The sequence below is a fragment of the Hyla sarda genome, chromosome 7, assembly GCF_029499605.1.
Source record: "Hyla sarda isolate aHylSar1 chromosome 7, aHylSar1.hap1, whole genome shotgun sequence".
NCBI classification, from domain to species: Eukaryota; Metazoa; Chordata; class Amphibia; order Anura; family Hylidae; genus Hyla; species Hyla sarda.
The window spans coordinates 32,388,070-32,532,248 of record NC_079195.1 but is presented as its reverse complement, the minus strand read 5'-3'; the positions used below and the strand labels follow the sequence as shown (position 1 = coordinate 32,532,248).

The following is a 144,179-nucleotide window of genomic DNA, read 5'->3' as shown; positions in this document are numbered from 1 at the left end:
GCTGGATCTTGTTGCCTTAGTGCCCTGAGAAAGTGTTGTAGTGTGTTCCCAAGCCTGTGTACCCAGACCTTCTGCGGTTGCCCCGGTATATATATATTAGTGTGCTCTGTATAACGCAGGTTTCCTCAAGCTGCAAGGGGGAGGACAAACTGCACGGGCTGGTTTTTGCTTTTTCATGGGGTGTTCATTAGCCCCTTAAAGAGGACATAGAAATGAATGGAGTTTGTAGAGGACATGAAGATCACTGTATGAACCCTGTGTATTTCTATGTCGGTGTTCATACAGGGAAGCAGAGATGCACGGGGTTCATACAGGGATGTAGAAATGCACAGGGTTCATACAGGGAAGCAGAGATGTACAGGGTTCATACAGGGAAGCAAGGGAAGCAGAGATGCACAGGGTTCATACAGGGAAGCAGAGATGCACAGGGTTCATACAGGGAAGCAGAGATGCACAGGGTTCATACAGAGAAGCAGAGATGCACGGGGTTTGCACAGGGAAGCAGAGATGCACAGGGTTCGTACAGGGAAGCAGAGATGCACGGGGTCCATACAGGAAAGCAGAGATGCACGGGGTTCATACAGGGAAGCAGAGATGCACGGGTCCATACAGGGAAGCAGAGATGCACGGGGTTCATACAGGGAAGCAGAGATGCACGGGGTCTATTCAGGGAAGCAGAGATGCACAGGGTTCACACAGGGAAGCAGAGATGCCCGGGGTTCATACAGGGAAGCAGAGATGTACAGGGTTCATACAGGGAAGCAGAGATGCACAGGGTTCATACAGGGAAGCAGAGATGCATGGGGTTCATACAGGGAAGAAGAGATGCACAGGGTTCATACAGGGAAGCAGAGATGCACAGGGTTTGTACAGGGAAGCAGAGATGCATGGGGTTCATACAGGGAAGCAGAGATGCACAGGGTTCATACAGGGAAGCAGAGATGCACAGGGTTCATACAGGGAAGCAGACATGCACAGGGTTCATACAGGGAAGCAGACATGCACGGGGTTCATACAGGGAAGCAGAGATGCATGGGGTTCATACAGGGAAGCAGAGATGCACGGGGTTCATACAGGGAAGCAGAGATGCACAGGGTTCATACAGGGAAGCAGACATGCACGGGGTTCATACAGGGAAGCAGAGATGCACAGGGTTCATACAGGGAAGCAGAGATGCATGGGGTCTATACAGGGAAGCAGAGATGCACGGGGTTCATACAGGGAAGCAGAGATGTACAGGGTTCATACAGGGAAGCAGAGATGCACAGGGTCCATACAGGGAAGCAGAGATGCCCGGGGTTCATACAGGGAAGCAGAGATGCACAGAGTTCATACAGGGAAGCAGAGATGTACGGGGTTCATACAGGGAAGCAGAGATGTACGGGGTTTGTACAGAGGCCTTCATGTCAGCGTTCATTGCACAGCAGCTTCGAGAGATAATCATGTCAGGAGGGACGTACAGGAGAAATAACTCTGTAGCATGTACAGCTTCATCCTGGAGAAATTGAGGAGGAGAAAACAGATTTTGTCGGTAGCCGCCACATTAAAACTTCACTTGCAGAATTCTGCGAGTGGCGTTTGATTAAATCATTAACCTGTCTAGGACCAAGAGAGTACCTGTACGCCCTCAGCGTTTCTGTCCACCCCTGGTAACTGGCGGTGAACGGAACGGGAGGCCTGCTGAAATAGTTCAGAAGGCATTCCATGCAAATGCCTGGGGGGCTCCTGAGCCCCCCTCCCCTTTGTCAATTCAGACAGGAGATTTGCAGTGATTTCTCCCTGAAGTGATGGGAGTGAGGTGGCAGCGGTGCCACCCCACCTATCTCTGCTATTGGTCGGTCAGAAGGCATTGGGACGGAATGCCTTCTGAACGATTTCAGCAGGCCTCTTGTTCCGTTCACAGCCAGTGGTGGACAGAAACGCTGAGGGCGTACAGGTACGCCCTTGGTCCTAGACAGGTTAATGATTTAATCAAACTCCACTCACAGAATTCTGCAAGAGAAGTTTTAATGTGGAGGCTACCGCCAAAATCAGTTTTCTCCTCATCAATCTCTCCAGGATGAAGATGTACAGGCAACTGTGTTATTTCTCCTGTACGTCCCTCCTGACATGAATTTCTCTCAAAGTTGCAGTACAATGAACGCTGACATAAAGACCTCTGTACAAACCCTGTGCATCTCTGCTTCCCTGTATGAACCCCGTGCATCTCTGCTTCCCTGTACGAACGCCGTGCATCTCTGCTTCCCTGTACGAATGCCGTGCATCTCTGCTTCCCTGTATGGACCCTGTGCATCTCATATTCCCTGTACGAACCCCATGCATCTTTGCTTCCCTGTACGAACGCCGTACATCTCTGCTTCCCTGTATGAACCCCCCCCCCTTCCGTGCATCTCTGCTTCCCTGTATGAACCCCGTGCATCTCTGCTTCCCTGTACGAACGCCGTGCATCTCTGCTTTCCTGTACGAATGCCGTGCATCTCTGCTTCCCTGTATGGACCCTATGCATCTCTGCTTCCCTGTATGAACCCCCCCGTGCATCTCTGCTTCCCTGTATGAACTCCGTGCATCTCTGCTTCCCTGTATGAACCCCGTGCATCTCTGCTTCCCTGTATGAACCCCGTGCATCTCTGCTTCCCTGTATGAACCCCGTGCATCTCTGCTTCCCTGCATGAACCCTGTGCATCTCTGCTTCCCTGTATGAACCCCGTGCATCTCTGCTTCCCTGTATGAACCCTGTACATCTCTGCTTCCCTGTAAGAACCCCGTGCATCTCTGCTTCCCTGTATGAACCCTGTACATCTCTGCTTCCCTGTACAAACCCCATGCATCTCTGCTTCCCTGTATGAACCCCATGCATCTCTGCTTCCCTGTATGAACCCCGTGCATTTCTACGTCCCTGTATGAACCCCGTGCATCTCTGCTTCCCTGTATGAACCCCGTGCATCTCTGCTTCCCTGTATGAACCCCGTGCATCTCTGCTTCCCTGTATGAACCCCGTGCATCTCTGCTTCCCTGTATGAACCCCGGGCATCTCTGCTTCCCTGTATGAACCCCGTGCATCTCTGCTTCCCTGTATGAACCCCGTGCATCTCTGCTTCCCTGTATGAACCCCGTGCATTTCTGCTTCCCTGTATGAACCCTGTACATCTCTGCTTCCCAGTATGAACCCTGTGCATCTCTGCTTCCCTGTATGAACCCCGTGCATCTCTGCTTCCCAGTATGAACCCTGTGCATCTCTGCTTCCCTGTATGAACCCCGTGCATCTCTGCTTCCCAGTATGAACCCTGTGCATCTCTGCTTCCCTGTATGAACCCTGTGCATTTTTACATCCCTATATGAACCCCGTGCATCTCTGCTTCCCTGTATGGACCCTGTGCATCTCTGCTTTCCTGTATGAACCCCCCCCCCCCGTGCATCTCTGCTTCCCTGTATGAACTCCGTGCATCTCTGCTTCCCTGTATGAACCCCGTGCATCTCTGCTTCCCTGTATGAACCCCGTGCATCTCTGCTTCCCTGTATGAACCCCGTGCATCTCTGCTTCCCTGCATGAACCCTGTGCATCTCTGCTTCCCTGTATGAACCCCGTGCATCTCTGCTTCCCTGTATGAACCCTGTACATCTCTGCTTCCCTGTAAGAACCCCGTGCATCTCTGCTTCCCTGTATGAACCCTGTACATCTCTGCTTCCCTGTACAAACCCCATGCATCTCTGCTTCCCTGTATGAACCCCATGCATCTCTCCTTCCCTGTATGAACCCCGTGCATTTCTACGTCCCTGTATGAACCCCGTGCATCTCTGCTTCCCTTTATGAACCCCGTGCATCTCTGCTTCCCTGTATGAACCCCGTGCATCTCTGCTTCCCTGTATGAACCCCGTGCATCTCTGCTTCCCTGTATGAACCCCGGGCATCTCTGCTTCCCTGTATGAACCCCGTGCATCTCTGCTTCCCTGTATGAACCCCGTGCATCTCTGCTTCCCTGTATGAACCCCGTGCATTTCTGCTTCCCTGTATGAACCCTGTACATCTCTGCTTCCCAGTATGAACCCTGTGCATCTCTGCTTCCCTGTATGAACCCCGTGCATCTCTGCTTCCCAGTATGAACCCTGTGCATCTCTGCTTCCCTGTATGAACCCTGTGCATCTCTGCTTCCCAGTATGAACCCTGTGCATCTCTGCTTCCCAGTATGAACCCTGTGCATCTCTGCTTCCCTGTATGAACCCTGTGCATTTTTACATCCCTATATGACCCCCGTGCATCTCTGCTTCCCTGTATGAACGCTGACATATAAATGCACAGGGTTCATACAGTGATCTTCATGTCCTGTACAAACCTCATTCATTTCTATGTCCTCTTTATGGGGCTAATGAACACCCCATGAAAAAGCAGAAGCCAGCCCGTGCAGTCCATCCTCCCCCTTGCAGCTTGAGGAAACCTGCGTTATACACAGCACACTAATATATATATATATATATATATATATATATATATATATACACAGCGTTATACACAGCACACTAATATATGTATATATATATATACATATATACAGTGTTATACACAGCACACTAATATATATATATATATATATATATATATATATGCAGCGTTGTACACAGCACACTAATATTACTCAGCCCTGGTTGGGATACACTGGCATACACACACAAAAGCGACTACAACTCCCAGCATGTGCCATTCAGGAGTCTTCAGTCTGTGGTATAACACCAGCATGCTGCCTCTGTAGTCTCCTGGGAGTTGTAGTTCACCAACACCTCTATTGTATCTCAGTAGTCTCCTGGGAGTTGTAGTTCACCAACACATCTATTGTATCTCTGTAGTCTTCTAGGAGTTGTAGTTCACCAACACATCTATTGTATCTCAGTAGCCTCCTGGGAGTTGTAGTTCACCAGCACCTCAATTGTATCTCTGTAGTCTCCTGGGAGTTGTAGTTCACCAACACATCTATTGTATCTTAGTAGCCTCCTGGGAGTTGTAGTTCACCAACACATCTATTGTATCTCAGTATTTTCCTGGGGGTTGTAGTTCACCAACACATCTTTTGTATCTCAGTATTCTCCTGGGAGTTGTAGTTCACGAACACCTCTATTGTATCAGTAGTCTCCTGGGAGTTGTAGTTCACGAACACCTCTATTGTATCTCAGTATTCTCCTGGGGGTTGTAGTTCACCAACACATCTATTGTATCTCAGTATTCTCCTGGGGGTTGTAGTTCACCAACACATCTATTGTATCTCAGTATTCTTCTGGGGGTTGTAGTTCACCAACACATCTATTGTATCTCAGTATTCTTCTGGGGGTTGTAGTTCACCAACACATCTATTGTATCTCAGTATTCTCCTGGGGGTTGTAGTTCACCAACACATCTATTGCATCTCAGTATTCTCCTGGGGGTTGTAGTTCACCAACACCTCTATTTGATCTCTGTAGTCTCCTGGGGGTTGTAGTTCACCAACACCTCTATTTTATCTCTGTAGTCTCCTGGGGGTTGTAGTTCATGCACCAGTGTTTCCCAACCAGGCCGCCTCCAGATGTTGCAAAACTACTACTTCCAGCATTCCCTGGTTGGGAAACACTGGCATATACACACATAGCAGGGACTACAACTCCCAGCATGTGTCATTCAGTAGCCCCCCCCCCCCCTCACACATATAAATCACCCCCAGTATGATATTTATTCCCCTGCAGTCTGTGTTTCCTTCACACACAGAAATCCTCCCCGTGCAGTGCAGTCTATCCTCCTCACACACAGAAATCCTCCCCGTGCAGTGCAGTCTATCCTCCTCACACACAGAAATCCTCCCCGTGCAGTGCAGTCTGTCCTCCTCACACACAGAAATCCTCCCCGTGCAGTGCAGTCTGTCCTCCTCACACACAGAAATCCTCCCCGTGCAGTGCAGTCTCCTCCTCACACACAGAAATCCTCCCCGTGCAGTGCAGTCTGTCCTCCTCACACACAGAAATCCTCCCCGTGCAGTGCAGTCTCCTCCTCACACACAGAAATCCTCCCCGTGCAGTGCAGTCTATCCTCCTCACACACAGAAATCCTCCCCGTGCAGTGCAGTCTATCCTCCTCACACACAGAAATCCTCCCCGTGCAGTGCAGTCTGTCCTCCTCACACACAGAAATCCTCCCCATGCAGTGCAGTCTGTCCTCCTCACACACAGAAATCCTCCCCGTGCAGTGCAGTCTGTCCTCCTCACACACAGAAATCCTCCCCGTGCAGTGCAGTCTCCTCCTCACACACAGAAATCCTCCCCATGCAGTGCAGTCTATCCTCCTCACACACAGAAATCCTCCCCATGCAGTGCAGTCTGTCCTCCTCACACACAGAAATCCTCCCCGTGCAGTGCAGTCTGTCCTCCTCACACACAGAAATCCTCCCCGTGCAGTGCAGTCTATCCTCCTCACACACAGAAATCCTCCCCGTGCAGTGCAGTCTATGCTCCTCACACACACAAATCCTCCCCGTGCAGTGCAGTCTGTCCTCCTCACACACAGAAATCCTCCCCGTGCAGTGCAGTCTATCCTCCTCACACACAGAAATCCTCCCCGTGCAGTGCAGTCTATCCTCCTCACACACAGAAATCCTCCCCGTGCAGTGCAGTCTGTCCTCCTCACACACAGAAATCCTCCCCGTGCAGTGCAGTCTGTCCTCCTCACACACAGAAATCCTCCCCGTGCAGTGCAGTCTGTCCTCCTCACACACAGAAATCCTCCCCGTGCAGTGCAGTCTATCCTCCTCACACACAGAAATCCTCCCCGTGCAGTGCAGTCTATCCTCCTCACACACAGAAATCCTCCCCGTGCAGTGCAGTCTATCCTCCTCACACACTGAAATCCTTCCCGTGCAGTGCAGTCTGTCCTCCTCACACACAGAAATCCTCAGCCCCGTGCAGTGCAGTCTATCCTCCTCACACACAGAAATCCTCCCCGTGCGGTGCAGTCTATCCTCCTCACACACAGAAATCCTCAGCCCCGTGCAGTGCAGTCTATCCTCCTCACACAGAGAAATCCTCCCCGTGCAGTGCAGTCTATCCTCCTCACACACAGAAATCCTCCCCGTGCAGTGCAGTCTATCCTCCTCACACAGAGAAATCCTCCCCGTGCAGTGCAGTCTGTCCTCCTCACACACAGAAATCCTCAGCCCCGTGCAGTGCAGTCTATCCTCCTCACACACAGAAATCCTCACCGTGCAGTGCAGTCCGTCCTCTCTCCCCTCCCCCCCTGCTCTGTGTTTTCCCCATGCAAACTTGCAGCCTCCCTGTGGTAGATTAGGTCCTGGGGAGACAGAGCAGGGGGGATGATGGAGCTGTGTGCGTCCTTGCTCTCCCCCTGCTTTTTGTGTAATGTAGAGCGGGAGGCCATGAGAGCTCCGTGCAGCTTCAGCTATCACAGGGAGAGGAGATCCTCTCCCTGTGATAGCCAATGTGAGACTGCCGTGCGCGTCGATGCGTGACGGTTAAATATGTCACGTGACAAGTGTGAGCCAATAGGATGTGATGGAGGCGGATCATCTCATTCTATGGCAAATCTCATTCTACGGCAATGCACCAGTACTTTAGCATGCCTTGTTATTTCCATATAAAACGTGGCTGTCAGACACTTCTGGCTCTTCGTATCATCTTGGTGATGATCCAGGCTAAACTCCAAAAAACAGAACCTTCTTTTCTCCTATAGGGGATGTCAGGGGGTAGTGGCATGCAACCATATACATGATATTGGTATTGGGTCTAAGTAACCCCCTAATGCTATGTCAAATGTAAGTTAGCTATGCATTACGTGGAAGTTACCAGAGAAAGAGTTTCCACCATTCCTTCTTTCAACTTTTTACGCTACTGTTCTCCTTTTCGTAGGTGTGAAATGTTTAGTTAAAATTTGGCACTGGTCAACAACTGAACAATTTCTTGTTCTTAGGTAGGAAAAGTTCCTCACTTTGATAAGAGTCATTGTGTATGTTGCAGCTGATTTTTTTATTCAAATTGCTAAAAATTTTCTTTTAGATACTTGCTTGAAAAGTAATGGTTAAAGAAGAAAACCACCAGGAGGGAATTGCAGTCTACGCTTTGCCCACTAATATTTACTTCCAAGGTGATTCCCATGGGTAAGATGTGAATATACAGCGGCCAATAGCTTAAAATCTCCATGTGCCGACATTGGCCTCACTAGATAACTAAAAGAAGATGTCAGAATTTAGCTTGATTTCATTAATAATTCAATGGTCACCTTTTGTGACAATCTCAATTTGTTATTGCTACATTGGGTCTTATAACTGATGCCGCAGGTTCCGCAGGCTATGGTGCATTTTTGCCTAGTCAATGGTCAACAGAAGCTTGACCTGAATCATGAATCGAGAATGGGTTAGTTAAGAATATTAGTGAAAAAGTGGTGCAGTTGCCAATAACAACCAATCAGATTGTTTATTTAATTTTTGCAGAGGCTTTTTTTTTTAAATTAAAAAAGCAATCTGATTGGTTGCTATGGGCAACTGGTCAACTCTTCCTCTGCACCACTCTTCCTCCGGTTCCACAGGTTTTGATGGCTCTTGTTGTTATCGGTGAGCCTTTTATGGATTAGGAGGATGTTGTTGAGTTCAGACAATATTGTGTATTCACTGTGTTCACAATAAATAGCTTTTCTTCCAAATCTGATAATGCAGGTTGTTGCGACATCTGGTGTTGTGTTGTTAGGTTAAAGGCTGTTTATTTAAAAGATTCTAAGAATCTTATAGTCGATGCATAATCCCGCCATTAGGTTGCGACATTCCAGAGTCTTGTGCCAAAGAAAGACTTGAAAGGTGCCTTTTTGACCGAAATGTCTGGGGCACCTGGTCTAAGACTGATTTATCCTCCTATGAGAAATTCTTTAGCATCAAAAACATGGGCTGACTAAGGCAACATTGGGTACATAATCCACATCTTGGAGTTGCTGCAGGCTTGGTTAGCCTCGGTCTATGTTAACTCAAAACTGCCAGACATTTAGATGGGATTTCCTATTTCTTGAAGATTTATGTATTATAGTATTACTGTTTTGATTGTTTGTTTTTTTCTTTTTTCTTAAGTAAAGTAGGAGTTGAAAGTTTTAAAGAAGTTTTTTTTTTTTTAAGAAGGGTCTTGTAAGAACTTCCAGCTATTCTTTTAGAATAGATGTGACAACTGAAGTTGCTGGCCTTGGTTTGAGGAAGCAGATGATATATACCGTATTTATCGGCGTATAAGACGCATTTGTTAGGCAAAAATTTTTAGCCTAAAGTCTACCTGCTTGTTATACACCGATAAGCCGCTGCAGTTCAATGATTTAAACCGGGCGTTTTAAATCAATGAACTGCAGCGGCTTTTGCAGGTGCAGAGACCTGCCGTCGCTGCCGGCGTCTCTGCCCCTGCCTGTCCTGGGGTCTAGAGCCCTGCTGCCACCGCTTCTCTCCCCTTGCTATCGGCGCCGCTGCCCCTTCTCTCCCCCTGGCTATCGGTGCCGCTGTCCCATTGCCGGCGCCGATAGCCAGGGGCCTCTGCCCTGTTGCCTCCCCCATCCCTGGTTGTATAATTACCTGTTGCCGGGGTCGGGGCCGTGCTACTTCTGGCCTCTGGTGTGGCGTCCCCTGCATCGTTGCTATGCGCTGCGAGACGCAATGAAGAGTGATGTCACTCGTCATTGCGCCGCGCCGTGCAGCGCATAGATGCTGGGGACGCCACACCGGAGGCCAGAAGCAGCGCGGACCCGACGCCGGCAACAGGTAATTATACAACCGGGGTTAAGGGAGGCAACGGGGTAGTGGCACCGGCAATGGGTGCCGCTTCCCCTTCTCTCCCCCTGTCTATCGGCGCCACTGCCCCATTGCCGGCGCCGCTTCTCTCCCCCTGGCTATCGGCACCGATAGCCAGGGGGAGAGAAGCGGCAGCAGCAGGGCTCTAGACCCCAGGAAAGGCAGGGGGAGAGAAGCGGGCAGTGACGGCCTCTCTCCCCCTGCCTTTCCTGGGGGCTTCTGCGGGGTCAGAAACAGTGTATTGGGGTATACACATACACACACATGCACCCTCATTTTACCAAGGATATTTGGGTAATAAACTTTTTTTACCCAAATATCCTTGGTAAAATGAGGGTGCGTGCTATAGGCGAGTGCGTTGTATACCCCGATAAATACGGTAGTTAGATATAGTAGGATGGGATCCTATGTAGAGCTGACCTTGTCCACTTTTCAGACATAGGGCTCCACATTTTAATTTGGGATTACAGTTGATCGAGGAAGACAATAGTAGTAAAGAATCCCGTCACTCATGGAATCCTGATGCAATCTTGTGTATATTTATTTAGGCATTATCTCATACACAATGAACGCAGTCATGGCTTTTACGGTATAGTCACTTAACTTTCGTTGGTTGGATGTGGCCCTTTGCAGTTTGGCTTATCTGGCTGTATTGTTATACTATTTTATTTTTTCTTGGGTCCTTTTATTGCCAAACAACTTGTATTGCTAGTTAACTCTGCAGCCTTTTAACACCACAGCTTGTGTCTTGGTCTTGAGGTGGCTCTCTCCATGTCTTTCTGATGCCATAAGCACTATGGGGGAGATCAAAACCTGTGCAAAGGAAAAGTTGCCCAGTTGCCCATAGCAACCAATCAGATCACTTCTTTCATGTTGGCCTTGTTAAAAATGAAAGAAGAGATCTGATTGGTTGCTATTGGCAACTTTTCCTCTGGACAGGTTTTGATAAATCTCCCTAAATGTCACCATTTGGTGCTATTGTTAGCTGTATTCTCCCCTTTGAAGCAATGGAGGTATAGAAGAGGCAAAAAGATGACTTTACAGTTTCCACAGTTTTTCACAACATAAGGAAAACACATGTCGCCGTGTATAAGACTTTACTGTAATGAAGACAACAGTGATTGACTGGTCATGATGATGGCACTAAAGTAGAGTTCCCCAACCTGTGGCTTTTCAGCTGTTGCAAAACAACACTTTCCAAAATGTTAACAGCCTAAAGCACTCTTCTTTATACTCAGTTCACAAAATTTTAACGCAAGTAAAATACGTTTAAATGTATCCCAATTTGGTCAAACAAAATGGCTGCCGTTACAAAAATCTAACCATTAGATTTTTAAAGATATTTAATTATGCTTTTTTTCATAAAATTAATTTTGAATTGCACATACAGTGTTACATAATACTATTTTAGCCTTCATAAAAAGACTCTTCTAAATTGCATAAAATCACAATGCACTTTTCGAAAATGTTTGGTCGACAGCTTTGCAAAGGTGGCTACTAAGTCAAAGTATATGTCTACTTTTACAAACAGTTTTCTTTTATTGTTCTAATTCTTCAAAAATAAAAAAAAGAAGCAAATAAAAATAAATTGTGTGTTTACGATGCCTTTGTAAATCTCGGTGTAATCCTATAGTCATGTAGTTATGTATCTTACTTCTTGTTAGCCTACCAAATGTATAGTAAGTAAAAACTAAAAGACAGATGGAAAGGAAGTGACTGCATGGGCTTGTAGTATGTTACCATGGAGACCCAAAGGTCTGCATGGAAACTGTAGACACAAAACGGTAGAATATTTTTATTTTTTTTAGTTGCATTGAGATAAAATAGCAATATGTACACCACATGGTATTTTCTCCCATTCTTTAAAACTTCTTTTTGGCTCACATCGAAACACAAGCACACATAACGTGCAATGTAAATGAGTGACAAGAGTCTACACCTCTCTATTAAGTGCAGGTTGTTACTTTTTATAGCTATTTACATACATTATAGCAGCCGCCAGAAAGCCTGGTGATCAGAAAATGTCATAAAATTTTTATTAAATACAGAGTCACAGAAATAGAGACCAAATAAAATAAACCTTTAGGGCGTGTTCAGATGGGATACATTGGCAGCAGTCAATTTATCAACACACTTACAGATCTCTAGGTAGCCACAATAAATTTGAGTTTTGAGTATTTTTATTATTTATTTAGTTTTTGCACAAACACAAGTATTGATACAGAGGTAAATGTCTCCTATTCATATAAGTGATAGGAAAAAATTGCTAGAAAAGTGCAAAGAAAGGTAAGCAGGACTGTACTACTGATGTACTTTGTAAAAGGTAACAAGTGAGTTGTGTATACTGAGTGTATACTAGTAATACCATAATAGTATATACCGTATTTATCGGCGTATAACACGCACTTTTTAGGCTAAAATTTTTAGCCTAAAGTCTGTGTGCGTGTTATACGCCGATACACCCCCAGGAAAGGCAGGGGGAGAGAGGCCGTCGCTGCCCGCTTCTCTCCCCCTGCCTTTCCTGGGGTCTAGAGCGCTGCTGTCGGCCCTTCTCACCCCCTGGTTATCGGCGCCGCTGCCCGTTCTGTCCCCCTGACTATCGGTGCCGGCGCCGATAGCCAGGGGGAGAGAAGCGGCGCCGACAGCCAGGGGGAGAGAAGGGGCAGCGGCACCCATTGCCTCCCCCCATCCGCGCGGGTCCGCACTGCTGCAGGCCTTCGTCGTGCGTCCCCGCCGTAGTTGCTATGCGCTAAACGGCGCGGCGCATGACGTCAGTGCGCCGCGCCGTGCATAGCAACGATGCTGGGGACGCACGCCGGAGGCCTGCAGCAGCGCGGACCCGACTCAGGTAATTATGTCACCGGGGATGGGGGGAGGCAACGGGGCAGCGGCGCCGGCGCCGGCAATGGGTTCCGCTGCCCCTTCTCTCCCCCTGGCTGTCGGCACCGATAGTCAGGGGGACAGAACGGGCAGCGGCGCCGATAACCAGGGGGTGAAAGGGGCCGACAGCAGCGCTCTAGACCCCAGGGAAGGCAGGGGGAGAGAAGCGGGCAGCGACGGCCTCTCTCCCCCTGCCTTTCCTGGGGGTATATCGGGGTATACACGTGCACACACGCACCCTCATTTTACCATGGATATTTGGGTAAAAAACTTTTTTTACCCAAATATCCTTGGTAAAATGAGGGTGCGTGTTATAGGCCGGTGCGTGGTATACCCCGATAAATACGGTAAGTAATAGGACTTAAAAATAAGGTGACAAGGATTACTCTTGGACAGCATTTGGCTGGTGGTATGTTAAAAAAGAAGTCATACTTACCCATGCAGATCCCATGCAGCTGTCGTTCTGACTGCTCTCAATTCTCACCACTGTTTCCTGTGATGTATTATTCCCGCAGGAACTGTACACTGGAAGCAGCACTATCTTACCTTAGTCAGTGAATAGGTCGTCCACAAAAATCAAGCAGTTTTCCTGGGGTTGACGCAACCAGGAAGCAGCTGTAAAGTGGGGATCAGGAGCCCTCAGAATGGCAGATACAGGGGATCAGGGTAAGTAAGTATGACCTCTTTTTATGTTTAATGCAACCCCATACAAAAGCAAAAAAAAAATATTCGAGCCCCAGACAACTTTTTTAATGGGCATAGGATAATGAAAAAGGGGAGGTAAAGTACCCTGGTTTCTATTTCAAATGTGCCAGAATTCTGACGTAATTTGTGGGGAAAAAATAACTGGTTTACACGAACTTGCAACACAATTGTTTTCCACACTTTTTAGCAACTTTTTATTCTTGTCTGGCAAAAATATGTGGCCTAGTAGAAAGGGACAGTGGCTTTTTGCATGAGGTGCAAACGGGAATAGTATGCTATTTCTTGTCTATCTGCTTTTGAAGTTCTCAGTAAAAATAAAAAAACAGGTAATATTTTATTATTTTTCAGATCACCCCTCCTAACAGGAGTTGTCTTCTATCAGACACCTGCTCATTTTGTATGATGTAACCATAATTGTTGATGGTAGCAGGCCAATACATGATCTGACTCAAGACACTTCAAAAAATGTCTTTGAATGTTAGGTAACTCCATAAGTAAAGCAATAAATGTTTGATTCCATGTATCACAAATTACATGCTTCTCCAAATTTTAGATGTATGCCTCCGGGCATTCAGAAATGGGTTGGACAATGACCTTCTTACCTGGCTTTTGTTAACAGGTGGCTTACACCTCTTTTTATAATAGGTGTGACAGTAAATGCGATCAAAGGGAATTTCCCCTGAAATAAAAAAATTAAAATATTTATATATTCAATGAAAAATAATTTTAATGGGGCTGTAGGAGACTGAAAAAAGTTCAATAGTTTTTTGGTTGTCCGCTTTTTTGTTTTATTACACAATCCAATGAGACTATCAGATCTGAAAGACAATTTCAGATACATGCAGTGGGTTATAGTGTTCACCAACACTGAACACAAACCGATTGAAAGGTATATCAAAAGGTGGAACTTACAAAGTAGTAAGACAGCTAAAAATTGTAATATTATTTACTGTATTTAGAATTTTTGGGTAGCATAGTACTAATGCTATTCCTTTAAGAACAGTTTTTGGACTTGTACTGAAAGACCTGCAGTCTCTTCCAAAAACATCATCTATGTAGAGTACCTGCTCCACAATTTTCACTTTGAACCCCCAACTCCCCAACCCCATTCATTAGCTGTCAGTGCTGATAGTTTCGGTACCCAATGTACCAGTGAGCACAATAAAACAGGCTTTAATTCATAGTTTACGATGGGGAGAATACTGAAGTTTACACTCTGTCAAGGGTATGTTCACCACTGCTAACTGCTAACTTGTAAACAGTCTATGGACATAGTCTTTGGATGTCAAGGGGCTTTGAATTGAATTTGAACCAAAGTGCTCTCCTTGTTGAAAACTGAGTAGTGACCAAGGTGGAAAATGGGATATTGTTGGTTCCTAATACCATAGGGTGTTACGATAGCCCACTTTGAACTGGGACTGGTCTGGCACTTAATAAAGTGAATTTTAAAGTGTTAGGAATCATCCCGGTCATCATCAGGGTCCCCTGCAGGGTAAATGGGACTCTACTGTTAGGGTCCGTTCAGCAAGATATGACATCCAAAATGAGAGTCAGAACTCCAAGCCAAGGTTCAAACCAGAAAGATAAGCAGATGGTGAAAAAATTAAGTAACAAGGCAAGAGGAAAGGTCAAGACACAAATCATAGGGTCATCAAATGCAAAACATCTGTCTTGTATCACCCAACTTATGGAGGATTGTTAATTACCCAGACTCACCGGCAGTGATGACAATATTTGAATAGGCATCCTCTCTCCTATGGTCACATATTGCTATTTATCAAGCTTGACATAGTGTTTGGCAACTGATTTTTCAGGTGTATGTTTTACGTACCCTTTTAACATTTAATACTCTTTTGTATCATATATATATATATATATATATATATATATATATATATATATATGTGCGTTTGGTCACTGTGTTACATACTATGTACTGTTAGGAGAAAAACAAGTATCCTGAGGATGTCACGGAATTGGACAGAAACATGTTGGGAGCCAACTACACCTTTCAGTACATAGGACCACAGCATTATTGTATGTGTGCGGTATCTACGTTCATTCATTTTGGTGCTGACTCTGGTAGTGCTGCTCAGACTCTTCATTTTACCAAATGGGTTAACCCTTTTTAACAATACTACTATACTGTGGTGACGTTTTAATGTTGATAGTAAAAGTAATATTTTAGGCACCTCCCCTTCACTTTGCTATTTATAGTGACTTTTTCAGGAATTGATTTGTGTCTAGTTACATTGCAACTGAACTTTTAGGCCAACAATGTCATCTTCACCCACCAATTGCCATGTCAACATGCTTAAGTTGCAAAAGACCAGTACTTGAGTGGGAAGAAGAAAGTAACAACCAAAAAGCGTTGCCTCTGGTGGGACAACACAGAATAGAAAGGCCACTAGTGGTCCATGGTGGTGAAGGTAATGGTAAAATATCTTGTGGTCTGCATTAGTGGTTAAAAAAAAAATCCTGGTGATTACATAATATAAAACCAATTTCATGATTTGCAGCAATCTCCTAAAGCCTGGGGCCATTGGAGTCTATTATCTTACTTTGGCAGGATTATAAGTCATTGAGGCAGAGGTAGCAGAACATCCTAGTTTGTAAATCCATCAATCTTCTTTTTTACAGATAAAGAGTTTCACACCCAGATAATTTATCCTGTTTAAGTCTTGAACAAAAAGTTTCTTTTGTGATCAATAGTATTCTATTATTTGTAAGGGCCTGTTTTCTCTTCAGCCAAAGCCAGTAAAACATTTGCCAACAGTGATCGGTGGCCGATTCAGAGAAACACAAGTGGATATTGTTGTAATCTTCTGTCATATTTCTATTTTCACTGACTGGTTGTTACGCCGAGCGCTCCGGGTCCCCGCTCCTCCCCGAAGCGCTCACAGCGTTCTCTTATTCACAGCGCCCCGGTCAGACCTGCCGACCGGGTGCGCTGCGATAATGTTCCCAGCCAGGATGCGATTCGCGATGCGGGACGCTCCCGCTCGCGATGCGCATCCCGATTCCCTTACCAGACCCGTTCCCCGTCTGTGCTGTCCCGGCGCGCGTGGCCCCGCTCCTTAGGGCGCGCGCGCGCCGGGTCTTTGAGATTTAAAGGGCCGGTGGGCCACTGATTGGCGCATGAGGTTTTAATCAGTACCTTCACCTGTGCACTTCCCTACTTATACCTCACTTCCCCTGCTCTCCCTCGCCGGATCTTGTTGCCATTGTGCCAGTGAAAGCGTTTCCTTGTGTGTTCCTAGCCTGTGTTCCAGACCTCCTGCCGTTGCCCCTGACTACGATCCTTGCTGCCTGCCCTGACCTTCTGCTACGTCCGACCTTGCTCTTGTCTACTCCCTTGTACCGCGCTTATCTCAGCAGTCAGAGAGGTTGAGCCGTTGCCGGTGGATACGACCTGGTTGCTACCGCCGCTGCAAGACCATCCCGCTTTGCGGCGGGCTCTGGTGAATACCAGTAGGAACTTAGAACCGGTCCACCGACACGGTCCACGTCAATCCCTCTCTGGCACAGAGGATCCACCTCCAGCCAGCCGAATCGTGACACTGGTTCTGTAAATTCAAATGCAAAAACATGTCTGGATCAACATCTTTGTGTACCAATAGGGATAAAATCTAAAAAAAAAAAATAAAAAAAAATACATACTCACCTACCTCAATCCTTTAATGTGTACCCATACTTTCAAAAGATTTTTAAAAACCTTCATGTTTTTGTTACATTTAACCTTCAGAAGCGTGTCAAGGTGATTTTATTTCTCTTACTGGGTCCCTGAGAGTTGCCGCCATGGTGCATATCTGTTTCTCATTCTATCCATTTCAAGGAAGAGGGCCAAAGCTGGGCTTGTCTCTAGTAGTACTCACAACGTGACTACCTTTCCCTTACTTGACTGAACAATAACAAAACAGCTATCTATATAAACTATTTATACATAGTGTTAGTTATTTCACAATTTATCAATATAACGCTCATAAAATTGGGATTGGCAAAGGCAGAGGCAAAGTCTTGCAGTTCCTGAGCCCCCACCTACTATGTACCACCCTTAATAACATTTATGTAGCAGATGGGCTTTTTATACCCCTTAAGTACAAGGGCCTGACTGTGAGAGATCGGAGGACTTTATTTTATTTTTTAGTTATTGAACAGACAAATATTTACTGATGTTGCTGTTGATACAATAGAATAGAAGGTCTTCCAAACATTGCCTCAGGTCTACATAGGATTTTGGAAATGTCATGCGGAAAGGTAGGAAAAAAAAAAAAAGGAAAAAAAACTTGTAAACAGTAAAACTATTTTTTATCTCATTATATAGGAAAAATACTTGTGACTTATTCTCTTATATATTCTTCAATGTCCTCAGAATGGAGTTTTTTTTTTTTAATTAAAGGGCTTTAATTTGAAGATCCAAGTGCTTAGCAGTTTTTGGGTACTGCAATGGGAACATTACTTTCCCCAGCAGCAAAATTAAAGCATTAGGATAGGGTCACACACAGCGCATGTGCAGTGAATTTGACACTGAGGATGTGCTGCCAACAGTCACAGAGCGACGTCAGCGCAAGTTCCCTGCTTCCTCTAGCTCTAGATGCCTGCTTGTAGTGGTGGATTTCCCGCTGGCAGTCACAAGCTGACACACAGAGCTGCCCAGCCGCAGCACAGATTTTGCTCTGCTGTCACTCTCTAACTGCTGGCAGCGCATCCACAGCGTCAAATACGCTGCAGATGCGCTGTGTGTGACCCTACCATTACCCTTTAAAAAAAAAAAGCCATTTTCAGATTTTAATAAATGTTTACTGTAATCAAGAGCAAAGAGCCTCCCTTAGTGATGTTCACATGCATTGGAGGTTGTGTTTTCTGACAAAATGAAGGATGAGAAAATTATTCAAAGCAGTTTTCACGCCACCTTTCCATGAGACTTTCGCTTCAAGTTAGTGTTTCACTCCAACTAGGAGTCTTGAAAACCAACTGGGAATGTATGCCAATCCAGAGGTCTTTCTGGAAGAAAAAAAACAACATCTGCAGACAGCTGTTTCTGTGTTTTGACCCTTATTACAATGATTGACACTATGATGGAACCCTGATGGGCCTCATTAAAGTCAATTAAAGTCAGGCACTACTGCTGTCCATCTGGCACTGCCATCATTTTTATATTTCTGTTCTCCATGACTGAAGAGAAAAAAGGGAAATGCAAAGTAAATGTGAACTTGGTCTTAATGTGGTCTATGGCTTTAGTTTATAGGAGGAATGGGTAAGAGAACACAAATAACAAGACACTCTTCATAGTGACACTATCGTTCTTCTGGTTGACTTTGGTTGACTAGAGTTTAATTTACCGTATATACTCGAGTATAAGCCGAGGCCCCTAATTTTACGCCAAAAACCCAGGAAAAGTTATTGACTCGACTATAAGCCTAGGGTGGGAAATTCATCATCCCCCCGTCATCATCCAGACCCCCGTCATCATCCCCCCCTTCATCATCACCGCCTGTCAATCCCTTTATTAGTGGTCTTCAACCTGTGGACCTCCAGATGTTGCAAAACTACAACTCCCAGCATGCTGGGAGATGTAGTTTTGAAACCTCTGGAGGTCCACAGGTTGAAGACCACTGCGGCCTTTGTCATCATCCAGACCCCTCCCCCTCCTTTTTTTTTTTACTCACCTCGCCTCGGCGGGAAGTTAGGGTGAGCTGGTCCGGGCCATCTATGCTGCAGGGACCGTCCGTACGGTGTCCATTTTAGGATAGCATCAGCCGTCAGCCGTACCTCGCTCATCCTTCAGTCAAAACGGCGTCCCTCCTCCTCCCTCAGACAAATCGCTGTCAGTTTTCAGCCGTACCTCCCTCATCCTTCAGCTAAAACTGCATCCCGCCTCCTCCCTCCTCCGTCAGGCAAAACCTTTGTCAACCTAAACTCTCTCATGCCTCAGACGAAAATGAAAGTGCTCAGTCAGCACAGCTTCGGCAGACCTGCTAGCACAGACAGTGTGTGATTGGCTGGCAGCAAAGATATTGTGATTGGTTGATGGGAGCGTAGGTGTGTGCAGTCCCGCTCCACTGTTTAGACACATTTCTTTACAAACCCTAATCCTCTCATGTACCCAGCTTTCCCCTATCCCTGCAAAACAAACTGTGCTCTCAGCTTTTCCCCTATTCCTGCAAAACCTACAGTTATGTAGTCAGCTGTAGGTTTATCAGGAATTGTTAAATGCTGACTACATAGGGGTTTCCATTTTCACCGGGGGGGGGGGGGGCCTCTTCTCCGCGCTTCGGGCCCAGATCCGTTGCTGGGGAGTTGTATGGGGTTTAAGGGAAGGTGTTGTGCCCTCCCTGCAGGAAGGGGGCGCCACTCACCCTGTCATTATCAGCTATTTCTCTGCTCCTCTCCACACGGAGGAGACAGGAGCAGAGGAGGCAGAGAGAAGCCCCGCCCACAGCATGTCCCGGCCAGAAACTACAGTCTATGCAGAGGGGATGGAGCCCTTACTTACTGTAAGTAACTGAAAATATAAGTGAGTGATTGTGTGTATGTGTGTATATCTTTATGTATGTGCCTGTGCAGAGAGGGATGACTGGGGCCTTAGTGTAAGTGACTGTGAGTGTGTATGTATGAGTGATTGTATGTCAGTGTGTCTGTATGATGTGTATATATATATATATATATATATATATATATATATATATGTATGTGTGTGTGTATCTCTATGTATGTATATGTATATGTGTGTGTATATATGTGAGCAAGTGAATCTGTGTGTGTGTGGCTGTCCGGGCATGCTGGGAGTTGTAGTTTTGCAACATCTGGAGGTCCGCAGGTTGAAGACCACTGATGAAAGAATTGATAGGCGGAGAGTTCACTCGAGTATAAGCCGAGGGGGGCATTTTCAGGACGAAAAATCATGCTGAAAAACTCAGCTTATACTCGAGTATATACGGTATATTTGTTCTAATACATTACCTTTTGTAACACAGTAGTTACGCAATAATTCTTCATGACTAAATTCTCCTTTGTGATTCATTCATGGATCCGGCAATTGATGTGCATTTGCATACAATTGCTGATACATCGTACATGGCCATTTGTCTTATATCTTGTCATTTGTGACAGGTAATAAATAATATGTGAAACAATAATCAGTATTAATTATTACTGTAGATGTGCAATGGTTTGACTTGGCAAACATTTGGGATCACCTGGTTGTGTAGGCCTGGTAGTAGATGTGGTAGAAGTAGCTGCATCCCAGCAGTACAATGTAAAACAAAGTAAAGGAGAAGAATTCTGTGCTTACATAGTCCCAGTAGTAGTGGGCAGCAGGAACCGTGGTCTGATGGTAGTTTTAAAGAGTCTACAGCAGGGATGCTGGACTGGGGGTAGTAGTAGTAGTGAGTCTACACAAGGTGTGGTGGACTGGAAGTAGTAGCAGCCAGTAGACAACAGGGGTATTGTTAATGTTAAAAAGTTAACAGCAGGGGTGGTGGTCGTAGCCAGTCGACAGCAACAATGGCATATTTAATTAGTGGCATCAAGCACAGGAGTTTTAAAATTAATTTTAAGAAACATTAGCCGAAAAGGGCAGGTTTGGCGTCAGAGGACGCTTTCTCGAGGCATGCCTCGAGAAAGCGTCCTCTGACGCCAAACCTGCGCTTGTCGGCTGTTTGTCTACACCTCTGTTACTGCTATGCCGCATTAAAGAACCCTTTAACTGCATCATATTCCAGTGCCGCAGAGTTTTCTTCTTCCTGTAAGATTTATCAGCTGCTGCTACTTTCCGCTGAGCACGGGATTGCTGGATTCGGTCTCGGTTATCCTATACATAGGTACTACGTGAGCTGGTGCGGGAACAAACCTTCTTCCTCTGTGATTATTAGATTTTCCATGTTGCTGGTAGGCAGCCTTGCTTGTTTAGTGGTGACTACGTCACCTGCCACACTGAACACTCTCTCTGATGCTACAACTGAAGGGTAGACATGACAGAATACCCATGGCAAACTGGTCTAATCTGGTGACCCAGAAGTCCATGGAGTTGGGGCTCATGGTGTCTGCCAGAGAAAGGGCACAGGTGAGACATGAATCGACCTGGTGACCATTTGGCGACAATTTATTCCAGGTTGGCATACTGTATGTAAAATCTTAGTCGTCATGTACTCAAACGTGAACATGCTTCTGCTGGTGTTGCTAAAAACTCTTAGAAGGGTAGTGCTAGCAATAGCAGTGGAGCATTACGTCACCTGGAAGTAAAGAGAGGCCCCCATGTGGCAGTTGTTTGCCATTCGAAAGCCATTGAAAGCTGACTGCATAGTGTCTCTCTAAATACAATTTAGACACTCTCTATTAGAATGCACCAGAAATTTCCCCTAAACGTGTGGCTATCCAGTACTCCTCATACAGCTGCCTGGCTGGTTTCATGCCATACAGCCGTGGTTGGTCATCATGGTTGCTGTTGTTGCCATTATGATCATCATTGTCAGGTTCTTGTGTCTCCAAATTATCCTCATGTTTCCACTTCCTCCTCAGATTTTGCCTTGACACGAGAAATGCAGCACATTGTTTGCAGCTGCTTTCTGTCCACTGCTTTGAAACATTGTAGTAGTGGAAGCTCCGACTCCTATCTGGGTGATTTAGTACACACTGCACACACTGCCCCCCTCACACATATCTGCTCCTTATAGCTGAAATCCCTAAAACGGCCGCTGCTACTGAGTGGATAGACTTTTCTGGTTCCCTGAGACCCGCCCCTAAGCTGCTATCTGATTGGCTGAGAGCTGTATGCAATGCATTATTGATTTCCCTGAGGTCATGTGATCCTACCTCCTACTTACAAGGTATTCTGGGCTACCCTTCCTTCTATTTTTACATGGTGCCAACTTCATTTTACCAGGTTTGGCTGAACCAAACCAGACAAATTATGCCAAAGCAAAGTTTTCTTCAAGTTCTGACCAAACTCAGGTTTACTGGATTTGGTTTTCTCAACTACTCTAGTCTTTGTTGTTCCATAGGTGTTCCATTTAAGAATTATGGAGGCCACTGGGCTTTGGGAACTTTTTGTGCATCAGAATTTTTTTTTGTATTCATCTCTAGATCTCTGCCTCCTCACAATCCCGTTTCTGAGCTGTACTGGCATTTCTCTCCCCCCCATGGCTTGGTTTTTGCTCTGATATGCCTTGTCAGCCTGTATGTAGACATGGCTGTGTCTTTTTGGATTAATGTACCACAAGTGACTCCATCTTTAAGATGATCAAGAGAAATAGGAGACCTCCTAGGAGCTAAATATCAAGTGTCATAGGGGGAAAGAGTCTAGAAAGAATTTATGCAAACATTTCTAACATTCTGTTTGATAGGGGTAAACATTATTTTTTTTTTTTTTTTTTTTTTTTGCACAAGGTCTCAACATATCAAAATATAAAGACTTTCCAAATGCATTGTATGTATGAGAAAAGGGACAAAGAGAAGGAACATAGTGGTCCCTGGATGGAGTGTTAACCCTCTGCAGTCCTACACCCTCTTATATCCTGTATCTCAGCAGACTGAGCTCTCTACAGACTGCAAACAATTTGGCTGGTCTCATGTTTGTGCATATGCAGTTGCATCCTTGTGTGTGCTTTTTGTATTAACATTCTTTTCCCTGTGTTAGATTACTTGTGTATTTATCTCCCTGTTTCCTTTGCCCATCTTAATTATTGCCACAGAATCGGAGGTCGCTGCCAAAATTTCACACCCACCGGAGGCAGACATTGTCCTCTGCAGGTGTAAACCATTCATAATGAATTACTGTGGTGTTTACCCATAGACAGTATTGCTAAACACACAAAATTAAACACCATTCCTGACTGTGATGATTTGTCAATAGTCAAGATGTCTGATGGGGGTCGCGCCGTTGGGACCCCCACGATCTCTGTGCAGCACCTGGCGATCATTTAGAAGGCTGGGTGTGGCGTCAGTGGTCTTCTATGAGACCAATTGTCTCAGAAGTGAGGTCCTTAAAGAGGTACTCTGCCCCTAGACATCTTATCCCCTATCCAAAGGATAGAGGATAAGATGTTTGATCGTGGGGAAGAGGGGGGGGGGGACCGCTAGGAACCCCCTGCGATCTCTCCATGCATGGAGCGAACTTCGCTCCATCGCTGATGACTGGCGATGCAGAGTTTGAGGATTGTAACATCACGGCCCCGCCCCCTTGTGACATTACGTCTATGGGAGGGGGTGTTACATCACGAGGGGGCGGGTTTGTGACATGTCGTCTCTGCATTGCCAGTCATCCGGCATGGAACAAAGTTCGCTCCATGCACTGGATCACTGGGGTGCTGCAGGGGAGATTGCGGGGGTTCCTACAGCGGGACCCCCGCGATCAGACATCTTATCCCCTATCCTTTGCATAGGGGATAAGATGTCTAGGGGCAGAGTACGCCTTTAAAGGGATACTCCGGTGGAAAACTTTTTTTTATTTTTATTAACTGGTGCCAGAAAGTTATAGATTTGTAAATTTACTTCTATTAAAACAATCTTAATCCTTCCAGTACTTATTAGCTGCTGAATACTACAGAGGAAATTCTTTTCTTTTTGGAACACAGTGCTCTCTGCTGACATTTCTGTCCATTTTAAGAATTGTCCAGAGTAGGAGAAAATGCCCATAGCAAACATATGCTGCTCTGGACAGTTCCTAAAATGGACAGAGATGTCAGCAGAGAGCACTGTGTTCCAAAAAGAAATGTATTTATTAAAATAATAAATGGTTTGCTGACCAATGAGCTTTGTTCTGCCACTTATTATATAAAGGGTTGTAGCCACTAAATTCGCTCTCTTAGGACCTGTACATTGAAGCAAGCACAAATATCTCAGCACAAATCTCAATTCAACTAGGCCAAAGCCTGAAAGAAACAGCAGCCACTAAACCGTGAGTTACAAAGCTCAATCTACCAAATCCTGAGTGACTACTGCCAGCTAGAATATTATAATTAGTAGCACAGTGGCCTGCATCAAAGCACATTGCTTCAAAGTCCCAGCAAAACCTGTGAGGAACCTGCATTCCGGTTGCCTCTTAAGAGACTGTTATGTATAGAGAATGTTGAAAAAAAATCTTCAAGTAAAGTTCTTCAGTTTATTCATAAAGTCTGTTTTAGACATTCCGTTATTTTCCCTGCCGTTTATGGGACAATTGGCGGTAGGACCATTAACACTAAGGAAACCGCACCCTGGCGTCACAACATCTCAGGGTTAATACCACCAGACCCTGCACTTACATCACCGCAACACCCCAGACACCACAACTCTCCTGGTTCAACTTGTGCCTGCACCCACCTTCACCTTATCTTGATGTGCTGTTTCATATGGACTTTGTATATATATATATATATATATATATATATATATATATATATATATATCTATATAAAATAAAGAAGAAACTGTAGCACTCGCAGAGTAGTGGAAAACGGTGTAAAAGTTTATTCCAACTTAGGCATCAAGGCAATGTTTCGGCTACATGCAAGCAGCCATTGGCATGAAAATGGCTGCTTGCATGCAGCCGAAACGTTGCCTTGACGCCTAAGTTGGAATAAACTTCGACACCGTTTTCCACTACTCTGCGAGTGCTACAGTTTCTTCTTTATTATTGACGCTACGAGCTCCGTGACCTGGACTTCATCTGTTTGCACCCACCTCACCATCACTAGGAGTGCTACCTCTTATTTTGTCATATATATAATTATTATTATTATTTTCTTTGACAATAACCCTTTTCTTGACTAAATACTGTGGTATGGAAGATATACTGACCGTCACCTTCTCCTTTGGAGAGAGCAAGATGTTTTCTGTACCACTATATACAAATACTGATTTTATTACAAGACAAGGAGACTCATATTATGCTTTAAATCTTCCTTTACTACAAACAAACAGTTAATATTCAGTTGCTAAGAAAAACATGCTAATTAGGTACGGCCAGTAGCCAATCACTGAATAGCCCAGTAACATAAAGACACAGACTAGTATATTCACTTCCTTCTTTCTTTGCTGCTGTCTGCTGTGCAATCCGCTGTTCAGTCTGCCATGTCTAAAATTCACGAGGTTATTTCCAAATCTATTACGTCAGCAATAAATCGCTCCAATATTTATAATTCACCTCAAAAAGGTCCTTCCAAAAAGATATCTTCTGGTCGTCTGAGGATTCCACGTCAAATATGGCAGGTGGATTTAAAAAGGGAAAGGTTTCTCATAAGAAATGCCATTTATCTACCGATCCTTCCGTTGCTAAGCAACGCAAAATGCATAAACATCATGAGGATCAGGTTCCACCTAAAGCTTTACCAAAAAGCACAGATCTAGATGTATCTAATTTACATTACGGACCCTCAGCCCCTGAGGAAGTGAAATCTAAGCGGGCACATACATCCTCTTCTACAAGAAAGGCAATTTGTTTCCCTAATTCTCCTATACACTCTTCTTCGGAAGATAATATTATGTTTTCTGAATCGGACAGAGACTCCGAATATGAAGACGTATTAGAAGAAGATATGGAATTTTTAAGATGATTCTACTGAACCCCTTTTACTTGATAGCGCTGGGAATCCATAAATCAACCCAGGCCATATTAAGCATCCATGGTCAGGCGAGTGGATTCCTCACCCCAGAGTTTCCCAATACGTTTGCAACTGGGTGAAAAAACCTTTGAATAGAGCTGCCTGTAGCAAGCTTAAATCTGAATGCCCCAGACCTACCCTTCCCCAAAAAATTGTCTACCACTCCAGACCTAGACCCAACCCTGGTTCATCACCTTACTAAATCAGGGAAGAACCCGAAAAAGGGAGTCAAATGGGCTCATTTGCCTCTTGACAAAGCTACTTCGGTAGTGAAACATGTTGAGGGGGCCATTCCACAGTGATTTTAGCTCAAGTGCCTCTATCCTAAGTCTTTGAATCCGGGTGTATCTGCAGACACCCTGCATTGTATCAGATCGGTATAGATTGCATTAGACCGGATGGTCAGAATACATATACAGTGGTCCCTCAACATATGATATTAATTGGTTCCAGGAAAACCATCATATGTTGAAACCATCATATGTCGAGTACATATGTCTATGTAAAAATAGTAATTGGTTCTGGGGCCCCGGAACCATTGTATGTTGAATACATATCTCTATGGGAAACTGCCAATTGGTTCTGGGATGACCATTGTATGTGGAGTGTATGGGGAGTGTTTAACAAACCAGGGTGCCGCCAGCTGTTGCACAACTACAACTTCCAGCATGCATGTACAGCCATTGATTGTCTGGGCATGCTGGGAGTTATAGTTTTGCAACAGCTGGAGGTACACTGATAGGGAAACATTGATGTATGGGGTGTATAGTTTGTCTATGTATTGTATGTGTTGTGTGACATCGCATACAGTACTGTACAGTTCTTTAAATACCTTCAGGGGGGACAGAATGTCCTCCATTACCATCCTGCCGACTACAGCTCTATAGGAAAGGAAGGGGAGCAGCTCATTGGATGCCTGCAGCAAGATGCTGCAGGCTATTGGCTATGGCTGCTCTGGGGGGCGGGGCTTACACGGAGCTCACAGTGGAAGCCTGCGTGAGTTAGCAGGGCAGCATGTGAGTAACAGGAGGCAGAACGGGGCACACGGGGACATTATACAACTATCTGTCATTTGCTGAAGTTGTCAGCGCTGTCAGATAGCTGTTTGTACGATGGACCCGACACACAGCAGCATCATATGTCGAGGCTGCCTTCAACATACGATGGGCTCTGAGAGGCCATCATATGTTGAAATGATCATATGTCGGGGCCATCATAAGTCGAGGGATCGCTGTATATTATTAGGATATGGAGGCATTTTTGTGTTTTAAAATTCATTAATGTACGGATACAATTAATAAAGATTGCACTTTTAATCATATGATTTGGGTACATGGGAAAATAGGGTATTTTTGGGTTGCCTGTTGGTAGCCTATAAGTAAATTAGGTACCAGATCTGCTTACGGATCAGTCTGAAAAATGTGGTCTAATTGGTGCATACAACGGGCATTGGATCCCGTACATGCACCTTTAAATGAAGTTTTGAATTTCCTTTCTCATTCCTTCGATTCAGATAAAGCTTTCAGAACCATCAATGAATATAGATCTGCCATATTTTTTTACCATGCCCTGATTCGTTCACTTGTAAGTGTAAATGAAGTGAGCACCCTCTAGAGGCGGCTGTAGGGTATCGCTATGAGAGAGTTCAGGGCTTCCCACATAGTCCTGCATATTAGATGCCTTATTGGCCTTATTGATCTCCGCTCCACCAGCCACATAATATTACAATATGGCACAATTGTTTGTCATATGACACAATTGTCTGCAGCCGGGCTAAGTCACCATTACAATGGAAAATACTAATCTCTGCAGAATATAAACTTTGTATATAAGCAAGGCATTCATTATTCTACTAATACACAAGATATTACGTTTAGCCTCATCTACAGTCATTCTGCGTTCATCCAGAAGAAGAAAATCCTGAATGTCATCTTGATTAAATAAAGCTAAATGAGGTCAGTCATCTCCTTAATTATATGGTTTGTCCCTGTTATTGTGTAATAAATATACAAACACACACACACACACAGTGATCCCTCAACTTACAATGGCCTCAAGATACAATAGTTTCAACATACAATGTTTTTTTTGGACCATTGTAACTTGAAACCAGACTCAACATACAATGCTACAGACAGTCCAGATCTGTGAAACATGTTAAAGGCTGAAAAAACTGACCAATCAGAATGGGCATTCAGTGGTAAAACACCTGTATTACTGAAGTGTATGCACTGACTGGCTGTCTGGTAGTACAGGGAGGTATTATATTTTCTGTACTACTCTTTACCTGTCCCAGGGTTAGCTGCTCCTTTGGACACCGGGTGATGGCGGCTCCATGTTACTTTTTTAGGACACTGTGTACTGTACAGGACCCTGAAGAAGCTTCTGTCCTCTACATAGACAGCGATTACAGCTCCCAGCAGATCTTTATTACTTAATGTAAGGACTTTCCTTCATCTGTTTTAATTATCTACTTATTTCACTTTAATCCTGATCTTTTTCTATTTTTAGATGACTTTTTGGGGTCTTCAGAACCAATTACCAGGTTTCCATAAAGTTATGGTCTCAATATACAATGGTTTCAGCATACAATGGTTATCTTGAAACCAATTAATATTGTAACGTGAGGGACCACTGTATCTATCTATCTATCTATCTATCTATCTATCTATCTATATATATATATATATATATATATATATATATATATATAAAAGGATAGGTAGCTGCAAACCGACAATAGGGACAATAGTACCGTATTACTGCCATACGAGTACTAATGTGAAAAAGGTTGTGTATCCTATACAACCTGCGAACAATGTATAAAGTGGGGGTACACTATCCTCAAGTCTGGGCTTGGTTGTCACTAATAAATTGGTGTATATAAAAGATAAAATAAAATTGATTACTATAGTAGATGAGTACCTCCAAACGCGTCTAGCCTCTATCACCTGTACCCCAGTATTGACAAACCCGACAATCTTTACCATCATTCAGCGGATCACAAGAAATTTACAAGAGCACGCTTCCGGGGTTGCACGCATCCCGCCTGCCAGCTGACGTCTCCCCAGTGAAAACCTTTTTCCAGCAACCAGGCTCCAGGACAATGCTGATAAGAGGCACAGTGTGCCAAATCCCCAAATCCACTCAAAACTTTCCCTATGCTGCCGGGGTAGAGTGGTCCACATTTGAGGGGCCTCCAGCGCTGCAGAACGCAGCCTCATACACCCAAAGGATTACAATTAAGAGACTACCTATATCCCACTCACCAATCTCTATCCCTGTGCCGCCAGGGTACAGTGGGATACACACAGGGAAACCCCAGTGCAGAGCGCATTGATTTTAACCCCTTACCAATACGCTACCGCATGCAGTATCCTGACCAGATACGAGCTATACAGAGACATCGCTACTCAGACTATTTGTAATCAACCATACAAGGCACGATCTCAGTGCATACATCTATAAGTGCTACAGACTATTTGCCACACTGGGATACTAGCACTATTTTACCCTGTATAATATATGTCTATTTTATTTTATTTTATTTCATTGTATGAATATTTTATACATTCACTACCTTGCTTATCATGGTGAGTCCGATGTAAGGGCCCTACAAAGCACTATCATTGTAATAATAAATTGTTTTAAATGAATTCACTGGATCTACGTCATTTTTTACATATATTTAATATTTTATATACACTCATTTATCGGTGATGTGAGCCTGGGGATGTTTGGGTATGGGGTGTGTAGCTGTGCGGTGATTAAAGGGTGCTTGTTAACCCTTGCTATTCATGATGCCAGGGTGAGGGCTCCTCAGTAATGCTTGTCCTACCGCCACCCTTCCCAAGAGCGATAGGGAGGTAGATAATAATAGAATGTCCACAACCGGAGAGTTTTCCGAAACAATTGTAACTTTTACTGAAGATTTTCTGCAAGCTTCATAAACGGAACAGTCTCTATGCATACAACTGCTTTCTTTGGAGATTGACAAAGGTTGGGACTTTCGCAATTTAGAGTCTTTAAGGTATTATGTGCTGTTCCACTGGATTTAGGGGATTAGTTGCGGTCCAGTAGTCACGCTAACTTTAGCGGGGGTAGTTTAGAACTCACGGTTTTAGTTCAGCTGAGGCCGGTAGGTTTTCAGGCCTAGCGTGTCTTTGCAAGTTGCGCAGATCCGTCCTGCTAGTCCGGCATCCACGAGAGCAGCAACCCAAGAGAGCGATAATTGGCTACAGCTCCCTTATCTGGGAAGGGGCTGGACTAGTGCTAATTAGTCCATACTTGTGTCAATCACCATTTGAAAGGATTGTGGGCAACATGTGACCCAAGGACCTCCAAAGGTCCTCCAACATACCATAGAGCATATTAACATGGTCACATGACCGAAGGTCCTGCTACGCTAAACAAGGTAAGTACTATACATTATTCTAAATATACATTATTATCAAATATATACATTAGAGAATTAGAGGAGAGGTGACTAAGGGCTGTCCCACCTGATGGATCCTACCTGAGCGTAGTGACTTTGGGGATCTCTACACTAGGTACGGTATGCAATCCAGTACCGGGACACCACAGTGACAATCAAGCCCAGACTTGAGGAAACTTTACCCCCACTTGGGTGGTCTGGGTTGCATTTCATTTTGAGGCAGTCTTTCTGGCCCTGGAGTTGGACCAATCACCCATCTAGGACCAGCGATGATGTTTCATATATATAATTGTTCATTCTTTCTGCAGACTCCGCATGGAATGCAAAGCTGTCTATGAGACTGTACATTCCCGTGCAGACATTCCATAGTGTGATCAACAAAATCCCTGTGGATTCTAGGGCATTAACATAAACAACAATCTTTAGGGGTCACCCCAAAGGGGTTAGCCCTAAACTGGAAATCCCCCCTATTAACCCCTTGCTGCAAAACGCTGTTTCTAATCGGCTCTGCAGCATAGCAGGGTTGTGAAAAGAGCTCAGGAGCTGAGCTTGCATCATACCCGCACGGTCTCGGCTGCTATCAGCAGCCAGGACCCATGGCTAGTGCCGGACAGCGTCGTATAAAAACCTGTAATTTTGGTGACATGCGCAAGACTACCTACACACCTGAAATAATAACGGATGACGGACATTTCCCCAGCGTACGCAGGCACAGTAGCGCAATGTGGCAGTGGAAACTTGTAAGTTCACTGACATGCGGGACGCAATCTAATTACGTCTCAGGAATGATGACGTCCATCTCAAGCTGACTATGACATGAATGGAAACAATGCATTGTGATTGGCAGAAAGTGATGCACATCATGATGTTCTGCTGATACGTCACACACAGAGCACATATAAGCAGGGAGCCCCGATCTCATGGCCATTAGCCTCACTTCCTTGAGAAGGTCAGTGGGGGCTGACGAAACGTTGGAATGCGAGTGGCTAATAGAGATACATTTTAATCAGCAGCCGTCACTGTCAGTGTCATAAGCAGACAATACTGCAGCTATAGGACATAGTGCGCCTAATGGAGTATTAGTTTCATAAAAGGGATGACATGACAAAATAAACTGAAAAGGGACTGTGTTTTTAAAGAGGAACTCACACTTAGTAATCAATATTGGTTTTAAAGTGATCACAATAAAGTTTATGTTTATATTGGGGGGATTTCTAGTTTAGGGCTAACCCCTTTTGGGGGTGACCCCTAAAGGTTGTTGTTTATGTTAATGCCCTGGAATCCTCAGGGATTTTGTTGATTATAGTGAATTGTGGGTTACTATCCACATCTGAGCCTCACATGTCTTTTCTATGGTCAATTTACCCCTAAATCAGGTGGATATTTAATAGGCATTTAAAACACTAAATAAAACTTATAAGTTCTTCATTCACTCCTAGTGGGAGGTATCAAGTCTTGAAACTTATTCACAGCAAAAACTTGTCTATATAGGGCTGGGATCCACATTGGTCCCTATTGCACATAGGGAGGATGATACATTCTTAAGAGGCTGGGAGCAAATTAAAACTGAGAATTCTTTGAGACTAATAAACTACTTTCTTGAATACGAGCGTGGTTATTTACAAAAAATAACTGGTCAACTTGACACACAGATTAAACAAATTCAGACATTGGCCTCTAACCCAGAATTCATTGTTCTTGAACAGAAATTACAGAAAAATTTGGACATTTACAAGAACGAACTGAAAGAACAAAAACATAATAAATAGGTCAGAGACTGCACTGATTTTGCTACTAATAGAGTCTACACATATAAGGAAAGGGACCCCCAGATTAAGGTTACCCAATATAGGATACCACAGCAGAGACCTTCGGAATCTGAGACATCAGGTACTGAATACTATTCTGACTCAGCAATCAGTCAAGTTCAGGTACTAAATGGAAATATAAAACATCTAATAGCAAAACAAAGGGTAGGAAGCAACCGTATCAAAAGACATCTGAGACCCGTACTAGATCTCAAAACAATACGACATGCAACTTTCAGCGTGGCCCAATATCTGGACCCTCCTCCTCTTATACCAATACATCGGCAGTCCTGCCCCCACAGTATCCACAAGGCCAATTGTGGTATCAGGCTACACCATGTATTGTGCATTTTCTAAATACACAAATGCAGCCACCTACTAATGCAACCTTTTTAGGACCAACTGGGAATATCACCAACCAGATAGGACTACAGTTTCCCTCACCCATGTTGAATCCAATGAATTCCCAGCCGATTCTGCCCAGATCTCGCATGATATAGAAGCAGTGACATCAAGAGATATATTAGGAGTAAATGTGGAAATAGATCCTAAAATACTACGTGATGACCTCCATATTCCACAACTCCTATGATTTTGACAAGTTTGGGTAAGAATCCACAACAGAACAACGAGATGTTAGTGGATAATACTTTATTTCCCCCCTCTGCAGCAAGTAAAGAGATTTAATCCAATCAGATTTAGTAGAAGGAATCAATCACAATTTTCACCGTTTGACCAATACTCTCAGATAGACACTTTTGTCAATTTAGTAACTCGCGAGATACAACAAATACATCCAAAAAGCAATCTGATACACTCTAATTTGAATGCGGATGAACAACAAGCACTAAAAATATTACAAGAGGTTGAAAATCTAATAATTAAACCGTCTGACAAAGGGGCAACATAGTCTTCCTAGATAGAGAGGACTAAGTTGAGATGGCCAGGTTACCAGGTGTTGACAGGTGAGATTAACAGGTGTTGACAGGAGATCCAACGATGCAATATTTGCAGGAGTTCAGAGAGATCCTCTGGAAAGGAAAATCGGAAGGAGTATTATCAGATGGTGAATATAAATTCATTCTAAATAACCACCCTACCATCTCTACTTTTTTACGTGTTACCTAAGACACACCAAGGGCTTGATCCGATCAAAGGCCGCCCCATAGGGGAACAACAACCTGACTGAAAAAGCAAGCATACAATTCACCTTTTGTATCTCCACTTCCCTCACACCTATGGGACACAATGGAAACAGTTCTTAAAATTAATTATTTATTGGTATTGGACACCACTATATTAATGAGTTTAGACGTGGGATCACTCTAATAGTAATATTCAACATGATTTGGGGATCACAGCAGTGAGTACTTTTCTTGACACTAAAAGTAGATTGTTTCGTAATCACAATACTTTTGTAATTGAATTATTGCAATTTATCCTCACTCAATTTTTTTTCTTTTTGGCGGTACCCTTTAACGACAGGTGAAGGTTACCGCTATGGGTACCACCTGTGCACCTATGTGTGCCAATTAGTTTTTAGGGTGGTGGGAGCGCACTATTGTTTTTGGTGAAAATTTGAGTTTGTACACCCAGCACATTTTATTTTGGGGAAGATACATTGATGATATTTAGATTTTTTGGCATGGAGATTTAAGTTTAGAGTATTTGCAGCTAAGTTGAATGACAACAATATAGGCATGAAGTTTACCCTGGAAGAAGGCGGGAAATCCATAAACTTATTGGACCTAAATATCTATATTATTCAGATAACAGAATACAAACAAACATCTTCCGGAAACCAATGTCCTCCAACAGTTTTCTCCATTGGAGTAGTTGGCACCCACTATCATTATGCTAAAGCATTCCTATTGGACAATATCTAAGGACGAGACATAATTGCTCGGAGGAACATAATTTTGTCGCTGAAAGAGACAATCTTATGTCTAGATTCAGAGCAAGAGGATATCCAACAAAGCACAAACGTAAGGCATTCAATAGGGCACGCCATAGCAATAGAACAACACTTCTTGGAGCCACCAATCGGAACAAGTCGGATACATCCATTATCAGACTTGTTGGAACCTTTGATGCCTATACTTCACAGATTAACAGAATTTTACAAAACTATTGGTACATTCTAGAATCAAACTCAGATCTTACAGAGAGGATTGGCCCTAGACCCAACATCACGTATAGAAGAGGACCAAATTTACGGGAACTACTGGTCCACAGTCATCTCAATGAGGGAATATTAATGAATCAGAAATGGCTGCCAAAATCCCCACCAGGATCTTATCCTTGCGGGCATTGTTTGGTGTGTAAGGTTTGTCCCAAAACAAAACAATTCACTAACCCAATGGACGGAATAATTTACAGGATTTTGGATTTAGTAAATTGTAGCAGCAAGAATGTATTATACATTGCGAGTTGCTCTTGCCCCAAGTTATACGTGGGCAAGACTACCCAAGAATTGAGACAACATATTGGTAAACACATGAGCACAATGCGGACCAATGCCGGTACACCACTGGCAAGGCATTTAAATTGATACATGACAATCAGATGGATCAGATAAGATTCTGGGGTCTCCGCTAAATTAAGATGGGACCAAGAAAGGGCGATGTAGACAGGATTCTGCTCAAGGTGGAAGCTAAATGGATTTACCGTTTGAGAATTAGAAGCCCACCGGGGCTAAATAAGTGTACTGAGTGTGAGTTTAGTCCCATAGTGCACATCACAGAAATATGCACTATGGGACCTTTTATAATAATTCACACAGCATAATATACTGCAGTTGGATGTATCTATGGAGTGTGAAAAAGGCAAAAAGAGAGGGCTCAACCTATATATAATCTAGACAGGGGTGCTGCTAACAGCAAAAGGGCACACAATTGATAACAAAGAAAAAAGGATCTACTGTATTAAGTGCACACCCGGATAATATGATAAATAAATCACATCTTTGTTATATTAACCACATGTAATACAAAAGGACACATAACCTCTAAAATCAATTAAAAAGAGCTCAAGAGTGAGCTCAGCACAACAACTGGGGGAGGGGCCATGAACCCCTCTCCCCTACCCTGCCCTGCAGATGTTTACAATAATAATATACTAATGCTCCAACAATATACACATAAACAAATAAATGGCAAATAGTGTGAAGAAAGTATATATACCGCTGCCTAAATACACAAATAATCAATAAACAATATTAGTAAGGCAAACCACAGACAGAGGAGCAGATGCACAAATGAACACTGGGCAGGGAGGCTGGAACCCCACACGTTCCGTCACTCTGAGGTGAGTTCCTCAGGGGTGTTGAGTGCGAGCCAGAGGAAGCGCCCACGTGCGCGAAACTAGTCACCGCCCCCTGCACGCCCCCTGCCTGTTTCCATCCACAGCTCCCTGTGTATCTTCGTACCTGGTGTATGTTTTGTACAAGCATGCTGCAATAAAGAAAAGCCAGTGTCCCAGCAACTTTTTGGTGAGTGCGTTTTCCATCCTGTTTTACTGTATTGTATTTATATATATATTATCTGTAATTATCAATGTAAAACTATCAATATCATTATGAGCCTTAATAATAATATTCACTATATCCCATTAAGTAATTCACAGGAGGGAGCTTAAGGTGAAAAACTTGTCATGAGAGGCATCTGGGAGAACATTTAAATGAACAAACATCAGAAAGGTTATGAGATAGATATTGTAGGATTCAGGTAATTAGTCCCTGATAGGCACAAGGCTATAACTGAGTTTATATATAAATATGTGCAGATTAGCAATACATGCACGAACTCGGAAGATTTCTAAGTTCAGTGATATGCGAAAGATCATTAAAGGAGTTCTCCCGTGGAAAACTTTTTTTTTTAGGAACTGTCCAGGGTAGGAGAAAATCCCCATAGCACACATATGCTGCTCTGGACAGTTCCTAAAATGGACAGAGATGTCAGCAGAGAGCACTGTGGCAGAAGAGAAATCAGAAGAGAAAACCAAAAAGAAAACCATTTCCTCTGTAGAATACAGCCCTTAAAAAGAATTGGAAGGATTAAGATTTTTTTTAATAGAAGTAATTTACAAATCTGTTTTACTTTCTGGCACCAGTTGATTTAAAAAAATAAAATTAAATTAAAAAAAGTTTTCCATGGGAGTACCCCTTTAACAAATCCGAGAGTAGGATGGAGGATAGATCAATCGCAGAGGCGCGCAGGCGCTGTAGCACAGGGTGTCAGTGGAAACCTGTAAGTTCGATGACATGCGCGAGACTACTTACACACCTGAGATAATAACAGATGACGGACATCTCCCCAGCGCACACAGGCACAGTAGCGCAATGTGTGAGTGGAAACTTGTAAATTCGGTGACATGCGCTGCGCAATCTAATTACGTCTCAGGAATGATGACGTCTATCTCAAGCTGATGGGCTGACTATGACATGAATGGAAACAATGCATTGTGATTGGCAGAAAGTGATGCGCATCATGATGTTCTGCTGATACGTCACACACAGAGCACATATAAGCAGGGAACCCCGATCTCATGGCCATTAGCCTCACTTCCTTGAGAAGGTCAGCGGGGGCTGCCGAAACGTTGGAATGCGAGTGGCTAATAGAGATACGTTTTAATCAGCAGCCGTCACTGTCAGTGTCATAAGCAGACAATACTGCAGCTATAGAACATAGAGCACCTAATGGAGTATTAGTTTCATAAAAGGGATGACATGACAAAATAAACTGAACAGGGACTGTGTTTTTAAAGAGGAACTCACACTTAGTAATCAATATTGGTTTAAAAGTGATCACAAGAAAGTTTATGTTTTAATAGGAGGGATTTCTAGTTTAGGGCTAACCCCTTTGGGGGGGGGGGGTGACCCCCAAAGGTTGTTATTCCATAGTGTGAACATAGCCTAACTCGGTGTTTCCCAACCCGTGTGCCTCAAGCTGTTGCAAAACTACAACTCCCAACATGCACTGACCTTTTCTCTCAGACCGGATACTTTCACATAGGAAACATGGTAAACCGAGCGTCGGGTCTATAAAGTGCAAGTGGGGGTGTCAAACAATATCCCACAAAATGTTCTGTGGTTGCCAAATGTGTAGTGAGTCAGTAAGAGCAAAGAGGAACCTCAAAATTGTGTAAAATGTATTTTATTTAACCCCTTAAGGACCACGGCTTTTTCCGTTTTTGCACTTTCATTTTTTCCTCCTCACCTTTTAAAAATCATAACCCTTTCAATTTTACACCTAAAAATCCATATGAGGGCTTATTTTTTGCGCCATAAAATTCTACTTTGCAGTGACATCAGTCATTTTACCCAAAAATCTACAGCGAAACGAAAAAAATAATAATTGTGCGTTGAAATTGAAAAAAAAAATGCAGTTTTGTAACTTTTGGGGGCTTCCGTTTCTACGCAGTAAATTTTTCGGTAAAAATGACACCTCATCTTTATTCTGTAGGTCCATACGGTTAAAATGATCCCCTACTTATAAAGGTTTGATTTTGAAAAAATTGTGAAAAAATTTTGAAAAAATCACAACTACATGCAGGAAAACGTATACATTTAAAATTGTCATCTTCTGACCCCTATAACTTTTTTTATTTTTATTTTTTGCGCCGTGATCTGAACTTTTTAGCGGTACCATTTTTGTATTGATCAGACTTTTTCATCGCTTTTTATAAATTTTTTCATGATCTAAAAAGTGACCAAAAATACGTTATTTTGGTCTTTGGAATTTTTTTGTGAGTACGCTATTGACCATGCGGTTTAATTAATTATATATTTTTTATAGTTCAGACATTTACGCACGCGGCGACACCTTATATGTTTATATTTATTTTTATATACATGTTTTTTTAATGCGAAAAGGGGGGTGCTTTTATTAGGGAAAGGCTTAGGTTAGGGAAACTTTTACGAAACACAAACAATAAAAGGGGGGTAACAGCACTGAACAACCCAAATGTTAAATTTGAAGGAAACATTGGTATCAACAGTTCATTGGTGCATGAAACAGTAAGCTATAACATATTGAAAGTGGATGAGGCTTTGCAGCCATTCATAATATAATGTGATTTCCCTATATTAATGAAGGATTACCATTTTGCCTTCCTAACGGCATTTATGGCAGTGGAGTGCATTACTAACTTTTTTCTTTGAGACATCAGTAACTGCTAATTCCAGGTCTTTTTGAAGCTCTCCACAAGTGTCCTTGGCTCTTGGACAACTCTTCTGATAATTCTTCTCGCTCCTATGTCAGTAATCCTGTGAGGAGCACCTGGTCGGGGAAAAATTATGGTGACATAATTGTCTTTCCACTTCCTTATTATGGCCCCAACAGTGCTCACTGGAACATTTAGAAGCTTAGAAATGCGCCTGTAACCAACGCCATTGTTATGTTTTACAACAATTAGGTTCTGAAGGTCTGGAGACAGCTCTAGCACTTTGCGCTTTTACCCATCATGAGATGTGTTTTGTGTGACAAATTTGCAATGAGACCTTTTTTGGTAGCCATCAGTTAGGACTGAACCAGCTGATATTAATTTGCACTGACAAGGGTCTGGATTGCTTTTTAATAACTGATAGATTTCAGCTGTTGTCTTTGCTTTCCATGCCTTTTTGCACCTCCCTTTCTTCATGCATTTAATACTTTTAAGATAAGTGCAGACAAAAATTGGAGCAAGTACCTAAAGTAACCTGTCAAACTCCATATTTCTATTGCCTGCCACACAGCCAGAGGATATATATGAATTGTAGGCAACATTACGGAACCAAGTTAGTGATGGATTTACATCCAAAATAAAGCCAATCCCATGCCTTCCACATCAACTAAAATATGTGAGCACAAGGCATAGACAACATCTACATTATTCTCTAATATTAGCCTATGCTGCACTATTTAGGCAAAAAAATAAAATAATATATATATATATATATATATATATATATATATATATATATTTATTGGAGTGCTTCTTAAATGCATTTCCATGCAGTGTCCCAATATGAATCCCTGTGGGATTAGTTAATTGGTTGTTGGGCAATGATCCCTTGTATTGATGTACATTTCTGATATTGTGCTGTATATGCACTGTTATAGGTTGCACTATTTCTTTATACTAATTCACACTGCTTTTAGACTATCACACTGTTTTCACCTTTGTATTGGCAGAAAGTGAAGAAGTGTATGCAGCTTACTGTATTTAGCACATCTTTTCTTGTCTGTGCACCAGTTTAACCAGTTTAAACCTACCTCAGCTGTGAGCTAGAGTAGTTTTCAGACATGATATGCTGTATGCCAAGTGCAGGTGTAGATTACATTAAATTTGCTGGACAAAATGATGCCCGCCTACCTATTGCATAGCTCCTTCAACTTGTTTCAAAATTTAAAAATTTGCTCTCCTCCTACTGAGAACCAATGCCCTGTCACCCCAGGTTATTTAGGGCTGGGACTACATGGAGATTTTGGTTGTGATAACATTCACATGACCATAAATATCATGTTCCACTGTGTGGATGGCCCCAAAGGTAACTAAATGGGGTTACATTATGACCCACAGGTGGCTGAGAACATGAACTGACAGTTTCAAGAAATCTGTCTTGGATTGATATCTTGTGATTGCTGGGTCATGGTCACTGCCACTTCTGGGTTGCAGGGCAATCACTTATGATTACTTTCGGGGCCATGCAGGCCAATCCCCACATAGCTCCTCAACAATTTTACAACATTGTTGTGTAGCCCCAACCTAAGGATTTATATATCCTGTTGCTCCCTGCCTGACCAATAAGGTTCATACGAAGGGTAAATTTGTTCTTTAGTTCTGACAACCCAGTTTCTGACCAGGCTTGTTTCCTGGCCACCTGTCCTTCTGACCTCTTGTGTACAGTATCTACCATTAGTGAGGGAACTATTATTACTACCAATACAAGTCCACGCAAGTCTGAGAGGTTCCCTGTGTCCCGGTCACCTCTGTGGAAGTTGGCTATTTGACTGTTTTCTGCCTTCTTCAGTAAAGTTCCAGTTGCATCAAAACCCTGCTTTGGACTCTCATTTAGTATATATATGCCGTTTTGGGCTGGTTGTCGGCGGTGCTTTACACCAAACAACTACATCTTGGCATCACGAACATACCATCCGACCTCACCACTCACACTGCTACACCCGTGGTCCCGCCATACCCCGGTGGCTCACCACATCATGTATTGTACAATGCTTTGGAACCCAGAATAATCAGAATTACTAACAGAGACTATTCTGAGGGTAGTTACTGTCTTGAAGTTTGGGCCATATAACCCAACTGCAGTCTGTATATTGTGTGTAGAATATGTATCAAACATTAGTTTTACCTTTGTTTGCTCCATTTGTCTGTCACCTCTGTGCTGCGGGGAATAGCAAAACCCTTGCCGCGCCTATCCGACTATTGGTGGCTGCAAAGAAAAGCATTTTTTTGGGGTGATAAAAGCTAAAATAAAAAAGGTAAAAGTAATGCTGGATACATATTGTACATGTACATTTAAAAGATCAAAACCTACTCAGTTAAGCCTAAGCCAAATCTTTTTCAACCCAAGGCATCCACATCTGTCCAGGTAGACCTTGGGTCAAAATAGTGAGTTGAAAAATATGGCCATCTCATAGTGATCTGCATTAAAATCAGCCTGTGTGATGACCTTTGGTGAATCACTACTTACTTACATCAATATCCTAACGTATATCTTAAGTCATTTCATAATAGGAAAATAAAGGAACAAGGAAATCCTCAGAGCTTCCTTATTAATTAGAGACACTTAGAGACACTACTTATTAATCACCTCTGAACCTATACTTTAAGCAGGGCTTCTCAATCAGTTTTTTACAAGGGCCACACAAGCCATAGCATAATTTTGCCAGGACATCACCATTGGCCATAATTTGTTTCTAATAACCTCTACATGACATTAAAGTTGGAACCAAATGATTAGGATACAGAGCAAAACCAAAGATTTGTACCATCATTGAAAGACTTGTCAAAACTAATATTCCAGCTGTACCTCACCAACATCTAGGGGGTTCCTTACCAGTGAGCCCTGCCTCACTTAATGAGAAGTGTTGCTTTAAGATTAAAGGTGTATTGTGGTGTAGGACAAGTATCTGATCACATGGGTCCGACTGTTGGTACCGCCGCGATTTCCTGCACAGCGTTACGACTCTCTGCATGAATGTGCTGTCGACCGCAGCACTAAACGGTGGGCCGCTCGCCTCCGCCATTCATTTCCATGGGAAAGCCAAGGATACAGAGTTCGTGTATCTCCATCTCTCCTATAGAGAGGGGGAGTGTTGATCACCGATTCATGCAGGGGTCGACAGTCTCCTTGCATGGAGTGGAGAACGCTCTGTGCAAGAGGAAAGTGGGGTGTCCCAGTGGTCAGACCCCCCTCAATCATACACTTATCCCTTATGCTTTGGATAGGGGATAAATTGTCCTCCACCAAAGTACTCCTTTAAAGGGGTACTCCGGCCCTAAGACATCTTATCCCCTATCCGGGGGTCGCGCTGCTGGAGACCACCGCAATCTTGCATTCGGCACACACCTCTTTGAGCTGCACGCTGCACTGCCAGCTCACAAACTACCAGGTGCCGACCACAGGGCTGGAGTATCCTGATGTCACGACTCTGCCCCCCCCCCATGTGACGTCGCCCCCTGCCCCTGCTATGCCAGTCTATGGGAGGGGGCGTGACGGCCGTCATGCCCCCTCCCATAGACTCGCATAGCGGGGGGTGACGTCCCAGGGGGCGGAGTCATCATGTCATGATATTCCGGCCCCGTGGTCGGCACTCGGCGTGCAGCTCAAAGAGGTGTGTGCCAAATGCAATATTGCGGGAGTCCCCTTTGGATAGGGGATAAGATGTCTTAGGGCTGGAGTACCTCTTTAAGTAGTACTTCAGAGTTTGTAAACCCTTTAGAATTTTCTATATTTCTGCATAAATTTGTCCTAAAACTACATCAGCTGTTTGTATAAGTCCTAAACTTAGATAAAGAGAACCAAATCAAATAAACAACTCAAAAATATTACACTTAGCCATTTATTTATTAATACATCTGTGAGCTGAAAAAGTATGTGAACCTTTAGGATTAGCAGATAATTTGGTGAAATTAGAGCTGGGTGTTCTTAATCAATGGGATGACAATCAGGTGTGAGAGGACGACCGGTTTTATCTAAAGATCTTCACAACAAAGAGTTGTTGATGGTCATCAGGCTGGAAAAAGTTACTGAACCATCTCTGGGGCGTTTGGACAGATTGTATACAAAAAGCGGATAAGTATTCTCCTCTGGGAGGAGCCCCACTTCTGGTGTATGGAGATTCAAAAAAAGGCCATTAGCACTCCACGGGCTGATTTTAGGGAATGCTACCTGTGAAGGTGGTGTGATGAGCTGCTTTGCATATACAAAAAGCAAAAAAAACTCAAGACCAGTATTTCCTTATCCAGAAGTGATCAACCAATAAAGATCACACCAATAGGAAAATGTATAATAGTCACAAGGTAAAAAATCAAGGTAACCTTTAGGCATCCAAAGACTTTTCTCACATTAGCTAATGTTAAAGGGGACCTCCGGTGAAAAAAAAATCATTTTTTAAATCAACTGGTGCCAGAATGTTAAACAGATTTGTAAATTAGATACAATAGAGAAATATGATGGCACTCACCTATTATAATGTGAACTTTATTGCTTCATTTAATAAGGTGCTGGCTCATGGCTAGACAGGAACAAAACCCCGTGCAGCTATGGCTGCGGTGGTTTTTGTTCCTGTCCAGCCATGAGCCAGTGTCCTTTTTAAATAAAGTTCACGTTTTAATAGGTGAGTGCCATCATATTTCTCTATTGTATCTATTGTATGAAGACTATGGTAATGTTTATTGTAAATGGGGCTATTTGTATACCGAATTGGTGGTGCCACCCCGCTATTCCTCATCATATGCTTTACTGAGATTTGTACATTACTTCCATTTAAAAATCTTAATCCTTCCAGTACTTATCAGCTGCTGTATACTACAGAGGGAGTTGTTTTCTTTTTAAATTTCTTTTCTGTCTGACCACAGCGCTCTCTGCTGGCACCTCTGTCCATGTCAGGAACTGTCCAGAGCAGGAGAGGTTTGCTATGGAGATTTGCTCCTACTCTGGACAGTTCCTAAGACAGACAGAGGTGTCAGCAGAGAGCACTGTGGTCAGTCAGAAAAGAAATAAAAAAATAAAATAACTTCCTCTGGAGCATACAGCATCTGATAAGTACTGGGAGGATTACGATTTTTAAATGGAATTAATTTACAAATCTGATTAACGTTCTGGCACCTGTTCATTTAAAAAAAATGTTTTCCCTTTAATGTTCATGAGTCCACAATCAGAAGAACAAAAATAGTATGTATGGCAAAATTTCAAGGAGAAAACTGCTACTCTCCAAAAAGATCATTGCTACCCGTCTGTAGTTTGATAAAGATCACCTGGACAAGTGAGAAAGCTATTGGAACAATGTTTTGCAGATATATTAGACTAAAATAAAATAGATATAATCCGAAAGTACAAGAAAACAGGGCACTCACCACATGATATGATGCTTCAGTGAAGGGTTTATTAACAGATCATCATAACATCAAGTTCTGTGCAGACAAGGATCGGTGCAGGGGTGTCTCGTAGGCAACGGTGCAGCTTCAACTGGCCTACTATTGGTGGAATTTAAATAAAATAGAGCTTAAAGGGGTACTCCGGCCCTAAGACATCTTATCTCCTATACAAAGGATAGGGGATAAGATGTCTGACCGCGGGGGTCCCGTCGCTGGGCACCCCCGTAATCTTGCATTTACACCCACCTCTTTGAGCTGCATGCCGCGCTGCCAGCTCACTAACTGCCGGGTGCCGACCACAGGGCCGGAGTATCAGGATGTCAAAACTCTGCCCCTGTGTGACGTCACCCACCCCCGCTATGCAAGTCTATGGGAGGGGGCGTGATGGCCTTCTCACCCCCTCCCCATAGACTTGCATAGGGGGGCGGGGCAGGACGTCACGATACTCCGGCCCCGTGGTCGGCACCCGGCAGTTTGTGAGCTGGTAGCGCAGCGTGCAGCTCAAAGAGGTGGGTGCCGAATGCAAGATTGCGGGGGGACCCCCACGATCAGACATCTTATCCCCTATCCTTTGGATAGGGGATAAGATGTCTTAGGGCCGGAGTACCCCTTTAATGGTTTGAATGAGAAGAGTTAAAGGGGTACTCCGGTGAAAAACTTTTTTTTTTTTTTTTTTTTTTTTAAATCAACTGGTGCCAGAAAGTTAAACAGATTTGTAAATTACTTCTATTAAAAAAATCTTAATCCTTCCAGTACTTATTAGCTGCTGAATACTGCAGAGGAAATTCTTTTCTTTTTGGAACACAGTGCTCTCCACTGACATCACGAGCACAGTGCTCTCTGCTGACATCTCTGTCCATTTTAGGAACTGTCCAGAGCAGCATATGTTTATGATGGGGATTTTCTGCTACTCTGGTAGGTTCCTAAAATGGACAGAGATGTCAGCCGAGAGCACTGTGCTTGTGATATCAGCAGAGAGCTCTGTGTTCCAAAAAGAAAAGAATTTCCTCTGTAGTATTAAGCAGCTAATAAGTACTGGAAGGATTAAGATTTTTCAATAGAAATAATTTACAAATCTGTTTAACTTTCTGGCACTAGTTGATTTAAAAAAAAAAATAATATATATATATATATATATATAGTTTTTCACTGGAGTACCCCTTTAAGCTTGGAGAACGAAAGACACTAGTTTTGCATGATCTGGAGGACCACATATCTGTAGTGGTACCATCTGTCATAGGATTGGGGGCCTATAGGAAGCTTTACAATAAGATTTGGCACTACCAGCAATCTTCTATATGACCTGTATGACTCCTAATGCATAAGCCTTGGTGTGCACATATTTCCTTCATCCTCCACATAACCATAAATGGATGGGATTATAGAAATATGGGGATGTAAAAGGTCGTGATTTGTCATACTCCGATCTTCTGTGAACTAGATATACAATATAAGAAGAGTAGTTTCTAAAATCTCCAGTAAATATGTCATTGAGTTGTCCTCTTCTTGTAGTTATAAAGAGTTGATCCTTCTGGATCTTTTTCCATGTATGTGTCACAGTTAGGTCTCAAGACAAGAAGATATCTAATATCCCACTTAGTGGATTTGGCTAAGCCAAGCAGCACCTTAGGGATTTTGTATCTTCATCATAAAATACCCCTCACCGGTAAATTAATTTTGCGCAGGAAATTCCCAAGTGGCCTACCCAACGACCACTGAGGGTGTACATATGGTAATGGAGATGCAAGGTACCAGCCTCAACAAAAAGAAGCCATACAAATTGCTCAGGGTGCCTATAGGCCAGTTGTGATATGTCTGTACTTGTCGTATCACAGAAAAAAATAATGCCTCTATATGTTACTCATTAGGCCATGCCGATGTTTTACATGTCTTTTCATGTGTCTAGCTTCTGTATTTGGCTAACAACCCCATCTGTTCTGCTGCTCACTCAAAACCACATAAGAAATACACCAATAAGGTAAATAAAACTTAACCTTTACTTAGAAATAATAATAAAATACAATAATACAATTCATGGTTACTGTGATGAAGCCACCATTGTGGGGGAATGGGGAAAGGGGTACAGGTGAAAACCTAAACTACCTATGATGGGCCCTTCCTATTAATGCGTGGATAGGGAGAGGGAAATCAAATAAAAACAGATACTGGCGAAACTCCAACGCGTTTCTTCCTGCTATGTCCAGGACTCATCAGGGAGTATTTGTATTAGATAGTATAGATGCTCAAATTCAAAACAATATTACACACAGTAACACATGCTCAGATCGATAGATAGAACAAGAGATGGTAAAGTAATATGGTCTGTCAGGCACTGTCCTTATGCAGTCAGAGAAGTCAATAGACAACAAATAGAAAGTAATAAATTACATAGCGTAAGCAGACATTTGGTAACACCTTAATAGTAGTCAGTACTGCAAATAATAAGTGGAAAAAATCCACCTCATTAATAAGTACGGATAAAACTCTCAATCCACAAAAGTATCCCAGACAATATGGGTTCCTATCAAATCATTGGTGTTAACATGTACATAATGCTTGTATATTCCAAGTACCGCTATCAAGAATAATATTTGTTGTCAGATAAAGTGATACTATAGATATGGAGATGAGCCCGTAACATATTGGAAATCCAAATGAACTTAGACTGCTAGTCAGGTGATGGATCAATAGCAGGACTCCATCAGAGCAGGCAGATGCAATAGCCTGAACTTTAAAAAATAAAGGGTTAAGATGTTTCAAGAGGTCAGTGAATAGACGGTGCCTGTGTTCTGTCCTGGATGGAGGACGCCACTGTGAATAGGGCCCTGGAGAATAGTAAGAAAAAGGCCCGGTGGGGGTTGGGAGGTGGCTGCAGGCTCCCTCTGTATAATCCGACCCTTCTCAATTTTGGCAGCCACCATTAAAGAGACCTGTACAGTCGCGAGATTGATAGAGGGAGATACCAGGGGGCGGTATGATCTATATTATGTCAACTTATGTGTGGGGCCTTATCAGTCCGTAAAGAGGGCCGCAATTGGCTGGACTTTGCACATGCCTGATTTAAACTATGGAGACATGCATCTTATGTTATCCTAGAGTTTTTCAGATTTCATTTCCTAAAGGATTGTAAAATCTGCATGACAACCCTTGTAGGATCTACAATCGCCATCATATTGGTTAATACTTATTTTTCCCAATACACAGAAATAGGCACAACTTAAAGGATCCTGTTCTCCAATGCAAAGCTGTAAAAGCTCCCTTACCAACCATATGGCATTTATAATGGCAGTATGTTTTATGGAGGAGCATGACTGCTATCTGGTGTCTCCGGGTGTGACCCCTATAGCTATGCCCCAGACTGCCAATGGAGAACTGTCATGAAGGAGTCTAGCAAGAACCCCAGCCTTCACAGAACATCTTCCTCCTCATCATCACTATTGTCACGAATCAAAGGTCACTGCCTAAAATTAAAAAGTGCCTCGGGCTCAGATTGTCCTCTACAGGTCATGAAGATGAGGAAATGACTGATGTGTAGGTGCTTCCCCAGAGACAGTATTGCTAAATGTAAGCACCGTGTACCATTAAGGACCGGGAACCTCTTCAATGGAATGAAGACATCTCACATGGCACGCCTCAATGTTTTCGGCATATAGAACAATATTCCTACAGAGGCTTCTGGCATTTGATTTTTGGATATGGAATGGACTATTAATGAACTGGGTGTGAGTCAGAAGTTTCATAATGTTCCACACAATAGGGAAGTAGGTTACGATATAATCAAATTGTGTCAATGATACTATTGTACTTGTTTTTTCTCCCTACTAATTTATTTGGCTCCTGGAGGCTACGTTCACAGATTTGGCCATTGTTTTATTTATTTGTTTTCATCCTGGTATCTTACCTGCTTCTCCTCCTCCTTCCTTCCTTCCTTCTTAGAGAATTATAATTCATGCAAATAAGGTTGGCTTTAGACCCCCAACCCACCAAAGCTGAATTGTTGGGTCCATTTTATGGTTCTATGGTAATCTAAGTTCAGTTGTTGCAGCTATAATATGGACTCTAAAGTACACCTTATTTGCTGGACCCCAAAGTGCACCCTATTTTCTATAGATAACAGGCATAGGCAACCTTCGGCACTGCAGATGTTTTGAACTACATCTCCCAGGGCTGGCTCGGCCTATAGGCAAAATAGAGCGCCCTGTTAATGGGGGGTGCCATTCTGCCTGCCACAAAAGAGTTACACAACCAGCATCCAAACCACTCGCTCAGCCAGCAGCAGCATGAGGAGGAGGTTTGTTACAGTGTGTCACCCCAGTAGTAAGGTGGGGCGTGTCAAAGGGCAGGCCAATCGACGGAGTCAAGGGGGGAAATAAAATTAGCTTTTGCCTAGGGTGACAACAATTCTTGCACTAGCTCTGACATCTCCCATGATGTTTTGTCAGTATTTTGGCTGTAATAGCATCATGGGAGATGTAGTCCAAAGCAACTGCAGTGCTGAACGTTGCCTATGCCAGCTCTAGACAGTATTCATAATGTAGTTACTATACGACCATGCTATAGATATTGGTTTTCTGTGGCAAGAAACTCTGAAGGACCCAAAGGATTTGCATTGTTAGCAAAGATGTACAGTGATCCCTCAACATACAATAGTTTCAACATACAATGGTCTTTTCTGGACCCTTGTAACTTGAATCTAGACTCACCATACAATGTACAGACAGTCCAGATCTGTGAAACGTGTCAATGGCTGGAAGAACCGACCAATCAGAATGGGCATTCACTGGTAAAACCCCTGTATTACTGAAGCGTATGCACTGAATTCCTGTCTGGTAGCGCCCCCTACAGTACAGGAAGGTATTACATGTTCTGTACTACTCTTTACCTGTGCCAGGGTTAGCTGCTCCTTTGGACACCAGGTGGAGGCGGCTCCATGTTGCTTTTTTAGAACATTGTGTGAACTAAAGAAGCTCCTGTCATCTACATAGACAGTGATTACAGCTCCCAGCAGATCTTTATTACTTTTATATGTAAGGATTTGCTTTATCTATTAGTTATCTATTTATTTTTCTTTAATCCTCACCTTTTCCTATTTTTCGATGCACTTTTGGTGGCTCCAGAACCAATCACCAGCTTTCCATAGATTTATGGTCTTAACAGACAATGGTTTCTACATACAATGGTCGTCCTGGAACCAATTTATTTTGTAACTTGAGGGACCACTGTAGTTAGGGATTTGGCCCAGAGGGGGAAATACACACCAAACCCTTCTGTTCTGCCCAAATCTGGCACCTTAATGGAGCCCAATCTGCTATGCATGCTACTTGTCTCATCGGATTGGTGATACCTTGTGGTCTCCTACAAAGATTCTCTAGAAATGCTACATAATATTCTCTCTAGATCAGTGGTCTCAAACTGTGGCCCTCTAGATGTTGCAAAACTTCAACTCCTTGCATGCCCGGACAGCTAATGGGCATGGATGGAGTTGAAGTTTTGCAACATCTAGAGGGCCACAGTTTGAGACCACTGATCTACAGTAGATTGGAATGAGTCCATAGGGGTTATTAGCTTTATAGCCATATTGCTCATGTTTCCCTCTTTCCAAAGTCAGACTGGCCCATTAGTGCATAGAAGGATCGTTCAGTGGTCCCCAGATCCGACTTGAAAATGGGGCCCTAACCACATGGCCCATTTATTAATGGACAATAATATCTGAAGCTGTTAGTGAAACACATCTCTTACCAATGGTGTTTTGAAAAGAAAGATCACATTTATGATATTTATGAAATGGCCAAGGCTGATCTATAGGGGTGGCACACAGGACCTCCAACACTACTTTCCACTCTCCTGAATTTTTTATTATTTTTTTAAAGCCGAGGAACGTGCTCTCGAATCACCCAAAGTGCAAGAAAAAGTGCAAACGTGTTACACTAAAAAAAAGTGCCCAAAGGATGCGGTCTATCGCAAGCCCTTCTCCGATAGGAGAGAGGCCCCCCAACAAACCTTACCCTTCGCCTCCGGACCAAAAGGTACCTGCGAGGTTCCAGGTTCGATGTGCCTTTTCGCCGAAGCTACTAGGGGACCACAAATGCTCCCGGCATCCCCCTTCACGTTAGCCAAGGTATCTGCCCGCAGAGCCGATAACGGTAGGTACCCTGCCAAAGCACTACTTTCCACTCTCCTGAATGGTCAATCAGTGATGACCCTATCAATCTGTACAGAAGTGAGGAGGTGGCCATGCATGCTCGATTGTTTCTATATCACCCACTGACTTAGGTGGAGAGAGCCACCTTCTCTATGCATGGTGCAATAGGGCTAAGATTGGGTCCAAGTAATATATGCAATGTATGTATTGCTCCGGATCCTCCATCAACTTAAAGAGTACCTCTCATGATCTAGTCAAATTTTAAAATCCTCCCAGTTCACTGCCCCATCATCATAAACCACCCCCTGCCTTTAATTTTATTATCTTTTAGTTTTCTACCTTGATATTGCTCTGTATTTTCTGCTCAGATTCACAGACTGGGAAGGGGTGTTCCCCAGCAGGCGTGACATCATCTAAAGCCATATAGGGAAGAACTTCCTCCCTAATAGTGTTGAGCGGCATAGGCTATATTCGAATTTGCGATATTTCGCGAATATATGGATGAATATTCCTCATATATTCGCTAAATTTGCATATTCGTAATATTATCGTTTATTTTCGCATATGCGAAAATTAGCATTTGCAAAAATTAGCATTAGCGAAAATTGGCATTTGCAAAAATTTGCATATGCAAGTTTTCGCATATGCAAAAATTCATACGCCAGTCTCACACAGTAGTATTAGAGCCTTCTTTACACCACACAAGCTGGAAGCAGAGAGGGATGATCACTGTGATGTGTATTGTGAAAAAAAAACAAAAAACGAATATTCGTAATTGCGAATATATAGTGCCATATGCACGAATATTCGCGAATTCGCGAGTATGCGATATTTGCAAGCAACACTACTCCCTAACTCTGCTACACTCAGCCCAGAGCAGTTCAGTGTGAGATGAGCTATGATTGGCTAAAGCTACACACACCCGCCTCAGCCCTCCAGACTGCATTTCCTGATGGACTTCTGCCAGGCCTGCAGGAGTCCAAAGTCTGTGCAAGAGATGGGGGGAAATGTGCCATGGACAAATCGGGAGACACTTAGTGGCAGCTTTTTTAAACACAAAAAAACATAGAAAATTTTTATTTTTTTAAACAAAGTATATTAGAAAGATGATTTACTTACCATTAGGAGTGCAATAGCAAAATAAAAATAAAAATTTAATGACAGTGCCCATTTAAGTGCATAGGGTCATCTTTAGTACATATGATGTACCGTGGTTTGGTAGGGTCTGAGGCCTAGATGTGGGCCCTCTACAAGCTTTTTCACCCAGGGCTTAAAACACCCTTTAGCCCGCCATGCATTGGGCCTATGTGTGCAAATGTAAGGACACCATAACCGAAGTATGGAGTGAACTCTGGGAAAAATATGGAGGTCTATGGTAAGCCTATGGGAACCAGAAGAAGCCTCTATTAAACGTTATTGCTCCACACCAGTGGAACGCACCCACAGATCTATGTTCATTCTTCGTTCTATGAATAAACAGCATTGGAAAGGATATGAGTGAGTGCCGCTTTGTTCTTTTCTACCCTATATGTGATTAGACATTGGATCTTACATTTGCTTGGCAGAGCAATACCAGAAGCTGTTGAATTTGACTGTTGACTGTTTTGCTGTAAGTGGACCCAGAATATATAACCAGTAATGCACCATATCTAGTAGTGCCCACCACCTCTCTCCATGTTGTGGTCTATGATAACCCCCCCTTAAAAGGATGATAAAAACATGAGAACATGGTAGAGAGTGCACACAAAATAAAGCACATATTACATCATATAAATAATATACCAGGGCCCACCTCATCCCTCTTACAGAAATATGTACAGCATTGCACAAACAGTAAAGTTAAAACATATATAATCACAGAAGAAAAAGAAAAAAATCTGGCACTGTCTCTTTAACCCCTTAAGGACGCAGGACGTAAATGTACGTCCTGGTGAGGTGGTACTTAACGCACCAGGACGTACATTTACGTCCTAAGCATAACCGCGGGCATCGGAGCGATGCCCGTGTCATGCGCGGCTGATCCCGGCTGCTGATCGCAGCCAGGGACCCGCCGGCAATGGCCGACGCCCGCGATCTCGCGGGCGTCCGCCATTAACCCCTCAGGTGCCGGGATCAATACAGATCCCGGCATCTGCGGCAGTTCGCGATAAAAATGAACGATCGGATCGCCCGCAGCGCTGCTGCGGGGATCCGATCATTCATAACGCCGCACGGAGGTCCCCTCTCCTTCCTCCGTGCGGCTCCCGGCGTCTCCTGCTCTGGTCTGTGATCGAGCAGACCAGAGCAGGAGATGACCGATAATACTGATCTGTTCTATGTCCTATACATAGAACAGATCAGTATTAGCAATCATGGTATTGCTATGAATAGTCCCCTATGGGGACTATTCAAGTGTAAAAAAAAATGTAAAAAAATGTAAAAGTAAAAGTTAAAAAAAAGTGAAAAATCCCCTCCCCCAATAAAAAAGTAAAACGTCCGTTTTTTCCTATTTTACCCCCAAAAAGAGTAAAAAACATTTTTTATAGACATATTTGGTATCGCCGCGTGCGTAAATGTCCGAACTATTAAAATAAAATGTTAATGATCCCGTACGGTGAACGGCGTGAACGAAAAAAATTTAAAAAAGTCCAAAATTCCTACTTTTTTAATACATTTTATTAAAAAAAAATTATAAAAAATGTATTAAAAGTTTTTTATATACAAATGTGGTATCAAAAAAAAGTACAGATCATGGCGCAAAAAATGAGCCCCCATACCGCCGCTTATACGGAAAAATAAAAAAGTTATAGGTCATCAAAATAAAGGGATTATAAACGTACTAATTTGGTTAAAAAGTTTGTGATTTTTTTTAAGCGCAACAAAAATATAAAAGTATATAATAATGGGTATCATTTTAATCGTATTGACCCCCAGAATAAAGAACACACGTCATTTTTACCAGAAATTGTACGGCGTGAAAACAAAACCTTCCAAAATTAGCAAAATTGCGTTTTTCGTTTTAATTTCCCCACAAAAATAGTGTTTTTTGGTTGCGCCATACATTTTATGATATAATGAGTGATGTCATTACAAAGGACAACTGGTCGCGCAAAAAACAAGCCCCCATACTAGTCTGTGGATGAAAATATAAAAGAGTTATGATTTTTAGAAGGCGAGGAGGAAAAAATGAAAACGTAAAAATTAAATTGTCTGAGTCCTTAAGGCCAAAATGGGCTGAGTCCTTAAGGGGTTAAAGGGGTACTCCTGTGGAAAACTTTTTTTTTTAATTTTTTTTTTAAATCAACTGGTGTCAGAAAGTTAAACAGATTTGTAAATCACTTCTATTAAAAAATCTTAATCCTTCCAGCACTTTTTAGGGGCTGTATACTAAAGAGAAATCCAAAAAAGAAATGTATTTCCTCTGATGTCATGACCACAGTGCTCTCTGCTGACCTCTGCTGTCCATTTTAGGACAGCATATGTTTGCTATGGGGATTTTGTCCTACTCTGGACAGTTCCTAAAATGGACAGCAGAGGTCAGCAGAGAGCACTGTGTTCATGACATCAGAGGAAATGCATTTCTTTTTTGGATTTCTCTTTAGTATACAGCTCCTAAAAAGTACTGGAAGGATTAAGATTTTTTTTAATAAAAGTGATTTATAAATCTGTTTAACTTTCTGACACCAGTTGATTTGAAAAAAATAAATAAAAATAAATAAAAAGTTTTCCATGGGAGTAGCCCTTTAATCCTAGTAGGTGATATGTGCAGTAATGGAATGAATGTTTGCAGTTAGGTTTGGTCCTATGAGTGGTGCTACACGCTGAACAGTGGAGAGCATAATGGAATCACATAAAGAAGCGGAGCAACTCAACCAGTCAAAGACAGTGCACCTTGTTAGGTCACGATCAGGCTGTGGCCCGACACCTGATTCCCCGCATTCCACCTTCCATCTTCCTGCTTCTACGTCGCCTGATTGTGACCTGATAAGCTGCCCCGTCTTTGATTGGGTGAGCTGCTCCACTTCCTTCTTTATGTGATTCCAAAGTTAAAACATAATTCACTTCCTGCCCAGTAAAATAATCTAAATTGAAATAAAAATAAATTGTGTAGAAAAAAAAAAAATTTGGGGGGTGTCTTCGGTCCCTAGATACCTCAGTCTGTGCCCCCTGTAGTAGTGCCCTGACCCCTCAGACACGGGTATAAAAATGTTGTCAAGAATTACGCTTAATCTTGGTACATTGATTCAAAGTAACAGAAGAACAGAAAGCTTCACTCCAAGGCTTCTGTGGTGTGCCACTATAGTGAGTAGTGGTCGGCCACGGGTGTTGCAGTGAATGGTGGGATCAGATGTTATTAACCCCGAGAGTCGGATGGAATTAACCCCATGTGTTCGTGACGCCAGTGTGGTTTTCGGGTTCCGGAACACCACACACCCGGATTCTCCGCAATCCCACGGGCTAGTAGTGAATAAAGAGTCCACAACCAGTTGCAGGTAAACGGAGGCTTTACCGAATAGAAGACAGGTGTAATTATCTTCACAGCTATGGCCAGATTGTCCCAGAGATGTGATCAGGACCCAGAGGACCTCGCAGCTTGCTGGACCAATACTTATACTTGTGATTGGACTTGACTTGTAATTAGACTTGACTGTTATTAGACTGGACTTGACTATGCGCCGGACTAGACTAGATGCAGTGACGGCAGACATAGACTTGTAGACTTATTGGAGAGTTGTAGCTTTGTGGAACTACAGATGCTGAACACTGCCCTGAGATTCTCTGGTAGCTGCTTCAGCAAAGACTTAGGGGGAGATTTATCAAAACTTGTGCAAAGGAAAAGTTGCCCAGTTGCCCATAGCAACCAATCAGATCGCTTCTTTAATTTTTAACAAGGCCTCTGCAAAATGAAAGAAGCGATCTGATTGGTTGCTATGGGCAACTGGGCAACTTTTCCTTTGCAGAAGTTTTGATATATCTCCCCCTTAGATGTTGTAGCTATGAGCACATAACTCAAAGAGACTGAATTAAAGATGGCTGCCCCTTATATATAGAGGGGGTCGGATTATAGCCCATTGGTCAAGCTGTGGATCATAGGTCAAAGGGGTACTCTGCTGCTCTGCTTCCGGAGCTCTGCTCCCCAGCGTCCGGAAGTTTATTGCTCCGAACGCTGTGTGCGGGCTTCCGTGTTCAGGGCCGCCCCTTGTGACGTCACGCCTGCCCCCTCGTGACATCACGCCTGCCCCCTCAACGAAAGTCTATGGCAAGGGGGCGCGACGGCCGTCTAAACACGGAAGCCAGCACACAGCTTTCGGAGCAATCAACTTCCGGATGCTGGGGAGCGGAGTACCCCAGCACACAGCGTTCGGAGCAATGAACTTCCGGATGCTGGGGAGCGGAGTACCCCTTTAAACCTGTTGATCTCTGGGATTACATATTGGGAATCATATAACAGTATAACATTATATGTGATCAGGCTTACTCACAGGTCCTGGAGTCCTCCAAATCTATTCATTAGAATCCTATCTATGGTCTTAAAGCAATGCATACCACACTTAATGGATTAGCAAGATAACACAGGGAGTCCCTGCAGGGGAGCCCCCAGGTCACTGAGGGACTCAACCGGACAGGACCTACAGGTAATACAGGACTATGTACCTGTAGTGGGACACCACACTTCCATAACTAAGCAGACTGGTTCAGTCCCTCAATGGGATTTTTCCTAGGCCAGAGATTGAAATGTCTCTTGATGGGTGAATAAACCAGTCTGCTTGTTCATAGAAGCTTTGGAGCGCAACTTTTTATTCTTTTATTACTTTGGATGCAACTTATAGACCAGGGATGGCCAAACTTGCTCAACATAAGAGGCACATTCGATAGACTTTAGTTGTTTGAGAGCCACATGTAGTTGTTTGAGAGCCACAGGTAGCAATATTAATTCATATGTAATAAATTATATAAATGTTATTAGTCACCAATCACCAAATAAAAATATACATATATGCCATTCTAGTAGCAGTCACTCTGTAGGTAGTAGCAGCCTCCCTGTACGTTGCAGCAGCTCACCTCTAGGTAGTAGCAGCCCCATGTAGGTAGCAGAAGCACTCCTACTTGTTGACCAAACAAAGTGAGGCCTACTATTCAATTTACACTCTACTGTGTGTGTTTTGTGAAAAAAAACTATATGCCCTGAACACATATTTTGAGAGCCACCCTGAAAGAAAGAAATGCCGAGTGGCTCCAACAAGGAATGGCCGGTCTACAAGAATAGCTGAGCTCCATACCACACACATTATGTATCTGATCGAAAGTGAGGTCTACTGTTCACCAAACTACTAGTAGGTAGTGTAGCCCCCCTGGAGGTAATATTATTTTTGGCATACTAACAAAAGAGTCTTCAGTGGCGTCATTCCGGTCCATGTGTTTACTACCTCTAGTACCAGTTATTAGGCTTGTATAGCTACTGTTTGCTTGCATTTTTTGCACATGTATACATTCTTGTATCATCTCAACTTGCAGCCTGCACAAGGCATTTTACTTTAACCTGACATTCTCTGTGCACTCTGGGTATAGCGATATGTATGCATGCCCGCCTGTCTGTGCTGATAGTTGTGTATCTATTTATTATACTATGTCTTCTTGTTTAGCTGCTTATTTGTGACCTGTGTTTTTATATCATTCATTATAAAGAGAATAGAAAAGCACAGCTAATTTATTTCAAAAACAGCTCCAGGTCTGTCTCCAGGTTGGGCGTGGCTTTACAACTTGGCTCCATTCACTTCAATGGAACTGAGCTGCAGAACTACACCCAACCTGGAGACAGATGGGGAGCATTTTTTTTTTTTTAAAGAAAGTTGCTCTGTTTTACTATTCTTGGATATCCCCTTTAAGTGCGGTATCGTTAAGGGGTTGAGTGCAGTGCGTCGTTAAAGGGGTATTCCAGGCCAAAACTTTTTTTTATATATATCAACTGGCTCCGGAAAGTTAAACAGATTTGTAAATTACTTCTATTAAAAAATCTTAATCCTTCCAATAGTTATTAGCTTCTGAAGTTGAGTTGTTTTTTTCTGTCTAACTGCTCTCTGATGACTCACGTCCTTGGAGCTGTGCATGATGGGAGAATATCCCCATAGGAATTGCACAACTCCCAGGACGTGAGTCATCAGAGAGCAGTTAGACAGAAAACAACAACTCAACTTCAGAAGCTAATAACTATTGGAAGGATTAAGATTTTTTAATAGAAGTAATTTACAAATCTGTTTAACTTTCCGGAGCCAGTTGATATATATAAAAAAAGGTTTTGCCTGGAATACCCCTTTAAGGGGGTTAAGTGCGGTATCCGGTGATGTTGTTTTCTTCTTTGTGCTGAATATCTATTCGGAATTCACGATACAGTGCTAGATGGGAAGCATTTTTTGAAAGAAAGTAGCTCTGTTTTACTATTCCTGGATATCCCCTTTAAGTGTGGTATCCGGTGATGTTGCCCTGTTAGTTGATGTTTGTCTCCGCCTTGTTGTTTCTTTCTATCTCCTTATGGACTTTCTATTTTTATGTCGATAAAGTTTTCCCTGTGATACATATGAATTATTGCTTACAAGTGACTCTGTTTTCTTCTTTGTGCTATCTAGCTATCTATTCCGAATTCACCATACGGTGCTAATAATTTACCCAGGGTCTACTAAGTTATATGAATTGGGCAGCCGTATCTGGCAGAGCTACGTCGTACCCCATTCACTTCAATGAGCCGGACAAAGTCAGCGAGTGACTCCAGTGGGCTCATTTTTTAAGTCATATCAGTTTTGTTGCCAAACTCAGAAACGCTGCAAATTTAAATTTTCTGTCCGGCAACAAAAACGGATACGGTCCAAAATGAGCTAAAATTAGATTTCTTCTTTGTGCTAAATATCTATTCAGAATTCACCATCTATTCAGAATTCACCAATTCATTGCCAATAATTTACCCAGCGTCTACTGTTATATGAATAGGGCAGCCGGATCTGGCAGAGCTACGTCGTACCCCATTCACTTCAATGAGCAGGACAATGTCAGCGAGTGACTCTAGTCGGCTCATTTTTTAAATCATATCAGTTTTGTTGCCAAACTCAGAAACGCTGCAAATTAAAATTTTCTGTCCGGCAACAAAAACGGATACGATCCAAAATGAGCCGACCACTACACCCTTTTTTCCTGCTCTTTTGTGTAGTTCAAAGGGGATTTCAGTATATTGTGATTTTACTTCTATGATGTTTCCTCCATCTTCTTTCACTCAAACAGAGAAGGTCCTGTCCCTACTGACGAGGCTCCTTCTGTAGTCACGCAATCCTTGAAGTGTTGACAAGGCATCTTTGCAAATTATGTGATTCACAAGGAACAAGGAAGTCTCCTCCCCCCTCACAGGTGTATATAGACAGGTGGAGTGCGATGGGTTGTAGCAGAGCTGTACCTGTCTGTCCTCATGTACCTCAAGGGGATAATCACGAGTGTGGCTCTCCTGAGCTTCATCGCTGGAGGAACATCAGAGCCGTAAGTCCCTTTTATAGAGAACTATGTCCCAGTATATCCTGCCTGATAGAAAGGTGCAGGTTACTTCTTTGTGTATCTTAGATTAGATACTCTAGATCAGTGTTTCCCAACCAGGGTGCCTCCAGCTGTCGCAAAACTACAACTCCCAGCAAGCCCGGACAGCCTTTGGCTGTCCGGGCATGCTGGGAGTTGTAGTTTTGCAACAGCTGGAGGCACCCTGGTTAGGAATAGTGATGAACGGCATATGCCATATTCGAATTTGCGATATTTCGAGAATATATGGAGGAATATTCATCCTATATTCGCGAAATTCGCATATTCGATATATTTGCGGTTATTTTCGCATGCGGATAACTGTCTACCTATCTATATTATCTATATTATCTATCTATCTTATCTATTCAGCCATCCATCCAATCTATCTATCTATCTTATCTATCCATCCATCCGTCTATCTTATCCATCCATCTATCTACCTATCTATCTATCTTATCCATCCATCCTATCTATCTTATCTATCCCTCTATCCATCCATCCATCTTATCTATCCATCTATCCATCCATCTATCTTATCTATCCATTTATCCATCCATCCATCTTATCTATCCCTCTATTCATCCATTCATCCATCTTATCTATCCATCCATCTATCTGATCTATCCATCCATCCATCCATCCATCTTATCTATCCCTCTATCCATCCATCCAGCTATCTTATCTATCCATCCATCCTATATATCCCTCTATCCATCCATCCATCTTATCTATCCATGCATCCATCCTATCTATCCATCCATCCATCCTATCTATCCCTCTATCCATCCATCCATCCATCTTATCCATCCATCCATCTATCTTATCTATCCCTCTATCCATCCATCCATCCATCCATCTTATCTATCCATCCATCCATCCATCTTATCTATCCATCTATCCATCCATCCATCCATCCATCTTATCTATCCATCCATCGATCCTATCTATCTATCCATCCATCCATCCTATCTATCCATCCATCCATCCATCCATCTTTCTTATCTGTCTATCTATCTATCTAACTCCTAATATTCTTTAGTGATGATATTCACTTATATGAGGATATTCGCTCTCCAGTCTAATACCATAAATAGTATAGGATCCTTCTTTAGGCCACAAGCTGGAAGCAGGGAGGGATGAGATCACTGTGATGTGTTCTGTGGGGAAAAAAATAAATTATGAATATTCGCGCTCAACACTATTTAGGAGACACTGCTCTGGATTAGCGTACGGTTTCACACATAATAGGCTTAGATACACAATTTGAAGAGACAATGGGGGAGGCTTCTCAAAACCTGTGCAGAAAAAAAAGTTGCCCAGTTGCCCATAGCAACCAATCAGATCGCTTCTTTCATTTTGCAGAGGCCTTGTAAAAAATGAAAGAAGCGATCTGATTGGTTGCTACGGGCAACTGGGCAACTTTTCCTCTGCACAGGTTTGGAGAAATCTTCCCCAATATGTGAATGAACAGTACAGACCTCTTTCTAGTGATTCTTTTTTTCGTACTTAGTCTGATAACCACGACATGGGGGCGCTGTCTACATCTAGAGCAGTGTTTCCCAACCAGGGTGCCTCCAGCTGTGGCAGAACAACAACTACCAGCATACCTGAACAGCCTTTGGTTTGTAGCTAGAGGCACCCTTGTTAGGAAACCCTGGTCTAGAAGAAAGAAAGTTTCACCATCATCACAGAATGAGGATTCTTTACTGTAAGAGCGGTGAGACTATGGAGCCATATGATCTTGTTGGTTTAACAGGTTCAAGAAGGACCTGGATGCTTTTACAGGTTATAGATACTAGATTTATGGGGATGGAACATTGAGGGTAGGATCACTCTACGTTCTGGCCACGTTAATCGTACTCATGAGCATAGGGCCAGAAGCGGGATGCCGACGTATACTGTTAAAAGTACTCCGCTGGAAAACATTTTTTTTTTTTTAAATAAACTGGTGCCAGAAAGCTTGTTAATCCTTCCAGTACTTATAAGCTTCTATATGCTCCACAGGAAGTTCATTTCTTTTTGAATTTCCTTCTTTCTGTCTGACCACAGCGCTCTCTGCTGACACCTCTGTCCATTTTAGGAACTGTCCAGAGTAAGAGCAAAGCCTCATAGGAAACCTATCCTGCCCTGGACAGTTCATGACATGGACAGAGGTGTCAGCAGAGAGCACTGTGCTCAGACAGAAAGGAAATTCAAAAAGAAAATAACTTCCTGTGGAGCATACGGAAGCTTATAAGTACTGGAAGGATTAAGAATTTTTAATAGAAGTAATTTACAAATCTGTTTAACTTTCTGTCATCAGTTGACTCCAGTGGAGTACCCCTTTAAAATTTCCCCAGTGACCTGGTAGCAGTCATCCCTTCCCCGAGCAGAACAATGTAAGAAAAAACAGTTACTGTTTCCTGTCACAGGAGACTTCACAGGAGCAGGAAGAGCCGTCACAGCTGTCGGGTAAGAGCTGCTGAAGACTCCCTGCTCCCTGTCCGTATCCTCAATAGGTTAAACAAACAAAATAATAAAAATAAATCACATTCGCCATATTCTGCGAGGCTAGCGTGGGGGGGGGGGGGGGTCGATAAGAAACAGCGACAGCTCTCTTTCCCTATGTCACCTTGCTAGATGCCGTGGTCACACTGACTGCAGCATCTAAAGGGTTCACTGCCAGGATTGGAGTGCTGATCCGTTCCTATAAGTTGCGCCTGGGGCCTGGCATCACGTGGCAGCTGGCTTTGGCTGCGGACGCTACTGGCGCTTCAAACCTCGGGCCGATGAAAGGATGATCTTGTAACATGCCATTGAGCAAGATGGAATGTCCGATTTCTGTCAATGGAAACCATTATGTCCCGGAGACATCAAAAGAATTTTTTGCCAGAAGCATGGAGGGGATTTTCTCATTCGCTTGCGCATCATTTAACTCTTTGATGTGTCTATGGGATATCTATATTGTTTCTTGTTACTGGACTGGACTGGATAAGATCTTTTATGCCAGTGTTTCCCAACCAGGGTGCCTCCAGCTGTTGCAAAACTACAACTCCCAGCATGCCCGGACAGCCAAAGGCTGTCCGGGCATGCTGGGAGTTGTAGTTTTGCAACAGCTGGAGGCACCCTGGTTGGGGAGCACTGCTTTATACAGAAGCCTGTATCCATGAAACCACGTACATCTTTGTTATGAATCACTCCGCATTAAGTGATTCTACTATGAGCTTGTAGGACACTAAAATGTGTAATTGCAGAGTATAAAGTGAACACACAGATCCTAAAAACGTTACACAATGTACGCGCAGGAAACTTGTTCTTACATGGAAGAACACCTATTAATGCAATGACGGAGTTAATTGCCCTAGTTTTTAATATTCTAATTATATTTTACAGTATCCTGCCCTTTATAGGCAGTTTACTATGTGTACAACAGTGTTTTCCAAACCGGTTGCCTCCAGCTGTTGCAAAACTACAACTTCCAGCATGCTCGGACAGCCGTTTTGGTCTTGGGACGACCATAGATAGTGATTCTAAATAGTGTTGAGCACGAATATTCGTAATGCAAATTTTTATTGTGAATATAGGCACTTTGCGATTTTGCGAATATTTAGAATATAGTGCTATATATTCGTAATGACAAATATTCGTGTTTTTTTTTTCGCATGCAAATTTTTATGCACATTTTTCATGTGAATAGGGGTCTATCACATGGGTCTATCACGTGGGTCTGTTTTTTTTTTGTTTTTTTCACATGCAAATGTTTATGCAAATTTTCCACTGCGATTTTTCGCATGAACATAGAATGAATAATCGTCAATATATTCGCGAAATATCGCAAATTTGAATATGGACCCTGCTGCTCATCACTAATTCTAAAGTCCACCATTGTTATTAAAGGAGTAGTCCAGTTTAGTAAAATATATCCCTTTTCCAAAGGAAAGGGGATAAGTGTCAGGTTGCAGGGGGTCCGACCAATGGGACCCCCAGCAATCTCCAGAGCTGTGTCCACCATCACACAAAGCAGTGGTCTGCACGCACCCTCCATGCATCTCTATGGGAGAGCCGGAGATACACAAGTGCAGCGCTTACACAAGATGCACAAGTACAGTCCCGAACCACACGAGTAAGGCCGGAGCACCATGCATAAGATTGCGGAGGGGCCCATCGGTCAGACCCCTTCCATGTGACTCTTATCCTGCATTCTTTGGATAGGGGATACGTTTTCCTAAACTGGATAACCCCTTTAAGTATTATTTGGTACGGAAAAACCTGTTGCAGGTTCTTTAGTTCTGGGGCTGGACTAAGCTTGGTGGAGCCCCATCCCACCTCTGGAACCAAGAGTTCACTTGATGCTCTATTGAAGGAGTAGCTGCATACATGTGACCCTCTCCAGGACATATGGAGACAACCAAACCAGTGATTTCCTAAAATAAGACTCTAATGTCCGTACATATTGAGCCGTTTTTTTTTTCTTATAGCATCTGGGTCATGACATCTCAGTCTGACTACAATCCAGAGTTTGCTAGTAGCTTCTCCCGTGTCAAGGACCTGTTGTGAGCTTCATGAATACATCAACATCTATCTAAATCCCTCCCAACAGTTCTCATACACCTCCCCTCGCCACCTAGGTCCATCCTTCATAATCATCTAGCTTATCCTTCCTATGTAAAAAGTGTTGCTGAAGATATCATTTCTATTTAGGAGACCAGGAGTGCAGTGATATAGTAAGTGGATCACGACAACCCAGTTACATGGTTCGGACTGATGTGTCCAGGGTTTCAGGTGTATTCTATGAGATGCAGCTTCTCACTGGTGCCCCCAGCTTACTACTTGTAAGAGCTGATGAAGCTTTATCTCACATAATACACTGGAGGCTCTTCAGTGTCTCCAGTGTATTCTTTTACTACGTTTTCATTACTAAAATGCACAATTTCTTTGTCACTGATCTACCACTTGCTGCATTTAGATAAGCCTGAGCTGAGTAAAACCTGTGAAATAGATAGCTTTTAGAATGAAGTGTGAGTGGAGGACAGTAGCACATGATCCTAGATGCATGTTAAAATTTTTGATCGGTCGAGGCCTCAGTGCTGAGACCCCCACCGATCAGGAGAATGAGCGGAAATAAGCATGTAGTAGCATGCTTTACTTCCTGGCTCTTAACTGTCTTTGTCTCACTGCTCCATTATACATCTACAAGTGACTTTTGAGTCCTTTGACATAATGGAAGTCTATATGGCAGTCTAGAGATATAACAGCATACATTTAGGTATGTTTTAAATGTATCTCCTGATGTACTGCTGTGGTATAGATGTGAACAAGCCCTTAATCTATTATTTCCACTTCATGCGTAGGGTCATGTTCACACCATGAATTTCCGAGTGAGCACTGGTGGCATACTTCAGCTCGGAATTTCTGCTCCTCTGCTTTCAATGGGATTCTGCTAAACCGTGCACACAGTGGATTTTCCACGGGAAACATCTACCACACAAAAAAAAAAAAAACTGATTCCGGCCTCCACTAAAATATTTGACATGTCTGCTCGGAAATGCATTGCCATCTACAGAGATAGCGCATTTCCGAGCGGTCCTAGTGCCAGCATTTTCTGTCAACCCAAGCTGCCTGCGGAATATCTATCCTTGTTTTCCGGGCTGACATTCCGCAACATTTCGGTAGTGTGAACATGGCCTTAGTCTGCTGTCTGCCTTTGAGAGTCATCTTGGCTTTGATATATAGCCCTTTTCCTGTTTATGTTCTTATCCTTATTGCAGCATCTTTTTTGATGTTGACTTCTAATGCTGAACCTGATGCCAACATTTGTGACGCTTCTTATCTTTACTTAGATATGATTGCCAATGTATCCTTTGTCTCCGTCAACCAAACAGTTCATACCAAACATATAGACTTGTGACTCATTTTTCTCCTAACCATATCATACGTCTTGTTGTTCCTCTGTAGACAATGCGCCTTCTCCATTCCTGCACTGCTGAAGAGCGGAGAGACCGTCAAAGGATGTCTGGAGGTCAAACGCCACTCAGAACCTGTCAGTGTGAATATCATCCTAGAGGTCAGCGGTGTGAATTACACGATCGCCAATGAGCAGGTCCCAGCTGAGAACACTTTCAAGTGTCTGGAATTCCAGGTTGGTCTCAGGTCTAGATTTTTATCAGATTTTAAAAGATAATAGAATTTAGGGTTCATCCTTAAAGGGGTACTCCGCCCCTAGACATCTTATCCTTTGGATAGGGCATAAGATTTCAAATCATGGAGGTCCCGCTGCTGGGGACCCCTGCGATCTCGGCTGCAGCACCCCAGATATCTGGTGCATGGAGCAAACTTTGCTCCGTGCCACGATGTGGGGTGCAGACTTATGACGTCACGGTCAAGCCTGCTCGTGAAGTCATGGCCACACACCCTCAATGCAAGTCTATGGGAGGGGGCGTGACATCCGTCACGCCCCCTCCCGTAGACTTGCATTGAGGGGGCGTGGCTGTGTCATCAATAGCGGGGCATGGCTGTGACGTCACAAGCCTCTGGCGCTGCACCCGACACTCTAAACGAACGCCGGGTGCAGGAGGGAGATCCCCAGGTTTCCCAGCAGCGAGACTCCCATGATCAGACATCTTATCCCCTATCCTTTGGATAGGGGATAGGATGTCTAGGGGTGCAGAACCCCTTTAAGAAGTTAGTAGTTTGGGCCACCAAGGTAATCAAGAACTAGCTGATCTGGATCTTCAATCGAAAGATTGTAATGCCACGAGTATTTACATTCTGTAGGAATCCATGACCATTGACCTTTTCATGGCTAGTCAGGAATGCTAATGGTTCCTGTTGCTGATATTTGGCATGTTTGAAGAACATAGCATGGAATGTTTTTGGAAAAGCCCTAACCCCTTGAAATATATGGCGTTGATTTTTCGTTGTTTTTTCTTTCTCTTTAGGTTCCTAATGTAACTCGAGCTGCTCCGGTCTTTCTCACAATCACTGCCATTGCCACCAATTTCAACTATACAGCCCGCAGACCGGTGGTGGTGGCTCCAACAGGCAAAATCACATTGATCCAGTTAGAAAGGTCCATCTACAAACCTGGACAGGAAGGTATGTTTACATTTCACTTGACCAATCTGACTTTGTAATGCCTCTTTTACATATGTCTGGCACCGGCATCTTTTCCCTCTGGCACTGTAGAAAATGCATCGGGGGGTAAACTGATGCTAGAACTGATCCCATTTTTTTTTTTTAAATGGGACTGTTGGACGTGCCGGACTGGCACTCAGAAACAAAAGGTGCCAGATGCTACACAACTGATGACAACAGCTGTGGCATCAGTTGCATCGAAATATAATCTGGGTTCACGTATGCTGGATGCCGGACATTGATAATACCAGCCTTACTGATTCAAAGGAAACATAACAGACCCTTACGACTTAGAATGGACCTGTCTGGTGTTTTTTTTTTATTTATGCAATGAATATTTTTTTGCAAAATTAACATCAAGAAGGGCATCCGCATTGGTTGCCCCAGAGGGTCAAGTCCCGGAAAGGAAAGTGTAGGAACTCACCCAAGATTTCCACTCAAGGGCTGGAAGGGTTGGTCCTGCAAGACTCCTGCTAATGGGAACATTGTTCCTGCTGTGGAAAAAGTGCAGGAACTCTGTACCCATGTGTTCCTGCAGGACCTATGCCCTGGGTTGTCCCCTTTTAAAAATTGGTTGGCACCTTTCTATAAACTACCACTCTGTTATCCATTGAACATTCTGGCATCATCATCAATTGAAATCCAAAACAAATCTGAGGCTAATCCGCACATGTGAACACAACCATATAATCAAACCTGAGGCTTTTATTTCTCCTGTGACAAAAGTGAATTTTAAAGTTGAAGCCACATCTTAAGATACCCAGACTAAGGAACTTTTGGGACAGGTGCTCCCCCCTCTGACAGCGAGAACACCCGCCCCACAAACGCGCTCTTCCTATCTTATCTCAGGATGAGTAGCTGGGTAAGGGTTGTATCACTCTATAACTGGGTAGACTTGCAGACCAGGAGAGCAAAAGGAAAAAGAACAAAGTTTAGTTAAAGATTTCTATTTCTCATTACTTTGTATTCATTTATTTTGCAGTGAGTTTTAATGTGATTGCATTGGATAATAATCTGAAACCAGTGGACGACAAAGTGAGTATAGTATACTAGACTGTACAGGGGAAGAGAGCAGTATTATAGTAGTTATATTCTTGTATATATAGGAGCAGTATTATAGTAGTTATATTCTTGTATATAGGAGCAGTATTATAGTAGTTATATTCTTGTATATAGGAGCAGTATTATAGTAGTTATATTATTGTATATATAGGAGCAGTATTATAGTAGTTATATTCTTGTATATATAGGAGCAGTATTATAGTAGTTATATTCTTGTATATAGGAGCAGTATTATAGTAGTTATATTCTTGTATATAGGGGGCAGTATTATAGTAGTTATATTCTTGTATATAGGAGCAGTATTATAGTAGTTATATTCTTGTATATAGGAGTCAGTATTATAGTAGTTATATTCTTGTATATAGGAGCAGTATTATAGTAGTTATATTCTTATATATAGGAACAGTATTATAGTAGTTATATTCTTGTATATAGGAGGCAGTATTATAGTAGTTATATTCTTGTATATAGGAGGCAGTATTATAGTAGTTATATTCTTGTATATAGGAGCAGTATTATAGTAGTTATATTCTTGTATATAGGAGCAGTATTATAGTAGTTATATTCTTGTATATAGGAGTCAGTATTATAGTAGTTATATTCTTGTATATAGGAGCAGTATTATAGTAGTTATATTCTTATATATAGGAACAGTATTATAGTAGTTATATTCTTGTATATAGGAGGCAGTATTATAGTAATTATATTCTTGTATATAGGAGGCAGTATTATAGTAGTTATATTCTTGTATATAGGAGCAGTATTATAGTAGTTATATTCTTGTATATAGGAGCAGTATTATAGTAGTTATATTCTTGTATATAGGAGCAGTATTATAGTAGTTATATTCTTGTATATAGGAGCAGTATTATAGTAGTTATATTCTTGTATATAGGAGCAGTATTATAGTAGTTATATTCTTGTATATAGGGTGAAGTATTATAGTAGTTATATTCTTGTACATAGGAGCAGTATTATAGTAGTTATATTCTTGTACATAGGAGCAGTATTATAGTAGTTATATTCTTGCATATAGGAGGCAGTGTTATAGTAGTTATATTCTTATTCATTGGAGGCAGTATTATAGTAGTTATATTTTTGTATATAGAGGCAGTATTATAGAAGTTATATTCTTGTATATAGGAGCAGTATTATAGTAGTTATATTCTTGTACATAGGAGCATTATTATAGTAGTTATATTCTTGTATATAGGAGCAGTATTATAATAGTTATATTCTTGTACACAGGGGCAGTATTATAGTAGTTGTGTTTTTGCACATAGGAGATATTCTTACAGTAACATTAGATTCTCTACACTCTTGTGTTAGAGAAAAGGATCATAATGTTATATTATCTTCATGGTTATATTAATAATATTCATAATAATATGTTTCTTCTTCTTTGTTTCAGTATCCTCTTATCTATATAACGGTATGTATATGGAGTAGTCATTGAATATAATCACTATATGCATGTGTTCTTTATATATATATATATATATATATATATATATATATTATAATTTTTTAGTTTTTTTTTAAGAGGTGTCTTTAGAACAATTTGACACTTTGTTTTTTGGGAGTTATGTACCCATTACATTGACTGAAAAACACTTTTGTAAGACATGTAAAATAGGTGGGACAAAATAATAATTCTCACTCTGAAATGTTATCAAAGGAGATTGATGGAAATGGTTATAGATATGCTGACTGTACCTACTTTAATACTATATATCTCACTGTACCTCACATACGTGCTTATCACATTGTGTACTGTACACATACTGGAGTTTAGTGGTGACGTTATATTGAAGACATTTTGGATACATGTTTTGTTCTATATTTTGTATATAGGATCCCTCTGGAAACCGTCTTTTTCAATGGATTGACCAAGCAGCAGTGAATGGCATTCTGTCCTTATCGTTCAGTATACTGGATGATCCAGACTTTGGCTCATACACAATACAAATTGAAAGAGAGTTCCGTGATCCAGTTTCAAAAACATTCACTACTGATGAGTATGGTATGTATTATTATTATTATTATTATTATTATTATTATTATTATTACTATTCTTTATTTTTGTATCACCTTTACATAGTCATGTCTTTGAAGTAACATAGTAACATAGTTCATAAGGTTGACAAAAGACCCAAAAGACCAGAGTCCATCAAGTTCAATCTATATCCCTAATGAGGCCCTGCTGAGTTAACCCCTTAACGACCACGGACATAAATGTACGTCCTGGTGTATGACTGTGAGCAGAAGATGTAGCTGCAGCATCTCTACCTCAGTCTATATGTGAGACTACATGCTTAGAGAGGGAAAATGGAGAGCATACAGCATGACTCTTATGTGATTTCAGGGAGAACACCCCCCCCCCCCCTCCCCCAACATTCATTTACAGAAACAGGCAGAGGGAAGTTTAGACACATTATTATATTACATATAACAACTGGCGTTAAGAGTTTTTTTTCATAAACATATATACACTTTAATGGGGATCAGAAGAATGTGGGGGGGGGGGGGTTTCTAGTAACACCATTCTCTGATTTACAACCAATGTATTCTCTATAGATTTCAAGAGGTAATCTCGCCCATGCTTGACCCTTTGCATTGAGGTTCATGAGACTGTTGAGACCCAATTAGCTCCTAGCAGGCTATAACTACCCCTCCCCCTTATTACAATAATTAATTAAATAATAACTGACACAACAACAATTCAACTTTTTATGGGTGGGGATCGGCCACAGCTTTATTTATAAAATTACTTATATAAATAACAATTTAACTGTAACAAAGACACCGATTGGCTTCTTGCCAACCCGAGAGGTGCTTCCACACTGTCCTGTGTAGAGGTCTACCCCGGGTTGACCCCGCTTTCACCGTCTTCTTACCGCCAAGCTGTGACTTACAATAAACAGAGATACAAAAAGGGAGGGAGGGAGGGAGGGAGGGCAAAACTCCGGGTCCTGGGCAGATTGAGGGGGGAAGGGAGGCACCACAGCTATAAATACCCAGGGGAGGGCCCCTGAAAGCCCGGGAAACTAGTACACCCCTGATTGGTGCACTCCTTCCCCCCCACCCATGGGACATACCACTATAGTTACCAACAAGTTTTTACAGATGGGGGAGGGGGCTAAAAACCTTGCCTGTATATTTCTTAACCCCTTAACTGCTTACCAGTCAGGGGGCAAGCTAGTTATGCACAGTTTGCCCCTCCAGAACTATGAAAGAAGTTGACCAAAAAAAAAAAAAAAAGTACAGAATGTCATTGTTTTACCTCTTGTCTTTCAGTTTTGCCCAACTTTGGGTCAGAATTATCAGTTCCCAATTCCATAACCATCCTGGACAAGAGTGTTTCATACTCAGTTACTTCCAAGTAAGTGCCCTAGGAGCTTGGTGCTTTCTATACAAAGCCTAATATTTATATTGTGTTCTCTTTTCAAAATTTCTAGATCTCTAGTAATCTTTTTACCAATTATATACAGATAAACAATATGGGTATGGGATCTCAGAGGTTAATATATTTTTTTTTATTTGACTATGCTACAGGGGCTGTAAAGTTAGTGTAGTTCATAATATAGTGTCTGTACCTGTGTGTGACGTTTTTCTCCCAATTCTTCTGTGATTTTCACTCCAATATTTATTTTTACCAGCATACAAAATGACTGTTGTCGCAGATTTTTCCCAGCTTGCAATGTGGCCGAGACCTGACTCACTAGTCAGCTGATGACAGGGAGCCTGTCTGCTTCAATGGGTGGAGCGATGGCTTGGTGGGAGAGAGATCAATCTGCAACTAATGTAACAGCTGTAGGCACCCTGATTGAAAACCACACTGGTTTGAATGGATGCAGCTCATTTATGTTTCAATGGGTGGGGGGGCTGATGTGTGGGAAGGAGGAAGATGGAATTGTGGGATTTGTAGTCAAAAAAGAAAAGTCAAACAGGAAATACCAGTTCACAAAAAACTAGCCACAGTGTTATGGTGTTATGGTAATCTCACAACATAGCCATTTAGCCCCAAGACAAGCGCAGATCCTTCCTAAACATGTCCATTACTGTCTGCCAGGTACGTACTAAAATCACCTTATGCTGGATAACCACTTTAATTTGTAGCGTGTTACCCTTTTAAGCTATAACCTTTATTAATTCTATTAAAATATGAAAAAAACATATATATATATATATATATATATATATATATATATATATATATAGGCTAAAAATATTTAAAAAAATTGTAAGATGTGGAAATAAACAACAAGTATGTATATCTTTTTATGGTACAATTGTTTCCATTTTCAAAAAATAACTTTTGCAATGGTAGACTGTCACGATCAACTGGGGTCAGCTATACCCCAAGACAAATTCACAGTTGCGAAAGTCATCAGCAAATATACAAGAGACCACACTTTATAAATGACAGAAGATATATATATATATATATATATATATATATATATATATATATTAATTACTCACGTTTTTTTGTAGAGACGATATTCAGATGTAGGCGGTTAGAGTCGGCACTGTCACATGATAAATGCTTCTGGTGGAGGAATAGTATAAACAATAATGCAAGTCAATAAATCACTTCTGTCCCTGATCACTCACTCCTACAATCGCCCTACCTACCAGTGGAGGATGAGCCCCCACTTCAATCGCCGGCTGTCCACTAAAGGACCCTAGGATACCCTACTGACCATATATAAATTGCCCTAATGGTGATGCATTACCATATACGAATCTAGAACCAATAAGTGAAAAAACGAGCAGATAATGTGCTCAAAATTATATCACAAAAAAATATATATAGTAAAAACTCCTCAATGCGTTTCCTCCCATTGAAGATAATAGTGGGGTTCCTCAGGGGGTAGTAGCAGATGAAATGTAAGCTATGCAGGGAAAAAGATACAATGCATATGATACATGATGTTTAAAGTATATCCGTGCTGCTGGAGTGCACATAGATGCCGTGCGTCCCTGACATTGGTATTTTTTTCATATTTTAATAGAATTAATAAAGGCTATATCTTAAAAGGGTATCACCCTACAAATTTAATCTAGTAATGTAAATAACAAGTGTAGATATATGACTGTTTTTTTGGGCAAGCAAGGCAAGATATTTATTGGGCTTATATTTATCTCATACATATATAATGGAACCCTTAAGTGAATTTCCATACAAATTTCCTTGTAAATGTTTTTCTAAACAATTGACAACTCCCAACACTTAGCCAGGTGTATAGCTTTAGTGGGTACACAGTTATTGGCCCTGTTGGGATCTAATGTCTGAGGATGCCCCATTTGCCCCTGAGGATGCGCCCCTTTGCCATATAAAAAGACTAGAGATGAGTAAACTGTTTAAAAGTTTGGTTCTATCGGCTTGGAGGACCTGTACTTTACCAATAGCGCCAAAAATGTGTGTATAACACTGTCTTAGAGCCCTACAAGCCCAGATCACCTTGGAGTGTAGCTTTCTACTTACTTCTAAGCTGTTTTTAAGGCAAAGTTAAATTTAAAGTAACGGCAACACGTATGTCTATGGGTTTACAGATGGCGCCCGGTGGTAACTAACAGGTTACCTTAAGATTAGTGTTAAAAATGTATCCTTTTTGTAGGAAGATGCCTGATGGTATATGCACATAGAGGTACCTGAACAAGCAATGGCTTTTTCCATATGATCCCTTTTTTGGCTGTAGTAAGTTTTTTACAAACTGTGGAAAAACTATTCTCATTTTGGCCATAGCAACAGGATTGGTATCCTAGAAAGAGCACAAAAGTTATACAAAACCCTCTATGTGGATTTTTCACAATTAGTGTAAAACAAATGTCACACTTAACTTACAATGAAAACAGATTTTGCACTGATAGAACAGCAGAATTCTCTCTGCTGCTTGACTACAATTATTATGTGTGTGTGTGTGTGTGTGTGTGGCCCTAGTCCTATCTCTGTTGTTTACTGATCACTGTCCCTCACAGAGATCTTCACCTAACACCTCTCTAAAATGGCTGCTGAAGCTATGTGCATAGGCTTTTTTTTTTACTGGCTCTGACATCCCCTCTATACTGCCTTTTGATTGGCTGGGCTTGATGTGTGAAGGGCATTATGGGATTCCCTGAGGTGATGTGATTCGTCCTTCTCCTCTATTCTGCCATGCTACTATTTGTAACTTAGCAGGTTCTGCCAGACCGAACTGCCCAAAGTTCGAGTTCTAGCCAAACCAAACCAAAGTGCTGACCAAGCTCAGGTACTACGGGTTCCGTTTGCTCATCTCTAAAGAAAACACAATAGCAGTTGGGGGCCTCTAACAGATTTTGCATAGACACCAAGAGATGTCAAGCGAAAATGTATTTACTATTGTGTCTTTTACGCAACCATCTTTTTTTTTTTCCAGCCATGACAAAAAGCTTATTATCTTATATCTGCAAAAGGGTATGTTCACACTACAGTGTGTGAACGGAGATTCAGACTGGCAGCAGGCGTCGGCGGTAGGACCGCACGGCACTGCGCAGTCACCATTGACGGCTATGCAGTGCTCGCAGACTTCCACGCAAAGAATGAACATGTTGTCACGATTCGGCTGGCAGGAGGTGGATCCTCTGTGCCAGAGAGGGATTGGCGTGGACCGTGCTAGTGGACCGGTTCTAAGCTGCTACTGGTTTTCACCAGAGCCCGCCGCAAAGCGGGATGGTCTTGCAGCGGCGGTAGCAACCAGGTCGTATCCACTAGCAACGGCTCAACCTCTCTGACTGCTGAAGATAGGCGCGGTACAAGGGAGTAGACAAGAGCAAGGTCGGACGTAGCAGAAGGTCGGGGCAGGCAGCAAGGATCGTAGTCAGGGGCAACGGCAGGAGGTCTGGAACACAGGCTAGGAACACACTGGGAAACGTTTTCACTGGCACGATGGCAACAAGATCCGGCGAGGGAGTGCAGGGGAAGTGAGGTATACATAGGGAGTGCACAGGTGAACACACTAATTAGAACAACTGTGCCAATCAGTGGCGCAGTGGCCCTTTAAATCGCAGAGACCCGGCGCGCGCGCGCCCTAGGGAGCGGGGCCGCGCGTGCCGGGACAGGACCGACGGAGAGCGAGTCAGGTACGGGAGCCGGGGTGCGCATCGCGAGCGGGCGCCACCCGCATCGCGAATCGCATCCCGGCTGGAGGCGGTATCGCAGCGCACCCGGTCAGTGGATCTGACCGGGGCGCTGCAGTAGCGAGGATGTGGCGAGCGCTCCGGGGAGGAGCGGGGACCCGGAGCGCTCGGCGTAACAGTACCCCCCCCTTGGGTCTCCCCCTCTTCTTGGAGCCTGAGAACCTGAGGACCAGACTTTTGTCTAGGATGTTGTCTTCAGGTTCCCAGGATCTCTCTTCAGGACCACAGCCCTCCCAATCGACCCAAAAAAATTTTTTCCCTCTGACCGTCTTGGAGGCCAGTATCTCCTTTACGGAGAAGATGTCAGAGGAACCGGAAACAGGAGTGGGAGAAACAAGTTTGGGAGAGAAACGGTTGATGATGAGTGGTTTAAGAAGAGAGACATGAAAGGCATTAGGAATACGAAGAGAAGGAGGAAGAAGAAGTTTGTAAGAGACAGGATTAATTTGGCACAAGATTTTGAAAGGACCAAGATAGCGTGGTCCCAGTTTGTAGCTGGGGACACGGAAGCGGACATATTTAGCGGAGAGCCATACCTTGTCTCCGGGAGAAAAAATGGGGGGAGCTCTTCTTTTCTTATCGGCAAACTTTTTCATGCGAGATGAAGCCTGTAAAAGAGAATTTTGGGTCTCTTTCCATATGGTGGAAAGATCACGAGTTATTTCATCCAAAGCGGGCAAACCAGAGGGCAAGGGAGTAGGGAGGGGGGGAAGAGGGTGACGGCCGTACACCACGAAAAATGGGGATTTAGAAGAAGATTCAGAGACTCTGAAGTTGTACGAGAATTCGGCCCATGGTAGAAGATCTGCCCAGTCATCCTGGCGGGAGGAAACAAAATGCCGTAAATAGTCACCCAGGACCTGGTTAATTCTTTCTACTTGCCCATTGGATTGAGGATGATAAGCAGAAGAGAAGTTTAATTTAATCTTGAGTTGTTTACAGAGAGCCCTCCAGAATTTTGACACGAATTGGACGCCTCTATCCGAGACGATCTGCGTGTGCAAACCGTGAAGACGAAAAATGTGTACAAAAAATTGTTTTGCCAACTGAGGCGCTGAAGGAAGACCAGGAAGAGGAATAAAATGTGCCATCTTGGAAAATCGATCAACGACCACCCAAACAACAGTGTTGCCACGGGATGGGGGTAAGTCTGTAATAAAGTCCATACCAATCAGAGACCAAGGCTGTTCGGGGACAGGCAGAGGATGAAGGAGACCAGCAGGCTTCTGGCGAGGAGTCTTATCCCGGGCACAGACAGTACAGGCCCGCACAAAATCAACAACATCCGTCTCCAGAGTCGGCCACCAATAGAAGCGAGAGATGAGTTGCAAAGACTTTTTGATGCCCGCATGGCCAGCGAGGTGGGAGGAGTGACCCCATTTGAGAATCCCGAGACGTTGGCGTGGAGAAACGAAGGTCTTCCCTGGAGGAGTTTGCCTGATGGAGGCTGGAGAAGTGGAGATCAGACAGTCAGGAGGAATGATGTGTTGCGGAGAGACCTCTACTTCCGAAGCATCCGAGGAACGAGAGAGAGCATCGGCCCTAATGTTCTTGTCGGCAGGGCGAAAATGAATTTCAAAGTTAAAACGGGCAAAGAACAAAGACCACCTGGCCTGGCGAGGATTCAGCCGTTGGGCAGACTGGAGATAGGAGAGATTCTTGTGGTTGGTGTAAATGATAACTGGAAATTTTGATCCCTCCAGCAGATGCCTCCATTCCTCAAGTGCCAATTTAATGGCCAGTAGTTCTCGATCCCCGATGGAGTAGTTCCTCTCCGCCGGAGAGAAGGTCCTAGAAAAAAAACCACAAGTAACAGCATGCCCGGAAGAATTTTTTTGTAGAAGGACCGCTCCAGCTCCCACTGAGGAGGCATCAACCTCCAATAGGAAGGGTTTAGATGGGTCAGGTCTGGAGAGCACGGGAGCAGAAGAAAAGGCAGACTTGAGCCGTTTAAATGCGTCTTCCGCTTGAGGAGACCAGGACTTAGGATTGGCATTCTTCTTGGTTAAAGCCACGATAGGAGCCACAATAGTGGAAAAATGAGGAATAAATTGTCTGTATTAATTGGCGAACCCCAAAAAACGTTGGATAGCACGGAGTCCGGAGGGGCGTGGCCAATCTAAGACGGCAGAGAGTTTATCTGGGTCCATTTGTAGTCCCTGGCCAGAGACCAAGTATCCTAGGAAAGGAAGAGATTGACATTCAAACAGACATTTCTCCATTTTGGCATAAAGTTGATTGTCTCGAAGTCTCTGAAGAACCATGCGGACATGCTGGCGATGTTCTTCTAAGTTGGCAGAAAAAAATCAGAATATCGTCCAGATACACAACAACACAGGAATATAAGAGATCACGAAAAATTTCATTAACAAAGTCTTGGAAGACGGCAGGGGTGTTGCACAGGCCAAAGGGCATGACCAGATACTCAAAGTGTCCATCTCTGGTGTTAAATGCAGTTTTCCATTCGTCCCCCTCCCTGATGCGGATGAGATTATATGCACCTCTTAAGTCCAGTTTGGTAAAGATGTGGGCACCTTGAAGGCGATCAAAGAGTTCAGAGATAAGAGGTAGGGGGTAGCGGTTCTTTACCGTGATTTTATTTAGTCCGCAGTAATCAATGCAAGGACGTAGGGAGCCATCTTTTTTGGACACAAAGAAAAATCCAGCTCCGGCAGGAGAGGAGGATTTGCGGATAAACCCCCTTTTTAAATTTTCCTGGATGTATTCAGACATAGCAAGAGTCTCTGGGGCGGACAGAGGATAAATTCTGCCCCGGGGTGGAGTAGTGCCCGGGAGGAGGTCAATAGGACAGTCAAAAGGCCTGTGAGGGGGTAAAGTCTCAGCTTGCTTTTTGCAAAATACGTCAGCATAGTCCATATAAGCCTTAAGGAGACCGGTTACAGGGGGAACCACAGGGTCACGGCAGGGAGTACTGGGAACCGGTTTAAGACAGTCCTTGAAACAAGAAGTACCCCAGCTCTTGATCTCTCCTGTGGACCAATCAAGGGTTGGGGAATGGCGTTGAAGCCACGGTAGTCCAAGGAGAATTTCGGAAGTGCAATTGGAGAGGACCAAAAACTCAATTTTTTCGTGATGAGGTCCGATGCACATTAGGAGGGGTTCCGTGCGGTAACGCACGGCACAGTCCAATCTTTCATTGTTAACACAATTGATGTAGAGGGGTCTGGCGAGACTGGTCACTGAAATGTTGAACCTGTTGATGAGAGAGGCCAAAATAAAATTTCCTGCAGATCCGGAATCCAAGAAGGCCTTAGTAGAGAAGGAGAAGGTAGAGGCAGATATCCGCACAGGCACAGTAAGGCGTGGAGAAGCAGAGTTGACATCAAGAACTGTCTCACCTTTGTGCGGAGTCAGCGTACGTCTTTCCAGGCGGGGAGGACGGATAGGACAATCCTTCAGGAAGTGTTCGGTACCGGCACAGTACAGGCAAAGATTCTCCATGCGGCGTCGTGTCCTCTCTTGAGGTGTCAAGCGAGACCGGTCAACTTGCATAGCCTCCACGGCGGGAGGCACAGGAACGGATTGCAGAGGACCAGAGGAGAGAGGAGCCGGGGAGAAAAAACGCCTCGTGCGAACAAAGTCCATATCCTGGCGGAGCTCCTGACGCCTTTCGGAAAAACGCATGTCAATGCGAGTGGCAAGATGAATGAGTTCATGCAGGTTAACAGGAATTTCTCGTGCGGCCAGAACATATTTAATGTTGCTGGATAGGCCTTTTTTAAAGGTCGCGCAGAGGGCCTCATTATTCCAGGATAATTCGGAAGCAAGAGTACGGAATTGGATGGCGTACTCGCCAACAGAAGAATTACCCTGGACCAGGTTCAGCAGGGCAGTCTCAGCAGAAGAGGCTCGGGCAGGTTCCTCAAAGACACTTCGAATTTCCGAGAAGAAGGAGTGTACAGAGGCAGTGACGGGGTCATTGCGGTCCCAGAGCGGTGTGGCCCATGACAGAGCTTTCCCAGACAGAAGGCTGACTACGAAAGCCACCTTAGACCTTTCAGTAGGAAACTGGTCCGACATCATCTCCAAGTGCAGGGAACATTGTGAAAGAAAGCCACGGCAAAAGTTAGAGTCCCCATCAAATTTATCCGGCAAGGAAAGTCGTAGGCCGGAAGCGGCCACTCGCTGCGGAGGAGGTGCAGGAGCTGGCGGAGGAGATGATTGCTGAAGCTGTGGTAGTAGCTGCTGTAGCATCACGGTCAGTTGAGACAGCTGGTGGCCTTGTTGCGCTATCTGTTGCGACTGCTGAGCGACCACAGTGGTGAGGTCGGCGACAACTGGCAGTGGAACTTCAGCGGGATCCATGGCCGGATCTACTGTCACGATTCGGCTGGCAGGAGGTGGATCCTCTGTGCCAGAGAGGGATTGGCATGGACCGTGCTAGTGGACCGGTTCTAAGCTGCTACTGGTTTTCACCAGAGCCCACCGCAAAGCGGGATGGTCTTGCAGCGGCGGTAGCAACCAGGTCGTATCCACTAGCAACGGCTCAACCTCTCTGACTGCTGAAGATAGGCGCGGTACAAGGGAGTAGACAAGAGCAAGGTCGGACGTAGCAGAAGGTCGGGGCAGGCAGCAAGGATCGTAGTCAGGGGCAACGGCAGGAGGTCTGGAACACAGGCTAGGAACACACTGGGAAACGCTTTCACTGGCACGATGGCAACAAGATCCGGCGAGGGAGTGCAGGGGAAGTGAGGTATACATAGGGAGTGCACAGGTGAACACACTAATTAGAACAACTGCGCCAATCAGTGGCGCAGTGGCCCTTTAAATCGCAGAGACCCGGCGCGCGCGCGCCCTAGGGAGCGGGGCCGCGCGCGCCGGGACAGGACCGACGGAGAGCGAGTCAGGTACGGGAGCCGGGGTGCGCATCGCGAGCGGGCGCCACCCGCATCGCGAATCGCATCCCGGCTGGAGGCGGTATCGCAGCGCACCCGGTCAGTGGATCTGACCGGGGCGCTGCAGTAGCGAGGATGTGGCGAGCGCTCCGGGGAGGAGCGGGGACCCGGAGCGCTCGGCGTAACACATGTTCTTTCTTTGCGCTGAACAATTTCAGCGGCCGAATTGTCCGCCGCTGAAATTCCGCAGTGTGAACGGGTCTCGCGGAGACCCATTCAGACTAATGTTAAGTTCACACCGCGGAATTCCGTAGTGTGAACATACCCTTACACAGGTGCTGTTTTAGTTCGTGCTGAATTTTCTTGTCTTTTTTACCTAGGTACACATATGGCCAGGGCGTCCCCGGGAAGGTATCAGGTAGAATGTGCAGAACACCTCAAAATTTTTACCCAGGAAATGCTTGCAACAGGAATCCAGATGGTCTCTGCGTTCCTATCACTGGAGAAGTAAGTCTCATTTATAAATCATGGCTCAACATTTATAAGTATTGTGTATGAGAATGTGTGCAAGACTAACCTCAGGAGTGTGCAACCTAGTGTCAATAAACCACTGGACCTGATGGCCTGGACTTCTACAGTTTGCATCCCCAATCATTTATGGTGCCAAAACCTATGAAAAGTTGTGTATATGATACAGCTGTCTTCCCTAGTGCCCAAATTTATGTATGGGCCCTACTGAAGGCAGTGACTGATATGAGTGCAGAAATGTGAATAGACTTCAATACAATGTAATAATGAAGTGTGCTATTTGTTTAACTACCTTGCAGTTGGATTCCAATGGTACGTTAAGTGGAGAACTTGACTTGACACCTTTTCAACTTGATCGGCCAGGATACAGCATGTCCCTTACTCTGCAAGTAACTGTGATAGAAGAGGGTTCAGGTAAATGACGTGTCTTATTGATGCCTGATGCTTGGAACGTCCTGTCTTTCATTGACTACCTTGTTCTGCATCTTTAAAATATATTAATATATATTCACTATTTTACTTATTTCTCTTCAATAGGAATCCAAGTGACCGAGTCAAAGGTCATCAGTATTACTAACCAGTTGGGTCGGGTGTCTTTTAACCGTGAGAACATGGAGCAGTATTACAAAAAAGGACTTCCCTATTATGTAGAGGTCAGTCAGTTCTTTAAGAAGACACCTTCTGTTTTCAAACAATGACTATCCTACTGATATACAACCTCTAGTTTAGGAATCCAGTAATCCAAATTAAGGTTATAGATGTAGTATTGGCATCAGTCACCCACCATAATGGCTGCTTTATTATAAATTACATAACTTGAACATTATAGGAACATACCCACAATTCTATAGGGCCATAGAGAGAACTTTTAAAAAGTCTATCCAGAACAGTATAGTAGCATAACTGTAACTGTATAGGACCATAGCTAGAACTCTATAGGAGCATATCTAGAACTCTATAGGACCATAGCTAGAACTCTATAGGAGCATAGCCTGAACTCTATAGAATCATATCTAGAACTCTATAGGAGCATATCTAGAACTATATTGGATCATATCTAGAATTCTATAGGAGCATAGCTAGAACTTTATAGAAGCATAGCTAGAACTCTATAAGAGCATAGCTAGAACTCTATAAGAGCATAGCTAGAACTCTATAGGACCATAGCTGGAACTCTATAGGAGCATAGCTTGAACTCTATAGGAGCATAATTGAACTCTATATGAGCATATCTAGAACCCTGTAGGAGCATATCAAGAACTCTATAGGAGCATAGCTAGAACTCTATAGGAGCATAGCTAGAACTCTATAGGAGCACAGCTAGTAAAGAGTTCCAGCTATACACCTATGGCAAGAATTGTATAGGATAATACATGCAATGTAAGAGCATAGCTGATCTCTGTAAGAGCATGACTGGAATTCTACGGAAGTAAGCAACTCTGTAGGAGCATAGCTCAAGCAAATAACAGCTTAGATGAAACTTTAGAAAAGCATTGCTGAACTCTATAGGACCATAACTGGAACTCTATAGGAGCATTTCTGAAAGTCAATACGTACAGGGTAGAACTTTATAAGATCATTGGGGAAAACATATACGACCAAAGTTAAAACTTTTTCAGAGCATAGTTTGAAATCTATAGAAGAATAGCTAGAAATCTATTGGATCCTACCCCAGATCTGTCATACTATTGCATCCTGACTGACAGTACTTCTTAAGCCAATACCTTTTCTGTCCAAATCTAACAAATAATGCAGTGAACATGTTATAGTATTTTTTGCTTGAGTGATTCTCAATTTCTACAACAATCACTGTATATGTATTATTGCAGGTTACGGCAAAAGATGGTCGTGATAGTCCACTTAGTGATGAGATAATAGAACTGCAAGTAGATGGGAAAACTATTATGAATCTGACCACAGATGCCAATGGTAAAGCCAAGGATTTCATTGATACCTCTGAACTGGATCAACCAACTGTCAGTATACAGGTGAGTGGATGTTTTAAAAAGATCCAGTTATAATATTGGTGTTTGGGTTTGGGTTCCTTGACCAGAGTTTATACAGGAGCATGAACAAACTTTACAACAAATGCAGGAATCTTTCAGTGAACAGAACCAACACATCGAAGACATCTACCACTGGCAAACAACCAGGCTCTATTTCCACCCCTTCCACTAAACTTTTATTTTTCATCGTGCAATGCGTTTCACTGCGCATGGGCAGCTTCCTCAGGCACGCCTGAGGAAGCTGCCCATGTGCAGTGAAACACATTGCACGATGAAAAATAAAAGTTTAGTGGAAGCGGTGGAACTAGAGCTTGTTTGTTTGTCAGTAGTAGAAACATAGTTATTTTCTTTTTTAGTTGCTTTTCCAATCACAGTACAGGACACGACCCACACCTTCATGCTTTGCTATGTCATAACTGGTGAAAATGCACTAAACAGGCTGGCACTGTAAGAAGCCAATGATTTACACAGTACACTACTATATATATGGCACGTTGAGGGAGCCAGGATAACTTTTTATTGTAAGGTGCTTTCTGAGGAAAGAAACTGCAGCAGCACAGCAAGGAAGGGGTTACTTTAATCACAGATCTGCTGCTGTTGAAGACAAGCTGGCAGACTATGAGGAGAGGAGGGATTAGATACAGAAGGCAGAACTGTGTACATACAGCAGCAGCACATCAAGGAACACTAAGCACTGAAACTGCTGCTGCGAAGATCAGGGGGTTTGATTCACCTTTCATGGACAGTGAAGATCCTCAGGAGAACAGACACATCATGTGGGTACACAGCTTTTTTTTCTCTTTCCCCTTCTCCTGTACAGAACACACGCAAAGCTCTTCTTACACTTCCTGTGTTCTGTCCTGATCTGTTACTAGAGACAGATTTTGCCTAACAACAGGTACTAAGCAGTGGATTTTGCAGGGAAGGGAGAAACCTAGTGGCCAATATTTTAGAACTGTTGTCCTTGGGTAAAAAGTTAATTTTGATAAAGTAAGTGATTTACAAAAATGTCAGGAATCACATAGGCTACCACATAGAGGGAAGTTATTTATAACAGTGACCATTTATTTTGTCTTTCTATCCTTCCCAGGTCAATTACAAGAATTCTGAACAATGTTATGATTCTAACTTTGTTGTGCCCACTTATTCCAATGACTACTACTCCATCACACGTGCCTATTCTCGGTCCGGGAGCTTTGTGCAGATTGAAGGGCCAAAAGAGGAGCTTCAGTGTGGAGAAACATATAATCTTACAGTCAAGTACATCTTTAGTAAATCAGGTCTTCAAGAAGGGGAAACCACTGCAGATTTCAGCTACATGGTGAGTATTGGCAGCTGAGGGTTAGACTATTGTTAGGCTTAGTAGCCAATATGAAAGATGAACAATATAAAAAAAAATAAAAAAAAAATAAAGGTTAAATGAAAAATCACAAATTATTGTTACAAAAAATCTTTAACTTTACTTAAACCTTATGTCATGTTTTTATTAGACTGTCTGTGAATCTTTAAAATGAGTCATCTATAATTTCATCCATTTTCTGGGATAAACTATAGTAAATTTGTCATTCCATGGGAATACACTTTTTATTTGCAAAAAATAATTTAAACTTTTGTATGCCAGGCAATTGAAATACATGGTTTAATAAAGTTCTCCCTTAGTCTTTAAAGGATACAATGTATATAAAAGTAGTAAGTAATAAAAGAAGGAATAATAATATTAATATTAATAATAATAATAATACTAATAATTAATACTACTACTACTACTACTAATAATAATAATAATAATAAAAAATAATAATAATTAATACTACTACTACTACTACTACTACTACTAATAATAATTAATACTACTACTACTAATAATAATAATAATAATTAATGCTACTACTACTACTACTACTACTACTACTACTACTAATAATAATAATAATAATAATAATAATAATAATGCAGGGAAATGGGGGTGCATTGATTTATATGTTAAAGGTCCTCATATACAATAAAAAAAAGTTATCGGGACTAAGCAACTATATAGTGTGTTTGGGGGTGGCCCTGATTGTGTCTCTTGTCTGATGACATTGGAGAAAAAAAGGATCAGTCATGTTAAAGGGGTACTCCAGTGAAAAAAATATTTTTTAAATCAACTGGTGCCAGAATATTATACAGAGTTCTATATTACTTCTATTTAAAAACCTTAATTTTTCTAGTACGTATCAGCTGCTGTATACTCCAGAGGAAGTTGTGTAGTTCTTCCTAGTCTGACCACAGTGCTCTCTGCTGACACCTCTGTCCATGTCAGGAACTGTCCAGAGCAGAAGAGGTTTGCTATGGGGATTTGCTTCTACTCTGTACAGTTCCTGACATGGACAGAGGTGTCAGCAGAGAAAACTGTGGTCAGACTGGAAAGAACTACACAACTTCCTCTGAAGCATACAGCAACTGACAATTACTGGAGGGGTTAAGATTTTTTAAATATAAGTAATTTACAAATCTAGGAAATAGAAAGGTAGGTTTCAGCTCACCTGATCCCACACGTGCACGACCAGCCTCTTTAAAGCAATAGAGGTGAAGAAAGGTGGAGCCAGCACTGCATAAAATGTTTCGGTGTACCCTCCCCTTGTGGGCGGTGTAAAAGATTGTGCTGAAGTATACACATGTATGCCATGACTAAGGGCCTTATGGGCTGAAACGCGTCTGCGTTTGAGAATTACAAACTTTGCCTTCTTGCAATTTTGTCCTTGTATTGCACTTCTTGCCTGCCATGGAATTTTAACTTGGAATCAATAAAGAACATTTTATGCAGTGCTGGCTCCACCTTTCTTCACCTCTATTAATTTACAAATCTGTATAACTTTATAGCACCAGTTGATATGAAAGCATTTTTTTCTACCGTATTCAGCTATTAAAGGTATTGGTGCCACATTGTATGTTCCAACAACCTTTAGTTCTTGATAACTTTAATTTGTTTTTCTTTCTTTCAATTTAGACCATGTCAAGGACAAAGATTATAGACTCTGGAAAAATCCCCGCAGATCTATCCCAATGTGAGTATTACCATTTCTCATTGATTTCAAAACACATTGGCCCTCATTTACTATTGCAAACCCAACATGTTTTGTCTGGTTGTGCATCAGATTCTGTCGAATTGCATCAGAAATTCTGTCTGTGCCAGAATTTGCGGCAGAATTGGAAAAACCCCGACTAACGCTCCATTTTGCTAAGATGGCGTGGTCTCTGAAAAGGGGCGTGTTCCCGACATTTTCACAAAAACCCAACATATTTACTAAGGTTTCCACATAAAATGTGGTGGATTTGAGCTCAGGAAAACCAGACAGATCAGAACATGTGTAAAAAAAAAAAGCAAAATGTAGGGAAAGTGGAAAATGTAGGGAAAACCTTAGTAAATACCGTGGAAAATAAATTGTAGGGAATTAAAACCCACGAAGAAACCTACACAACACTCTTAGTAAATAAGAGCCATTGTACGTTAATAGAAGGATACAAAGAGGGGTCAATGATGATAGAGGAGATGATCTTCATATTAGACCATTGTCCCACTATCTATCTATCTAAAAAAATAGGTATAGAGCAGCACCTCCAAAAATGAAGTAAATATGGTGCAAGCAGGTCTCTGGGACCCTGGTCCCGGGTCCAATGGGATACATGAACAAAAGGATGACAGCAGCACTTCAGCAAGCCAGTGGCTTGAGAATGGTGTTGTGAGGACACCGAAACGTCGCACTTGCCTGTTCATGGAATAAAAGTCACTTTATATTTTGATATTTTGGAGTGCTGCTGTCATCCTTTTGTTCATCTATCTATCTATCTAGCTATCTATCCATCTATCTATCTATGTCATATCTATATATCTATTTTTCTCATATCTATCTATCTCATATATATCTATCTCTCTCTCTCTCTCTTTCATCTATCTCATATCTATCTATTGTGGTGCCAGGGTGGTAATGGAGTCTAGGGTGTTGCAATGGTGGTGTAGGGTATGTCGGTGTTAACCCTTAATTGTCGTGATGCCAGGGTGTGGTTTCCTCAATGTAATAATCCTACCGCCAACACCAACACCACAAACGGCAGGGAGAAATAATGGAATGTCCACAGCACATTTGGGTGAATAAACGGAAGAAACTTTACTGCAGATTTTATGCAACTGCATGTAACAGAACAGTCTTTGCAAGAGCGAACCGTGGTACAGGTTCCTCACAGGTTTGCTGGGACTCTGGGATCAATGAGCTTTGATGCTAGCCACTGTGCTACTAGTTTGGAAGATTTGGATTTGTAGTAGTCACACAGGATTTGCAGGTTGAGCTTGGATAACTCACGGTTTTGTGGCTGCTAGGATATCAGGCTTCAGGCCTAACTTGAATTGATGCAGATATGAGATTGTGCTGCTTTCAGGTACAGGTCCCAAGAGAGCAAAGAGAGTGAATCTAGTGGCAGCATCCCCTTATATATTAGGGCTGGACAAAGCTCATTGGTCAGCAGAACCTGTCAGTCCTGACCCAGTGAACTCTGGGTATCACATGACCCAAAGGTTCTTAAACCATAATACAATTTAATTAAAGGCATGTGACCTCTAAGGTCCTATACAGAGGTATTCCTATATAACATATTAAATATATATATATATATATATATATATATATATATACACATTAAACAACACAGCCAGGAGGCGACTAGGGGTAATTCTTACAGGAGAGCCCTATTGTCATGGAGGGGCTCTGGCTGAGGGGACTTTAGACAGAGGAACAGGACCAAGTCCTGTTCTGGGACACCACACTATCTATCTATCTATCTCATATCTATCTATCTATCTATTGACTGGTTTATTCTTCTCCTACCTTACAGCTCTACAAGGAGAGTTCTCCATCTCTGTACAGATAACTCCAGACCATGCCCCAGGTGTTGATGTTATAGTCTACTACATGATGGAGAAAGAGATTGTAACCAGCACCATTCACCTCAATACTGAGAAGTGCTTCAGTAACCAGGTAAGGAGAAATTCTATATAATCCGTCAGTCATCAAACTTAATAGTCTTTGTGTTCTATAGGCCGCCAATTTTTTTTGTGGCATACTGATACTCTTTTGGTAATGGAAGACTATGGACATGTTTAGAGACTATGTTGAGAGCTTTCTCAGCATACCCATGAAACTTAAATGGGTACTCTGCTGCTCAGCGTTTGGAACAAACTATTCCGAACGCTGGAGCCGGTGTCAGGAGCATATGACGTCATAGCCACACCCCCTCATGACATTTCACCCCGCCCCCTCAATGCAAGTCTACGGCTGTCACGCCCCCTCCCATAGACTTACATTGAGGGGGCGGGCGTGACATCACAAGCTCCCGGTGCCGGCTCCAGCGTTCGGGACAGTTTGTTCCAAACGCTGAGCAGCAGAGTACCCATTTAAGGGGGTATTCCAGTCTTCAAATTTGCCTTCCTGGTCTCCTCTTTGCTGTTTGTAGCTGTTAGACGGGGACAGGGAAGCTGAAATGTAACTCTGCTAACGTAACTCTCGGACTGTTGGGAAGAGGAATTAAGGAGATAAACAAAAATTTGATGTGACCAGACCCCCCAAACAGTTTCCTAGATTACAGGCCTTTGCTCATAATCCTAGAATTTCAACTACAGATCAAAATAAATCCTCCTTGGAATACATTCACATTGCTTATATGGTGTGGTTTGAAATGCAGAAACTGTGCAGTAAAAAAAACACTTAGTGTCACTGGCAAAAATCCTGCTCCAATTGACTTTAAAGGGGTACTCCAGTGGTAGACGTTTTTTATTTTTTTAAATCAACTGGTGCCAGAAAGTTAAACTTTTTTCTTTTCTTTTTTCTTTTCTGTCTGACCACAGTGCTCTCTGCTGACACCTCTGTCCATGTCAGGAATAGGAGCAGGAGAAAATCCCCATAGCAAACCTCTCCTGCTCTGGACAGTTCCTGACATGAACAGAGGTGTCAGCAGAGAGCACTGTGGTCAGACAGAAAAGACATTCAAAAAGAAAAGAACTTCCTCTGTATAAGTACTGGAAGGATTAAGATAAATAGAAGTCATTTACAAATCTGTATAACTTTCTGTCACCAACTTCAGGGGTCACCACGCCCCCTTTTGATGTCATGCCCCGCCCCTCATGACATCACGTTCGCCCCTCAATGCAAGTCTTTGGGAGAGGGCGTGACAGCCGTCACCCCCCCTCCCATAAACTTGCATTGAGGGTGTTGGGCAACAACATCACGAGGGGGCGTAGCGACCCCTGAAGCCTGCACCCAGTGTTCGGAACTAAATGTTCTGAATGCTGGGGAGTGGAGTACCCCTTTAAATGAGCACTGTTGTTTTCAAAAGCTTTTTTATAATGTTGATAATTGATGGAGATGGAGTAGATGCCACAGTAAGGGTCTATTCACACAGCGGAATTTCCCCTTGCGGAATTCTCTGAAATTAAAGCCCATAGACTTCTATGGGATTCTGCACTCTCATTCAGACTTATGAAATTCCGCTTGCGTGTGAATGGGAGTGCGGAATCCCATAGAAGTTTATAGGCTTTAATTTGAGGGGGAATTCCACAAGCGGAAATTCTGCCGTGTGAATAAACCCTTATTGCTGCCTCTATAGCAAAGTTGCCTGAAGTAAAAGCAGCAACTTTTTGAACTCCAGTTTTCCCGTCTTCTCTCGCCAGGTGTCCCTGGAATTCGCAGAACAAAAAGGAAAACCCGGTTCCACTGTTAACTTGGATATCACATCAGCATCACATTCTCTCTGTGCCGTGAGGGTCTACGACTCCAGCCTTCTGCTTCTACAACAAGACCAAGCTCTCACACCCGCAATGGTAAGACATTAAGACAAAGTAAGACTAAAGTGGAATAGCCACCAATATCTACCGGGCAAGAAAAGAAGGTAGTGACACTCCAAATAGTGAAATAAAGAGGGTCTTTATTCAACCCAACGTGCAACGATGTTTCGAAGGTCTCACACCATCAATTTCAATGGTGTGAGACCATCGAAACGTCACTGCACATTGGGGTGAATAAAGTCCCTTCTTTTTTCACTATTTGGAGTGCCACTCCCTTCTCTTTTTGACAGCATGCTGTGGATCCTGCACCAGGACCCAGCCTGGTGGGCACCCAAACACAAAAGTCTAGGAGTGCTACTTTCTTCTTTTGTATACCAATATCTTCTGGTTACATTCCAGCTCCCAATAACTCGAGCTGTTTTGTACAATGGAAGCGACGCGTCTTTGATACATTTTTCATTCTATACGTGTAGATAGAAGTGGACAGGAAGGCACCAAATGCAAAATACACAAACTTCAGGGTAAAATACTTGATGCTTATGCAAAATTGAGCCAACACTTTGAAATGGCCGGCGGTGGTGCTAGGATAAATGTAAAGGACAGGCTTGTAATATCGTCAGTACGTAGAAGAAAAAACTAAACAAATCCGCAGTCACCACCGGGATCGGCGAACGGTGCTCCTATATGGAGTAGAACATCTGACCGAGACTGCAGAGAAGGGTTGGTGCGCTCAGAGGCTATAACCGGTTATTTCGCACATCAGCGCTTCATCCGGCCTCAAAGGCCGGATGAAGCGCTGATGCGCGAAATAACCGGTTATAGCCTCTGAGCGCACAAACCGTCTCGGTCAGATGTTCTACTCCATATAGGAGTGCCGTTCGCCGATACCGGTGGTGAGTGCGGGTTTGTCTTTTTTCTTCTACGTACTGACGATTTTTCATTCTATACCTATCTCCAGTCCTATCAAACCCATTTTTTTTTACTCATATCTTCTTTTCTGCCTGACCATCTCTCCGTTTTTCTTGTAATTTCCAATTTCCCATATTGGTGACCAGGTTCTCCAGACATGAAAGCGATAACATAGCAGTGATCACCAGCAGACATGGATGTCATGAGTTTCTTTTTTATTTTTTTTACAATGCTTATCTTGATGAAGCAGAAACTAGTGATATAGGTTAGTGTTTATGTATTTTGGCTTTTAAAGGGGTTATCCAAGGAAAACACACACACACACATATATATATATATATATATATATATATATATATATATATATATCAACTGAACAGAAAGAAACTAAAAATTTAATTTAAAAGGGGTATTCCAGGAAAATAATTTTTTTTATACATATCAACTCAACTGGCTCCAGAAAGTTAAACAGATTTGTAAATTACTTCTATTTAAAAAAATCTTAATCCTTTCGGTACTTATGAGCTGCTGAAGTTGAGTTGTTCTTTTCTGTCTAAGTGCTCTCTGATGACTCCTGTCCCTGAGAGTAGAAGCAAATCTCCATAGCAAACCTCTTCTACTCTGTGCAGTTCCCGAGAAAAGCAGAGGTGTCAGCAGAGAGCACTGTTGCCAGAAAGAAAAGAACAACTCAACTTCAGCAGCTGATAATTATTGGAAGGATTAAGATTTTTGAATAGAAGTAATTTACAAATCTGTTTAACTTTCTGGAGCCAGTTGAGATATATATATATATATATACCATTTTATAACATTTTTTTTCCTGGAATACCCCCTTTAAATTTAAATTTTTTAATTGATTAATAATATTTATTGAAGTTTTAACAAGATATACAAACAGTTCTGCAAAAATTGCAATTAGAAACAGGGAAAAAAGTTCCCTCCATCAATCAATACAAGGAACAAACACAAAAATATAATATATATATATATATATATATATATATATATATATATATATATATAAAAGTCAAAAAAGTATTGCAGCACTACTCAGCCTCAATGTGTGGGTGCCAGCGTCCAAAAAACTTCTTGACCAAAAGTCCTCAGTTTAAATAGGATCCAACAATAACGCAGCACTCCAAAGAACGGTGAAAAAAGTGTTGATTTATTCCTGTCACATCAGTACAAGCAACGTTTCTGCTCCTATGGAGCCATTTTCAAGCTTGGAAATGGCTCCATAGGAGCAGAAACGTTGCTTGTACTGATGTGACAGGAATAAATCAACACTTTTTTCACCGTTCTTTGGAGTGCTGCGTTATTGTTGGATCCTATATATATATATATATATATATATATATATATATATATATCTATATATCTCTATCTATATAGATAGATAGATAGATAGATATAGATAGATAGATATATATATATATATATATATATTTAAAAATTCTGCAACATTGGGTAGTTACAATGAATTCTTCATATACAGGTGCATTATAAAGAAGTAGAACAGCATAAGGTGTAGAGAATAGGATAATCACCTAATGTGGTAAACATCCAGGACACGGAAGTGACTGTATTGATCCTTATGTTTTTTTTTAGGTCTATTCATCTCTACAATACAATAGTCTGAATGGATACTACATAGCAGGATACAATGTAGCTCCACCTGAACCTCCTTGTATTGATGCTAACAAACAAGTCCTGATAGATGGATTGTACTGGTCACCTGTTGACTTCCAAAATGAAGAAGATACTTTCCAGGAGTTGAGTGTAAGTATTGTAATTTTTTTTTTTTTTTATCATCAGACATTTAAAGTATAAAATAAACAGATGTTCACTTAGAAATCAGGGTAAATGGAAAAGGTTATGGGGGGGGGGGGTATTTATCAAAGGATTTATGTGTTTTTTTCACGTAACTTTGGTGCAATACTTTGGCGCAGTATCTTTTTGTTCCAAAGTTTGGCGCGTCTTCTCCACTGTCATTTTTACAACTTTCTCAAAATAACACAGTTGTGTGTGTGATTTTAACTTTAGTCAGTAATTCATCATTTGGCGCAATTTTTGCACAAATCCCGTTTATTTTTTTTTGGCGCAAATCCCCGCCAAGAAATTTTGCACATGGAAAACACACTTAGCAATGTCAGAAAATGTAAAGGCGTCAAAATACATAAAACATTTTTTTTTGGGAAAGCAGCAACGCCTCCGAGGCTGCGCAATACTATCCTGCGACATAGTTGTCTCTGAGGGACCTTCACCCTCCGTTGAGTCAGCATTGGACATGGCCACACAGGGTCAGGAAAGGTAAGCACTAAAGCAGGGGTCTCCAACCTGCGGACCTCCAGATGTTGCAAAACTACAACACAGCCAACGGGCATGCAGTGGTCTTCAACCTGCGGACCTCCAGATGTTGCAAAACTACAATTCCCAGCATGCCCAGACAGCCGTTGGCTGTCCGGGCATGCTGGGAGTTGTAGTTTTGCAACATCTGGAGGTCCGCAGGTTGAAGACCACTGCACTAAAGTAACCAAAAAATAAAAAATAAAAATACCCAAGTTTAAAATAAAATCCATTTCACATGGTGGCTATTAGTGTTGAGCGGCATAGGCCATATTCGAATTCGCAATATTTCGTGAATATATGGCCGAATATTCGTCATATATTCGCTAAATTTGCATATTCGTAATATTTGCGTTTATTTTTGCATATGCGGAAATTTACATATGAGAAAATTAGCATATGCGGAAATTTGCATAAGCGGAAATTAGCATATGCGAAAATTCGTACGCCAATCTCACACAGTAGTATTAGAGCCTTCTTTACACCACACAAGCTGGAAGCAGAGAGGGGTGATCACTGTCATGTGTACTATGGAAAAAAATAAATAAAAAACAATATTCGCTTCTCGGCCTTTTGGCTAAGATCAAGTGTAGTATCTGTTCTTATTAGTGTTGCTCGCGAATATTCGCAATACAAATTTTATTTGCGAATATCGCATATTCGCGAATTCGCGAATATTTGCAAATATAGCACTATATATTCGTAATTACGAATATTCTTTTTTTTTTTACAGTACACATAACAGTGATCATCCCTCTCTGCTTCCAGCTTGTGTGGTGTAAAGAAGGCTCTAATACCACTGTGTGAAACTGGTGTGCAAAGTTTCGCATATGCGAAAATTTGTACATGCTATTTTTCGCATATGCGAAGTTTTGCATATGCGAAAATAAAACGCGAATATTCGCGAATATATGACGAATATTCGTCCATATATTCGCGAATATTCGCGAATTCGAATATGGCCTATGCCGCTCAACACTAGTTCTTATCAGTTTTCATGCTGGTGGGGATGGGTGCTGCATGGAGGATGCAGGTGTACCAGGGCTTTCCGGGGCTGGTTCTGAGGAATCAGCTCGACGGCTGCCCCGATGTGACCTGTTCCCTCCGGGTCTCGCCACGAGGCTGAGAGGGTCTAGAGCCGAGGTACTTTTGTGCCTCGGGGAGTGGTGACCCCGAGGTGCCGAAACTCACTGGGAATACTGGCTCACTGAGTTGAAGCACGGGCACCATAATCTCTTCACCTTGTGGCACTCACCTCTTGATTCCCGGCCTTCTGGCTAGGATCAGAGAAATTTTTATAGATCCGGCCCGATGTCCGGGCAGTATATCTGCACACATTCACTTATTTATTTCTTTTTTTGTCTCACTGTGTCACTTTTTGCGTGTTGTGTGTTCACAGGATTTGTCAGGATGCGGTAGCCCTTCTGGGTGTCCCTCCTGGCGGTCTAGGGGAGGTGTGTGTGGCCATTAGGTTCCGCACCTCCCTGCAAACACCCCGGGTACTCCTGCTTTGGCAGGGTATCTACCGTTATCGGCTCTGCGGGCAGATATCCTGGCTAACGCCAAGGGGGATGCCGGGAGCATTTGTGGTCCCCTAGTAGCTTCGGCGAAAAGGGACATCGAACCTGAAACCTCGCAGGTACCTTTTGGTCCGGAGGCGAAGGGTAAGGTTTGTTGGGGGGCCTCTCTCCTATCGGAGAAGGGCTTGCGATAGACCGCATCCTTTGTGCACGTTTTTTTTGTGTAACACGTTTGCACTTTTTCTTGCACTTTGGGTGAATCGAGAGCACGTTCCTCGGCTTTAAAAAAAAAAAAATGATCCCGACTCTTTTGTGTCGCACGTCCTGTGCAACTCTTTATGCAACACATTTTACTGGTAGAAACCCGACAGTTTTCCAATTACTTGGAGTATGTTTTTTAACTAAAGGGGCGTGGTTTGCATAACTAGGGGCGTGTTCCCGACATTTTCCTGAAAACCCGACAGTTGAATTAAAAAACCCATCAGAAAATTGTGAATTGCTGAACTTGAAAACCCGACTGCCTTGAGGTGCGGGGAATCTGTTAAAAAGTTGTTGTTTTTTTTTTTTAATCCTGTTACTTTTTCCCCTTAGTAGCTTTTTATATAAACATTTTTATTTATTTCTTTGAAATTTTTCTTTTTTTTTTTTTTTTTTCAATCTTGGCTTTTCTTTCCTTTTTTCTCTTTTTACTTTTTATTTATTTATTTTTTTTTGTTAAAGGGGTATTCCAGGAAAAAAAATTTCTTTTTTTTCTTGCTCCAGAAAGTTAAACCGATTTGTAAATTACTTCTATTAAAAAATCTTAATCCTTCCAATAATTATCAGCTGCTGAAGTTGATTTGTTCTTTTCTGTCTAGCAACAGTGCTCTCTGCTGACATCTCTGCTTGTCTCGGGAACTGCACAGAGTAGAAGAGTTTTTCTATGGGGATTTGCTTCTACTCTGGACAGTTCCCGAGACAGCTGTCATCAGAGAGCACTAAGACAGAAAAGAACAACTCAACTTCAGCAGATCATAAGTACTGAAAGGATTAAGATTTTTTAATAGAAGTAATTTACAAATCTGTTTAACTCTCTGGAGCCAGTTGAGATATATATATATAAGTTTTTTCCTGGACAACCCCTTTAACCCATTAACGACCATGAATGTAAAGTTTCATCTTGGTGCAGAGTTACTTTGCTTCATTTATTTGCTTTGTGCTTTATTTTTCCTATGCGACCCTTTTTTCCCCCATGCGACAGAATTTAATATCATGCGACAGAATTTTCCCGACATGTTCGATACATTGATAAATACTTATGAGAAAAAAATTTCGGGGAAAAAAAAAACACTCTGAAAATAACCCGACACTCTTAGTAAATCAGGGCCATTGTCTGCAGTTCTTGAAAGTTAAAGGGGTACTCCCGTGGAAATTATTATAATTTTTTTTAATCAACTGGTGCCAGAAAGTTAAACAGATTTGTAAATTACTTCTATTAAAATATCTTAATCCTTCCAGTACTTTTTAGGGGCTATATACTACATGCTTTTCTTTTTGCTTTTCTCTGATGTCACGACCACAGTGCTCTCTGCTGACCTCTGCTATCCATTTTTGGATATGCCCAGAGCAGGAGAAAATCCCCATAGCAAACATAAGCTGCTCTGGACAGTTCCTAAAATGGACAGTTTAGGTCAGCAGAGAGCTCTGTGATCGTGACATCAGAGAAATCCAAAAGGAAAAGCTTTTCCGCTGCAGTATACAGCCCATAAAATGTATTGGAAGGATTAAGATTTTTTTTAATAGAAGTAATTTACTAATCTGTTTAACTTTCTGGCACCAGTTGATTTAAAAAAATAAAGTTTTCCACAGGAGTACCCCTTTAAGCGCGACGGTGACTGGACTCTGAGATAACGGCGGAGGAGGGGGAGCAGGGAAGGTAAGTACAGGCTTTTTTAAATTCATTATACAGCCTGGTCACATATCTTTGAAATAATAGAATGAGTGTTTTCCAATCAGGGTGCCTCCAGCTTTTGCAAAACTACAACTCCCATCATGCCCGGACAGCCAAAGGCTGTCCGGGCATGATGGGAGTTGTAGTTTTGCAACAGCTTGAGGCACCCTGGTTGCGGAAACCCTGCTATAGATTCTCAAACCATCCAGTAAAATGTTCCTTATATAACGGTGACTCTGTCTCTTTCAGAGCGTCGGCATGCTGTTTATTACGAACACAACATTAAGGAGACCTGCGCTGTGTGGGCGGAGCTCTTTTATTCAACCGCGACCTGTTTTTCTTAATAGTGCGTCTGGATTTGATTCAAGCTTTATGAGCGCTGAAGGTAACACAACATCCGCTGAAACATTAGGTTGACTCCATTACTAACAATGACCGGTGACAATTCTATGCCTATATATAATATCATTATTCTTTCACACAGCATTCAGACCCGCCGCATCATTTGCTGCAGATTTTTCAGCTCCTCCCAGCACATCTCCCGGAGTGGTTGAAAGTGTGCGGAGCAACTTTGCTGAAATGTGGTTCTTTAATCGGACGGAAATAGGGTGAGAGTGCGATAAGCCGCAGGATCGGCCATCTTGAATCTGTCATTGCAAATCAGTAAAGATTTTCCAGGAGCATGATAAAAAAAAAAAAAAAAAAAAACATTGCTGCTTCCACAGTGCCAATCGTGTGCACAGGTCGTTTGTGGTATTGCAGCTCAACCTTATTTCATTCAATGAAGTTGTGCTGTGATGCTACCATAAATACAGCCAATGGTGTATTAAAGGGGTACTCCAGAGGGATTTTATTTTCTAATGAAATGGTGTCAGAAAGGTAAGCAGATTTGTAAATCACTTCTATATAAACATTAAAATTGTACTCCTTCCAGTACTTATCGGCTGCTGTATGCTCCAGAGGAAGTTGTGTAGTTTTTTTCTAGTCTGACCACAGTGCTCCCTGCTGCCACCTCTGTCCAAGTCAGGAACTGTTAAGAGCAGGAGAGGTTTGCTATGTGGAATTGTTCGTGCTCTGGACAGTTCCTGACTTGGACAGAGGACAGAGGTGGCAGCAGGGAGCACTCTGGTCAGACTGGAAAGAACTACACAAATTCCTCGGGAGAATACAGCAGCTGCTAAAATCTGGAAGGGTTAATATTTTTATACAGAAGTATAAATTCCTAGCACCACTTGATTTGAAAACATTTTTTTCATTCCTCTGGAGTACCCCTTTAAGGTTTTCTGCTGCCCTAGGCTGGGGGGGGGGGGGGGGGATGTGTAATGGGAAGAAGTGAAATTGCTGCCTCATTCTCCGACTCTTTCTCCTGCTCCAAATCCATCACAGCCTCTCCCAGAGACAGAGCACCGCAGCACAATCATAGAGCAGTGTCTACTGTCAGCTTAGGAGATGGCAGGACTTGGCTTACAGTTACAGGGCGCCCTCTGCTGGCTCGGAAGCTGTTTTCACTGCTACGCAGATCATATCCTCCCTCTTACTCTGAGCAAAAGTGCAGGCATTGGTGTATTGGAGTGACATTTCTGCCACCCCTTAAACTTCCACCCTAGGTCCGGACCCCAGTGGCCTAGTGGTAAATACGCCATTGGATACAGCCCATACGGTTCTGTGTCTGGCAGAATAATACAGGCAGAAGAGATCAAATAAATGTTCTTTTTTTTAGGACAGCGCATTTCTAGAGAAATGCTCCACTTTTCATCAGTTATTTTTACAGTATAAAACACTTATATATCAACACCTATATATAGCTATAACAATAAGATCACATATATAAAACAGTACGATTCATCTTACTGATATATCTATATAAATATATGTAAATATATGATTGTGTGTGTGTGTGTGTTCGTACTTTGGAATGTAAAGGACCTGATGATAAGAGGAGCATTTCTCTAGAAATGTGTTGTCCTAAATAAAATATTGGAAATATGCAAAGAAAAGGGGTCTCAATCTAATTGTACATTTCTATTGTGGGTGCTGATCAGTGTACCAAAGCACATGAAATTAGAAAAAGGGGAAAAGGGGAACACACTGAAATAGCATCAACACACGAAATATAGAAAATATATACCAATTTTATTACCAAATAAGAGGAGCATTTCTCTAGAAATGTGTTGTCCTAAATAAAATATTGATTATATTGATTATTTCATCACTGCTGCCCGTATATGATTATTCTGCCTCCCAGTGAGCATTACACTGCTAAAACGAAATTTGTGGAGTTCTCCCGAATTTCCAACCTTGCCTTCTGCCTTAACTGTATATAGCTAAGACATTGGAATATATCATAATTCATTTCACCCACTAGTGAAGGAATGTGGGAGATCCACTTATTTTGCAATGAAACTTGGGTAATTGTATAAAGATTTTGTAACCCTGGTAATCTCTTCTAGTGAAAGCGGTTCCGTCTCTCTGCCCATGGAGGTGCCCGGCACTATCACTGAATGGAAAGGAGACATGGTCTGTTTGAATTCTGCGGCTGGTTTTGGAATGACCAAGTATCCGGCCAACTTCACCTCCTACCAGGAGTTCTTTGTAAGCGAGTCTCTTCCTTATTCCATTGTCCGAGGAGAGATCCTGATCGCAAGAGTTATTTTATCCAGTACCCTGCCCAAATGTGCCAAGGTGAGGATCTGCTGTCTGTTGTCTGTTCGTTACTCTTCATGGTCATTGCTGGAGGGGAGGAGGACCTGGAAGGGCTTGTGCTCAAGGTGTTGGGTACAAGAGAAGCAAAGATTATGGGAATAGTCTAGTGTAGTGAGCCTTTGTTTTAACATGGGAAAAGAGCCAGATAACTGCCCAGGCTCTGCGTCTATGCACTGCAATTTAAAGCAGTCAGATCCTGTCAGATCCAACAAAAATATATATTTTTTTAATATATCACTCAGTACCTAATCCTGACCATGTACATCTAATTTTTAAGTGTCTAGCACCTTTATTTATTTTTTATTACACTTTCAATTTATCCCACTAGTCTGACATCCTCTCAAAGGGAGGGGGCGTGGCCTCACCGTGCAGGTCTCTGCCCCCCCCCCCCCCCTCCTCATTATGCTGTCTGCTCACATCTCCCCTAGCATTAGCAAAACTACAACTCCCACCTTGTCCTCACTGACAGTAGTGGGACACAAGCTGACAGTGGGAGGCTTTTTCCTCCAGCTGTGAGCCCTGCCCTCACAGCTGTCAATCAAGGAAGTGTGTCCATGACATAGGTGATGATGCCTGGACACAGCAGGACTAGTATGTGTCCAAGCAGGCGGGGGGGGGGGGGGGGCAGTTGTTTGACTGGATTTTTCAGTATGAAATATTGAAAATGTTCTAATGAAAGCAATTGCAAAATGTATTGGTTATACATGCTTTACAACATATCAAACGTTTTTGTACCTGATTGTGCCCATTTAAGTGGTTTGTTCCCCTCTAAGGCACCCAGGGGCCATATGAGGCACAGGATCCACTTACCCTCCAACATACAGGAGTTTGGCAGATCGCTTATATGGTGGACCACTATTGATTTATTTACATAATAGTTTCCATTACTTTTCATGATAAATTGGTTAAAACTGATTTACTTAAAGTGTAACTACAACATTGGTATGGTGGCTGGATACTCTTTAAAACTCCAGACAACTCCATAGCCCCCTTCTTAAACTCCTTTATCTCCTGTCTGTGCAGGTCCGGGCAAATATCAGCTCTTCTGATGACTACACAGTAGAAGCAATGGATGAGGAAAACGTCAAATGCATTTGCTCTGGACAAAGAGCCACATTCTCTTTTAGCTTGAACGCTAAATCAGTAGGTGAGTTTAGACGCCATATATATATATCAGATAGATATTGGGGGATGGATGGGCATTTTTGAGTAAAGGGTTAAGTTATCATTCATTGTTAAATTTCACATTACAAATTATAATTTTTGGTTGAAATAATAATTTTTTACCTAATACATATTGGTACCTTTAAAGTAGTCCTCCACTGGCCAGCGTTCAGAACTAAATGTTTCGAAACTGTTTTCACGCTGCAGGAGTCGGCCACGCCCATCGTGATGTCATGGTCACGCCCTCTCAATGCAAGTCTATGGGAGGGGGCGTGACTACCGTCACGCCCCCTCCCATTGACTTGCATTGAAGGGGTGTGGTCATGGCATCACTAGGGGCGTGGCCAACCCCTGGAGCGTAAAAACAGCGCTCACAACATTTAGTTCTGAACACTGGCCAGTGGAGGACCCCTTTAATGCCTATTCGAATCAGGTCAACTAAACTTCTCAAAAAATTCCTACTTGTATATAGCGCCAACATATTCCACTGCAGTGCAGAAAGCTTATCATCACCCAGTTGGGTCCCTCTCTCCATAGGGGCTCACAATCTAAATTCCAAATTCAAATGTTTGCATGTGTGGAAAGAGAACATACAAACTCCTTGCAGATATTGTCCATTGTAGGAAAAAATTTTAGGTGCCCAGTGGTGCAAGGCAACAGTGCTAACCTGAGCAAACATGATGCCTATCCCTTAAGCTGCCCATACACCTTCAACAGTAGTCTGCTGAATGTTTATTTGGCCAACAGTAATCTCTCCAGATAACTAGTGTTTAGCACGAATATTCATAATTCTAATTTTTATCGCGAATATCGGCACATCACAATTTCGTGAATATTACAATACAGGAATTTAGGTGCACTACTGTGATAGATGTACACAGTGACATTGGCTATCCCTCAACACTGATGTTAAAATATAGACATTCGCCAGTATATCCTTATATGAAGGACATACCAGAGCCCGCACACCAACACCAAGGTTTCTCAAATGGCGCGGGACCTAGCGCTAAACCTACCTGTACATGATAAGCAAAACAGGGGCCAGTGGGGAATTACGGCAGCGGGGCTAAACACCCTCCAGCGTGGCTAAACGCACATACAATGGGAGGAGGGAGGCAAACTGCAAGCCCCACCTGAGTTGGCTAATATAGGTGCATGGCCTCACAGGTGCTACCTCAATGCTGCCTGGAAAAATGTTCAAGGCGCATTACATATGGAGTTTACACACACCCAAGTATAAAATTTAAACAACAACAAAGAATGTGGTCTCAAATGGCTGGAGGTGCTCTACCCCAAATGCGGTTGTGCATTTATACTGACGGAGCAGATCCTGCCTTTGTAGTTTGTTGCTAGGGGCGATCCCCAGCATAAAAATGCATACAATGGAGGATGCCTGCAGCGGACTACAAGTGCCACAATAGAATCCTACACCAGATAGACGGTGCGGAACAATACAATACAGGAATTTAGGTGCACTACTGTGGTAGATGTATACAGTGACATTGGCTATCCCTCAACACTGATGTTAAAATTGAGACATTCACCAGTATATCCTTAGATGAAGGACATACCAGAGCCCGCACACCAATGCCAAGGTTTCTCAAATGGCGCGGGACCTAACGCTAACCTACCTGTGCGTGATAAGCAAAACAGTGGCCAGTGGGCAATTATGGCAGCATTAAGTCGACTCACACATACAATGGGAGGAGGGAGGCAAACTGCAAGCCCCACCTGAGTTGGCTAATATAGGTGCATGGCCTCACAGGTGCTACCTCAATGCTGCCTGGAAAAATGTTCAAGGCGCATTACATATGGAGGATATACTGGCGAATGTCTCAATTTTAACATCAGTGTTGAGGGATAGCTAATGGCACTGTATACATCTACCACAGTAGTGCACCTACATTTCTGTATTGTATTGTTCTAATTGTTACACATCCACACCGTTTATCTGGTGTAGGATTCTATTATGGCACCTGTAGTCCGCTGCAGGCATCCTCCATTGTATGCATTTTTATGCTGGGGATCGCCCCTAGCAATGGACTACAAGGGCAGGATCTGCTCCCCCAGTATAAATGCACAACCGCATTTGGGGTAGAGCACCTCCAGCCATTTGAGACCGTGTTCTTTGTTATTGTTTAAATTTTGTGAATATGTAGAATATAGTGTTATATATTCGTAATGATGTAATTTTTTTTTTCACATAACATTTTTTATGGATAGGGGATAAGGGATAGGGGATAAGATTTCTGATTGTGGGGATTCTGCCGCTGTGGACCCCGCAATCTGGGCTGTGGCACCCCAGACGTCCGGTGTACGGAGCGAACTTCGCTCCATGCCAGATGACTGGAGATGCAGGGCGGAGGCTCGTGATGTCACGGTCATGCCCCGCTCGTGACATCATGGCCATGCCCCCTCAATGCAGGTCTATGGGAGGGGTCGTCACACCCCCTCCCATAGACTTGCATTGAGGGGGCATGGCGGTGGCTTCACGAGCGAGGCAGGGCCGTGATGTCACGAGTCTCCGCCACTGCACCCTATGCTCTAAACAAATGCTGGGTGCAGCAGGGAGATCGTGGGGGTTGCAGGGGTCCCTTTGGATAGGGGATAAGATGTCTAAGAGTGGAGTTCCCCTTTAATGTTCTTACCTTTTTACATAGAAGTCATTTAGCCCTTATCAGTGTTATCAGGTGTTAAAGGAGTCTTCATGTCTGCAGCAGGTCTTCTTCTGTGCACCCAGGGCAACACTTCTCCTTCCCTTGGCTTAGCCTTGTTATTGGCTGGATCCAAACCAACCTTATTTAAGTGGACATCGATGTGGATAGAACTTCCCATCTCCGAACATCCCTATGCAGAACCCATTAGAAAGTGTTTTTTTTATAGTAACATAAGCAGAAAAGCTGGAAGATTGTGGGCTTTAAAGGAGATGTCCCTTCTGCAATAGTTTCTTTATAAAGGGACCCTCTGGCCACCAGCTCTTTGTGGTTGCTAGTTGAGCAGAGGCATAGTTCTCTTTCAATGACTAGTATTACCCTAATCTAATGAATGGGGGTCAAGCTGAAGATGGCTTCATATGGTTCCTGCAATGGCTGCCTCTGGTGGAATATGGGATTATAGGCCACCCATTGAAAAGATTGGGTAACTAGATAATATATGGCTGTACTAAGTCCTCAAAGTGCAACCTGAATAGAAGAGAAGAGGTTTTGCTATGACATACATGTTTCTAATAGGATATGTGGACAAGGGTTTCTTATTATTATAGTAGCATCTTGTTCTAATATTTTTAAATGCTTTTATATGTTCAGCTCGGGTGCTACAATTCAGTCTACTCAACCTATCAATGTCTATGTATTGTTGCAGGTGTGGTGTCCGTCAGTATAACAGGCGAAGCATTTAACATTGGAGATTCATGTGATGGTCCTGCTGACCCCAATGAGCCCAACTATAAAGACACCGTCATACGAACCATGATTGTAGAGGTGAATTTATTTCTAATGAATAATATCAAAATCTATATTAAAATAAATCTGTCGACTCTAGGCCATGCTCAGAGCTCAAGTGTCAAAGAGGTGGTGCTAAGCTGCAACATGCATGCCTCCTCCCTCCTCCACTCCTCCTTGCCCTGACTGATTGATGTACAGGAATCAGTGCTCGAAAGACAAGGACTGTGTGTCAACTTATCAAGTCTGGGACAGATGGGAGAGGGAGGAGGCATGCATGCTGCCCCTTCAGGTCCTTCATGTTTGATATACCAATAACTTGTGTCTTAAACCTATTTATTGTTATTTTAATGTCACTTTAGAAGAAAAAGGGAATTTTTTTGATACAATACAATTATAACTAATGTTCCCTCTTATATGGCAGAGGCACCATGGGGCCCTTCAAACCCTGTGCAGAGGTACAGTGGAAAAATTGCCCATAGCAACCAATCAGATTACAGCTTTCATTATTCAGAGGCCTTTTTAATGAAGCAATCTGATTGGTTGATATAGGCAACTGCCCCACTGTTCTTTTTCACAAGTTAAATGGTTGCTATGGGCAACTTCTTCACTGTTCCTTTCCACAAGGTTTGATAAACATCTCCCTACAGTGCTAACTTTATTTTTGTCTCTATTTAAGGCGGAAGGGGTACCCAACGAAGTAACCAAGAGCAACTTAGTATGTGTAAAAGGTAAGAGTGTGTTACTTATCATAACAAAAGGCTATTAGAAGACAAAAATGACTCTGATTTACTAAAACTGTCTAAGGCCTCGAAGGCCATTCCTTGAAGGGAATTCGGCAGAAAACAGCAGGACAAAGCAGTTTTTCAGCACTAATTTTATGCACAGAATTTATAAAAAAAGGCGCAATTCTTTGCAAATTTTGCTAAAAAAAACAAAAATAAAAAATCCCCTCTATGGGATGGGTGTGTATAGACCTCAGGTGTAAATGTACAGTACACCCTTAAGCATTAAGTGACTTTGAACGAGCACAGAGCTGCACTCGCTTCATGGGAGTGAGTGTCAATCCAATAATTGCATATAATAGTCCACAATGGGAACTTAAAAAAGAGTAATATAAAAAATTTTGTTAAAATTATTTAAGAGGCTCCTTATTAATCAAAACTAAAATATCACCCTTCTCTTCCCAAATCTCCCCCCTCCCCCCAAAGAAATACAAATAATAAACATATTAAGTATCGCTGGGTGCGTAATTGGGTGTTAAACAACGTCAACATAAAGAAATACCAGACACCAGAGTTGCTGATTTTTGGTCACATCATTTATCACAAGAAAATGAATAAGAAGTGATAAAAAAATGAGCCCTCATACATCCCTTTATATGGAAAAATAGAATAGTTGTAGAGATCAGAATAGGGCAATTCTTTAAAGGCCCCTAGACATCTTATTCCCTATTCAAAGGACAGGGGATAAGATGTCTGATCATGGGGCTCCCGCAGCTGGGACCCCCGCAATCTCTGTGCAGCACCCAGCATTTATTTAGAACCACGCCCCTCGTGATGTCACACCACACCCCCTCAATGCAAGTCTATGGGAGGGGGCGTGGGGGTCACCTCCCATGGACTTGCATTGAGGGAGCATGTTGTGACATCACGAGGGGCGTGGCCATGACATCACGACCCCCGCCGCCTGCTCCAAGCATTCGGAACAAAATGTTCCGAATGATAGGGCTGCGGAGTACCCCTTTAAGCATACTACTCAGTAGTACAATAATAGAAAAACTATATAAACTGGGTGTTGTTTTATTCGTATTGACCTACAGAATAAAGAGAACATGGAATGCCTCTTAAAAGGCGAGGAGGAAAAAACTAAAATGCAAAAATGAAAATTATCTGTATCCACAAGGTCAAAATGGGCTGTGTCCCTAAGGGGTTAAAAGGGTTACCCAAAATCGAACAACACAGCAAATTTTTCCCTAATTCGGCACCACACCTGTCCTCAGGTTGTGTGTGGTATTACAACTTGGCCCCGTTCACGTCAATAAAAACTAAGTTGCAATACCACAAACAACCTGAGGACAGGTGTGGTGCTCTTTTTTAAAGAAATCAGCCTGTATAACCTCTTTAATACAACCATATATGTTATTGTATATAAAAGTATTTTATGTAAAAAAAACTTTAACCAGGGTTTGACAAGTAATTTAAAGTTCAGTTAAATTCTGTACTGCCTCCACTCTTCCCAAAAACAGCACCACATCTGCCCGTGGCTTGTGTCTGATATATGGGGCTGAGTTGCTGTACCACACATGACCTGTGGGCAAGTGTGGTGCTAAGCAACCAACCTGAACAATTCCTTTAACCCCAGTGGCTCCTTTAAGGGGGTTACCCCAGCTGCTGGGCCCCTACTATCTAAACTTTCATACAACTCGATGGGTATTTACCATGCTATCTATTTATTTCAGATACAACTGAAGTGATTCCCGTCAGCATTTCACCTCCCGAAAACTCCGTGGAAGATTCAGTAAAAGTGAAAGTTACTGTAATAGGTGAGGACAGATGAATTTAAGATTAAAGATATATGTATTTTTTTATTACCATTCTACATGTCTACCATATTATATAGGCAGACATAGCACACCATAGCAGTTAATACAAAAAGTCTTGGTCGGATGCAGTCGTAGAAGTAGAATACTAAAAACGTCTAAAGGGTCGGCACTCAAATCTGTTGTGGTGCACGTGGACTGTAGCAGGACAAATGGAGGAAAAAAACCCGGCACATACTTGTGTGTGCCGGGATTTTTTCCTCCATTTGTAGAAGTAGAATAAACTCAAAAATTTTACTCTTTTATTTCGATTTTCTATCCTCACAGGAGACATTTTGGGTCGTGCGTTGGTCAACCCAGAGTCTCTGATCAATGACCCCAAGGCATGTGGTGAACAGAATCTCGCCACTTTGATACCAATAGTTCTGGTCCTTGAATACCTGAAGGTAACCGGTCGCCTGACGGAGGAGATAAGATCCAGAGCCGTGCAGTTTATGGGGAATGGTAATATATCTATGTATAACTTTTTCAAAGCGTTGTAGGCTGCTCATTCATTTCTCCAGGTTGATACTTCTAATACTTGTAGTTGCACCGTGCTCTGAAATTCCCAACTGGGGAGTGTAGACAACTTTAGTCACTTCAGCTAATGTGATGACCAGGCCCAGGTTGGAGCTCTATAGGTCATTGAATGCAGCGACACAGAGAAGAAGAAAAGAAGCACTGGAACGGTGCTGGATCCATCAAAATAAAATAAAAGACAATGACGCGTTTCTGGGGTTAAATCCCCCATCCTCAGATTGGCAACATGCCAATCTGAGGAAGGGGGATTTAACCCCAGAAACGCGTCATTGTCTTTTATTAAATTTTGATATCAATAAGCTTGTTGATGCTTCACCTTCACTTTGGAATTCTGCCAATTTTGTGCAAGCACGAATACGAATTCAAAGCAGCTCCAGTGCATCTTTTCTTCTTCTCTGGATTTACCGACTGGTTCCTGCCAAGGATACCAGTTATTCGCACTGAAGGGCCGCATGTCTATTCCATTTCAGTACCCCACCTCTAAGGGGTGATGTGCAAGGGGGTCTAAAGGTGACAGACGAATCTATATTTTTACTTCTCTACTCACCCTACCCACAGAATTATACGAGGCACCATCCTCCTGCCTTTTTCTCCTTCTACCTTACTACCTGAATGCAGCGAGGCGTTTGTTTAGATTTATCATTGCTGACTAAACGGTACTCTTGGTATAGGAAACTTGAAGATAAAGATAGACCACCCCTTGAAAAGGAGTATGAATCCTTTTGCCAATTATCTAATAGAATGTAGAGTATAAAGAGTAAAACAAAGTGTATAAACACATAACAGCTTAGATCACAATCTTCAAAAGTCACAATTTATAAATGAAAACAAAATTATAATATAATATTATATTTATAAAGGGTGAGTAAGTTAAAAGGGGTACACCGGTGGAATTTTTTTTTCCAAATCAACTGGTGCATGGGAGTTAAACAGATTTGTAAATTACTTCTATATAAAAATCTTAAACCTTACAGTACTTATCAGCTGCTGTATTCTCCACAGAAAGTTGTGTAGTTCTTTACAGTCTGCTCTCTGCTGCCACCTCTGCCCGTGTCAGGAACTGTCCAGAGCAGGATAGGTTTGCTATGGGGATTTGTTCCTACTCTGGACAGTTGCTGACATGGACAGAGGTGGCAGCAGAGAGCACTGTGGTCAGACTGGAAAGAACTACATAACTTCCTCTGAAGCATACAGTGGCCGAAAAGTACTGGAAAGATTAAGATTTTTTAATAGAAGTAATTTACAAATCTGTTTAACTTTCTGGAGCCAGTTGATCTGAACATTTTTTTTTCCACCGGAGTACCCATTTAAGCCAGGGACATTTCCTTAGGTAAACCTTCAAAGGTTTTACCATTGTACAGACAAAGAGCATTTACCTTGCTGTATAGTTTTTTTTTTTTTAAATGCATCTATATGGGAGAGCATTGTCTACCTGTTATTTTGTACAGTAAAAAAAAGAGATACACCATGAAGACCCTCCATACAATATGCCGAAAGGACTCTCTTTCACTGGTTCAATGGGCCCTTTAAACATGTCCAGTGTATGCGCTGGGAGATAAACATGATACATGGTTATGATAATTATTACATTCAATATTAATGGGGTATTCCAGGGAAAAAAAACATCTATTATATATATATCAACTGGCTCTAGAAAGTTAAACAGATTTGTAAATTACTTCTATTATTTTTTTAATCCTTTCAGTACTTATGAGCTGCTGAAGTTGAGTTGTTCTTTTCTGTCTAAGTGCTCTCTGATGACACCTGTCTCGGGATCTGTCCAGAGTAGAAGCGAATCCCCATAGAAAACCTCTTCTACTCTGTGCAGTTCCCAAGACAAGCAGAGATGTCAGCAGAGAGCACTGTTGCCAGACAGAAAAGAACAACTCAACTTCAGCAGCTGATAATTATTGGAAGGATTAAGATTTTTTTTAATAGAAGTAATTTACATATCTGTTTAACTTTCTTGAGCCAGTTGATATAAACAAAGTTATATAAAAAGTTTTTTCCTGGAATGCCTCTTTAAGTTCTGTGGAAAAGACAAATCTTCCTCTTTATTCTAGGATACAGGAGACAGCTACGCTACAGAAACTATGATGGAAGTTTCAGCGCTTTTGGACCCGGACGATCAGATGGAAGTTCATGGTGAGAACATAAAACAGGAAAGAGATTTTGCTTTGCTTAGGGTCTATTCAAACGGTAAAATTTCCGCTTGTGGAATTCCGCCTCAAATGAAAGCCCATAGACTTCTATGGGATTCCGCACTCCAATTCACACTTCTGAATTTCCGTTTGTGGAAGTCCGCCTTAAATGAAAGCCCATAGACTTCTATGGGATTCCGCACTCCCATTCACACTTCTGAATTTCCGCTTGTGGAAGTCCGCCTCAAATGAAAGCCCATAGACTTCTATGGGATTCCGCACTCCCATTCACACTTCTGAATTTCCGCTTGTGGAAGTCCGCCTCAAATGAAAGCCCATAGACTTCTATGGGATTCCGCACTCCCATTCACAATTCTGAATTTCCGCTTGTGGAAGTCCACCTCAAATGAAAGCCCATAGACTTCTATGGGATTCCGCACTCCAATTCACACTTCTGAATTTCCGCTTGTGGAATTCCACCTCAAATGAAATCCCATAGACTTCTATGGGATTCCGCACTCCCATTCACACTTCTGAATTTCCGCTTGTGGAAGTCCGCCTCAAATGAAAGCCCATAGACTTCTATGGGATTCCGCACTCCCATTCACACTTCTGAATTTCCGCTTGTGGAAGTCCGCCTCAAATGAAAGCCCATAGACTTCTATGGGATTCCGCACTCCCATTCACACTTCTGAATTTCCGCTAGCGGAAATTCAGAAGTGTGAATGGGAGTGCGGAATCCCATAGAAGTCTATGGGCTTTCATTTGAGGTGGATATTCTGCCGTGGGAATAGACCCTCAGAGTTCTTCATTGACACAGATACATGTCTAAATCAGCTACCCCTGTTACTTTAAAGCATTCACAAGAATTTACCAAATTAACCCCCATATATAGAATTACAGGTCAAATTCTTCTTAAAATAAGAGTGCTCCATCTGAAATATCAATCTTGTTCATAGAAGAGAGAAAATCTTTTTTTATTTTTTTATTTTTTTTACATTGGCTGCTACAAGCAATCTGGAAATATTTAATTTTGTATGGAATTATTCTCTTAATCTGGTTGGTTTCCATCTTTGTATCCAGGTTGACTCTCCTGACACTGGCAACTTTCGAGCGCATTAAGCCATACACCATGGTGGAAGACAGAATAGCTAACCAAGCCTTGGTGTATCTAGAAGGATTAAGGGACAAGACTACCGGGGGCTACAGACCAAAAGGGACTCTTTTTAACAATGCACTAAAGGTAAAAAAAAAAAGAAAATGTTTGCGCTATGTTATAGGTCTGGGTAATGCATGCGTTATGATCTGATAAGGGGTCAATAAAGAAGCTGGGAGATCTATGTAACTGTGATCATAGTCATGTAAGGACCCCCCAGGACAAATGCAAAAGGGGGGCCGCATGAAAACATGAACTATGATATATGGTTGGATGTTGCTACCCCTTTAATTATTTGGCATTTGTCATTGGGATTTTTCAGTTAGTTCTTAAAGGGGTATTCCAGGCCAAAACTTTTTTATATATATATATATATATATATATATATATATATATATCAACTGGCTCCGGAAAGTTAAACAGATTTGTAAATTACTTCTATTAAAAAATCTTAATCCTTCCAATAGTTATTAGCTTCTGAAGTTGAGTTGTTGTTGTTTTCTGTCTAACTGCTCTCTAATGACTCACGTCCCGGGAGTTGTGCAGTTCCTATGGGGATATTCTCCCATTTTATATTATTATTTTATATATTATTTAATTATTTATTTTTATTGTTAATTGATTTTAATTTAAATAAACATTGCAGCCTTTATTTTTCTCTATTACTGGTTAATCTTACATGTAGACAAATGGTTCTATGTTTTCATGGGTGGGTGCAGACAGCACAGGGCCCCTTGTACTAAAAAGAACAGTCTACAGTATACCTCCCCTAATATTTCATGCCACTGTATCTACCTGTGACACTCAAAAAAATATGTGAGCTATGAGATCTATTAATTCCATCCCTCACATGCAAGATAAATCAACTGGTGTCAGAAAGATAAACAGATTTGTAAATGACTTCTATTTTAAAATCTTAACCCTTCCAGTACTTATCAGCTGCTGTATGTTCCAGAGTAAATTGTGCAGTTCTTTCCAGTCTGACCACAGTGCTCTCTGCTGACACCTCTGTCCATTTCAGGAACTGTCCAGAGCAGGAGCAAATGCCCATAGAAAACCTCTCCTGCTCCGGACAGTTCCTGACAGAGACAGAGGTGTCAGCAGAGAGCACTGTGGTCAGACTGAAAACAACTACACAACTTCCTCTGGGGTATACAGCAGCTCATAAGTACTGGAAGGGCTAAGATTTTAAAACAGATGTAGATCTTTTTAATGTTCTGGCACTAGTTGATTTAGAAAAAAAATGTTTGCCACTGGAGTACCCCTTTAATCGTTATGAAGTGTAGAGTTATCAGGCAATTTTCTCCTGAGTTATGGGACTATTTTTGTTGCCCGCTGGACATGCAGAATTGCACTGTATCATATATTTCTGTACATTGTATAGCTCAATAACATTGCTATATATTTGTAAACCAGACTGTTTGCTCATCCTTTCTTATGTTTCAGGGCGGTGCTGAAGATGACGTCAGCTTTACCGCAGCAATGGCGGCCTACCTGCTCCAGACCTCTTATGCAGCCACAGTAAGTCATTACATATGTGAAGCTGTTTATTGGCTTCTACCTGAGCATTAGGAAACAACAGATTACAGCATTGTAACAACAAATCTGCACCGATTTACACTGTAATTTGTCTCCAGATTTATAATTAAAAATGTAGGTTAGTTACTATAAAATTGCTCCTATGTAGAAGTGATGAGTTAATAAAAAAATAATAATTATAATAATAATTAATATGAATGCGACACATCAAATATCAATTCTTTTATAAAGGTTAGAGTAGGCCATAGGCAAAAAGGACAACCGCCTTGTGGTCACCCACCGCAAACTATTTATTTTAATCTCTGCTGTTTCAAACATCCCCCCCCCCCATGCAATTCTTAACGCATTTGTAAATGATTTAATTTGCCAAAAAAGATTATTTACCCCAGAAAAAAAAAACTCCAAAGTCTTGGCCACTAGGTGTCTTTCTTTCCGTCTGCTGTCATCTGTCTATCGTTTGGCTACATCTGTCTCTAGTAACAGATCAGGACATAACATTGTTGCTGCTATGTGCGGGGGAGAGGGTGAGAGCAGTGTTTATCTGCAGTCTGTGAACCTGTCTTAATCCTCCAATGGATCCATACAGGTCCTGAAAGGTAAAACAAGGCTTCCCTATCATATATTATCATCCAAAAACTTCTGGACAGTTGTTCCATTCTGAAATACCAGTGTACCTACTGCTGTTCATCCACAGTGCCGTAATGTAATTATCCCTTCTCCACTCCCTTTAGCTTGTTGGCAGCAGCATTTAAGTACTTAGTGCAACCCCTTCCTTAGTGTGCTGTTTCTTTCTGTCATTTGGCAAACAATTCTTGGAAAGGAAAGCCCCCAGCTGACAAAAAGTCTGACTTTGGCCTCTAAATTTAAAAGAGTAACAAATAGCTATGCACCTATGAGGGGACTTTCTGGGGTTTAAGGATAACAATAAGAACCCTAAACATGTCTGAAGAGTTAATATAACAAAACAATGCATGCTTTAAAAGTCTTTTGAATCAACAGGTACACTTTATAATCCATAGAGGCTCAATAGTATCTGCCTATCACTTGTACATTAGGCACCATATAGCAGTATCATTATGGCACTTAATTGTCACTATACAGTACATGTCGACTGCTTAAAGGGGTACTCCATTGGGGGGGAAAAATTGTCAAATCAACTGGTACCAGAAATTTAAACAGATTTGTAAACTACTTCTATTTAAAAATATTAATCCTTCCAGTACTTATCAGCTGCTGTATGCTCCACAGGAAGTTGTGTTTCTTTCTGGATTTCTTTCCAGTCTGACCACAGTGCTCTCTGCTGACACCTCTGTCCATATCAGGAATTGTCCAGAGTACAAGCAAATCCCCACAGCAAACCTCTCTGCTCTTGACAATTCCTGATATATGCAGAGATGTCAGCAGAGAGCAAGTGGTCAGACAGAAAAGAACTCCAGAAAGAAATGCAACCTCCTCTGGAGCATACAGCAGCTGTTAAGTACTGGAAGGATTAAGATTTTTTAATAGAAGTAATTTACAAATCTGTTGAACTTTCTGGCACCAGTTGGTTTGAAAAAAAAATTCTACCGATGTACCCCTTTAATATCTTGTAGGAGTTTGTGTTCTTACTAATAGTTTTGATGATTTTATTACACATTTGTAGAGTAATTTCTATCATGATACTTATGAAGTTTTTACTTTAATGCTCAGCCCACACTGCTCCGTGAAGCCATGAACTTCCTGGACGGCGCCTCTAGGAGAGAACAAAGTGTCTACAATTTGGCTTTGCTGTTATATGTCTTCCGAGTGGCTGGAAATGAGGAGAGGAGCAACGCAACATTTACCAAGCTGAAGGAACTGCAGATCGAAGAAGGTACGGATGGCGTCTATTGACCAGCTTTATATCTAAATTCTCTAAATTCTTCATGCAAAGTGACTTTTTTGTCGGTCCTCTGATGTCCTGCACCTGGGGCAAATGCCCTTTTAGTCCTTAACACCCCCCCCCCCCCCCATGCCACTCACTATGAACTAAAATCCAAGAATAACGTTGGTAGTAGCACAGTGTAGTTCTTCTGGCCAGTGATGTTTTTGGACTTTTTGGTCTCAGTAACCAAGACCTTAATGTTGTGAACGAGCACCAGCTTATTGGGTACTGGCGTAAAGGTGTACTCCACTGCCCCAGCATTCGGAACATTTTGTTCCAAACGCTTGGTGTGGGCTGCAGGGATTGTTGTGTCACGACCCCTGCAGCCCGCACTCAGCGTTCAGAACATTTAGGGGCAGTGGAGTACCCCTTTAAGAGAATTTTACCATAGTTTACCAAGTAGTTGTGCAGGATTAGAAACACGAGGCTTCTCTTTTCCCAAAAAAGCTTTTGTATGGTATTGTGGCTCCACCTCATGTTCTTTAATGGTGTTGAACTACAATATGAGGCACAGCCCTTATTATGGACAGGTTTATTGCTGTTTCTACAAAAGAAGCAGACATTTTAATCCGATACATCTCTTTTCATATTTTTTTTTTCTGCTCTTTTTAACTAGACAGATGGGGTTTATTTTGATGGATGTAACGTATTGAAGTTCTATTTATAACACGCATGCACGTTTTGTCTTTCTCATACCTTGCAGGGGGCACCATTCATTGGGAACGTCCGAACAAACCAAACAAGCCAACATCATACATATTCTCCCCACAAGCTGCATCTGGAGATATAGAGATCACTTCCTATGTATTATTGGCCATGTCCACAGGACCATCTCCACCCCTGGAGGACCTCAGCTACATGTCTCAGATAGCTCTCTGGTTATCTGAGCAGCAAACATCCTTCGGATCATACAGTTCCACAGCGGTAATACGCTTGAGAAGTGATAAATGGCTCTCTTGATGTTATAGTATAATATAATTGTAATTTTGGAAGCAGTAGGTTTTAGTTCCATGCCTTCCATAAGATTTATTAAAACATCAAGTTTGAGTCAATCTACATATTTTTCTCCACACCTAAAGTAGCTTCCTAATCTATCTTTATAGTGACCAGAGCTTTGTTTTTCAGATACAGAGCTCCAAATTCCCTACAAGACGTAGGCTTCTTTCACACTGCCGTTTCGCCCCGTCGAGAACAGCCATCAAACCGTCTCTTTTTTTTTTAGTTTGACGGCCGTCATTTTGACGGGGCGCAATGGCCATCAGCGGGTCTTGATGGACCCCATTGTAGTCAATGTTGTCTGTCGGGCATTGCTGTTTTCTAGCGAGAGTAGCGGAAGAAAAAGTTGGCACAGGCACAATTTTTTCTCCCGCTATTCTCCCTGGCAGCCCTGGCGGCCGTCACACTACCGTGTGACAACGGTAGTGTGAAAGGGGCCTTAGGGTGACAACACAACATGCTATCTGTGTGTATTACTCTGATGACTCTGGATCATGTTGATCTTTTACCTTTGTCTTCCTCAGGACACTATGGTGGCCCTACAAGCAATGTGTAGTTATGGCACCAAGGTTTACCAAAAAGATGCCAGTAATACCGTTGAAGTCAAATCCGGAGATGCCGTCGTCAAAAATTTCAACCTTGACTCTGAGAATAGGAACTTGCTGCAAACCTACTCACTGCCCAACGTCCCTGGAGATTATAGCATGACCGCTACTGGAAATGGTTGTGTCCTACTGCAGGTAATGTATGGTACTTCATTGTAGACCACAGATAATGCAAGATAATGAAAAGAACACATAAGATGTGTATATAAATGTGAATATCCGAATGTAACCATGATTGGGCAGAACTGCAAAGATCTTCATGATGCTGTGATGGGACAGCTTAAAACTATGTCCAAAACAATACAGTCGGATCCAACCTGGGATATCATAAACATATTTAAAAGCATCCTTTGGGTTTTGGGGTTGGCAAGAGAGGATGAGAGTTAGAGTTTGTAATATTTGTGACTCCTTATAAAGCAGCGGTCTCAAACTGTGGCCCTCCAAATATTGCAAAACTTCAACTCCCAGTATAGAATGTGTCGGCAGATAAGAGCTATTTGGCCCATCTAGTCTGCCCAATAATCTCAATACTTATGAAAAGTCCTTGTCCCTATCTTATATGAAGGATAGTCTTATGCCTATCCCTGTCTTATATGAAGAATAGCCGTATACCTATCCCTATCTTATATGAAGGATAGCCTTATACCTATCCCTATCTTATATGAAGGATAACCTTATACCTATCCCTAACTTATATGAAGGATAGCCTTATGCCTGTCCCTATCTTATATGAAGGATATCCTTATGCCTATCCCTTTCTTATATGAAGGATAGCCTTGTACCTATCCCAATCTTATATGAAGGATAACCTTATGCCTATCCCATACATGCTTAAACTCCTTCATTGTATTTGCAGCTCCCACTTCTGCAGGAAGGCTATTCCATGCATCCACTACTCTCTCAGTAAAGTAATACTCCCTGATATTACTGCAGAAACATTTTCCCCTCTAATATAAAATGATGTCCTCTTGTGGTAGTTTTCTTCTTAAAACATACTCTCCACAAGTGAATAAAGTGAATCACACAAGTGAATAATGTTCTGTTTTTAACCAATCCTGAGCCCTCAATGGTCTAACTTGGACTAGACTTGCCGGTTTCCGTTATTGCTCTATCCCCTATTTAGACATGGACCTTCTTACAGAAGATGTATTTAAAAGTGCTATTTTTCCAGTCTCAAGAAAATTCCTTGATAATAGAGATATTCATCTGTTAAACATGTTTGGAAACAGCCAACACAATGTCATTAACTTGCTCTTTTCTGACCATGTTTTCCCGTAGACCACTGTAAACTTCAATATTCCAGTCAATGAGGAAGACTCTGCTTTCCTTCTGTCTGTCAGTGTTCCCTCGGAGAGCTGTGTGGATGGAGTGGCCTATACCTTGCCCGTTTCCATGAATGTCAGGTATGTAACATCCTCTTCCTTAGTGAATGGGGATTCTCTTCTTAGACACCAACAGTATGACATATGTATGGGAAACCCTAAGAGCCCTATCCATTCGAAGCATGGAATTCCCTTGGCTGCTGTCTGCTTTCTGCCATATCCTGATATTGTCATAAGATGTGAGACCCTTTTCAGTCTGTGGTTGCTCCAGAAGCAGTCAACAAATTTGCTAGACTGTTTTTGTAATTCCCAAAGGCTGGACTGGAGAAAGAGGGCCTACCAACAGGAGAGGAGCCCCATTCTCCTGATAGCTGGAAGTCCTTCAAGTGGCATATCCTGTGGATGGGTAAATCTCTTTAAAGAGAACTTCACCCAAAACTCCGTAAACCACTTTTAACTATATCAGAAGATAGAGAGATCAAAAGTGCAATAAAGGAAGCCAAACAGAATAAGATTGGTTGAAAAATTTGATGTAAAATTGACTTCACAACCACATTTCCTATGAGGTGCAGAGCAGTGGAGACCTTTGTAGGATCGCAACCACTACATCTATCCACTACATCTATATATTCTCACATACAGGTCCCTTGTATTTGGTGAATGGAATCCACATAAGGTCCCCATCCACCGGATTGACATGGAGTCATCATGCTTGCCTAGTCCTATACATTGACTTACCTACCAATACATGATGCTTTCAAAGGGGTATAAGGAAAACATTTTACCTTATTACAGTAGACTCTCAACTTACAATGGCCTCAGATTACAGTATATTCAACATACAATGATCTTTTCTGGACCATTGTAACCTGAAACAAGACTCACCATACAATGCTACAGAAAGTCCAGATCTGTGAAACGTGTTGAAGAACTGACCAATCAGCAGAATGGACATTCACTGGTAAAACCCCTGTATTACTAAAGTGCATGTACTGACTGTCTGTCTGGTAGCGCCTCCTACAGTACAGGGAGGTGTTACATGTTCTGTACTACTCTTTACCTGTGCCAGGGTTAGCTCCTCCTTTGGACACCAGGTAGGGGCGGCTTCATGTTACTTTTTTAGGACACTGTGTACTGTACAGGACCCTGAAGAAGCTCCTGTCCTCTACATAGACAGTGATTACAGCTTCCAGCAGATCTATCTTACTTTTATATGTAAGGATTTGCTTTATCTATATTAGTTATCTACTTATATTTCTTTAATCCTCACTTTTTCCTGTTTTTGGATGACATTTTGGGGCTTCAGAACCAGTTACCAGGTTTCTATAGAGCTATGGTCTCAACATACTACGGTTTTAAGATACAATGGTCGTCCTGGAACCAATTAAATGGGTATTCCAGGAAAAAAAAACTTTTTATATATCCACTGGCTCAAGAAAGTTAAACAGATTTGTAAATTACTTCTATTAAAAAATCTTAATCCTTCCAATAATTATCAGCTGTTGAAGTTCAGTTCTTTTCTGTCTGGCAACGGTGCTCTCTGCTGACACCTCTGTCTGTCTTGGGAACTGCACAGAGTAAAAGAGGCTTGCTATGGGGATTTGCTTCTACTCTGGACAGTTCCCGAGACAGGTATCATCAGAGAGCACTTAGTCAGAAAAGAACAACTCAACTTCAGCAGCTCATAAGTACTGAAAGGATTACGATTTTTTTAATAGAAGTTATTTACAAATCTGTTTAACTTTCTGGAGCCAGTTGAGATATATATATATATATATATATTTTTTTTTTCCTTATATCACTCTTGTATGGAGCACGTCTACCTGGTCTAACACATTATATCTTTTGTTTCCTCTCTCTGCAGTTATAATGGTCTCAGGAATGAGTCCAACATGGCTTTAATAGACATGGATCTGCCATCTGGATACACCGTGGAATATCAGTCTCTAGTGGAGGTAAGAATTCAGACTGTGCACAATCTATTCCTCACAATGTACTTGATACAGGTACAGATGTAGCAGAGCTGAACATGGCCTCTGGCCCAACTCACCATGACTCTGTGGAGTTTTACCTTTAAGGATGCGTTCCCACAGAGCGTATACTCAGCGTATTTCACACTGTGCAAAATTTACGGCAGCAGCGTGAAATACGCTGCTTATTCCTGTCTCACCATACACACAGGGCTCTCTGGCGGCAGCCCTACGTGTGCAGTGACTTTTGGAGGCGGAGCCGCTCGTCACAGACACGCCTACACACGGCCCCGCCTCTAAAACTCACTACACGCATAGGGCTGCCGCCGGAAAGCCCTGTGTGTATGGTGAGCAAGGAATATGCTGCGTATTTCCTGCTGCTGTCGTAAATTTTGCACAGTGTGAAATACGCTGCGTATACGCCCTGTGGGAACGCACCCTAAAAGAAACAAGGGCAGTAAAAAAGTTTTACTATGTTTTATATTCTCTTCTCATCATTTTTGTATGTTTTCTTTTGTTATAGCTGAGGAACAAAGTGCCCAAAGTGGAACAGAAGAACAATCACGTCATCATCTATCTGGAGAGTGTAAGTTATGTTAGATAGATGGATAGATAGATATTATACGGAGGTGACACTTTCTTCAAGTCTATACCTTATCAGATGATCTGTCCTGTGTGGACAGTGATAATAACAAAGGTGAAACTAAAACATATACGTCTCTACCATTTATTTTTTATTTATTTTTTGCTAACTTAGTTCTGCTGAATCTGTAATATTAGATAAGGCTGTTCCAATGGTTCTGGTTAATTCTAACATTGTAGGTGTAGGAATAAGGTAGAAATAAAGATTTTTTTTCCCCTAGAAACAGTGCCACTCTATCCCACAGGCTGTGTCTGGTATTGCAACATTTAAAGGGTAACTCTCATCTAATAAACTTTTGATATATTTTAGATTAATGAATGTTGAATAACTTTCCAATAGCATGTTAATGAAAAATAGGCTTCTTTCTATTGTATTTTTCCCGATCAGTCCCGTCAGCAAGCATTTCTGACTCCTGCTGGAGTCCTAAACACTCAGAGCTGCCAGCCTGCTTTGTTCACAGCCAAACAGGTTGTGAACAAAGCAGGATGGCAGCTCTGAGTGTTCTCCTTTGTGAAAAAAGCAGACTGGCAGCTCGTAGTGTTTAGGACTCCAGCATGAGTCTGAAATGCTTGCTGCCAGGACTGGTAGGGAGACCCCTAGTGGTCATTTCTTCAAAGTGGAAAATGAAATAGAAAGAAGCATATTTTTTAATAACATGCAATTGTAAAGTTATTCTGCATACATTAATCTATAATATATCAAAAGTTTTTTTGATGAGAGGTACCCTTTAAGTGAATAAGGCTAAGCTGCAATATCAGAGATAGCTAATGGACCAAGGCGGCACTGTTGCTTTTCTCAAGTAAACCTTTATAAATATGGGAATATATGTCTGTAAATAGCTTCATTGGGTAATGTTATCTACTTATTAGGGCAGTGTTTCCCAACCACAATGCATCCAGCTGTTGTAAAATTACAACTCCCAGCATGCCCGGACAGCCTTCGGCTGTCCGGGCATGCCGGGAGTTGTAGTTTTGCAACACCTGGATCCCCCTTTGTGGAAAAACACTGTATACGGGTCATTGTATGGTGCTGATCATGTACTTTATACCAGACTGACAATTCTCTCCTCTATGGCAATAGGTCTCCAGAAATATAATCTCTTTGAATTTGACACTAAGGATGAATACAAGGGTGCAGAACTTCCAACCAAAATATATTATGGTCTGGGACTACTATGAGAAAGGTAAGAAACAACCTCAGCTGCTGCAGAACATCTTAGTATACTTTTTCCCAGAAATGTCTGTTTTAGTAAACATTTACATTCCCTTGTGAAATTAACTTTACTTAGGACTCCTGTCCTGTGATGTTCCTGTTTTACACTTCCTGAAAATGTATAATTACATTGACAACTGGGCGTTACCATTCCCCATGCTGCAGTGTTATTCATTTGGAATACAAGATTTGTCAAAAATAGACATGTCCAGAATCATACTTTCATGTAAGCAAAACCACGGCTACATACAGTGGGCAATGTACACACAATCGTGTGGTGATTGGATACTGCTTGCGGGTGTGGTTTTGCATACATGTGGTGAACACAGTATAATACATGCCTCACCATCTCAGCCCGTCACCATCTACAGGGGAGGAAGTTAAAGGGGTATTCCAGGCAAAAACTTTTTATATATATATATATATATATATATATATATATATATATATCAACTGGCTCCGGAAAGTTAAACAGATTTGTAAATTACTTCTATTAAAAAATCTTAATCCTTCCAATAGTTATTAGCTTCTGAAGTTTTCTGTCTAACTGCTCAATGATGATGTCACGTCCCGGGAGCTGTGCATGATGGGAAAATATCCCCATAGGAGCTGCACAGCTCCTGGGACGTTAGCAGTTAGACAGAAAACAGCAACTCAACTTCAGAAGCTAATAACTATTGGAAGGATTAAGATTTTTTAATAGATGTAATTTACAAATCTGTTTAACTTTCCGGAGCCAGTTGATATATAAAAAAAAAAGTTTTTGCCTGGAATACCCCTTTAAACACCCAAGATAGGAAAAAGCTTGAAGTAAGCTGCTGGGGAGCAAGGAAAGGTCATTCCAATAGTTATTAGCTTCTGAAGTTTTCTGTCTAACTGCTCAATGATGATGTCACATCCCCGCAGCTGTGCATGATGGGAAAATATCCCCATAGGAGCTGCACAGCTCCTGGGACGTGAGTCATCAGAAAGCAGTTAAACAGAAAACATCAACTCAACTTCAGAAGCTAATAACTATTGGAAGGATTAAGATTTTTTAATAGAAGTAATTTACAAATCTGTTTAACTTTCCGGAGCCAGTTGATATATATATATATATATGTATGTATATATATATATATATATATATATATATATATATATATATATATATATTAAAAGTTTTTGCCTGGAATACCCCTTTAAACTTCCAAGATAGGAAAAAGCTTGAAGTAAGCTGCTGGGGAGCAAGGAAAGGTCATGCTCCTGCTCCACAGATGACCCCTTGAATCCTATGTGTATGACTGGCTTAAGAAAACATAATGAGAGATGTTCCAAGAGGAAAAATAAACATGTACTTTGTAGACTTATTTTCTCATTTTTATCTTTTACAGACGAGAATGGTATTGCAGTTCTCCGTCACCCCTGCTCTAACCAGTGATTATTATGAAGGTGAGGTCATGTGATGAATATCAATAGGTTAATAAAGGTTTATTAAAGAGTGTCCTGGGGCAACATCCGTTCCATCATCTGCCTCTGACATGTAAATATTTAAAGGGTTGTCCAGGAATAGATAAGAGCCACACCTAACCATGTGCTACATATGGTGCTGCAGCATTCAGGTAATTGGGGCTGAACTGTAATACCAGATGCCACCATGGACAGGAGTGGCACTGTTTGTAGAAAAGAAAATCAGCCTTTTTTTTTGCTAATTTTGTGTACAAACATTATGCTGATTTACAAGGGATATTTAATCACAACCATCTCTTATCATATTTTTTATTATTAGGGAATGTAGACATTATTCTAGGGGTTACTAGCTGGTCCAACCCGAAATCATATGACACATACATATCACTTTAAAATCACTTCCCCGGAGGCCTCCATAGTCTATCAACACCAACAATACAACACGAGAGTAGACTAAAAGTAATAATTTATTCCTGCAAACCTTACAGGCTGTTTGCCAAACACAAAAGCAGAACAATTCAGCAGAATCATTTTACCACCATCTCATTCTCTATTGAGTTGATAGAGATATCGGAAACAGGCAATGTCATCTTGATAGATAAATATGTCAAATGATTAGCCAGATAATACCACTTTAACTTCCAATATGTCCTTCGCCTATTCTCCGCCCTTAGTTTAGTCATAATTTCCCCATGTTGTTCATGTTATGAACCTTATTGAAAACACTTTGGTTGTTAGGCAGGACATTCCTAACAACAAGACTGTCAGACATGATATGCCATATTCAAAGTAATCTTTATTCTGTGGGTCAATATGATGAAAACAATACTCATATGTATATATATATATATATATATTTATATATTATTCGCGAATATCGCATATTCGTGAATTTCGCGAATATAGCGCTATATATTCGCAATTACGAATATTCGTTTATTTATTTATTTATTTTTTTATTTCTTCACAGTGCACATCAGTGTTCACCCCTCTCTGCTTCCAGCTTGTGGGGTGTAAAGAAGGCTGTAATACTACTGTGTGAGACTGGCGTGCGAAAATTCGCATATGCTAATTTTCGCATATGCGAATTGTCGCGTACACTAATTTTGTATATGCTAATTTTTCGCATACGCGAATGTTCGCATATGCGAAAATAAAACGAGAATATAACGAATATGCGAATATTCGCGAATATATGACGAATATTCGTCCATATATTCGCGAATTCGAATATGGCCTATGCCGCTCAACACTAATGATGGTATATGGCTAAGATACATCTACATTGGCCACTGAGACCCTCTTTATTCTGGAGGTGCGTTCACTTATACAATTATTTTATGTGAAAGTTTCTGCGATTTCATCAGGAATTCTTGCTGTAGTACATACAGTACAGACCGACATTGATTTAACAAAATAAAAGAGGTGACAGGTCACTACTTGGTGCAGAATCCATGGTGGGTAATCAAATTGCAGATCCACAGCAGAAATGTGAGCATCCTGCTCCAAAAAATCTCCTTTACTGTATATCATACAAACTATGCAGCCCCGCAGAGATAAAGGACATATTCAGCTCTGCTACATGTGATCCATTATTATCCATTTTCCTGTTCTGAACAGTAGTGTGTGTGTGTGTGTATCAGGCTATTATTACTGTTACTCATTTGTTCTTCTCTTTCTTCATGCAGGAGACCATGGGAAATCTTATTTTGCAAAATATAGGCCGTAACATACATAACTCATGTACTGATGGCCGCCATATCTTATAGATGTGTATGATAACTGCACCCCATGTATTTAGAACAAACTAATAAATATTCAATATTTTATTGTGTGTTGTGTCTCCAAATTTTATACTGCGGTAACAAATTGTATTTATAGGGATGGACTGGGAATCCTCGGGTCCTCAGTTTTCCTGTTATTTTGGAGGTTAAAGGGGTATTCCAGGAAAAAACTTTTATATATATCAACTGGCTCCAGAAAGTTAAACAGATTTGTAAATTAATTCTAGATTTGTAAATTACTTCTATTAAAAAATCTTAATCCTTTCAGTACTTATGAGCTTCTGAAGTTAAGGTTGTTCTTTACTGTCTAAGTGCTCTCTGATGACACCTGTCTTGGGAAACGCCCAGCTTAGAAGCAAATCCCCATAGCAAACCTCTTCTAAACTGGGCGTTTCCCGAGACAGGTGTCATCAGAGAGCACTTAGACAGAAAAGAACAACTTTAACTTCAGAAGCTCATAAGTACTGAAAGGATTAAGATTTTTTAATAGAAGTAATTTACAAATCTGTTTAACTTTCTGGAGCCAGTTGATATATATATATATATATATATATATATATATATATATATATATATATATATATAAAAGTTTTTCCTGGAATACCCCTTTAAGCCATTTTTTATTATTATTATTATTATTTTATATTATTGTCCGAACAAAGTGCGGCCTGCTATTCAACACAGGCGGATTTACTGTGTGGGTATTCAGTGATAACTTGAAAACTTGATAAATTTGTCCCAAATTTAACATAATAACATATTAAGGGCCGATACACAACCCTATTAAATTTGGCTTAAAGCAGAAGGGGATGATTTCAGATTCATGCCTTCAGGTGGTGGAGCTGATAAATGAGAGAAAAGGAAGGTGCCACCAGGGGCAGCACAGAGCAATGTCATTCTCAGCACAGGTGGCTCAGCGCTCAGTGGAAAACATCAGCCACTAAGTATCTTATTGCTATATGTCACTGGTGCTTGGATTAGAGATGAGCACATTTTTGAAAAATTTGATTCGGCTGATTCGCCGAATTTTCCCCCCAAAATTCGGTTTGGTCCAAATTTATTTGCGGCGAATCACTATTAAAAACGTCTATTTCTGGCCTACAGAGAGGCTCAATAGGGGTGTAGAACACTTTGCTTTGTCTTAACACACGTAGGGAGTGTGCTTTGTTAGTGAAATAATACTGTTATTCAGTATGACATGCAGATTAGAGGCATCACTATTAGAATCACTGACGCAGAGCATTTGGATGTGGCAGATTTTTAATGTAATTTTTATTTAATTAGATTTACATTTATTTTAATGTTTTGATTACCCATTCTGGTGAGCAACAAGCTGGCGGTCTGCCACGAGGTGAGCTACCACCTGTTATAGCCCCTACCTCTCAGTGCACCCCCATACACTGAGTGTCCACTTGAAAAGGGAGGGACTGCAGTACCAGTAACTTGGACAGGAGCACATTCAGCTTCTGTGCCATTGGATAAGTGGGCGCATAAAGCTAGAAGTGGCTGCAATGAAAAAGCTGGTACTTGTATCTTAAAATTGAGCTGGCGGTCCTCCGCCAGGCGAGATGCCATCTGTTCCAGCCCCTGTCTCTCAGCGCCCCCCGACTGTGAAAGTGCGAATGTTTCATTTAATCAGTTATGGTTCATTGTTGTTTCATTGGATCCACAGGTAATATGACGGTGATGACCATAGGGCCTCAGTCTTGAAAAGATTACATCGATTTTGTTAAATTTAAGATTTATATTAGATTCCCAAGCATAATGCCCTGGTGCCCTTGAACTAATACTGTATGACCACAAAACCCAAACTAACAAGGAGTCATATGGTGGCACAATGACAGAGCCTAGAGGTGTCATCAGCATGCTGAGACCATAATCTGGCTGAATGACACAGCCTGCAGCTTGCGGCAACATGAGGAAACCCTAGGGCCTCACAATCCCTAAGATTTAAAGATTAATTTTAAAATTAAAATTTAAGATTTATGGTAGCTAGTGCTACCATAAAATATTTTTAGGTAATGTCTCAGGCCCAGCAGCATGGGTAAACCATAAAGTGGCTGTATGACACAGCCTGGAGCTGGCAGCAGCATGAGTAGACAATAGGGTTTCACAACCTCTAAGATTAAAAGATGAATTTTTAAATGTAAATTGAAGATTTATGGTAGCTAGTGCTACCATAAAAATTTGTAGGTAACGTCCCAGGCCCAGCAGCATCAGTAAACCATATAGTGGCTAAATGGCACAGCCTAGAGTTGGCGGCAGATGAGGAGTCCATATAGTGGCTGAAAGGCACAACCTGGAGTTGGCGAAAGCATGAATAGAACATATAGTGGCTGAAAGGCACAGCCTGGAGTTGGTGGTAGCATAAGTAGAACATATAGTGGCTGAATGGCATAGTCTGGAGTTGGCGGCAGATGAGGAGACCATATAATGGCTGAATGGCACAGCCTGAAGTTGTCGGCAGCATGAGTAGAACAAATAGTTGCTGAATGGCACAGCCTGGAGTTAGCAGCAGCATGAGTCGACATATAGTGGCTGAATGGCACAGCCTGGAGTTGACAGCAGCATGAGTAGAACATATAGTTGGCTGAATGTCACAACCAGGAGTTGGTGGCATATGAGGAGACCATATAGTGGCTGAATGGCACAGCATGGAGTTGGCAGAAGCATGTGGAGACCATATGGTGGCAGTATGAGAAAGCCTGGAGGTGGCAGCAGCAGCATCAGGAGTCCTGAAAGTGACCCGGTGTGGAGTGGTGCGGTGGGTGGCATTACCAGTACCCGGTGACTAAGGTAACTTAAAAAAGGTCTGATGTGGAGGAATGTTTGTAACTGGGGAGCAGCACCTTAAATCTGTTTAGCAATATCCATATTTGTGAAGTGTTGGTGTGGCACCATGGTCAATCTACTCTGAAGCCTCAGGCATTTGTGGGTTGAAATCCTGGCTGATCCATGCCTGATTCATCTTCACAAAGGTTAGTCTCTTCACAATTTTTGAGGACAGACGAGTTCTCCTTGGGGTGACCATGGCCCCCACCACACTAAACACCGGCTCTGATGGCACACTACTGGCCGGGCAGGACAGCTTTTCCAGGGCAAACTCTGCTAGTTGCGGTCACAAATCAAGTTTGGCTGCCCAGAAGTCCTGCAGATCTTCAAGGTGTGTTAGCATGGGAATGTCAAGGTATACCACCACCTGCAGGTTAAGGTCCTGCTCCAGGTCTACCTGCTGCTGATGAGTTGCTTCACTATGCAGGTGAAGAAAGGTACTCATGAGGGACTGTAGACTCAGTGATGAGAGGATGGACCATGGCGTCGATTGGCATCGGCCAACTGACTACGTAGAATGTCTTTGTAGTAGGTCAGTTTGTCCTCCCTCGCGGTGGGTGTAAAAAAGGCCCCCATTTTGTGGCGGTAGTGTGGGTCCAATAGGTGGAGAACCAGAAGTCATCCCGCTGCCGAATGGTGACAATTTAGAGGTCACTACGCAAGCAAGTGAGCATACATTGTGCCATTTGTGCAAGTGACTGGGAGGGACTTCCTGACTCAATCTCCACTACATACTGCCACGGTGTGACTGGGTCCTCTGTCTCTTCCTCATAACACTCTAGCTCCTCTGGCTGCTCCTGCTCCTCCTCTCCTTTCAGATGACTAGAAAAAGTGCCCATTTTGCGAAACCTAAACTGTGCTCCACTGTGCCCCTCCCCTCCTCCTCCTCCTCCTCCTCCAATTCAGCCCCCACAGGGATAATGTGGCCGAGAGATATAGGCGCCATCTCTCCCTGACCAGCCAACTTAATGTGGCTTCCTCAAAGTTCCTGAGCAAACGGCAGGTGTAACGTATGAGCTGCCACTGGTTGACATTGAAGTTACACAGGTGAGTACCCCTATTCACTTGGATCATGAAGAAATCAGTGATGGCTTTTCACTGTTTATATAGTCGGTCCAACATATGGAGGGTGGAATCCCAACGTGTGGCAACGTTGCAAATAAGACTATGTTGGGAGATATTGTTCTGATGCTGCAGCTCAAGGAGGGTGTGCTTTGCTGTGTACGAATGGCTGAAGTGCATGCACAGTTTCCTTCCCATTGTTAAGATGTCTTGCAAATGGGGGGAACACTTCAGGAACCGCTTAACAACCAGATTGAACACGTGTGCCATACAGGGCGCATGACTCAGCCTTCCCAGTCGCAGCGGAGACAAGATGTTCTTCCCATTGTCAGTCACCATGGTTCCTATTTCCAGCCATACTCCGATTTCTTTATGAATGACTTTTAGCAGTTCCCCCCTTGTGTGACTCTGTGTGCCAAGGCAAACCATGTGAAGAACAGCGTGGCACTTAAGGGGCACTGAGACTTGTCTGTGCAGTGGAGGCTGAGGATGAGGAGGATGAGGAGGTGCCACAGGACCAAAGGCCTGAGAGCGTGGAGGAGCGTGGAGGAGGAAGCAGCATGACCTGTCCAAGTTACTGTTGTGGCTGTGCAGGAACAACATTCAGCCAGTGAGCCATAAAGGACATGTATTGTCCCTGACCATAGTTACAGCTCCACACGTCGGTGCTGCCATGCACTTTGGTACACACTGACAGGTAGAGATGAGCGAATCGAAGTTGACGAACCCGAATTCGTTACGAATTTCATGAAAAATTTGATTTGCAATGAATGCGAATATCGCCGTGATTCAATTGCGCAAATCGCTTCATTAAACTCCATTTTACAGCGTTCCAGGCTATTGGAGACCTAAGATGGTGGATCCACATGTGAGTACATGGGGCAGGGGATTATGGGAGGGCAGGAAACAGTGGCGGGAATGAAGGTAGGCGGGCTGACCCTGAATAACATGTGAGATGCAGCCTATCAGTGTTCACTGACCCCTGTGATGTCACAGCCCCTATATAATCGGTGGCCATCTTGCCTCTCTTCATTTAATCTATGCACTCAGATAGAGAGGACGGGACTGCGTGTGTGTGAATAGCTCATACCACAGCATTACACTGCAACTGCTAGTCACATCAGCATTAGGGAAAGGCAGGAGTGCAGAGTGCTGTGCTGTTACACTGAGAAGGATCATTGATTGCTAAACCTACTATTCACGTTATTGAGCATTGCAGCAGAGAGGGGCAGATAGCTGTCAGCTGCCTCATACAGATCTCCAAGCTGCCTCAACTTTCTGAAGCATCTTATCTCCTCATTTTTCAGCCCAATTGAGTTTATTTTTTTTTTGCTCCACAGATCTTCTGCTGCTCAGAATTGTGTAACAGAGTGCAATTTAGGGTTTAATCGCTGGATTTTTTTTTTGTGGTGCTGCACTGTTGGGTCCTGCTGCTGTTCAGAAATACCTGATTTTTCAGTGGACTGTAGTGCATTTGTACCATTTTGTACCTGTAAATCTGTCAAGGGGCTGGCTACATAATGTGCAAGTCCAAACTCCAGACTCCTTCTCTTCTGAGCATTGTAGTTCGCCCGTAGTGCACTTCAGGTCAACTTATGGGGTACCTCCATACTCAGAAGTGATGGGGTTACAAATTTTGGGGGGTATTTTCTGCTATTAACCCTTGCAAAAATGTGAAATTTGGGGGGAAACACACATTTTAGTGAAAAAATAATAATTTTTTTTTACCTTCCTTCCTTGTTACCTTCCTCAAGGGGTCTAGTTTCCAAAATGGTATGGCATGTGTTTTTTTTTTTTTTTTGCTGTTCTGGCACCATAGGGGCTTCCTAAATGCAACATGCCCCCCAAAAACCATTTCTGAAAAACGTACTCTCCAAAATCCCCTTGTCGCTCCTTCGCTTCTGAGCTCTCTACTGTGCCCACCGAACACTTTACATAGACATATGAGGTATGTGCTTACTCGAGAGAAATTGGGCTACAAATATAATATAATTTTCTCCTTTTACCCCTTGTAAAAATGCAAAAATTGGGTCTACAAGAACATGCAAGTGTAAAAAATGAAGATTGTGAATTTTCTCCTTCACTTTGCTGCTATTCCTGTGAAACACCTAAAGGGTTAAAACGCTGACTGAATGTCATTTTGAATACTTTGGGGGGGGTGCAGTTTTTATAATGGGGTCTTTTATGGGGTATTTCTAATATGAAGACCCTTCAAATCCACTTCAAACCTGAACTGGTCCCTGAAAATTTTGTGAAAAATTTGAAAACTGCTGCTGAACTTTGAAGCCCTCTGGTGTCTTCCAAAAGTAAAAACACTTCAATTTTATGATGCAAACATAAAGTAGACATATTGGAAATGTGAATCAATTTTTTTTTTATTTGGAATATCCATTTTCCTTACAAGCAGAGAGCTTCAAAGTTAGAAAAATGCAAAATTTTCTAATTTTTCATCAAATTTTGGGATTTTTCACCAAGAAAGGATGCAAGTTACCATAACATTTTACCACTATGTTAAAGTAGAATATGTCACGAAAAAACAATTTTGGAATCAGAATGGTAACTAAAAGCATTCCAGAGTTATTAATGTTTAAATTGACAGTGGTCAGATGTGCAAAAAACGCTCTGGTCCTAAGGTGTAAAATGGCCTGGTCCTTAAGGAGTTAACCCCTTAAGGACCCGCGCTTTTTCCATTTTTTTATTTTAAATTTTTTCCTCCTTAACTTAAAAAAATGATAACTCTTTAAAATTTTCACCTAAAATTCTATATTATGGCTTATTTTTTGCATCACTAATTCTACTTTGTAATGACATTAGTCATTTTACCCAAAAATCTACGGTGAAACGAGAAAAAAATCAATGTGCGACAAAATTGATGAAAAAACACTATTTTGTAACTTTTGGGGGCTTCCGTTTTTACTCGGCAAAAATGACACATTATCTTTATTCTGTCGGTCCATATGGTTAAAATGATACCCTACTTGTATAGGTTTGATTTTGTATCACTTCAGAAAAAAATCATGAATACATGCAGGAAATACATGTGTTCAGGGCGCTGTGATGGCTAATTTTTTGCGCCATGATCTGAAGTTTTTAGCGGTACCATTTTTGTTCTGATCAGACTTTTTGATCACTTTTTATTCACTTTTTTGTGATATAAAAAGTGATCAAAAATGCGCTATTTTGGACTTTTGAATTTTTTTGCACATACGCCATTGAATGTGCAGTTTAAAAAGCAGTAAATTTTTATAATTCGGACATTTCCGCACGCGGCGATACCACATATGTTTATTTTTATTTACACTGTTTTTTTTTTAATTCTTGGAAATTTCCCGGGTGATTCAAACTTTTATTAGGGGAAAGGATAATTCAAAGGGTTAATGATTTTTTTTACACTTTTCTTATGCAATATTATAGCTCCTATAGGGGATATAACTTTGCATTAACTGATCTTTAACACTGATTGATGCATCTCCATAGGAATGGATCAATCAGTGTTTTCGGCGATTGAATGCTTAAGCCTGGATCTCAGGCTTGAAACATTCATTCGGTGATCGGACTGCGCAGGAGAACGTTCGGGAAGCCGTGATTATGCCGCAGCGATCCCGAACAGCTCCCTGAGCTAGCCGGGCACTTTCACTTTTGTTTTTAGCCGCGCGGCTCAGCTTTGAGTGCACGGCTAAATGGTTAATAGCGCGCAGCACCAAATAGTGCGCTATTTGCGGCGGGTCCTAGCTTCACTATGACGCCGGGCCAGCCACGATATGATGCGTGGTCGCTGTGTGACCCCGCGTTATATCGCAGGACAGGGACTCATGACGTATGCGTACGTCATGAGTCCTTAAGGGGTTAAGGACGCAGCCCATTTGGGCCTTAAGGACGTAGACAATAACATTTTTAAGTTTTTGTTTTTTCCTCCTCGCCTTCAAAAAAATCATAACTCTTTTATTTTTTCATCCACAGACTAGTATGAGGGCTTGTTTTTTGCGCGACCAGTTGTCCGTTGTAATGCCATCACTCACTTTACCATAAAATGTATGGCGCAACCAAAAAAATGCTATTTGTGTGGGGAAATTAAAAAGAAAACCGCAATTTTGCTAATTTTGGAAGGTTTTGTTTTCACGCGGTACAATTTACGGTAAAAGTGACATGTGTTCTTTATTCTCTGGGTCAATACGATTAAAATGATACCCATGATAACGTACTTTTCTATTAATGTTGCGCTTAAAAAAAATCACAAACTTTTTAACCAAATTAGTATGTTAAAAATCCCCCTATTTTGAAGACCTATAACTTTTTCATTTTTCTGTATAAGCGTCAGTATGAGGGCTCATTTTTTGCGCCGTGATCTTTACTTTTTATTGATACCATATTTGCTTATATAGAAATTTTAATCAATTTTTTATAAATTTTTTGGGGAATAAAATGTTATAAAAAAGCATCTATTCTTTTTTTTACGTTCACGCCATTCACCGTACAGTATCATTAACATTTTATTAGGTAACATTACGGTAACATTATATTTTAATAGTTGGGATGTTCACACACGTGGCGATACCAAATATGTATATAAAAATTTTTTTTAACACTTTTTGGGGGTGAAATAGGGAAAATGGAACAATTTACGTTTTTATTGGGGGAGGGTTTTTTTCTAATTTTCTTTACTTTATTTTTTTACTTTTTTTACTTTTATTTTTACACTTAAATAGTCCCCATAAGGGACTATTTATAGCAATCACTCGATTGCTAATCCTGTTCAGTGCTATGTATAGGATACAGCACTGATCTGCATTATCGGTCATCTTCTGCTCTGGTCTGCGGGAAGGCAGATCAGAGCAGAAGGCTCCCGGAAGGCAGCGGAGCCAGGTGAGGGGATCTCCGGCTGCCGTTCTGGATGATCGGATCGCCGTGGCAGCGCTGTGGGCGATCCGATCATCCATTTAAGTGACCGCGATGCTGCAGATGCCGTGATCTGTATTGATCACGGCATCTGAGGGGTTAATGGCGGACATCCGCGGGATCGCGGGTGTCTGCCCTTACAGGCGGGTCCCTGGCTGCGATCAGCAGCTGGGACCTGCCGCACATGATCCGGGCATCGCTCTGATACTCGCGGTTATGCTTAGGACGTAAATGTATGTCCTGGTGCGTTAAGTACCAATGCACAAGGGCGTACATTTATGGCGCTCGTCGTTAAGGGGTTAAGGTACACACCCGTATCCTGTTTGTGACGCCAAGAAAGTTGTGGTGCCGGAAGAGTAATGGTAACTGGGATGTTGCAGTGGTAGTGTAGGGTGGTGGTATTAACCCTTGAATGTCGTGATGCCATGGTGCGGTTTCCTCAATATTAATGTTCCTACCACCAACCGTCCCATAAACATCAGGGAAAAATAACAGAATGTCCACAGCAGATTTTAGGAGTAAACTGAAGAAACTTTACTTGTGGAATTTACAAAACAGTGTTTAACATAACAGTCTTTTCAAGAGTGAACCAGGATACAGGTTCCTCACAGGTTTGGTGGGACTTGGAAGCAATGAGCTTTTATGCAGGCCACTGTGTTACTAATTTAGAAGATTTGAGCTGGTAGTAGTCACACAGGATTTGATAGATGGAGCTTTGAGTAACTCATGTTTAGTAGCTGCAGGTTCTTAGGCTTTGGGCCTAGATTAATTGAATTGATGCTGATGAGGTCCTGTCCCGGGATACCACAATTATATGTATATTTGTAATATATATTGGTTAGAAAATGTATATATTTTGGGGTGAAAAATGCTGTATTGTCCCTGCAGCTGTTGCCTGTGTGAAGCCAAAATACTTCCTTTATGTGTGGACAGACAAGCAGGGCTCAGTACACAGAGGGTAAGCAGGGCTCTGTACACTGAGGACAAGCAGGGCTCAGTACACAGAGGGTAAGCAGGGCTCTGTACACTGAGGACAAGCAGGGCTCTGTACACTGAGGACAAGCAGGGCTCTGTACACTGAGGACAAGCAGGGCTCTTTACACTGAGGAATTTTGCGAATATATTGACAATTGTTCATCCTATGTTCGTGAAATTCGCTATGTTTGTTCACTTTTTTATCCATGCGAAAATTAGCATGAAAAATTTGCATTAAAAAAATGTGCATGTGAAAAAAAACAAAGAAGGAATATTCGTCATTACGAATATAAAGCACTATATTCTAAATATTTGCAAAATCGCGAAGTGCTGATATTCGCGATAAAAATTTGTATTACAAATATTCGTGCTCAACACTAAAGATAAGCAGGGCTCTGTAAACTGAGGACAAGCAGGGCTCTGTACACTGAGGACAAGCAGGGCTCTGTGCACTAAGGACAAGTAGGGCTCTGCAGACTGAGGATAAGAAGGGCTCTGTTCACTGAAGAAAAGCAAGGCTCTGTACACTAAGGACAAGCAGGGCTCTCTGTACACTGAGGACAAGAAGGGCTCTGTACACTGAGGACAAGCAGGGCTCTGTACACAGGATAAGAAGGGCTCTGTACACTGAGGACAAGAAGGGCTCTGTACACAGGTTAAGAAGGGCTCTGTACACTGAAGACAAGTAGTGATGAGCGGCAGGGGCCATATTCAAATTCACAATATTTTGCGAATGTATTGACAGTTATTCATCCTAGGTTTGCAAAGTTTGCATATTCGTTATGTCTTTCACTTTTTTATCTATGCAAAAATTTGCATGAAAAATTTGCATAAGATTTGCATCTGAAAAAAATAAACGATTATTCATCATTACGAATATATAGCACTGTATCCTAAATATTGGCGAAATCGTGAAGTTCCGATATTCGCGATAAAAATTTGCATTACAAATATTCGTGCTCAACACTAAAGACAAGAAGGGCTCTGTACACTGAGGACAAGCAGGGCTCTGTACACTGAGGACAAGCAGGGCTCTTTACACTGAGGAGAAGCAGGGCTCTGTACACGGAGGACAAGCAGGGCTCTTTACACTGAGGAGAAGCAGGGCTCTGTACACTGAGGACAAGCAGGGCTCTTTACACTGAGGAGAACCAGGGCTCTGTGCACTAAGGACAAGCAGGGCTCTTTACACTGAGGAGAACCAGGGCTCTGTACACTGAGGACAAGCAGAGCTCTTTACACTGAGGACAAGCAGGGCTCTGTACACGGACACGGAGGACAAGCAGGGCTCTGTACACGGAGGACAAGCAGGGCTATGTGCACTGAGGATAAACAGGGCTATGTGCACTGAGGACAAGCAGGGCTCTGTACACTGAAGACAAGTAATGATGAGCGGCATGGGCCATATTCGAATTTGCAATAATTTGCGAATATATTGACAATTGTTCATCCTATGTTCGTGAAATTCGCTTTTTTATCCATGCGAAAATTATCATGAAAAATTTGCATAAAAAAAATTTGCATGTGAAAAAAAACAAAAAAGGAATGTTCGTCATTACGAATATAAAGCACTATATTCTAAATATTTGCAAAATCGCGAAGTGCTGATATTCGCGATAAAAATTTGCATTACAAATATTCGTGCTCAACACTAAAGATAAGCAGGGCTCTGTACACTGAGGACAAGCAGGAGTCTGTACACTGAGGACAAGCAGGGCTCTGTACACTGAGGACAAGCAGGGCTCTCTGCACAGAGGGTAAGCAGGGCTCTGTGCACTAAGGACAAGTAGGGCTCTGTACACTGAGGATAAGAAGGGCTCTGTACACTGAAGAAAAGCAAGGCTCTGTACACTAAGGACAAGCAGGGCTCTGTACAATAAAGAAAAGCAAGGCTCTGTACACTGAGGACAAGCAGGGCTTTGTACACTGAGGACAAACAGGGCTCTGTACACAGGATAAGAAGGGCTCTGTACACTGAGGACAAACAGGGCTCTGTACACTGAGGACAAGCAGGGCTCTGTACACTGAAGACAAGTAGTGATGAGCGGCAGGGGCCATATTCGAATTTGCAATATTTAGCGAATATATTGACAGTTATTCATCCTATGTTCGCAAAATTTGCATATTCGTTATGTCTTTCACTTTTTTATCCATGCAAAAATTTGCATGAAAAATTTGCATAAGATTTGCATCTGAAAAAAATAAATGATTATTCATCATTACGAATATATAGCACTATATCCTAAATATTCGGGAAATCGCAAAGTGCAGATATTCACGATAAAAATTTGCATTACAAATATTCGTGCTCAACACTAAAGACAAGAAGGGCTCTTTACATTGAGGAGAAGCAGGGCTCTGTACACGGAGGACAAGCAGGGCTCTGTACACGGAGGACAAGCAGGGCTATGTGTACTGAGGACAAGCAGGGCTCTGTACACTGAAGACAAGTAATGATGAGCGTCAGGGGCCATATTCGAATTCGCAATATTTTGCGAATATATTGACAATTGTTCATCCTATGTTCGTGAAATTCGCTAAGTTTGTTCACTTTTCTATCCATGTGATAATTAGAATGAAAAATTAGCATTAAAAAAATTTGCATGTGAAAAAAAGGAATATTCGTCATTACCAATATAAAGCACTATATTCTAAATATTTGCAAAATCGCGAAGTTCTGATATTCGCGATAAAAATTTGCATTACAAATATTCGTGCTCAACACTAAAGATAAGCAGGGCTCTGTACACTGAGGACAAGCAGGGCTCTGTACACTGAGGACAAGCAGGGCTCTGTACACTGAGGACAAGCAGGGCTCTGTACACTGAGGACAAACAGGGCTCTGTACACAGGATAAGAAGGGCTCTGTACACTGAGGACAAACAAGGCTCTGTACACTGAGGACAAGAAGGGCTCTGTACACTGAGGACAAGCTGGGCTCTGTACACTGAGGACAAACAGGGCTCTGTACACAGGATAAGAAGGGCTCTGTACACTGAGGACAAACAAGGCTCTGTACACTGAGGACAAGCAGGGCTCTGTACACTGAGGACAAGCGGGTCTCTGTACACTGAGGATAAACAGGGCTATGTGCACTGAGGACAAGCAGGGCTCTGTACACTGAAGACAAGTAATGATGAGCGGCATGGGCCATATTCATCCTATGTTCGCAAAATTTGCATATTCGTTATGTCTTTCACTTTTTTATCCAGGCAAAAATTTGCATAAGATTTTCATCTAAAAAAAATAAACGATTATTCATCATTACGAATATATAGCACTATATCCTAAATATTCGCGAAATCGTGAAGTTCCGATATTCGCAATAAAAAGTAGCATTACAAATATTCCTGCTCAACACTAAAGACAAGAAGTGCTCTGTACACTGAGGACAAGCAGGGCTCAGTACACTGAGGACAAGCAGGGCTCTGTACACTGAGGACAAGCAGGGCTCTGTACACTGAGGACAAGCAGGGCCCTGTACACTGAGGACAAGCGGGTCTCTGTACACTGAGGACAAGCAGGACTCTGTACACTGAGGACAGGCAGGGCTTTGTACACTGAGGACAAGCAGGGCTCTGTACACTGTGGACAAGCAGGGCTCGGTACACTGAGGACAAGCAGGGCTCTGTACACTGAGGACAAGCAGGGTTCTGTGCACTGAGGACAAGCAGGGCTCTGTACACTGAGGACAAGCAGGGCTCTACACACTGAGGACAAGCGGGGCTCTGTACACTGAGGACAAGCAGGGCACTGTACACTGAGGACAAGCGGGGCTCTGTACACTGAGGACAAGCAGGGCCCTGTACACTGAGGACAAGCGGGGCTCTGTACACTGAGGACAAGCAGGGCTCTGTATACTGAGGACAAGCGGGTCTCTGTACACTGAGGACAAGCAGGGCTCTGTACACTGAGGACAGGCAGGGCTTTGTACACTGAGGACAAGCAGGGCTCTATATACTGAGGACATGCAGGGCTCTGTGCAGTGAGGACAAGCAGGGCTCTATGCACTGAGACTTTCAGACATGCTCCCATCTCACAAAGCAGGCTGATTAACAAGCCAGGAGCCTGCACACAGCCCTGCTTTTCCACCCTAAATTTTTGTATTTTTACCCAAAAATATACACAATTTTAATCAATGTATATTACAAATATACATACAATGTTATTATCTACATTATGTAAACAGTTTTTGCAAAGGATAGTGCCTGTTGAAGTGGAAACAACTTGTGGTCAAAAAGCCTTCAATGCACTGACTGCTCTGTACAGATAGGTTTTAACCAAACACAGGAAAGGTGGTCTGTCAGAGCAGTGACCTATATGTGTCATATACTGAAGTGCCTACATTGTGTAATACCGGACACCATTCTACAGATCGTCTAAATCCTCCTGATCTGCTATATACATGGAGACCCCTGGTAAGATCCATTATTGTACCAATGATTGAAGAATATTGTAAGCTGTGACTTGTTAAGGCGTCTAGATTACTGTAAATGGGGTAAACTATCATTTACAATTTACTATAAACCATTCAAAGCATGCACTGTAACAACCCATCAGCTGTGTGAGCGGGACATGAGGACAAGTTTATTAGCCATATAGATGTCAATGGAATTTTTTTTATTTTTTCATTCACTACCAGTCACAAATTTCCTGAAGATATTGAAGAATTTACTTACAAGGGGCATTCGAAAGTTTCTTATCGTTTCTTTATACATGTTTAAAACGTGTTGACTTAAAAGAGAACAACCCCTTTAACCCCTTAAGTACCAAAACTATTTTGGCATTCAGGGCTCCAAGAATATTTTTATTTTGGTGTCACCGCAGAACTGTGACTTTTCTTATTTTTTCGGAAAAGCATAGAAGACAGCACTAGATTAATCCACCGTGCACATGGTCATCCAGAGGATAACTCCAGCGTCCAAACTCCAGAGTCTTCCATCTTTGGTGCTGTGGCTTTGGAGCTTTGTTTTTTATTTTTCATTTTCCGGTTTACATAGTTTTTTTGTTTTTTTGAGTTTTATATTGCCTTTTATATTGATACCACTTTGACCTATACATACAGTAATGTACTATCTTTTATTAACTCTTTCTTGGAGTGGAAAAATAATGGAAAAATAACAGCAATTCTGCCATCAATCACTAGGCAGCATAATGTTATCTTTATCCAATGGTTCTGTATGATTTCATGAATACCAAATAGTATCGTTGTGTAAAAATAATTTTTATGTTGCTGCCTTTGAAAATGCATAAATGTTCCATTGGTGTGAGCCCTATGAGTGCTTGTGTTTTAAAACAGAATTATGAGGGTTCATAATACTTTTTGCTTTATAACTTACATTTCTGCAAATGTTTTTATGTTTACGTTTACACTGTTCAACATACATCTTAAATAATGTGTTTACCTCATTCTATGTGTCAGTACAATTCGGGATACACCAAATATATAGTTTTAAAAAAATGTTTTTCTCCTTTTGCAGAATGTTAGTGCATCTTCTTGAAGAAAAATTAGTTTTATATGTACCCTCATTCAATCTGCCATAACTGTTATATTTTTCCATTGCGGCATATGTATGAGGGGTTATTTTTCTAAATATATAAATGATTTTTTTAAAATATAAAATAAAAAAATAAAACCACAACAAAAAGAAAAACTTTTTTATTTACAGATTTTGATTTCGGGAGAAAATGGTTCTAAAAATATTTTTAAAAGCCCCTACCCTAATAAAAATTCCAATTCACAAGAATTTGACATATTTCGTATCTCCACATGCAAAATTGTCAGAACTATTAAAATATAATGTTTTAGATTTTGCATGAATTGTGTAAATATAGGCAATCCCCCCAATAAGTAGATACCCCCAGTAAATAGTATGCTCTGTGATAACTTAAAATTCCCTTTGATAGATTTGTCTCACATTTAACATATTAACTAGAAATTAGAGAATTTTTGAAAAATTTGATTCAGCCGATTCGCCGAATTTCCCCCCAAAATTCGGCCCGATTTTATTTGCGGAGAATCTCTATTAAAAATGGCTATTTCTGGCCTAAAGATGGGTCAATAGGGGTGTAAAACGCTTTTCCTTGTCCTAACATGCATATGGAGTGTGCTGTGCTAGTGAAATAATACTATTATTCAGTATAACATGCAGATTATCGGCATCGCTATTAGAGTCACTGCCGCAGAGCGGCACAATGACAGAGCCTGGAGGTGGCATCAGTATGAGGAGACCATATAGGGGCTGAATGACACAGCGTGGAGGTGTTGGCAGCATGAGGAGACCATTTAGTGGCTGAATGACACAGCGTGGAGTTGGTGGCAGCATGAGGAGACCATATAGTGGCTGAAGGACACAGCGTGGAGGTGTTGGCAGCATGAGGAGACAATATAGTGGCTGAATGACACAGCGTGGAGGTGTTGGCAACATGAGGAGAAAATATAATGGCTGAATGACACAGCCTGGACTTGTTGGCAGGATATAATGGCGGAATGACACAGCCTGGAGTTGGCGGCAGCATGAGGAGACCATAGGGTCTCACAATCCCTAAGATAAAAAGATGAATTTTCAAATTTAAATTGAAGATTTATGGTAGCTAGTGCTACCATAAACATTTTAGGTACTGTCCCAGCAGCATGAGGAGACCATATAGTGGCTGAATGACACAGCCTGGAGTTTGCGGCAGCATGAGGAGACCATATTGTGGCTGAATGGCACATAAGGAGACCAGAGGGCCTCACAATCCCTAAGATTAAAAGATACATTTTAAAATTGAAATTAAAAATTTATGGTAGCAAGTGCTACCATAATTTTTTTAGGTAATTTCCCAGCAGCATAAAGAGACCATAGGGCCTCACAATCCCTAAGATTAAAGGATACATTTTAAAATTGAAATTTAAGATTTATGGTAATTTTTTTTTTAAGTAATGTCCCAGCAGCATGAGGAGACCATATAGTGGCTGAATGACACAGCCTGGAGTTGGCGGGAGCATGAGGAGACAATAGTGCTTCGCAATCCCTAAGATTAAAGATGAATTTTAAATTGAAGTTTTATGGTAGTTAGTGCTACCTTAACAATTTTTTAAGTAATGTACAAGCATTATGAGGAGACATATAGTGGCTGAATGACATAGCTTGGATGAGGCTGAAGCACGAGGAGACCATATAGTGACTGAATGACACAGCGTGGAGGTGTTGGCAGCATGAGGAGACCATATAGTTGCTTAATGACACAGCCTGGAGGTGTCGGCCGCATATAGTGGCAGAATGAGACAGCCTGGAGGTGACAGCAGCAGCATCAGGAGTCCTGAAAGTGACTCGGTGACAGAGCGGTGCGGTCGGTGGCAATACCAGTACCCGGTGACAAAGGTGGGGGAAAAAAGGTCTGATGCGGAGGAATGTGTGTAACTGGGAACAGCGCCTTAAATCTGTTTTGCATTATTCATATTTGTGAAGTGTTGGTGTGGCACCATGGTCAATCTACTCTGATGCATCAGGCATTGGTAGGTGGAAATCCTGGCTGATCCATGCCTAATTCATTTTCATAAAGGTCAGTCTCTCCACATTTTTTGTGGACAGGCGAGTTTTCCTTGGGGTGACTATGGCCCCCGCCGCACTAAACACCCGCTCTGATGGCACACTACTGGCTGGGCAGGAAAGCTTTTCCAGGGCAAACTCTGCTTGTTGCGGCCACAAATCAAGTTTGGCTGCCCAGAAGTCCAGCGGATCTTCAAGGTATATTGGCATGGGCATGTCAAGGTATGCCACCACCTGCTGGTTAAGGTCCTCTCGCTGCGACACCTGCTTCCATTCGCCCCTAGTCTGCTGCGACCTCTGCCTGATGAAATTAGGCCTCTGCCACTACTCTGTGCACGTCCTGGCACTTCTCTGCCTGACAAAATTAGTGCGTATATGAGGGGTGGACAATAAGCTCCACTAAGCTTAAAACAGTATTTGTCTACAACACAAGCAGGTGTGTACTTTTGGCTGGCCTTTCACAATATGTTGTCCCTTCAGACTTTAACAGGAACAAAATGGTACACCACGTAGATGTACGTATGTGGTATGGACTTATGAGGGCACTAGATTGCGCTCAACTAAGCTTAACAGTATTCGTCTACAATACCAGCAGGTGTGTACTTTGGCTGGCCTTGCAATGAACTAGGCCCTTAAGACTTTAACAGGAACTGAATGATACACCGCTTAGATGTATGTTGTTGGTATGCACTTATGAGGGGAGTTCAAGGCACTCCTGTACGCTCAAAACTGTTTTTGTCTACAACACCAGCAGGTGTGTAATTTTGGCTGGATTTTAATGAACTAGGCCCTTGAGACTTTAACAGTAACAAAAAGTACGTATGTGGTATGCACTTATGAGGGCAATAGAATGCCCTCTACTATGCTTAACAGTATTTGTCTTGAACAGCAGCAGGTTGGTACTTTTGGCTGTCCATTCACAGTATGTAGGCTCTTCAGGCTTGACAGGAACAAATTTGGGCTTGAGGTGATTCACTGCTGTAATACACCCACAATTGCGGTAAAAACTACTTTTCTGTGCAACACACACTGCTCCCTGTCCCTCTCTCTGTAATAGAACTCTGATGTGACTTGGAGGTTAATCACAGCAGTAAAAACTGCTTTTTTGTGAAAAACAGTCAGTTGTCTGTCCCTCTCTCTTTGTAATAGAATGCTGAAGTGTGTGACCCGAATATGGCTGCCGATTATATAGGGTTCTGACATCACAGGGGTGACTGGCTGCTAATAGGCTGCATCTTGCATGTGATTCAGGGTCATCACGCCTAACCTTGTTCCCGCCTTCCCAGAGTTCCATGCCCCATGTCCTTACAATTCTTCCTGAAATTCGTAACAAACTCGGATTCGTCAGATTCAATTTTCTCATCCCTAATATTAACTTATTAGGGGCAGATATACAACTCTATTACATTTGGCTGAAATCAGTCAAGCAGAAGAGAAGATTACCCCTTTATACCTTCTAGATAGTAAGTAAGCTTATGCAATGCAATGATGGATTGATTCATATAGGTATTGACTGTTAATTGTTTCGGAACACAGTCAGCTAAGAGTCAAATAGTTAAAAATGTGCGGCAAGATGAGCTAAAGAATGTGAGGAAGAAAGGGCAAGAAGACTGACACAAATGACAGAATAAAGCCTGTACATGAGCTCGGTTATCATTCCGAGGTTTAGATTAGATTGATAGTTTACTGAGATCCTTACTTCAGGGCTCGACAAATCCCAGATGCCAGATTGTCATAGCGAGAATTCCATCCTGGCGTCTAGATGTTTGTCATCCTGAGCACCAGCGGTGGCATATAGTGATTACATATACCCAACAGCTAATGAATCTAGTGCTGAGCCACCTGTGTCAGAAGTAACACTGCTCTGTGCTGCCCCTGATGGTGGCTGGCGGTAGCTTTGTCCACACTTCTACTCCTTGTCCAGGTATCATAATCCTGCCTAGGTGGCACATAAAAAAAGCCCCCCTAATAAAATGTTAAATCACTCCTTTTCCTATTCCCCCCCCCCCAACAAAAAAAACGAAGTAAAAAATAAATAAATTAACACAGACCAACGTCAGCAAGGTCCACTAATCGGACCCCCTCAATTGTGCTGCAGGTGGTCCGAACGAATACAAGGACTGCAACTGCTTCAGATGCAAAGATCAGTATTGATTGAAGGGTTAATGAAGTGCATTAGCGTGATCACGGATGTCCCCTGAGGTCCCTGATACTGAAAATAGTCGGGATCTGTGGTCTATGAAGCAACCGCAGCGCTTCATAGTCAGAATGCCCATTATAAAGTACATGTATGTTATGTGCGCTGAGTACCACGGCACCAGGACGTATATTTATGTCTAATGTATTTAAGGGTTTAAAAAGGTTGTCTCATCTTCGTTGATTGCCTCTCTCTTTGCTTCTGCTGTCAGCTGGCATTGGCCGGATTGATGGTTGATGAGGCTTGGGTAGGAGGCAGGTCATCTGCTTCTGTGCTTTTGTGTTTTCTGCTCCAACCTAAAGAACTGTGGCTGAAACTGTTAGACATATTGGATGTGCTAAGATAAGCCTGAGCATTGATCTGTATAAGCAATCCAATGATTGCTCATAATAGTTCCCTATCTACCTATTAGAGGGGGAAACAAACTACCTACTAGAGGCATGCACCCAATTGGAAAATTACCTACCTCCTGAGTAGACCTACCTACCTATTGAGAAACTACCTAACTGCTCTGACCAAGTCTTCTCCGGCAGATTCAGCAAAGAAGAGTCATTGTGAAGAGGTGAAGAAGTCATCTTGGATATCCGAGCCAGACAGAGAAGAGAAAGAAATGAAAAGACTCCAAGAAGATGCCCCCTGTGAGTCACTAGATGTGGTTTTTATTCAGTAGCAGTTTGGTTGTATCATCCAGTCAGTAAGTGGTCATGGTTTTTGGTGTCTGTATAGTGTATATAGTATATATATATATATATATATATATATATATATATATAGGAATATGCAAATCAGCTCATTTCATCACCTTTTCAGGTGATTTTCCCTGGTATCAGCTTAGCTCCAGTTACGGAATATAAAAAGCTAATCGGGGAAAAGGTGATGTAATGAGCTGATTTGCATATTCCCCTACCCAGAACGCCTGTGGAGTGCTTAGTGGCCCTTGAAAGCTCCGTCACACCAGGAGTGGTGAACTCTCCCTGAGTTAAATACTCATCCCGTATATATATATATATATATATATATATATACATATATATATACATATACATATATATATACATATATGTATGTATATAGTGGTCCCTCAAGTTACAATATTAATTGGTTCTGGGAAGACCATTGTATGTTGAGACCAGAACTCTATGGAAACCTGATAATTGGTTCTGAAGCCACCAAAATGTCATCCGAAAATAGGAAAAAAGTGAGGATTAAAGAAAAATAAGTAGATAACTAATACAGTGACCCCCCCCCGACTTATGATGGCCCCGACATATGATCATTTCAACATATGATGGCCTCTCAGAGCCCATCGTATGTTGAAGCCAGCCTCGACATATGATGCTGCTGTGTGTCGGGGCCATCGTACAAACAGCTATCTGACAACGCTGACAACTTCAGCAACTGACAGATAGTTGTTTAATGTGCCCCGTGTGTCCCGTTCTGCCTCCTGTTACTCACATGTTGTCCTGCTAACTCACGCAGGCTTCCACTGTGAGCTCCGTGTAAGCCCCGCCCCCCCAGAGCAGCCATAGCCAATAGCCTGCAGCATCTTGCTGCAGGCATCCAATGAGCTGCTGGCTGCCCTCCCCTTCCTTTCCTATAGAGCTGTAGTCGGCAGGATGGTAATGGAGGACATTCTGTCCCCCCTGAAGGTATTTAAAGAACTGTACAGTACTGTATGCGATGTCACACATCACATACAATACATATACACACAATACACCTCATACATCAATGTTTCCCTATCAGTGTGCCTCCAGCTGTTGCAAAACTATAACTCCCAGCATGCCCAGACAGTCAATGGCTGTACATGCATGCTGGGAGTTGTAGTTGTGCATCAGCTGGAGGCACCCTGGTTTGTTAAACACTCCCCATACACTCCACATACAATGGTCATCCCAGAACCAATTAGCAGTTTCCCATAGAGATATGTATTCAACATACAATGGTTCCGAGGCCCCAGAACCAATTACCATTTTTACATAGACATATGTACTCGACATATGATGGTTTCAACATATGATGGTTCTCCTGGAACCAATTAATATCATATGTTGAGGGACCACTGTATAGATAAAACAAATCCTTACATATAAAAGTAATAAGATCTGCTGGGAGCTGTAATCACTGTCTATGTGAGGGTTTCCCAACAGGGTACCTCCAGCTGTTGCAAAACTACAACTCCCAGCATGCCCGGACAGCCAAAGGCTGTCTGGGCATGCTGGGAGTTGTAGTTTTGCAACAGCTCGAGGCACCCTGGTTGGAAAACACTGCTCTATGTAGAGGACAGGAGCTTCTTCAGGGTCCTGTACAGAACACGCAATGTCCTAAAAAAGTAACATGGAGCCGCCATCACCTGGTGTCCAAAGGAGCAGCTAACCCTGGTACAGGTAAAGAGTACAGAACATGTAATACCTCCCTGTACTGTAGGGGGCGCTACCAGACACCAGTCAGTGCATACACTTCAGTAATACAGGGGTTTTACAAGTAAAATGTCCATTCTGATTGGTTGGTTCTTCCAGCCATTGACATGTTTCACAGATCTGGACTGTCTGTAGCATTGTATGTTGAGTCTGGTTTCAAGTTACAATGGTCCGGAAAAGACCATTGTGTGTTGAAACTATTGTGTGTTGAGGCCATTGTAAGTTGATGGATCACTGTACACACACACACATACATACACACACATATATATATATATATATATATATATTAGTGTGGTGGTACTATCCAGCCAGTATACGATGGAGCCAGTAGTGGTTATGGTGTGGCAGAATCATTTGCCCCTTGTGCAGTGTTGTTATTGGTGACATTGGATTGTGTGTA

At 42.2% G+C, this 144,179-nt stretch overlaps 2 protein-coding genes and 1 pseudogene across 2 annotated transcripts in view; all 3 read left to right on the top strand.

Moving 5' to 3' along the window:
- The first annotated feature begins 57,892 nt into the window (after positions 1-57,892).
- Positions 57,893-121,880, top strand: LOC130282229 (ovostatin-like). Its single transcript, XM_056530248.1, has 36 exons — positions 57,893-58,430; positions 64,401-64,584; positions 65,384-65,540; positions 66,562-66,614; positions 68,053-68,073; positions 68,496-68,664; positions 69,939-70,023; positions 79,039-79,165; positions 79,486-79,600; positions 79,724-79,839; positions 81,016-81,174; positions 82,283-82,513; positions 84,182-84,239; positions 86,062-86,204; positions 87,893-88,042; positions 90,524-90,694; positions 94,961-95,096; positions 95,196-95,319; positions 97,162-97,393; positions 98,438-98,561; positions 101,939-102,057; positions 102,698-102,749; positions 104,480-104,563; positions 104,888-105,064; positions 107,203-107,284; positions 108,364-108,523; positions 109,883-109,957; positions 111,665-111,827; positions 112,582-112,802; positions 113,399-113,614; positions 114,758-114,882; positions 116,666-116,756; positions 117,295-117,357; positions 118,495-118,597; positions 120,000-120,057; positions 121,764-121,880. Exons 1-35 carry the CDS (start codon positions 58,363-58,365, stop codon positions 120,044-120,046), a joined length of 4,401 nt encoding a protein of 1,466 aa, XP_056386223.1. The 5' UTR covers positions 57,893-58,362; the 3' UTR covers positions 120,047-120,057; positions 121,764-121,880.
- LOC130283714 (U2 spliceosomal RNA) lies at positions 91,819-91,966 on the top strand (annotated as a pseudogene).
- A 19,157-nt stretch (positions 121,881-141,037) lies between the features above and the next one.
- Positions 141,038-144,179, top strand: part of LOC130283111 (killer cell lectin-like receptor subfamily B member 1B allele B) — an 11,668-nt gene continuing 8,526 nt past the window's right edge. The window contains exons 1-2 of the mRNA XM_056532297.1: positions 141,038-141,083; positions 141,890-141,994. Of these exons, the coding sequence (XP_056388272.1) occupies positions 141,038-141,083; positions 141,890-141,994 (151 nt within the window). The remainder of the gene's footprint in view (positions 141,084-141,889; positions 141,995-144,179) is intronic.

Coding starts and splice junctions, on each gene's coding strand:
- LOC130282229 (XM_056530248.1), top strand. CDS start 58,363: ATGTACCTCAAGGGGATAATCACGAGTGTGGCTCTCCTGAGCTTCATC. Junction 65,541..66,561: donor CTACAAACCTGGACAGGAAG/GTATGTTTACAT, acceptor TTTATTTTGCAG/TGAGTTTTAATGTGATTGCA. Junction 108,524..109,882: donor TTTTTAACAATGCACTAAAG/GTAAAAAAAAAA, acceptor CTTATGTTTCAG/GGCGGTGCTGAAGATGACGT.